The 136,759-nt window shown below is 42.9% G+C and overlaps 2 protein-coding genes across 2 annotated transcripts; one reads left to right on the top strand and one right to left on the bottom strand.

The window, feature by feature from the left end:
- Window positions 1-16,822: 16,822 nt before the first annotated feature.
- Window positions 16,823-85,986, bottom strand: NEK8 (NIMA related kinase 8). The gene is given in 18 exon segments (XM_033922448.1): window positions 16,823-16,851; window positions 33,205-33,313; window positions 33,315-33,354; window positions 33,894-34,069; window positions 34,162-34,305; window positions 34,308-34,356; window positions 40,894-41,000; window positions 41,002-41,034; window positions 44,896-45,012; window positions 46,780-46,856; window positions 47,115-47,262; window positions 47,364-47,548; window positions 48,330-48,409; window positions 59,997-60,205; window positions 72,148-72,279; window positions 81,654-81,886; window positions 83,479-83,684; window positions 85,865-85,986. Coding segments are annotated over 18 exon segments (2,121 nt in total). The 5' UTR covers window positions 85,912-85,986.
- Window positions 85,987-105,870: 19,884 nt separating this feature from the next.
- Window positions 105,871-130,459, top strand: LOC117349237 (calfacilitin-like). The gene is made up of 4 exons (XM_033922439.1): window positions 105,871-106,061; window positions 106,265-106,347; window positions 108,072-108,154; window positions 130,073-130,459. Exons 1-4 carry the CDS (start codon window positions 105,871-105,873, stop codon window positions 130,457-130,459), a joined length of 744 nt encoding a protein of 247 aa, XP_033778330.1.
- The last annotated feature ends 6,300 nt before the right edge of the window (window positions 130,460-136,759 follow it).

The raw sequence follows: 136,759 nt of genomic DNA, 5'->3' as shown, positions 1-136,759 counted from the left end.
AAACTGTGGTCTCTTTACTCCACTTGTGTGGTAATAAAAATGGATGTGGATTAAACAGTTCTAAGTTGTTTTTTTTGGGTAGTGGGGGCACCTTCAGCTAGCTATGCCAGCCCAGGCTGAAATGTAGATGGATGCCCCAGCCTAGAGAAGGTGCACAGGAAGTTACATTGTAGCGGGGCATCCCAAATCAGGGAGGTCACACTAAAACAGGAAGTCTCTACTGCAGCAGGATGCTCTCAGCCTAGGTTACAACAGGGCACCCCCAGCTTGGGATGGCTGCCAGGTTTCTGTTGGGTGGCCTGACAAGGAGAAAACAGGCTCTGGCTTGCAGTTTCACTCACTTTTAAAAGGGCCATTGTGTGCTGGAGCCCTCCGGCTGTTTTGCCTCTGTGAATTCTGACCACAGACAGGTATTAAGTGTTTGAATGTCCTTCTTGAACTAAAGTACCTCATTGTGTCTTAACAGCAATGTTTAGTAGCTGCCAACATGCTACGTAAAGTTTCTAATGCCTCAGTTATTAGAGAAATTGTGGAGGGGAGCTAGGTGAAGACAGAGAAATTAACTGTACAATAGTGAAGATGATAAACATTGAAGCCATTTATTATCAGGAGACAGGATCTGGCTGCATTTCACCCTCCCCCTTATAGGTGCTGAAATAGCAATGCTTGATCCTGAAACACTTGCTTTGTTTTACTCTGTGACACCTCTATGTGGATAAAGTTTATTTAATTAAGGTTCTTGCACATGAATTCTCCACAGGCATGTGTTCCTCCCAGATGCATTTGTTATTTAAAAATAATCTATAATAATAAAACGCTAAGCACGCATGCGCACTCTTAACGTCATGTTGCCTGATCTGTAGTTCCGTGGCCGGCAGAGTGCGCATGCGCGCTTACCACACATCTCTCTGTCTCGCAGCGGGCTTGCCGGCTCCGGCCAGACAAAGTTCATTTTTTTGTTCAAAGCCCCCACCATGGCTCCTCTATCGAACCTCACCAGAGTCGGAGAAGACTTCCGATTCTGGCGGGGATCGAGAGAGGAGACGCAGCGTTGGCTTTGAACTAAAAAATGAACTTTGGCTGGCCGGAGCCGGCAAGCCCGCTGCGAGACAGAGACATGGCTCCCTTACTGCCCCCCCTTCCCTTCCCGCGGTCCCGACTACAAACCTGCTGATTCCAGCAGCGTGTGCAGCACTCTGCACATGCTGCCCTGATTTGCTCTGCCGCGTCTCTGATGATGTCATCAGGGATGTGCCAGAGTAAATCAGAGCAGTAGAAGGCCCCAAAGCAGCGTGTGTAGAGTGCTGCACACGCTGCTGGAATCTGCAGGTTTGTCGGGATTGCGGGAAGGGAAGGGGGGGGCAGTAAGGGAGCCGGCCAGACCGCGGGAAGAGAAAGGGGAGGTAGGGAAAATGCTGCTGCTGCACAGGGAAGTGGTGTGGGGGAGGGAAATGGAGGGGTAGGGAATGCTGCTGCTGTGGCTGCTGCACAGGGAAATGGAGTGGGAGGGAATACTGCTGTGGCTGCTGCACAGGGAAGTGGGGGGGGAGAGAGAAATCCTGCTGCATAGGAGGCAGGGAGAGAGACAGATAGATAGAAAGACACAGTGGGAGGAAGGGAGACAGAAAGAAAAGAAGAAAGACACAGGGGCTGGGAGAGACACAGAAAGACAGACAGACAAAGGGGGCCAGGGAGAGAGACAGACAGAAAGAAAGACAGAGACAGAAATAAAGACAGACAGACATATATTCTAGCACCCGTTAATGTAACGACGAAAATGATAGGAGGCTTGCGCCAGAAGACGTATGAGGAGAGACTGGAAGCCCTGAATATGTATACCCTAGAGGAAAGGAGAGACAGGGGAGATATGATTCAGACGTTCAAATACTTAAAGGGTATTAACGTAGAACAAAATCTTTTCCAGAGAAAGGAAAATGGTAAAACCAGAGGACATAATTTGAGGTTGAGGGGTGGTAGATTCAGGGGCAATGTTAGGAAATTCTACTTTACGGAGAGGGTGGTGGATGCCTGGAATGCGCTCCCGAGAGAGGTGGTGGAGAGTAAAACTGTGACTGAGTTCAAAGAAGCGTGGGATGAACACAGAAGATTTAGAATCAGAAAATAATATTAAATATTGAACTAAGGCCAGTTACTGGGCAGACTTGCACGGTCTGTGTCTGTGTATGGCCGTTTGGTGGAGGATGGGCAGGGGAGGGCTTCAATGGCTGGGAGGGTGTAGATGGGCTGGAGTAAATCTTAACAGAGATTTCGGCAGGTGGAACCCAAGCATAGTACCGGGTAAAGCTTTGGATTCTTGCCCAGAAATAGCTAAGAAGAAGAAAAAAAAAAATTTAAATTGAATCAGGTTGGGCAGACTGGATGGACCATTCAGGTCTTTATCTGCCGTCATCTACTATGTTACTATATGTTACTAGTAATAATAATAAATATATATAAATCTATATATCTATATATAGATTTATTATTATTATTATTATTATATATATATATAGTCACACCTTGTCTCTCTCTCTCTCTCTCTCTCTCTCTCTCTATATATATATAGTCACACCTTGTCTTCAGGTAATTTTTCCAGGACTTTTCCTTTAAAGTCATAGACTCTTGAAATTAAATCCGCGCAAATCAAAATTCTTTCTAGCTAGTCCTAATGAAAAAATTACTGAAACAACTTTACTTCTAAACGGTCAGTCTTATTCGATATTGCCTACGCTGAAAATTTTAGGGGTTATTTTAGATCAGTCCTTATCTTTTAAGGCCCATACAGATTCTCTGGTTGAGATGTTTTATTGTCCTCTGGAAACTGCGTACTATTAGGAAATATTTTTATTTTATATCATTTAAAATCCTGGCTCAATCTTCAATCCTTTCAATATTGGATTATTGTAATGTTACTTATCTGGGTTCGTATAAAATAACTACTAGCTGACTAAAAATCATACAAAATACAGCTATTCGTTTGATTTTTAATCTGAAAAAACACGATCATATCAGTATATATTATCAAAAGCTTCACTGGCTACCATTTGAGGCTAGAGTGCTATTTAAATTTGCATGCATTTGTTTTAAAGGGTCCAGAGAAGAGCAACTAAAATGGTTAAGGGGCTTACCTTGTTTCTCATTTTAGTTTTTTTTTTTTTAATTTCTAAGAAAAATATTCGTAGATCAGGTTAGTTTTAGTTTCCTTCAGCAAATGCATGTCATTACAAAATTTTTTTAGATAGGACCTTAGCATTCCAAGCAGGATTAATGAATTCATGTTTGATTCTTCTTGTTTCTCCATTTCTTAGTTACTATCAATTTCAAAAAGATCTTAAAAACCACTTATTTAAACAATATAATATACATTATTGATTTTTATATTATCATGTAGTTATAAGGCTCCTTTTACAAAGGTGCACTAGCAGTTTTAGCGAATGCTTAGTGTGCGTTAAAATGCCCCGCGCGCTAGCCGCTACTGCCTCCTTTTAAGCAGGCGGTAGTTTTTTGGCTAGTGCGCGCTATAGCGCACGCTAATCATGTGTGTGCACTAAAAACGCTAGCACACCTTCGTAAAAGGAGCCTATAATGTATTTTTAGGGCTCCTTTTATCAAAGTGCACTAGCGGGGTTAGCGCGTTGGACATTTCATCACGTGCTAACCCCCATGGCAAGCCAAAAAACTAACGCCTCGTCAATGGAGGCGTTAGCAACTAGCACGGCAGGCGGTTTAACACGCGGTATTCCGTGCATTAAACCCCTACCGCAGCTTGATAAAAGGAACCCTTAATCTATACTTATTTTAGTTTATATTGTGATTTCCTTATTCATTAGTTTTAATGCTTGTATTAGTTACTTAGAATTTTATTATGTATGATATTATTATATTGTATGCTGAGTACCTATTGTGTAAACCACTATGAACTGCTGGTTAGGCGGTATATAAAAATAAAATTATTATTATTTTGCTTTCCATTGGGGTATTTTAGCCTCCCCAGATATTCCTCTCAGAGGATTGTCTTAGTCACAGAAGTGAAAAGAAAGCTCCCATGATCCTAAGGGGCTAATGTTCAAAACCTAACAAAGGCATTAGAGGCAAGTAGCGCCAGACTAGTATGCAAGTTAATGTACGTAGAATGTTGAGAGGTCTCTAGCGCGGGGAAACATGTGCTCCAAAGACGGCCACAAATTGTATTTAAATGTAGTCAAACAGATGTTAATGAGGTCATTTGGTATTCCCCTCCCAATGGTCAAAAAAACCCTGTATAAATGCTGCCTTTAACACTGGAAACTTACTGCCAGCTCAGAGGTGGTATTAAAAGTTTTGAAGAGAGGATTTCTTCAGAATTTCTCACTTTAAACTGTCAGTTTTGTTTTTGGCTTTTTTTTTTTTATTTTTTTTTTTAAGAGGTAGAAGGAAGTAGAGAGTTGCGCAGGGACAGAAATCCCACCCATCCCCGCCAGGATCCTCTCCATCCTCACCCATCCCCGCCCGTCCCCCTAAAAAGCAGCAATTACTTCTGACAGGATCATCAATTCTACAGTTTCTTTTGCTGTTTTCCTTGTGGAATCTCTTTGGTGGAACCCTTTTTTTGTTTTCTGTTTAGGTAATTCACTTATAAACCCCCTCTTTTACTGAGGATGACGTGTCCATTATATTATATGGACGAACCCTGCTTCCAGAGCCTTCCATCCCCGTGGGAGTTCCATTGGCTAGAAGGGGGTCCCCGTGGGAGTCCCGTGGGCCAGAGGGGGGTCCCTGTGGGAGTCCCATGGGTTAGGGGGGGATTCCCTAGATCCCCGTTCCCGTGCAGACCTCTAGAAGGAAGCCTGTGCAGCCTATAAATGCTGATCGTGAGAAACAGATATGTGCTTGCAGTTTGTTTGCCTGGGCTCCTATCGACATCATTCTTTTGTGCTTAAATATGAGCCTTTCTGGTGAAAACAATTTTTAAAATGCTTATATTTAAAGGTGCAGAAGACTGGTGCCAATATATGCCTGCAGTTCTGGTCTTGCCTGGGCACGCGCCTAAGAGCTACACCTTACCATGAAACTTTTGTGTGCATCCTGTTCAGTTTCGTAGCACACATATAATTTGAATACCAATGCTGTACCCTGAATGCCAAAATAAATAAATAAAATAAATTTGCTTTGAGCATTGCAGTGCTAAGCTTCTGTGCTGATCTTGAGCTATGGTGTCTGCGCTGTTGGTTTTAAGCCAGACCTTTGAAAACTGGTGCCAAGTTAGTGCCTGGGAACTAGGCTGAAAGTAATGACAAACAAACCTTCCTTCCCCCCCCCCCCCCCCCCCCAAGGACCAAACTTCTCAGGATAAACCAAGCACAGACACAGTGGAGATGACAAAAAGATGCAAAGGAGATCAGAATGCTTCTTTATTGACATCAAATGGGCTTGCCAGGCCTGCATCAGGAGTTACAAATTCAATTAGAAAGTCTTTTAAACAGCCACATGGCTTGAGAAAAGTACCTTGTCACCTGTAGCAAATATTCTAGCGTTTTGCCGACCACCAGGAGCCGGAATACAAAGTGATATTTGATCAGAAACATGTAGTATAAGTCACTGCGGAGAGCCGCCGCTTCAAAACAGCCACACTTGTAGCAAAACATCTTACAGGATGAGGGAGGCAGACAAGCTTGCCATCTGCTTACTGTATTCTTCTCTTCCACAAGTAGCACAAGGTAATATAAAGAAATAAAAGAAAAATTAAAAAAAAACAAAGGAAATAAGGCGATACCACTTTTTTATTGGATAAACTCAATGCATTTTATGATGCATCAGTATATATTAGGAAAACATGAAAGCATTTTGGGGATAGGAAGAGGGAGGGAGGGATGGGTGGGTAGGTGGGCAGGAGACAGAAAAGTAGCAGAGCAGTTTTAAATGTCTTTATAGTGGGAAAGAAAGTCGTCCCCCTCTTTACATGTATCAGTTTGTCTTTTGTGATTATCTTTTGCTATACAATTTTAATGTTATATTTAGGTACACCACTTAGAGTGCTTTTTTAATAAACTTGAAGTCCTGTCTGGGAGAAAGGGGCACAAACTCACTACTCGTGTATTCAGCCAGCTATGAGGCTTCCCTCCTAACAGCACATCCTTAGAAATGACTGGTCATCCTCCCCTCCCCACAAAATTGCCAAGCAAAGTCTTCACCCAAATTACATCTAATCTAATCTAATCTAAACCTTAAGTTTATATACCGCATCATCTCCATGAGAATGGAGCTCGACACGGTTTACAAGAACTTAAAATAGTGGGTAGAGAAGAAGAAAAAGGATTACATGAACTTATGTGTAGAAGGGGGGAGAGAAAGGGGGGAAGGATAGAGCTACAATTTGCTGAAAAGCCAGGTTTTCAGTTGTTTGCGGAATAACTGAAGGGAGCTCAGGTTCCGCAGCGGGGTGGTGAGGTCGTTCCAAAGACCTGTGATTTTGAAGAGAAGGGATTTTCCCAGTTTGCCTGAATAGTGGATGCCGCGTGGAAAGGGGAAGGCTAGTTTAAGCCTTTGGGCAGTTCTGGAGGAGTCGGGACTGGAGGAGTTGAAGGACAGTGGGATAAGAGGAGGCAGGATTCTGTGAATGATCTTGAAAGCCAGGCAGGAACATTTGAAATGGATTCTGGAGATTATTGGGAGCCAATGAAGTTTGGCAAGGAGTGGGGAGGCATGGTCAGACTTGCGTTTTGAGAAGATCAGTTTGGCTGCAGTATTCTGGATTAGCTGGAATCTTAGAATACTTTTTTTTGATAGATTTAAGTAGATGGCATTGCAGTAATCTAGTTCGGAGAGGATGATGGATTGGACAAGGATGGCAAAGTGTTGTTGGCTGAAGTAGGATCTAGCTTTCCTCAGCATGTGAAGGCTGAAAAAGCATGATTTTGCCAAGGTACATCATTCTGGACATTTACATATATAAAAGGTTATGGGCCCATAGATTACACCAATTTCTGTATGGCATGATCCTTGAATTTTTTAAATGATATCCTTCACTATAAAGTCCATTTTTCACCCTGAAAGCATCTACTCCCATAAAAGGAATACAGCACCTTACCTCTCATGTCACTGGATAAAAGAATCACCCCTTGTGTTTCTGACTGCAGCATCATGCATTTTACTGAGTCACTCTGTGGAATGTACTAGAATGGAGGGAGTGAACCATTGGACAGCGGATAAAGTTGACTATTTGCTGCAGCTCATGAGAATGACTTTGGAGATTGCCAGACTTCAACTAGAAGCAGATGGGTTTGGCTACTAAGTATGATGAGGGCCAAAACTTAATAAACCTCAACAATGTTACTGCTATTAATGTAGCCTATTCTCAGAAGCCCTCTCACCTCAGCCTTCTACTGCTCCACATCTGGGGTGTCTCTCTCTTCTCCCCCCCACAAAACTGATACAGGCAGAAGATGGCAGGCATTACTCCTGCTTAACAATGCTCAGTGCCACTTGCCCCGAGTTCCTCCAGCACCATTTTCTACCTTTGCTATACTGACCTGGATCTCTCTACTAAGGTCTCACAGCAAGCTGCTTCTATAGCCTCATAGGGCCATTTACTGGGACACAAAGATAAACACTGGAGAAGCTGAATCCCACCACTATCTACACCAGCTCCTCATCCCTGCATTTGTCAGGGTCTAGTAAAGGGAAATCAGAGCCTGGCTTCAGAGAGAGAATTTAAAATGGAACTTAGCTTTGGAAAAGGGGAAGAATATGATGAGGGCTGGCCTGGAAGTAAGGCAGAAAGTGGTGGTGTGTGAATGAGCATGTTGGAGGGGGGGGGGGGGGAGGTCATAGTTAACTTCTAGCAGGGCCCATGTGATCAGTTTGTTTCCTTAAATGCAGTGCCTGTGTGATGCTTTACTCTGCTACTCTTCCCTTCAGTGAGTGAATGCTCAATATGTCTGAGTTGTTTCAACTATTTGCAGTGCTTATTTGTGAAAACAAGTGAGCTCCACCACTTTGCCAATGTCATCATTGAGCATCTGTCTACTTACTTAAAGTGATGCAGTGCCTTGTGGCATGTTGTCACAGGTACCATTGAAGAGATATATCAAAGGATTGTGCCCTCCTACATGCCCTTTCACATACCATGTGTATGTTAGTTCACATGTAATGGGGTTATTTTATTCTATGCCCTCCATGTGTGTATGGGGTGATGGATTAGAAAGGTTGCTGAGTACTTATATGAGTGAAATTACTGGATGGATGGAAAAGCAGGGTCTAAGATTGAATATAGAAAAGACTGAGGTAATGTTGGTGGGAAAATCTGACCGGGTTAATTGGCCAAAAACATTAAAAGGATGAGGTATTGCCAGTGAGGGAGTCAATGACAGTCCTGGAGGTAAAACTGGACCCAGGACTTACAATGGGGTGTCAAGTGGTACAGCGCAAGTATGTTTTGCACAGATGCATTTACTGTATCGTTTAAAACCAATGCTATTACCACCTGACTTTCGTGCCATTGTACAAGCAACGATCTTGTCTCGGCTGGACTACTGCAACGTCCTGAACCTGGGAATAACAAAGACCAGGTGCAGGGCATTGCAGGTGGTTCAGAATGCCGCGGCTAGATTGATAAATGGAACGCCAAAATATGAGCATATTACTCCATATCTCCGTCAATTGCATTGGCTGCCAGTGGTATTTAGAATTCAATACAAGCAATTATATTATGTCACCAATTTCTGTATGGCATGATCCCTGAATTTTTTAAAGATTTTCATGTTTGGATATCAACCATCAAGATCATTGTGCTCCGAAAATTCAGCATTGCTGAAAACAAAGGCTAATCCTAAATATGTGGAAATGAATACTATGACTTTTATATGTGTTGGAGTAAAGTTGTAGAATAGCCTTGTTGGTCAAATTCAAAAATGTAGAAACAGGAAACTCATTCAGAAAAATATTAAAAACACAACTATTTGTAGATGCATTTCTATGAATAATTGATCTTATGTAAGGATTGAATCTGTCTGTTTTTGTTCCTACTTTGTAATGATTTGTTTTAATATTTTATGTATGTAACTTTTTGTAAACCATCTTGGAAAAAAATGGTATAGAAATTTTAAAAATAAATAAAAAATGATTGGTATCAGAGCAATAATTTTGGTGTTGAATTTAGATGATGGTCCTGGCTTAGGGGCAAAGTTTCAGAATCATTCAACTAGATGAAATTTCTTTAGCTTTTTACATATGTGGAACAAAGAGTGAAGTCTTGACATGTGACCATCCCAATTGTTAGTGGCAACTAATACTGTGGTCAAACCTGATTTCGCTTTCTATTGTTAACAATTCTTTGCAAGTCAGGTACTGCCCAATGTACCAAAAAACAATGCACTAGGTATTAAAGGAAAATTCCTTGGACCCAATGCTATCTGAAAACAATCAGTTCATCCCTCATTTGCCTGCTCTAAACTTCTGGAAACACAAGTACCATGGCAACTTAAAGGGTAGTTTGATCATATATTTTTGGATAAATATAAGTTTGACTTTTGCAAAGGTCACAGTGCTGAGCAGTGATGTACCAGCTTGCTGGCTACCCAGGGTGGAGCACCTTTCCTCCAGGCCCCTGCCCCAGAAGTTGACGTGAGAGGGGTTAGAAGGCATACAGAACTGACAGCCACGCATAATTACTCCAACAGCATCCCCCCCACACACACACATCACCCTTGGCACTCTAGAAATACTGAGTCCCTACTGGTCTTGTTGTTTGGCTCTTTGCACCGTCATTTAGATAGTGGGCAGAAAGTGATATTACTTATGCTAGATCTATTGGCCATATTTGATAGATCATGAAATTTTGTCATTTCATCTGTGCTTGCTTGTTTGGTGCTGATCATCTAGTACTGGTTTAGATCCAGTGACCTGATCGCAGTCTCAATCTATTTGGAAATCATTAAGATTTCTTAGCCCACACAGGTTCACCGTTTTATCTGTTTATTATTATTTACTTGCATTATTTTTCTGTGGACTTTAAAGTTGTCATATAGATTTTATGTGAACAGTAGCCAGGTAATGATTTCAGCAGCGCTTCTGATTAGGTTTGAATCTACTATGAATGAGATTTCAAATTGGTTGACAACAAGCAAATTGGCTTTAACTTGAAGACTAAGATTTTTGGATCGACCTACCAATAGCTTGTTTTTTGGCACTTTATCAGTTGCTGAAATCAAGCTGAGTTGGACGTTTCAAACCCATGTAACTTGGATGTGATTTGCATGAGCATTAAACATGTCAAGTGCACATCCAAAAAGCAATGTGTGTGCTTTTCTGAAACTTTGTTTACTCCAACAATTGCATCTGGTTATTTTGTCAAATTTTTGTTTGGTCTTGCTGCAACACCTTGATTATTGCAATGCCATCTATTTGGGCCTCCTGGTTACTCATCTTCAGGTGTTGCAATTGGCAATAAAAGTATAAATAAAAATAAAAATTATTTCTATAGCGCTACCAGACGTACACAGGGTTGTACACAGTCACAAAGAAGACAGTCCCTGCTCGAAAGAGCTTACAATCTAAACAGCCAAGACAGACAAACAGGATGTCATGGATACAGTTAAGGGGAACGGTTAATCTGCTATCATTTAAAGAATAGCCTTATATTAATGATAAGCATTGAAATAATCTATGCTAGACTGAATCCCCAAATCATCTCCACACATTTATCTTGTTAAGTATTCTTGTGACCACAGATTCCCATGAGTCTTTATTTTTATTCATTTATTTTACAAGAAATTTACAGAAAAGCAATTATTCTCCATATTAATACTATAAGTATAAGGAAGCCAAAAACCTCTGAATAAATTCCAGTTATAGGGACATTTTTACAATATTTCATATCTAACCTCTCCTCTGGTGAAGCTATGTGGGAAGTTTACACACCATCTTTGTCTACTGTATTGTACTTGTTCTGAGGCTTGGATATGTTAACTCCAAAGTAAACCCAGAATGAGCAGTAAAAGTCTTGTACAATATGCACTGATCCAAAGCATAAGTCACCAGGTGAGCACACAGTAGGTTAGAAATGGATTGTGGCAGTTTGCAGTCTCTTCTTGGCCTTGTTCTCTTTATATTATTTTTATTGTCCAGGTTTCGTTCACTGTCCACTGGGCCCCGGCTTCTTCCCCATCTTATATTTCAAGAAGAAGTAAATAAAGAGAAGCAGAACCTCTTCAGGTCAAGAAGAGATATGTCAGCACTTATCTAGGTAGGAAAACCCGACATGAAGGAACTGACTACCCCCTTCCAATATACAAGGGGCAGAAAGGCATAAAACAGGATACAGAAATAAAACACCCTCCCCTCCCCCAATTTAAAGGTGCAAGAAGACCTTTCTTCAACCTTTTGAAAGAATCCTTATCTGTTTAACAGGATGCATTCCACAAGACAGTTTCAAAAAGAAAATAAAAAAACAAAAGCTAGTGGAGCTGGGTTTCACCCCTGCATTCCAGCAGAAAATAATCACACTCCACCCTGTGGAAGTATGGCACCTAAAGAGCCCTGTCACTCACAGCAAAACAATTTACTTTATACAAGGTGCCTGCCACACAGCAAAGAGAGGAAGAAGGAAATGAAGCCCCGATGTTTTAAATTTACCTTTAAAATCTTGTGGGTCATTGTAGTGATATTGCAAAAACTTCACATGGAGGCCCACGGAAATTCCATCAGATCATTCATTGGAGAAAGTGACTTAATACATGCGCAGAATAGGCCACGGAAAGAGGTATAAATCTGTGCATGCGCTAGAAAATGCTACATCATAGGCACGCATGAGCATCAATCATAGCCATGCCTTATTGTAGCGTATAAGGGGCGCACGTCATAAGTGTCTATCAATGCCATAGGCGGAGGGGAGGGGTGAAGAACTACCAGAAAACCATGCAAATACAAATGCTTTTTTCTACTGTCTCTGTGGGACATATATGCTGCCTTTGTATTTTTTTTTTTTAACTTTCACCTCATGCAATCGGCAGCCCTTGACCTGCCAGTATATGCTTTTAACGAATGTGCATGAGACGCATCTTTAAGACACTTGCATGAGACGCGCTTTTAACAAAAGCATATATGGCACCCTCCCATTAAGTATGATAAATGTATCTTCATTTCTCATGCAATCAGCAGCCCAAACCTGCCAGTGTACCCATTTGATGCAAGTGCATGAGATGCGCTTTTAATACAAGCGGTTCAATGCTACTGGCACTTCCAGACCTGCCAGTAGTTTTTTGGGGGTTAAAGGTCAGCATTACTTCCACAACCCTATTTGTCATGTCTGTCTGTCCAAGTTAGATTGTAAGTTCTTCTGAGCAAGGACCTTCTATTAAATGTAAAATGTACAACACTGCGTATGCCTTCAGCGTTACAGAAGTGATAAATAGTAGCAGTAGTTTCATTCTGGGCATTGCCCAACATGCATATTTTAATATTAATGACCTCGCATATATTAGAGCACAGTTCTTCAACCGCCGGTCCGCGGACCGGTGTCGGTCCGCAAAAAAATGTTGCCGGTCCGCGAAGGATTCGGGTCCCCAGCCACAGCAAAAAGTGCCGGTGTCAGCTGACGTGCAACTTCCTGTTGCCGTCGCTATGCCGACACTCCTGCCTTCCACTTCCTACTCCTGCCGCATATGTCTCCGCACCCCCAGACAAGCAGGGGCAGCTTTGTGTGCTTTTAACTTTGGCACACAGCTGCCCCTAGGCAGTATTTTAGCGCGGTTTCATGAGGCAGCCTCGGGGCCTTTGATAGGCCAGCCCATATCGCATCATCAAAGCGGGCCGGCCTACCAAAGGCCCCGAGGCTGCCTCATGAAACCGCGGCTAAAATACTGCTTAGGGGCAGCTGTGTGCCGAAGTTAAAAGCACACAGAGCTGCCGCTAGCCTACATAGAGGAAACATTTGCTGGAGAGGGAAGGAGGGAAGGGAGTAGGGGTGCTCCTGGACAAGGGAGGGAAAAGGGAAAGGGAAGGGACAAGAGTTACTGTTGGATAAGAGGAGGAGGAAAGGGAGAAGGGGTGCTCCTGGACAAGGGAGGAGAAAGGGCTACTGCTGACAGGGGAGAAGGGAAAGGGAAGGGACGAGAGTTACTGTTGGATAAGAGGAGGAGGAAAAGGAGAAGGGGTGCTCCTGGACAAGGGAGGGGAAAGGGCTACTGCTGACAGGGGAGAAGGGAAAGGGAAGGGACGAGAGTTACTGTTGGATAAGAGGAGGAGGAAAGGGAGAAGGGGTGCTCCTGGACAAAGGAGGGGAAAGGGCTACTGCTGACAGGGGAGAAGGGAAAGGGAAGGGACGAGAGTTACTGTTGGATAAGAGGAGGAGGAAAGGGAGAAGGGGTGCTCCTGGACAAGGGAGGGGACAGGGCTACTGCTGACAGGAGAGAAGGGAAAGGGAAGGGACGAGAGTTACTGTTGGATAAGAGGAGGAGGAAAGGGAGAAGGGGTGCTCCTGGACAAGGGAGGGGAAGGGGCTACTGCTGACAGGGGAGAAGGGGAAGGGATGAGAATTACTGTTGGATAAGAGGAGGAAGAAAGGGAGAAGGGGTACTCCTGGACAAGGGAGGGGAAGGGGCTACTGCTGACAGGGGAGAAGGGGAAGGGATGAGAATTACTGTTGGATAAGAGGAGGAGGAAAGGGAGAAGGGGTACTCCTGGACAAGGGAGGGGAAGGGACTACTGCTGACAGGGGAAAAGGGGAAAGGATAAGAATTACTGTTGGATAAGGGGAGGAAGAAAGGGAGAAGGTACTGCTGGACAGGGGAGGAGGAACATTGGAAGGAAACAGCTGGCAGGGAGATTAGAGGAGGGGAAGGAGTCAGGATGGAATGGAGAGATCAGATGAGGGAAAGGGGAGAGACAGAGGAATGACAAAGTAGAAAGATTGATGCTGGGAAGGGGGATCAGATGAAAAATAAGGAAAGAGGGACAAAGATGCTAGATCTGGTGTAGGAGAGAGGGGCATAGAAAGAACGCAGATACCATATGGAAGGGGGAGGGGTAGAGGGCAGACAGTGGATGGAAGAGGCAGATGCTGGATTGAAGAGACAGAGGGCAGACGCTGGATGGAAGAGAGTGAAAAGAGGATGGAAGCAGAAACCAGAGACGACAAAAGGTAGAAAAAAATAATTTTATTTCTATTTTGTGATTAGAATATATCAGATTTAAAATATGTATCCTGCTAGAGCTGATGTTAGACATAACTGGGGAGTGCAAAACCCAGGCAGTGCATCTTTAGCTTCCAGCTGGCTTAGGGCTCTCTCTGACCAGGAGGCAGTTGCCCTAGTTCCACTCCCCTAACACCATTCCTGCCATGTGTGACTGTGGTATTCTGTTATCATGTAATAATTTGGCTTATTCAGTTTTCTTGATAGTAGAGGGGATATATGTGAAGGGGAGGGGAGACGGGGGTTTTGTTGATCCTTGCCCTGTATTATTTATATTTATAAAATGACAATTGTACAGAATATTGTTTCTTTTTATACTTTAATAAAATATGTTCAATATAAAATCATAACTATTTGAGGCTTGTGCAGATGGGATCAGATGGTTAATGGGACCGAGCTTGCAGGGATGGGGTGGCAATGGGGTTTTTAAAAATTTCAGTCTTATTAGTTTGCCGGTCCACGAAATAATTATTTTATTTCCGCCGGTCCATAGGTGTAAAAAGGTTGAAGAACACTGTATTAGAGGATGCCATGAAGTATGCAAAAAGACCATCCAGAGCCATTATATGCATCGGAAGCTAAAATACTTCAATGCTAAACCAGTTATAACTGGTTTAGAATTGATCTTTAAAGGCACAGTACACTTAGAACATCGGGGCTTCAGTGAAAGAGAGGCAAAGGGGCCAATGCAGAAAGTCGCACAGCGCTAAGCGCACAGTTTATAATGCAAATGTAATACAAATGTTTTAGATGCAGATAGCTAGTCATATGCAAATTTGAAGTGCACAGAACTTGTATGCTAATTATGATGAATATACCAGATGCTTATAGACAAGGTTTTGCACCAGGGGAAGCTAGTAATGTGCACGTCTTAGCAAAATGGAAAAGTGCCAGCACACATCTGTACAGGTCACAATTTTTATGCACATAAAATTTTCCATTGCTAATATTTATGCGCACACCAACATTCCAGCACACACGCAGATACAATTTTCTGTTCCAACCTGTGCACAGAAAGTTGCCTCTCATTCAAACTTAAGATGTTGTGGGTATGTTATGCTTGAAACAAAAAAAGGCAGCAGGCATTAAATCCTCATAGCTGGTACTGCAGAAGATCAAACTGACCCTTCTACCCAGTCTTATGCTTAGCCTTAAAGTCTTCTGCATGTGTAAAACTCCTGCCTTATACTAAGCCTAACAGTCTTCCATGCATATCTCTATATCAGGGCCAAACAGCAATCAACTTCATCAACATCCATTTGGTATGCTATGGGGCTCATAATTTAAAAAAATGTACAAAAAGTGGCCTAAGTCAGTATTTGGACGATCAAAAAAAACAGATCGTAAAAGTATCAATAATCAAAACCATATCTAAAACCAGCTTAGGCCTGGATAGGGCGGAAGGTGGGCCAACCTAGACTTAGTCGTCTAGCAGCCATAACCAAAAAAGGTTTGACAGGTTGCCAGAAGGAACTTATGCATTTTGACTTAGACCATGTCAAAACAGGTATAAATTCTGAATCTGCCGCTGAGCTGACTACGGTGCCGCAATCAGCTCAGCAGCCCAGGCAACCTCTCTCCCCGCACCAGTAATGATCGGGGCATGAGATGCCTAATCTCTCCTGCCGCGATCCCTCCTAACCTCCCCGGCAGGAGAGATGAACAATCTCTCCTGCCGGACACAAACTACTCCTCCCCAACACCCGTGCGATTACCGGCAGGAGAGTGCCCAATCCCTCCTGCCAATCAGAACCCCTCCCCCCCAAACCCCAGGATCATTGGCAGGAGAGATTGGGCATCATTTCTGCCAGGGAGATTAGGAGGGATCGCGGCAGGAAAGATTAGGCATCTCTCCTGCCGCAATCATTGCGGGGGGGGGAGGGAGGGGGGGGGGCACGACAGTTCCAGGATTCTGTAACCAGTGGTTTGTTTGGTGTTTTTTTTTTTTTTTAGAGAATCCTTCTTTTAGGCGAAGGACTAGCCCTACCTTCGCCTAAAAGGTCTTGTTTTGAGCGTTTGGGACTTGGGCGGTTTTATGGTCGGGAATGTATGGTAAGGATAGACTTAGTGGCAGTCTGGGCGATTACATTGCTGAACGTATAGGTAGGCCATTCTCAAAAAAAGCCTCATTTTGGATATTTTTTTGAGAATGGACATTTCCCTGCTGCCTACTTTGTGTGCCTAGGGACTTAGGCCAAAAGGGAACAGATATTTCTTTTGATTATGCCCCTCTTTGCGGCAATATCCTGTGTATGGATTCATGCAGTTAAATTCTGTAAGGGATGTAAATATAAGAAATTTCATGAACAATTGCTATCTTTTCAGGCAGCCTTATGGACTAGGGATTTCACTCACATATTCATATTCTCAAATTCGTATCAACAATTTCGACGTGCCTTAAAGACGTTTCTTTTTAAGGAATCTTTCTGAAGTTAGATATTGGATGTTTATTCATTTGTATTACTAGTCTTTGTGAACCGCATAGAACTTAATGGTAGTTTTATGTTATGTTGTAAAACACTTTTCTGCATTGTGCACCCATAAAATTGTATGCAGCCTGAGGAAAGAAGATGAAGAACAATGAGAAGCAGTAGAGATGAGAGGGGGGGTTGGAAGAGAGACAGTCAATCTGTGGTAGGGTCGCTCATATTCCATTATTGTAGAGCTGCTTCCTCTCCTACAGCTGAAAGGAAAAGAACACAAGATTCCAATCACATCATAAAACTGGGGCATCAGACATTTCTTACATCATGACTTGTCCTCATTCTCTTTATTATATCCAGTGGAAGACAGCTACTAAATCAGTATAGTCCTGGGGCTACCAATGCCCCATATTCCCCTACTTACTAGCCCCCTTCTCTACTTTCTTTGGGTGACTTAACTGTATCCCAGGTAGCTTCATAGTAACAAATCCCAGGTAGCTTCTTGTTGTACCAGACTAAGAAAGTGGACTTGCTTACCTTAATGGGGTTCACATAGACGGCAGAGGAACACATCCACTCTCAGTGGTGATATCGCAGGCAGAGTCTCCCTTTCTTGACTTCTAAGCCTGCTCAGCAGTTCCTATGCTGCCACACATCTCCCCTCCAGTCTGTTTCATAGTATGTTTTCAGCATCAGAGGTTTGTTGGTGCTTCATTTTTATTTTAAAGGCAGAAGGACAGAGAGTGTGGCTGCATTCCCCTGATGCCTACAGAGAATCACCCTTACAGGTAAGGAACTCCACTTTCTATGCTACCGATCCCAGAGCAAGCATTGGCTTTTTTTCATGTCTGTCTCAATAGCAGACCATGGACTTTTCCTCCAGGAACTTGTCCAAACCTTTTTTCAAACCCATCTATATTAACCACTGTTACCACATCCTCTGGCAATACATTCCACAGCTTAACTATTCTGAGTGAAAAAATATTTCCCCCTATTGGTTTTAAAAGTATTTCCCTGTAACTTCATTGAGTATCCCCTAATCTTTGTAATTTTTGATGGAGTAAAAATCAATTCACTTGTACTTATTCTATACCACTCACAATTCAATCATATCTCCACTCAGCCATTTCTTTTCCAAGCTGAAGAGCCCTATTTAGCCCTATTTAGTCTTTCCTCATATATGTCTATCATCTTGATTGTTCTTCTCTGAATCTTTTCTAATTCTGCTATATCTTTTTTGAGATACAGCGACCAAAACTGAATGCAATACTCAAGGTGCGATCACACCATGGAGCAATACAGAGGTATTATAATATTCTTAGTCTTAATTGCCATCCCTTTTCTAATAATTCCTAGCATCTTGTTTGCTTATCACTGCACATTAGGCGGAAGATTTCAGCGTTTTGTCTATGATGACACCTAGATCTTTTTCTTGGGCACTGACCCCTAAGATGAACTCTAGCATCTGGTAACTATGATTTGGATTATTCTTCCCAATGGACAAAACTGTACAAAACTGCTTAGACAAAAGCTGTTTTCTGAGCTGAAGACTGATCAAGGCAATAATTTTTCTTTATTTATTTATTTCTTCCATTTGTGCGTCGTACATACCTATACAAGCTCTAGGTGACATTACAGAGGAAGGGGTTAGAAGAGAGTAGGGAGGACTATGGAGGGCAGGAAGGAGTAGAGAGGAGAGAAGTACGTAGAATATTTCATAGAAATTCCTAACTTTACAGATAGGAGCATCATCTATGTAAATGATATCTAAATGAATTAAAGTAATATGTAAAAAGGAATAGAAGAGAGGAACCATTAAACAATAGGGAAAGAAAGCAATGTTACTTACCGTAACAGTTGTTATCCAGGGACAGCAGGCAGCTATTCTCACTAGTGGGTGATGTCATCAGACAGAGCCCCGGTACGGACGTCTCACAAGCACGTGTTGCTTGTAGAAACTTAAAGTTTCCAGATGCCCGCACCGCGCATGCGCCGGTGCCTTCCTACCCGGAGATCCGGGCGTGTCTCCTCAGTTCAGGTAGCTAGCCTGAGAAGCCAACCCAGGGGAGGTGGGTGGGACGTGAGAATAGCTGCCTGCTGTCCCTGGATAACAACTGTTACGGTAAGTAACATTGCTTTATCCCAGGACAAGCAGGCAGGTATTCTCACTAGTGGGTGACCTCCAAGCTAACCTCAGTGGGATGGAGGGGGAGTTGGCGACTTAAGAGAATAAATTTTTCAATACTGTTTGGCCCAAACTGTCCATCCCGTCTGGAGAGGGTATCCAGACAATAATGTGAGGTGAATGTGTGAACCGAGGACCAGGTGGCAGCCTTGCAAATTTCCTCGATTGGTGTTGATCTGAGGAATGCTACTGAGGCTGCCATTGCTCTGACCTTATGGGCTGTGACCTTACAAGGAAGTGATAATCCAGCCTGGGCATAGCAGGAAGAGATACAAGCCGCCATCCAATTAGAGATGGTGCGCTTTGATACGGGTCTTCCCAACTTGTTAGGGTCGAAGGAGACAAAAAGTTGAGGAGTGGTTCTGTGTGGCTTGGTGCGATCCAGGTAGAAAGCCAAGGCACGTTTGCAGTCTAGAGTGTGAAGGGCCGATTCTCCGTGGTGAGAATGAGGCTTAGGGAAGAATACTGGAAGTACAATGGATTGGTTGAGATGAAATTCGGAGACCACCTTAGGCAGGAATTTCGGGGTGAGTGCGGGAGGACCACCTTGTCATGGTGGAATACTGTGAATGGTGGGTCCGCCATCAATGCCTGGAGTTCGCTGACTCTGCACGAGCGGACGTAAGGGCTACAAGGAAAAGCACTTTCCAGGTGAGATACTTCAGAGGGGCCCTGTTGAGTGGTTCAAACGGGGGCTTCATGAGGTGGGAAAGGGCTACATTGAGGTCCCAAACTACTGGGGGTGGTTTGAGAGGAGGGTTAACATGGAAGAGTCCTTTCATAAATCTGGCGACCACCGGATGGGCCGAGAGGGGTTTCCCTTGTAGGGGCTGGTGGAACGCCGCAATAGCGCTCAGGTGGACTCGTATGGATGTGGACTTGAGCCCAGATTGAGATAGGTGTAGGAGATAGTCCAGCACGGAGGATAAGGAAGCTCGCTGAGGTTCCGTTGACTTAGAAACACACCATGAGGAGAATCTGGTCCATTTTTGGGAGTAGCATTGTCGAGTGGCGGGCTTCCTGGAAGCTTCCAAGACCTCCCTCACTTCTTGTGAGAATTGGTGAGGGGTTACGTTGAGAGGAACCAAGCTGTCAGGTGGAGAGCCTGCAGGTTGGGATGAAGTAGTGATCCTTGATGTTGAGTAAGCAGTGAAGGAAACACTGGAAGTGGTACTGGTTCCCTGCTGCTGAGTTGAAGTAGGAGGGAGAACCAAGGTTGTCTGGGCCACCGAGGAGCTATTAGAATCATGGTGGCCCGTTCGAGTTTCAGCTTGACCAGAGTCTTCTGGATCAGCGGGAGTGGTGGGAACGCATATAGAAATTGTTTCCCCCAGTTCAGTAGAAAAGCATCTGCCTCGAGGCGATGAGGAGTGTAGATCCTGGAGCAAAACTGAGGCAGTTTGGCGTTGTGGGGAGCCGCAAATAGGTCTATCTGAGGCGTCCCCCATTGCGTGAAGATTTGGTGAAGGGGGCTGGAATGGAGAGTCCATTCGTGCGGTTGTAGCAGACGGCTTAGTTTGTCTGCTAAGACGTTGTTCTCCCCCTGGATGTATACTGCTCTGAGTAGGGTGTTGTGGCGCACCGCCCAGTCCCAGACTCGTAGAGCTTCCTGGCAAAGGAGGGCCGAGCCCGTGCCTCCTTGCTTGTTGATATAATACATGGCGGCCTGATTGTCTGTGCGAATGAGGATTACCATGTCCGTGGAGTAGGTGTTGGAAAGCTTGGAGCGCATTGAAGATGGCTCTGAGTTCCAGTAGATTGATTTGGTGTAGTCTTTCCGCACTGGTCCCAGAATCCTTGGGTGCGGAGACCCTCTAGGTGGGCCCCCCATGCGTAGTTCGACGAATCGGTTGTGAGAACTTTCTGATGGGGGGGAGAGTGCATCAGCAAACCTCTGGATAGATTCGAAGAGGTCATCCACCAAAGTAGAGACTGCCGAAGAGCAGGTGTGACTAAGATGCGTTTGGATAGTGGATCGGACGTTTGATTCCACTGTGATGCCAGGGTCCACTGGGGGATCCTGAGGTGGAGTCTGGCAAAGGGTGTCACATGTACTGTGGAGGCCATATGGCCCAGGAGCACCATCAGTTGTCTCGCCGGTAGGGTTTGGCGAGTAGACACCGATTGGCTGAGATGAAGAAGAGACTCCATGCGTTGCCGAGGCAGGAATGCTCGGAGTCGGGTGGTGTCCAGGACCGCTCCGATGAAGGGGAGGGACTGGGTGGGTTGTAGATGAGACTTGGAGAAGTTGATCTCGAAGCCCAAATTCTGGAGGAAGTAGGTTGTAGCCAAGGCCGCCGAAGTGACCTCTGGGGCTGACGGGGCCTTGATGAGCCAGTCGTCGAGGTATGGGAATACCTGTAGACCCCTGTCCCGGAGTGCTGCGGCCACTACCACCAGGCACTTTGTGAAGACTCTGGGGGACGAAGATAGGCCGAATGGTAGCACTCGATACTGTAGGTGCAGATTTCCCACCCGAAATCTGAGGAACTTTCGGGAGGCCGGGTGAATGGGGATGTGAGTGTAGGCCTCCTTGAGATCCAGGGAGCATAACCAGTCGTTCTGCTCGAGGAGGGGGTATAGAGAAGCCAAGTCAACATGCGAAACTTCTCTTTGACCAGGAACTTGTTGAGGGCTCGAAGGTCTAAAATGGGTCGCAGGTCGCCCGTTTTCTTCGGGACGAGGAAGTACAGGAGTAAAACCCTCGGTTCCATTGGTCTGACGGGACCGGCTCGACAGCCCGAAGCTGAAGTAGGTTTGGACTTCCTGAAGAAGCAGGGCGGTCTGCGTCGAGCTTGAAGGATACTCTCTTGGAGGATGGTCCGGGGGGACACGGTGGAATTGAAGAGAGTATCCTTCTCTTATGATGGTGAGGACCCATAGGTCCGTGGTTATGGCCTCCCATCGATGGTAAAAAAGATGGAGGCGGCCCCCTATGGGAGAGGCCGAGGTTATGCTCCCGGGGGGGGGGCGTCAAAAGGGCTGGGGAGCCTTAGGTACCGCCGGTGGCTGAGGTTTTTGCTGAGACTTCTGGGGAGGTTGGCTCTTCGCAGGCTGTCTCGCAGCAGGCGTTTGTCTGGGCATGTAACGCCGCTGGTAAATCAGGGGTGGCCTGGAAGGTCGAGACTGTTGAGGTTTGGGTTTGGGCCGCAGGATGGATTGAAAGGATTTTTCATGATCCGACAGCTTCTTGGTAACAGTTTCGATAGACTCATCGAACAGGTCAGCTCCAGCACATGGTACGTTGGCGAGTCTGTCCTGTAGGTTGGGATCCATATCGATAGTACGGAGCCATGCCAGGCGACGCATAGCTACCGCGCTTGCGGCGGCGCGTGCCGAGAGTTCGAATGCATCGAAGGAGGATTGCATCAGCTGGAGGCGTAATTGGGAGAGGGAGGCTACCACTTCCTCGAACTCGAATCGAGCTTGGTTGTCTATGAACGGAGTGAACTTGCGGAGCACCGGCAAGAAGAACTCCAGATAGGAAGAGAAAAAGAAGTTGTAGTTTAGCACCCGTGACGCCATCATGGAGTTTTGGTAGAATTTTCTACCAAATTTGTCCATCGTTCTCCCCCTCTCGGCCCGGCGGTACAGAGGCGTAGACGGGAGGGATGAGAGCGTTTAAGGGAGGACTCGACCAGTAGGGATTGGTGGGAGAGTTGAGGGCCCTCGAACCCTTTATGGTGCACGATGCGGTATCGAGCATCGAGTTTGCTGGGGATCGCCGGTATGGAATACGGCGTTTCGAAGCACTGCATGAAGGTCTGGTCCAGTAATTTATGCAAGGGGAGCCGAAGCGACTCCGTTGGAGGGTTAGGTAAATGCATGGTGTCCAGATACTCTTTGGAGTATCGGGAGCCCGTGTCAAGGGTCACATCCAGATCCTCCGCCATTTGTCGGAGGAATGGATGAGAAGGACAATTGTTCCGCCAGCGTCGGTCTGTGGACGGGCTGGAGGAGGAGGAGGCCTCCAGGTCCGTGGACATCGGGAGTGACAAGGAGAATCGGGCACCAGTGTCTCCTCGTACTCCGGGCCCCTCGGGGGGGACACCTCTGATGAGGAGTATCCCCTACGTTGCAGTTTTTTCTGCGGTGACACCTCCGAATGGCGTGAGGAGTGCCAGGATGAGTGTCTCGATCGGTGCCCGTCTCGGTGGCGGGACGGGGATCGGGATCGTCTGTGCATCGCATGGTCTCCCGAGGCCCCCAAGTGGATAGGGCTGGAAGCAGTGGATCGCAACTGGGTTTGCGATGCGGGTTCTTGCGATGCTATCCAAGTCTGGTAAGGAGTACGGAAGAACTCTTCCTGACTATGCCCAGGGCTTCGAGTATCGATCGGAGGTCTGGTCCCATGTTGGCGCGGAGGCGTAATGGGTTCTAATGGCGGCATATCGGTAAGCGAGGCTTGCCGCGTGGGCATCGCCGCCCTCCCCTTTCGTCTTCGTCGGCTGTCGAGGTCGAACGGTGTGGGGGAGGGGGAGGGGGGGCGGACCGCCCCTTTGGACCGGTACCGGGAGGTCACCCTGTATGGCAGCGATGAGCCCGGGTCCGATGGTCTGCATGAGCTCAACGAATTGAGCTTCCAGCACGGACCGTAGCGAAGCCGATAAGGAGGGATCCGCACCGAAAGGGGGTCCTCCTGCACGGACATCGCGCTCCTTCGAGGCCGAGTGCTTCTGCTTAGTAGCTTTCGGCACTTTGATGACCATTGGTGGCACTGTGGAAGGAAGAGGTACCTGAACCGAGGAGACCGGGGCAGGCACCGACGTCGAGCTCGTGGATGGTGTCGGGGTGAGCGATGCCGGTTTCACCACATTCGATGCAGGAGTGGTCGATGCCGGTTTCGCCCGAACCGGGGAGGTATCAGATGAAGTGGAGGCTGAGGGATCCTTAGCTGCGTCCATCTTGAACATCGATTTCCACAATAGGCAACGCCGCTTGAATGTCGCCAGTGAGGGTCCGTGAGTGAAATCGCGGGTTGGCACTTGCTGCACTTTTTAAACCCGGTGATTGGCCGGGACATAGGCCGGAAAATCTCCGCCGCTAGGTCGAAGCCAGTGGGCCTGAGCCACGTGGCCGGCCCGTTCGACCTGCTGGAGGAAATAATCTTTTTTTTTTTTTTTTTTTACTGAAAAAGAAAAGAACTGTTAACTGTAATTAAAGAAAACGAAAACGCGGACAAGAAAGGCAAATTTAACTGAATTCAGCTAGCGCATGAAGAAGTTGAACTTCTCAGCTCCGCGGAAAAGAAAGAACTGAGGAGACACGCCCGGATCTCCGGGTAGGAAGGCACCGGCGCATGCGCGGTGCGGGCATCTGGAAACTTTAAGTTTCTACAAGCAACACGTGCTTGTGAGACGTCCGTACCGGGGCTCTGTCTGATGACATCACCCACTAGTGAGAATACCTGCCTGCTTGTCCTGGGATAATAGGGGTAACAATGGAAATAAAATTTAATAGGTTTTATTAAGGTTTGATATACCGCTTATCAAGGGTTATCTAAGCAGTTTTTACATCAGGTACTCAAGCATTTTCCATATCTGTCCCGGTGGGCTCACAATCTATCTAACGTACCTGGCAAATAATTCATTAACTGGGGGGGGGGGGGGGGGGAGTCTGACAGAAGTCCAATTTCCTGAAGCAGCTCTGTTACCTCAGCATATTTTAAATAATCCCACAACAGCAAAAGTCCAAATGGGATAAGATATCAGCTTGGGCTTTTTCCAGCTGCTGCAGCCCCGACTCATCGCTATAACGCTTAGTGAAGAAATGTACATATTACATTACATTACATTAGTGATTTCTTTTCAGACCATTACCTTGCGGTTCAAGGCGGATTACATCCAAACTAAAACAAAATTTACATTCAAATTTGAAGGAATAGAATAAGCCATAGTATAACATACTGCCATGTAGCCACTTTGCAGATGGCCTCCATGGGAAACAGTCCTAAGGTTTTTCACAGAGCTGTTTTAACTTGTAGGTGGTAGACTTATTGTCTGCCTAGTAGTTGAATATTTGACTGATTGTAACAGTACAACGGTGCAATCAGAGACCCAGGCAGAGAGTGTGTGCTTGGAAACTAATCTGTCTCTGTTATTAGAACTGTGGGGGACAAAGAGTTGGCAAAGTTTTCCTTGACATCTTTGATGTCCTGTAGTTAATAAACAAGTGCTTGCCTGCCAATAAGGGTATGAAGAAAGGATTCCACTATGAAGAGTTTGTATGTGCCCAGGGAAGAGAGTAAGAAGTACTTTAGATTGTTATAGAATAAATCTCAGGCTCTAGCATCAGCTCACTGGCTGCCTGTAACCAAACATTGTGTCTTCAAGGGTCTGATGCTAGTGTTCAAATCCTTGCATGACATGGAACCAGGCTTCCTCTGTACTGCCAAACTGTCCCTCTGCTCCCAGGATGAAATACGCCTCAAAATGTGCCCTGGTTGTGCCCTACGGACTGCATAACCGCCAAGTGACAGTCCTACTCACACTTCATACCGAGCCACTAGAATCGACTGCTCCCACAGACAGTGGCGTTACCTAGGGTATGTGGCACCCCGGGGGCCCATCATTTTTTGACACCCCCCCCCCATGTAAAAATTTTTTTTTATTTTTTTTTTTGCAATAACCATGAAATGGAATAAATGGTCAGAATAGAAACAGGCAGTGAAAATTTTCTTTTATTGAACCTCATATATGTAACATTATTCCAAACATAACATAACTAAATTATGTCTAAATTGTCATGACATTAGTAAGTTCATATGGAGTAGTTGCAGGTGATGCTTGGGACAGTTCTGATTGTGTTAGTTTCGGTTTTATGTGTTTTTTGAATAGAAGGGTTTTTATTTCTTTTTGAAGGTTTTGCAGTCTGTGGTTGATATCAATTGGTTGTAGAGTTGGGGGTCGAGTGTTGCAGCTCGAATGGCTAGGAGGTTTGTCGAACAGTTTTTTTCTTTTGACGTTTTTGGTTGGAGGGTGTGTGAATGGTGCACAAGTTCTCCTATGTCTGTTTGAAGTGGATTGAATTATTTAGCTGAAGAAATTAGTTACCCCCCATTCCACACACATTAATTCTCTTCCATTTTTGTTCCCATTATAAAAAACACTGATAAGTTCCCAGAAAAAAAATACATTAAAATAAGAAGTGAAAACAAAGGCCCCTACAGATGAGAACATAACATAAGAATAGCCTAACTGGGTCAGACCAATGGTCCATCATGCCCAGTAGCCCATTCTCATGGTAGCCAATCCAGGACACTAATACCTGGTCAAAACCCAAAGAGTAGCAACATTCCATGCTACCGATCCAGGGCAAGCAGACACTTCCCCCATGTCTTAATAACAGATTATGGACTTTTCCTCCAGGAATTTGTCCAAATCTTTCTTAAAACCAGCTACACTATCTGCTTTTACCATAACTTCTGGCCACTTCATTTTTAAGTTTAGATCTTTCCTTTCAAACAGAGACCTTGCTAGATGTCAAATACAGCACAAGGTAACTTCACATGGACTTAGCTGTGCAGGAAATGTGAATCTCCCTCATACACCCACCATCTAGTGCAAAAATGTGCAAGGTCTGTTTTTTTTCTTTCGATCACTACATAGCCTAATGCCACACAAGCAGCGCTGTTACAAACATATTCTGTAGGTCAATGCTAAGGATAACAAAGTTTCCTTCCTTGGACCAGAAGGAGAATAAACCACTGGAAGAGATCCCAAAACAACACCCAAAGACCCACTCAGTGTGTGAATCAGTTGAGTGGAGTGGACTAACTGGGGGGTGGAAATGGGCCCGGAGTTTTGCTCAGCAGAATTTCCCAGACCACCTCTTCCTCTCAACACATTGACACGCTGCCACCATCACCACTAGGAACACCTCACTGGGTAGGCCAGCTATGCTATAAACTTTATAAAACACATTATTATATTTTCTTATAAGCACATATTTTAACTGACCTCTCTGACATCCTCAGCCTTTCCATTCACAAAAATAGAAGGAAGAAAAGTTCCCATTTCCTGCTGTCTCATGTCCCCGGCCTATACAATATTTTTTTTCTGCAGACCCTTCAAAAGTCTGACCAAATCCTCGTTTCACTTGCATTATAAGTACTGAGGATGCCATCTCTCCCCAATCCCAGGTCCTAAAGTCCTAAGACAGTAGCACAAAACTAATGCTGCCAGATACAGGAAAAAAAATTTTGATTCGATTCAGCCTATTGAATTGGTTTTTTCAATTCGATTTTCCTGCCCAGTTGGGTGATTTTTTTCAAAACTCCTGGTGGGTTTATAGCTTTTTCACCCCCTTTGGCTTCTCCTAACCACACTGGCGCTGTGGTGTAAATAAATAAAGAAACAAAAGGACTTTTCCTCTTTCTGTTAAATCCTAGCTCACGTTTGCAGTCCAACACCAGCTCTGGCAGGATACACATTTCAAATCTGACATGTTATAATCACAAAACAGAAAATAAAATTAATTTTTCTACCTTTTGTTGTCTGGTTATATTTCAAATCTTGTTGGTCCAAGGCTCTGGTTTTCTTCTGATACTTGCTTGCCAGGGTCTCCTTCTTTCTGCATGCCTAACCATCCATCTGCCAACTCTGTCCTCCCTTTCCATTTCCATTCCCCTTCCCAGGAACTCTGGTATCTTTCCTTTTTTTTCATCTCCCTCCACAGATCCACCTTTTCTTAAATACCCTTTCAATCCGGCATCTCTCCCTCCTTCCCCCACCATCCCAGAGTCCACCATCTCTCCGTTTCTTTTCCTAATTACCCTCCTATCCAGTATCTCTATCCCTCCTCCACACCATCCCTTGTGTCCAATTTCTCTCCCTTTCTGTTCCTTCCCTCCCTAAATCCCATGGTCCATCATCTCTCTCCCTCTCCTCTATTTTCAGACCCATTATTTCTTCCCCCCCCAAAGTTTGGCATATGCATGTCTCTTTGAACACCCCCCTTCCCTCCGTGTACTTCTAATCATGGTTCCCCCCCCAAAGGCCTGTCCCCCCTTAAAGGTCTGCCTGTCCCACCTTGAAGGCCTGCACCCCCCTTGAAGGCCTGTCCCTTCCCCTTGTAGGCCTGTCCCCCCCTTGAAGGCCTGCCTGCCTGTCCCCCCCTTGAAGGTCTGCAACCCCCCGAAGGCCTGCACCCCCCCGAAGGCCTGTCCCCCACTTGAAGGCCTGTCCCACCCCCTTGTAGCTTCTCCCCTCCCCTTGTAGGCCTGTCCCCCCTTTGAAGGCCTGCCTGCCTGCCTTTCCCCCCCTTGAAGGCCTGTCCCCCCTTGAAGGCCTGCACCCCCTTGAAGGCCTGCACCCCCCCCCCTCGAAGGCCTGCACTCCCTTGAAGGTCTGCACCCCCCCCGAAGGCCTGTCCCCCACTTGAAGGCTTGTACCACCCCCTTGTAGCTTCTCCCCCCCCTTGTAGGCCTGTCCCCCCCTTGAAGGCCTGCCTGCATGCCTTTCCCCCCCTTTGAAGGCCTGCACCCCCTTGAAGGGTCTGCACCCCCCCCAAAGGCCTACACCCCCCCCGAAGGCCTTGCACCCCCCCTGAAGGCCTGCCTGCCCCCCCTTGAAGGCCTGCACCCCTTGAAGGTCTGCACCCCCCCCCCGAAGGCCCTGTCCCCCCTTGAAGGCCTGCCTGCTTGCCTGCCCCGCCCGCCCCCACCATGAAGGCCTGATGCCCCGACCCACCCCGAAGGACCGCTCGCCCCCCCTGGCCCTCCCCGCACCACCTATGAAGCAGCCGCAGCAGGATCGCGAAGTCAGCGTCAGCGATCCTTGCGCTGCTTCCTGCGCCACGGTCCCGCCCCTCCTCTGACGCCAGAGGAGGGGCGGGATCGCGGCGCAGGAAGCAGCGCAGGGATGCTGACGCTGACTTCGCGATCCTGCTGCGGGCTGCTTCACAGGTGGTGCATTGAAGGTCAGTGGGGCGATGCGGTCCTTCGGGGGTGGCGGGGGACTGAACGGCCAAGGCCGAGTGAACACCCCTTAGGGCTGGTACCGGGGCGGCCCGCCCCCCCCGCCCCCCCCTAGGTACGCCACTGCCCACAGATCAGATCCCTTGAAGGATCCTCAGCTTTAGAAAAGCAATTAAAACATACTTTTCACCTAAACCCCTGCCCCTTGACTGATAGACTACAAAGAAATGCATATTGGTAGCGAATCAGTATGTGTCAAGTTAAGGAAACTTGTATTGTAAAATCTTGCACTGTAACTAGGGCAATCTAACCTGTAAACTATCTTTTGTGTCAAATTAACTATGGCAAATTGTACCGGTAAACTGTATATTAATATTAGAGGCCTAGTATGTATCTAAGTTAGGATAAAACTTGTATCGTAAACCTGTACTAAAATTGTGTATGTTTAACCTGAGCTCTTTGGACAATGGGATAGAAAACAATTAAATAAATAAATAATTTTGGATGAGTTTGAAGGACAATGCTGTTGTGGAAGAACTATATCTAGGAAGGATAGTGTATGGAGTCAATTTCTCCAAATGGGTTAGTTTTGCACATAAACGTCTTACATCAATCACTTTGATATCCAACAATAATGCGAGTACTAAACCTCAAACACCCAGACACTGGTTTCAGCTTAGTGTCTTTGCTGCGGGTAATGGTGTTTTATCATAGTTCACACATAACTCACAAACTGAAACTATCCAAATGACAATGCTTAATAAAAAGAGCCTTTCACTAAAAAACAACAAAAACCCCACCAATTAACTGACCCCCAATGGAGGCTCTACCATTTCACTTCACAAGATCCCATCAGGGGTTAGTGTCTTAGAAGACTCTTTATGATTTTCAACTTTGTCATCAGGGACTTCAAATAGTAATTTAGCTCATCTATATTAATAAAAACGCTAAGCGCGCATGCTGCACTCTTAACGCCGTGTTGCCTGATCTGTAGTTCCGTGGCCAGCAGAATGCGCATGAGTGCTTACCACACATCTCTCTGTCTCGCAGCGGGCTTGCCGACTCCGGCCAGACAAAGTTCATTTTTTTTGTTCAAGCCTCCGCCGTGGCTCCTCTATCGAACCTCACCAGAGTCGGAGAAGACTTCCGACGCTGGCGGGGATCGAGAGAGAAGATGCAGCGTCGGCTTTTGAACTAAAAAATGAACTTTGTCTGGCCAGAGCCGGCAAGCCCGCTGCGAGACAGAGAGATGGCATCTGAATATTAACAGTGACTCGGCAACGGGGGGAGGGGGAAAGATACCTAAAGTAAGCCATGCTAGGGGTGGCTGCACATTTTTGTTTTTTGGCAGAACGGATGATTTTCAACAGACAAAGCCACGGTGGAGGCTCCTCTCTCAAGCGGCACCTGCGTCGGAGAAGGCTTCCGATGCAGGCGGGGATCTAGAGAGGAGCCGCGAAGGTGGCTTTTAAAACAAAAATAAACTTCTCAAAGTAACTAAGGGAGCCGTTAGCCTAAGGGTAATCTAAAAACAAAGTTGCCAAATTCAGTCGTAGGAGTCAAGCTTACGTCTGACCGGCTCCCTTACTGCCCCCCCCCTTCCCTTCCCGCGGTCCGAATACAAACCTGCCGATTCCAGCAGCGTGTGCAGCACTCTACACATGCTGCTTCGGGACCTTCTTACTGCCTTGATTTGCTCTGCCGCGTCTCTGATGATGTCATTAGGTACGTGCCAGAGTAAATCAGGGCAGTAGAATGGCCTCGAAGCAGCATGTGTAGAGTGCTGCACACGCTGCTGGAATCGGCAGGTTTGTTGGGACCGCGGGAAGGGAAGGGGGGGCAGTAAGGGAGCCGGCCAGACTGTGGGAAGAGAAAGGGGAGGTAGGGAAAGTCTGCTGCTGGACAGGAAGTGGTGTGGGGGGAGGGAAATGGAGGGGGAGGGGAATGCTGCTGCTGTAGCTGCTGCACAGGGAAATGGAGGGGGAGGGAATACTGCTGTGGCTGCTGCACAAGGAAGTGGGGGGAGAGAAATGCTGCTGCATAGGAGGCAGGGAGAGAGACAGATAGATAGATAGAAAGAAAGACAGACAGCGGGAGGAAGGGAGACAGAAAGAAAAGAAGAAAGACACAGGGGTAGGAGAGACACAGAAAGACAGACAGAAAAAGGGGGCCAGGGAAAGATGAGAAACAGAAATAAAGACAGACAGATCATATTTATTCTAGTATCCCTTATTGTAAAGGGCTAAAATACTAGTTTTAAAAGAATACCTTTAGTAAAGATGCATTGGCATTACTAAACAGTTTATAAAGCATAAATCAAAAACACATTTATCAGACATCAAATCGCTGTTTCTTTTCAGCTTATGATGTCATGCATTCACAGCATATTTTAAAATGATGGCAGCTTTTAAGATAAATGCCATCGCTATCCAATCAACATGACTGATATAGTGCTTATTGACCAATTCATAAAAATCAACTATAAAATCAGCCAAAAAAATGTTTGAGAACCCTCAAGGCACATTAATAATATATCCACAGAATGAAAAAATAAAAAGAAGAATTTATTTTATTAGTTGATTTTTATGATTGATCAATAAGCACTATAATGGCGTTTTTTCTTAAATAGCTACCACCCTTTTTAAAATATGCTTATTTTAGTTTTGTTTTTCCATCTGCTTTTTGAGTTTCTTTTCAGTAGTGCAGCGCTAAGGAGATTGTGAGAGCTCATCTGCACACAACCATGGATGAATTAAGACTGGAGGAGGGAGGGAATGTGTGAAAGCATGGGAAACTTCCCTCCACCCCAGCCACAGGCTTAAAGAAGCTCCAAAGGACTTCTGTGCTAAGGGACAGCTCAGACCACACACTCCATCTATGATGTCTTCATGGAGTGTCCCTGCATACCCTTGCTTATCTGTGGATAATTATTGTTTTACTTTTATAATAACTCTAGACTGATTCAGTAAACTGAGCTATTCATTAATGCAGTGGTTTGCCTGAGATTTTCCTATGCTAGTCTTACTCCCGTTGCAAAAAGACTTTTAAAACAGGAAAATCTTGAGTAAAACATTGTGCTAAAAGATAGCACAGTAGGCATGCAAATCACAGAATATGAACTTAATTGCACTAAAAATTAGTATAGTTTTTGGTTTTACTTTCCCTTTTAATGCTGAATTGTTATGCTTAGAACTGATGTTAAAATGTAGCTAAGATCAAAAAGGTAATTTAAGACTTCATCTCAGATGGACCCAAGGGGTCCCCCCCCCCCCGATGCCTCAATGCTCCCAATACCCCTCTCAAATCTCAGGATCTACCCCCCCCCCAAATTTCCTGGTGGATCATTGTTCCTAGAACCCTAAATCCCCACCTCCAAATATTTCCCTGATGGCTGAAGTGGCTCTTTGCACCCCAACCTCTCCTCTCTCCTACAATAATATTACTGGGGGGAACAAGTGCTCCCATAGTGTTGGACATCTTTCCTGCTTTCCATTTGCTTCTGCCTCATGAGAAAATGGCAGCAGCTGAACCCATGTGTGCTCATATGTCCTATTCATGGGCCCTCATTGTAGAGAGAGTATGGGGCGCGAGAGATTGCAAGGGATCACAGAATGGGTCAGTAGGGACATCTATGGGCGTCAGGGCGGGTCAGGAGAATCAATGAAAGGAGAATAACAGAGTTGTAAAGTCAAAGGAGCATGAACCTGTGTATGCATATGTCTAGTTTGCTCGCATATAATTTCATGCTCGGCCCCATTTTGAATGCTAATCTGCTTACTACACTAGCCTGACTAGGAGTTTCATTTCAATCCCATAACTTCTGAGATTTATTGTTCTTTCCCTTCCTATTGGTTGTTTTTTTTTTTGTTGTTGTTTTTTTTACCACAATTGTCTTCTCTTTTATCAATTAATTTGTATTTCTTTTCCCAGCCTTTCCTCGTGTTTTATTATGTTTGTAAGTTTAATTTTCAATATGTTTCGTAAGGTTTAGTTCTCTGTTTGTTTTGTTGCCCCTCTTAATTTTGTAACTTTACTGAGATGTTCATCGCTTAGAATTTTGTAATAAGCGATCAATCAAATTTATAATAAACTTGAAACTATTTGCATTATTCTTTGTATTTAGGAAAACATAAGCTGAGCTTTAGTGCATGGCTCTAACATAAGATTACTGCATTAGCTTCTCTAGGTTTACATAGTGATGTGAACATCATGAAATTCTGAGTTACTTGGCATTCAGACAGAGGAATAACCAACATTAAGCAGGAATGCAAAGAACATTAAAACATGAAAGCACCACATGCAGCATACATTAAAGTGTGGAATCCTATGCTGAAGAATTTACACTCTGAGAAGATGAAAGGGTTGGATGAGGCAATTTTGAAGTACTGTGTACTCTTAAATTGGACATTCATAGCAGCAGGAAAAGTCTATAAGGGAAGGTGCAGCTACATATACACACAGACCACTTATATTCACCTGTGCTCTTGCCATTGTTTCTCAATGGGTACTTACATTTGACTGCCAGTAGTGTGTTACCATGGCAACATGCTACTGATGTCACCAGGTAGGGGTGGCTCTCCTCAAGCTGCACGAGTTTAGGGACTCCAACAGCCTTGTCTTTTTCTTCCCAAGCGGCCTCTTGCCCCTTTCCCCCAAGTGATACTTCACCTTCTGAGAAGAACATACACAAAGCTTATCTTCTCTTGCTCTTATGAGATACAAGTTCTCATTCTAATCTTACACAAATATTTTTCTCATTTATCATGTGTAGACTAGAGACATTAATCAAATGTCTCTAGTCTACAAGTAATAAACATTGAGCATAAATAAGACTATTTATATTCTTACCAAAATACAGCTGGGAAGCGAGACAAAGATACAGCAACTGACTCAAGGTCAGTGGCAGAGCCTGAATTAGAAGGATGCAGAATAGGATAATAGGGGACTTGCTCCAGGCTGCAGGAAATCTATGACCCAGGTTTAAGAACTCAGACATCATTTATTATTTGTTTGATATACCACCTAATCTACAAATAGGTCAAACCTAGTTCTCTTGACTCATACTAAAGCATTTTAAGTTTTACATTCCCTTCCTTAATTTTTACATTACTGGCCCAGTAGTTTGCTTGTCCTTCAGTATGAAAAATTACCAGGACCCAGATTGGGAAACTAGATTCCACTTTCATCTATTGACAGCCCACATCTGACTCTGGTAAATCTCACCTGCGCCAATGGTGACTGTGAAAGCGTCCCCACAAGCTATCATGACGACCTTTACTCTTTCCAATCCCTTCACCAAGTAAGGCACGCGGCTACTGTGGGGGCTGTTGGCGCCAGCTTGTCCATGCTGGTTACTGCCAAAGGTGTAACAGTGCCCCTGACACTAAGGATAGAAATGATAATGACAATAGAGAATGAATCTTAGAATCGTATCCATTTTCTGAAATCTGCCATTCCATAGTCACACACATCATCGTTCCTCTTCATAGATCTGTACCTGTGACTACAGCTAGAATGGGCTGTTCCAACATCTACACACAAGATGGCTTCTTCACTTATAGGGGCTGACTGGAGAACAGTGAAGCTGCAGATCTCTTCTACCTGATTCTCTTGGGGTAGGCCTCAGAGTTGCCAGTAATCTTATCCAGGCCCAACTTATTAAACCTACAAAGAGAGGGAATTTGACTTGTCTCAGACTTTACAGATGCACAGGAAGATAGATCCTCACTCTACAAGCTCATGCACACACATGAAAGTAAAGAATGGAAGATTAGGTTCTTACCTCGATAATCTTATTTCCAGTATAAATAGGACATGTGTCTTGACAAGTGGGTTTCTTTCCTCTACCCATGCAAAAGGCATCATCTACATTTTTTAACTCCGGCTCCTTGTGTCATTGGGCAGGGCCTCAGCTCCTCAGTTCGAACCAAAGCAATGGATAACCCCCCTAAGAAGGAGAAACAAGGAGGGCATGGGGAACTCCCCGACAAATCAAGTCTTTTCTGCTCTGCAATAATAATTGTTAATCAACTCAACCAGCACTACATTTATGCAACTCCTATAGTCTCCCCAAAAGGTTTGGCTATAGAGGATTACTGCTAGTTCTTCATACCTGTTGAACCAAAAAACATAAGCATCATCTATTCTCTTGCTATCTCCAGACAAGCATCTGGATGACACACATATTTCTGAGACAGAAAGCAGGCTAAGTCAATGGTTCCCAACCCTGTCCTGGAGGACCACTAGGCCAGTCAGGTTTTTGGGATAGCCCTAATAAGTATGCATGGGGCAGATTTGTATGCCTGTTACCTCCATTATATGCAAATCTTTCTCATGCATATTCATTAGGGCTATCCCAAAAAAATCCAACTGGCTGGTGGTCCTCCAGGACAGGGTTGGGAACCACTGGGCTAAGTAACAATCGGCCTGGGCAGGCAGTCAAGACTCAATCTCTTTATAAGGGAAGATGATTAGCGAGGTAAGACCCTAATCTTCCCTTCCAGTGCAAATGAGACGAGTCTTGACAAGTGGAATGTACCAAAACAATTCTTTTGAGTCTAGGGCAGGGTAGATGAGTACTGCTGCTAGCAACAATGGACCCAAAAGGATATCCAGTTGTACTGCAACATCTACTCTGTAAAACTATGGAGGGTGGACCATGTAGCTGCTCTACAAATCTCCTCAGGTGGAACTAACTGGGATTCTGCCCATGATGAGGCCACGCCTCTGGTGGAATGCGCTTTCAATAAATCAGTAGCTATACGCAGACAAAATAACTATTTGAATCATCTGGAAATGGAAGCCTTCAAGACAGGCTTTCTCTGTCTGACTCAGGTTGATTAACACGAAAAGATGATCTGAAAGACAAATTCATTCATCTCCTTTTTCTTTATGCCTGTGGCATGAAACACTGTGGCATGATATATGTGGATCACTTGGGTTGAGATTTTTTGTAGTATGAAACACTGGAAGCTAGAGTTCCTGATTTACTCATAATTAGAAGGCTGAGGCCATTTTTGGTTAGAAAGGAAGGCACAGTGCATAGAGCCACACCAACCTCCATAAACCTGAGGAAAGGCTCTCTGCATGATAGAGCCTGAAGGTCCGAAACTCTTCTCACTGAGGCGATTAGCCAGTAGGAAAACCATCTTGACTAAGATTCATCAGTGACACATTCTGTTAAGGGTTCATACAGGGCCTTACAGAGTGCCCGTTAGAACAATATTAAGATTCCACATAGGAGGACAGTTTGTGACACGGGAAGATGCAGCCACAACGCTCACTTCAGGAATCTGGATATGTTGGGATGGAAAGCTAAGAACCCTTTCTCCACTCAAAGCTCTAAAGCATCTTGAAAGAACCAACAGCCAGGTCCTTTTCAAGACCATACTGAATGGAACAACGAGATTATGGATATGGGAGCATATACAGCTCCACTTTTTGAACAAACATACCAGCACTGAAAAGCCTTCCAGGTCTTAACATAAGCTGCGGACAGTTGTGGCTTCTTGGAATTGTTTATAGGGTAGCTATGACTACCTCTAAATATCTTTTCTGTGCTAGGCTGTGTGCTCAAGAGCCATGCCGTAAGCCTAAGCGTTCCGGATCCTCCAGGGCAATTAGACCCTGTGACAGAAGTGTGGAAATTAGTGGCAGCCATGAGACATCTGTCCTTTTGTAGCCACATTAGATCCGCTTTACATGGACAATACAGCCAATCAGCACTACTAGATCACAAACACGTGATGGGTCAATATTCTTCAAATGACCTCGGCCTACCACTGGCCAGTGGGAAACATGTAAAACAGCTCTTTTGTTGGCCAAGGCTGGACCCCTAGGCTTTCATGCCCACACTTCCTGGCTAGAATTCGCTAGCTGAAGTACAGAGACATTTTGTTGTCTGCCAACACATCAGATTGATTGTCGGCCTTCCCAGCACTTTACAAATTTTGTTTTGAAAGCACTTTGGCGAAAAGACCACTTCCCTGGATTCAGAGTCTGGCGGAATGAGAAAGTCAGCTTGCACATTGTCACTCCCACTACATGCGCCACTAAGATGGTTTCTAGGTGGGCATTCCACCCAACAAAACTGGAGACCCAATTGTTGTTTCAACGGAGCACTTTCAGTGATTGACATATGCCACCACTGTGGCATTGTCCGAGAAAACCTTGACTACTTTGCCTTCCAGTGACTCTTTCAAAGGCCTGCAGTGCTAGCAGAAAGGCTCTCAGTTCACAATCTATTGTATGGACTATGTTCTCAGAGAGGGTAACCAGCAGCCCATGAATTGGCTGCCCCTTGCAAAGACTTTGCCAGCTGTACAGAACTGGCATCTGTCGTCATTATCACCCAAGATGAAATGCGGACAGGTAATCCCCTTGGACAGCGTCTTCACCCTGAGCCACCAGCACAGAATTTGAAGCACTTCCGCCATTCTGGGCAACTGCCTCTGCAGCAGATCCATTTGCGAAAGACCAGTAGGATAGTAGTGCCATCTGAAGAATACGTAGACGAGCTTTCATCCAAGGTACAACGTCTATGGTCGGTACCCCAGCACTTGCAGGTAGTGTCAAGTCATAGGAGCTGGCATTGCCAAGATCGCCAAAATCTGGCATCTTAGCTTCAGTCTGAGCCCTTCTAGATGGAAAACACGGCCCTTCTACCATATTGAAAAGGATTCCCAGGTACTCAAGGATTGAACTGGGTCCAGGTGACTCTTCCAGAAATTGATAATCCAACCCAGGTCCTGCAGGAGCTAGACAACTTGTGCCAAAATTGGTGACCCTTTGGCTTTGGATGGGGCCCTGATAAGCCCCCTGATAAGCCAATCATTCAATAAATATGAACCTGAATCCCTGCTTTGCACAGGTGTGCTGTAGCTACCACCATCACCCTTTGTAAAGGTGCGAGGCATTGTTGCTAACTCGAAAGGAAGCACCAAAAACTAGAAATGCCTCTCAGTACATGGAACTTGAGAAGAAACTTTCTGAGTTCTAGCAAAATGGGAATATTTAAGTAAGCCTCCATCAAATCCAGTGAGGCCAGAAATTCCCCTGGTGCTGTCGAGACTATGACCAATGCATGGTATCCAATCAGAATCTTGGCACCCTTTAGTGCCCCATTGACAGACTTAAGATTTAGGATGGGCCTCCAATCATCTGAGTCTTTCTTAGGCATGATAAAGTATACCAAGTATCTGCCTAAGCCCGATTCTGCATCCAGTACCAATTCCATGGCCTGGATCTCCAGAAGTAATTTTACCATCGTTCTGAGTCTAACTGCTTTTCTCCAGTCTTCCTGCCTGAGAATTTATAAAGAACTTCCCAAAAGGCAAAAGAATTTGAGCTTGTAGTCCTTTTGAATGATGTCCAGCACCCATTTGTCAAAACAGATCCTCACCCAGGCCTCCTTGTACTCAAGAGTCTTCCTTCTATTCAGGTAAGCTCAGACTCTTGCTGGCATCATTTGGGACTCCCTGGTAATAGTTGCTGAGTAGGGCATGGATGCTTGAGGTCATTTGGAGCCCCCAAAACCTCTGTCTAGATCTTTCAGCATAGAAGTCCATTGCTGTATGTTGAGACCACCTGTAGCCACGAAGGAACCATTGATTTGACCCCCCTGGGGTTCTACTTTCTGGCTACGACTTAAAATGATGATCTGGCACACTAGCCATGGGGTCGTCCAATCACTTGTCAAAGAACATTTGTCCTTTTAAAAAGGGAGCCTGCTCAGAGTAGCTTTTAGAAGCAGAATCTCCCTCCACTGTCTTATCCAGAGCATTCTTCGGGTGGAGTCAGAATAAGCAGACTCCTTGCTCATGACCCTAAAAATGTCATATATGGCATCTGCTACATAATCCACCCCCGACAGTATGCGTGCTCCCTCTGTGGATTGATTCTGGCACAATATATTATGGGGTCATACACCACAAAGGAAGCCGCAGCCACCACTTTTCAGACCCAGAGCTAAGTCTCAAACTTCTTTTTGAGGTCCAAGTTCACCCTGTGATCCTGTGCATCCTTTAATATCACTTCTCCCTCACTAGGAAGCAAAGTATGCTAAGTTATTTGCACTACTAACAAATCCACCTTAGTTGGGGTAAAAAGCTGCTGGAAATAAGGAGCAATCAGGTACAATTTTGTCCTAGCCTTGGCAACCCTAAGAGGGACCTCTGGAGCCTCACAGTGTTCCATCAGCATCATGGTTATCTCTGGGTGTGATGGAAAAAATGTAGACTGGGTCTTAGAGCTGCTCATAAGCGAAATTTGAGCTGTGGAAGTCTGCACGAGTTCCAAATTTAATTCCCTCGAAGATACTGAAATGACTTCCATTAAGTCTGCTGGTTTGAAAGTCTGCACACTGTCGAGTCCTCTCCCTGGTCTAGGGCTGCCACAGACTCTTGGCTGTTATCACCCATTTGAGACCCAGAATCCTCTAAACCTGAAGACTTACTCTGAGGGAGTAAAGGAATGAACCTTGAACCGCAGTCTTCCCAGTCCTTTTCCGGCTGGACCTCCAATTCTTATGGCAAAAGCTTTCCGCTGGGGAACTGCGCTCCCACAAACATAAAATCCCATGCGCCACCACCGGTAATACTCCAGATTGTGCCACATGCTTTATACTTCACATAATGCTTCAAATATCAGACTTACAAAAATCAGAATCAAATCTGTGAGGATTTCCACATGGGAATTTTCTTCCCCGCACTTGTGTTTTGCTGCCGATTGCCGAGTCGCTGTTCACTGGCTTTAGGGGGCATTTAAGTCCCAACAAATGAGTTTCCTGTGACTCTCTAAGCCCAGCACTTCCTCTCCCCCTCCCCCCCATGCCCTGCATGTACGTGGCACATGGATGCTCCTTAGCTGGTCATCCAGCACAAAGCTGGCATGTACTGGGTTGGAAAGGTCTGGAGAGTCCATAGAAACTGATTATTAGCAAAATCGAGGGCTTTGAGGCAATTTAGAAGCTTTAAAATATAAATCAGGAAATTCAAGATGGCCATGGCATCAGCGATTTGACACCATCACACAGCCTGGGCGAGCTGTAATAAAGTTCCAAAATTCAGGGAAAAGGTTTTAGAGGTGGGGGACCCTAAAAGAATCCCCAGATACTTCAAAACTTTGATTTCAAGACCCCCCTCTGATGTCTCACATATACAGTAATGCACTGTACTCGCAGAACTGGAAGGTGCTGTGCTTGCCTTATCTCCCACTGCAGCTGGATTATGGAGAAGATTTCTGCCTCAGACAAGCTGGTGACGTGCTTCAGGGGCTTGTTTCTTTGGACTGTCTTTTAGTTAGACCCCCAATGTCTGAAACCTTCGACCACTCTAGCTCCTCCGAGTCTTTGGGGAGAGACGCAGCTGGCACCTACTACAGTCCTCTGGATTAACACGGGGCCACTCAGCCTGCACTCCAGCATCTCAAAAATCAGGGGCAAGCTGCGTTCTCAAGGGAACTAACTCCAAGCTGTTTAAAGTTAATGCAGGCTGACTAGGTAGGTTCCCTGTAAAAGGTTTGTCCCACCCCCCCAGCTACAGTCCTCTTCATCCCAGGCAGAGCTGTCCCAGGAGCACTAGGAACCTCTGTACCACCAGGAAGCCTCAAACGATGGATAAAAATCTCAAAAGTAAAAAAAATCTCATCCCAGTATATCAACCTATTTACATGTAGGGGGAGGGAGGAGGGTAAATAGTTCCTTTTAAAGGTCTGATTAATAGATTGAAATATAATATATAAATTATATTTTTGAATTAAATTACTTGTGGGAAGTGTGGATGGGGGAATAAATTCATGTATGTAAAATCATATTTGTATGAATATCAAGTGATATGTAAAGTTAATATGATGTAGTATTGTGCACTTGTTATAAGATGGAAAATGAATAAAGAATTAAAAAAAAAAAAAAGTAAAAAATCTGATGCAGAGCAGATGAAGAGACACTTCACTCGCAGACAGAAAAACTGAGACGCTAAGGCACTGCCTAGTGGCACAAAGAGGCAGAGCTGAAAAATGTAGATGATACCTTCTGCAATCCTCATGGTTGAAGGGAAGAAACTCACTTGTCAAGACTCACATTTTCTTATACACTGGAAAACATGGTTATGCTATGGTTTACAATGCTTCTTTAACAAGTAGGATGACTCTGTAAAAAAAGGGTGAATGGCAAAAGCAACCTGAGGGTCCTTACCTGGTGCTTACCACAGGCAGGATCTTTTGATTCCAGTCAGGATCATGGAACTGTCAATACCACACAGAACTTGTTGTGCCTCATGATCTGCTGACAGGGCTACTTGCTGGGGTGTGCTTATGGGATTCTTGATTCCCTAGTCCAAGTCGACCTTGGAAGAGCAAAACACAGAAAAAAGAAAAGATTAAGTTTTTTTTTTTTTTTTTTAAGATGGCGCTGGGTTAGGTTGCAGTTATAGTACCCTCCCGCCATTTTTCCTTTGTTTATGTTTTGTTTTTGTTCTTTTATTATTTTAATTTGGTTTTTATTATTTTTAATTTACTTTTACACTCTGCTGTCCATCTGTTCGCTCGCCTGCCTAGTGACATGTCGCTGTCGGTGCCCGAGAAGCAGCAGGGCAACTGGTGTTCCTGGGGGCGGTCGGGGTGGGCACATGAGTCACTGATCCGTCGCTTCCTGCTCGGACGCCTTCGATCCCGAGCACCGGAGGATGGTGGAGGAGCTTCACTGCCTGGAGAGTACGAGGAAGCGCGGGTGCCCGAAGGTCCGCCTGGAGATCCTGGAACACCAGCGGCAGTTACCGTTCCCGGGCATTGCGGAAGCTCTCCATCCGTCGCGGCGACGCCTTCGCCCTAGTCTACTCGATCGAGGACGCCAAGTCCCTGGAGAGCGTCCGGAGCTTGAGGGCAGAGATCGCGGCCCTGCGAGAGGACCGGCTGCCCCCCGTCGTGGTGGTGGACAACAATGGTGGACGGGAGGCGAGAGAGGAAGATCTCGGCCCCAGCAAGCATTGGCCACAGTGGAGGGGGAGTGGGGCGGCCTCCACGTGGAAGCCTCGGCCAAGGAGAACCGGCAGGTGTTGGAGGTCTTCCGGCAGCTCCTGCAGCAGATCGATGTGCCCGGCCGCTGGAGCCCGGCCCTGCGCAGGAGAAGAGAGACCATCCCCAAGGAGAAGGGCCCCTCCAAACCCCCCCCTGAATAAAACCAACAGCCTAGCATCTGCCTAAAAAAGGGGGGTGGGCGAAGCGCACTGAAACCCCCCCCAAGACAGATTTACATGTCTATTTGTTTAGTTTTTCATTTAAAAATTTTTTTAGAATTCTATTGTTCTAACTGTTTTCCCTTTCATTCTATTCATAATGCCTTCCCTCTACCTTTTCTTTTTTTTCCTCACTTCTAATGTTTATTTTTCTTTTTTACATTTCTATATTTGATTTAATTCTTAAATTATTTTCTATTTAATTAGTTTCTTTCCATATACATTATTATTTTGGAATGTACGTTTTGTTTAACAGTATGGTATTGAGAGTTCAATGTATTCTTGTTAGGATGCTCTCCTATTCTCATTTTTTCCTCTATCTTTATTTTCCTCTCTATTATTTTGCTAATTTGTTTGTTCTTTGGTACTTTAGTTAGATTGTGAGCCTTCGGGACAGTAAGGGAATTTCAAAGTACTATTCTTTATTTATTTATCTCTAGTTTTATTGTCTATTTTCTGTAAAACCGCTTAGAATCCTAACGGAGTAGTTTAGTCGGCATATAAGAAATAAATTACATTACATTACATACATAACAGAGCAAGATTGTTCAATACAAATTTTCCTTATGTGACACATACACTGGATCCTTGGTACAATATACATTTCTTTGTAATCCACTTGGTCAAGGGAAGGGGAGTTGGTGAAGAGGTACTGTTTTTATTGCTTTCTTAAAGTTGAGGAGTCCTTCAAGGGTTCTGATATATGGGGGCAGTCAATTCTAGTGGCTTGTTATGAAATGGGAGCAGGAACGTTGTTTAGCGGTTTGCAGTTGAAGGACACAACCAGGGGGTGTTTCTGAGACATATTTTCATCTTGGGAGCAGAAGGACCTGTTCAGCACATATGGAGGAAGCTTAGCCATCACATAGCCCGGCGCCATGTCAACTGATGAGCCAATTGTCCAAATATGGGTGCACCTGAATCCCAGCCTTGCGGAGGTGCACTGCCACTACCACCATCACCTTGGTAAAGGCGTGAAGTGCTGTAGCTAGGGTGAAGGGAAGTGTGGAGAACTGGAAATGCTGCTCCAGTACATGAAATCACAAGTACCTCCTGTAGGCCGGAAAGATGGGAATGTGAAGAAAGACCTCTGTCAAGTCAAGGGAGGCAAAAATTCCCTGGCGCCACTACCGCTATGATTGACCATAAGATCTCCATGCAGAAGTATGGTACCTTCAGTGCCAAACTGACTGACTTGAGGTCCAAAATCGGCCTCCAGTTGGCTGAGCCTTTTTCTTTGGTATGATGAAATATATGGAGTATATGCGTCTGGAACCGGCTCTATGGTCCAAAAAACCAGTAGTCTTTGTACCATAGCCTGAACTTTGGGGGCTCTCTCTGGCCAGATAGACAGAGAATTTACAAAGCAGTCTGGTAGGGGGGCACAGAACTTGATTTTGTACCCCTCCCAGACAACGTCCAAAACCCATTGGTCTGTGCCAATCTGATACCAGACCAACCAAAAGGCCGACAGTGTGCCCCCTATCTGGGGGAGCTTGGCCCCTACCTTGGTGTCATTGTGCTTTCTTAGGGGTTGGTGAGGTGCAAAAGCCCAAGGCTTGCTGTCTCCTGCCCTGCTGAATCTCCAACGCAGTCCCTGAAAGGGTATCTGTGTCTACTGGCCTCCTGTTTACATACAGAATCTTTGGAAGCCTTGAAAATTGTCCCATGCCGAACTCCAGGCCACTTGGGGTTTGCTGTCCAGTAAGGCCTTGGGGTGATCGTCCACCACACTGGCCATCAAGTCATCTAGGCCCTTGCCAAATAGCATCTGCCCCTGATAGGGAAGCCAGCATAGCTTTGGAGATAGAATCTCCTGCCCATTGTCTGATCCAGAGCATCCGTCGGGTGGAGATAGCATAGGCCGAGACCTTACTCATAACTCAGATAAGATCATATAGAGCATCTGCAATATAATTCATCCCACAGAGGAGAAATTGAGAATCTTCCTCATCGTTCAGGTCTGAAGACAGACAGATGGGTGTGGCAAGTATATGCTACACAAGAAGAGGCGGCTGCTTCCTTAATCTCTAGGACCAAAGCCTCAAGTTATGTTTATTCAGGCAATGTTTGTCACTGAGGCAATTAAGTGCAAATGTGGGGGTGGATGCACAGAATGCATAATGCTACCCATCAAAGCCCTGTCACCATGCACTGTGCCACTACAATGTTCCCATCACTGAGTCTTGAGTATGTATTTAACCTCCTCTTTGATGCAAAGGCCACCACCTCGCCATGCACTGTGCCGCTACAATGTTCCCATCACTGAGTCTTGAGTATGTGTTTAACCTCCCCTTTGATGCAAAGGCCACCACCTTGCTTGCCCAAAACTACGCTGTGTTGTGCTGCTACACACCAATTCCATACTTGGCTGCTGCACGTCACACCTGCCATCCAACTCTGAATCCATATTCCAGTGAAATGCTTCAGCTTTGTCAGCAAGCACTACATCAGCAGTCATGGTGCCTATAGTCACTCATTAACTCCCAGTACAATCTGCAGCAGCCACCAACACTCTCAATTCAGTACCCCCTTCCTTATATTCTCCCCATCTGCATATGTTAAATAGGTTTGCCCAATGTATTTTTTTTACTGTGTATCTATATAGTTTTGATATAATGACTGATATAAACTGATTTACTGCTTCTTTTACTTGTAACTCACAATAGAGTTCAAGAATATTAAGAAACAAAATCAAATGTGAAAGAATAAATTTCTCTTGGATATGCATTTGGCACCTCCTGAAATCCAGTATGTTGCTCTTGCAGTACAAACCTCTTCCAGCAGCGGGTGCTCTATAGGAGAGTTCACAATTTTTGCAGTCCCAACTTTCCTTGCAAGAGGCACATTAGGGAACAGTATAGAATACCAACTGTGAGGTCAATAAAGACAACCTGGAGATCAACAGCATGGAATGCAAAGAATAAATACTAGTTGCACCTGATGTGATTAAAAAGGCAGAGAAATCTCTCACGTTGTCTCCTCTGCCCCAGGCAAACACTTCTCGCTCATTGGTGATGGCAAGAACATGTGAAGCACCACAGGACACCTGCATGATCTCATAACCCAGTAAAGCCTCCACGATCTTAGGCCTGTCAAAGAATAAGAGACCTTCAGCAAGTCCATCCTCTGAATTCATAAACTTCACTGGACTTTACTCTATATATTTTCACCCATTCCTGCCAGAGGAAGACGTGGGACAGCATACACTACCATCCACAGCTCCAGCACAGAGACTAAAGAAAAATTGAAAGTACTAACTACTGATGAAGTGGAACTTCCTGTTTTTTTTCAAAGACAGGGCTATACAAAGAGGCTTGCCAAAAACTGTTAAGAGCATAGATATTCATGAAAAATCTACAAAAAGCGCTGATAGAAATTTAAGATCTCTGATGCAACAAATCAAAGAAATTACTTGACTGATGATACCTTAAAATAGCTGAAGAGGAAGCAATGGGGGCCAGTAGAAAGGTACCAGAACAGCCAAAGGGCATCAAATCAAAATCAAACAACCAAATCAATCTGAAAGTAAAACTTGTTGAAATATATTATTTTGTGCACTTATTGTCAAATTGAAATGAAATAAAGAATTATTAAAAAAAAAAAGAAAAAAGAAAAGGATAGTACTTCTTTATGGAAAGGGTGGATGGAACAGCCTCCCAGTGGAGGGTGGTGGAGATGACTGAATCTGAATTTAAGAAAGCTGAGACAAGCATGCAGAATTTCTATGGGAGAGGCAAGGGATAGTATATAGTACAGATGGACAGACTGAAAGGCCAAATGTTGGTTTTTTTTCTACTGTCATTTTCTATGAGGTCACTATCAAGTAAGAGGCTCCAGAAGAGTAAAGAAACAATACAGGAAGACAAAAATAATGTAGGATAGGCAGGAGGCCAAGGAAAGAGAAAACTGATCTCCTAGCTATACAGAGGACACATACTTTAGGATCCAGAGATGTAAAAGCACCTCCTTGATAAGAATGCATTAAAAGAAAACTTCTGGAGAAATTTATAGGAAGATTTCCATAGTACGTAACTGGGAAGCACAAACAAATCTGGGAAGCACAACAAATCTAAAAAGGTAATTTTAAAACTATGCCATGGCCTGAAGTAACACAAAGGAATCAGAAACCAGATTAATAACAGCCTCTAGTTGGAAGATGCCTGGCCCTGAAGAACTATCCAATTTGTGGCTCAAATAATTAATGGTTCTCCACCATACCATGATAAACTGCAAAAAATAAAAAAATCAATCAACAGCCAAACTTAACACCACAATGGCTGGTATCAGAAAGAAAACTTCTCATTCTGAATGGAATCCCAAGTAATTTTCTCCAAAATTACCCCCACCATCACTTGTCTGTCCATAATCTACAAAGTATTCATTGAATAGATGTTGATAGAATATATAGTCATATCAACTCTAATAAGATCTTGGTGATAGAGGATGGGCAATTTGTAATTATTATCATTAAAATCCAGTGAGGAATATTTCAGGGAGACTCCCTGTTACTGTTCTTATTTTGTCTGACAATAAATCCTTTAAGAGCACTTAAAAGCTCTTTGGGCTATGGGTTTAGCCTTAACCCTAAAGGCACTGAGGACCTACAAGTTAACATTACACCTGCTGTTTATAAATGATTCAAAGCTTTATAGCTCCAATGATCATCATTTAACAAACCAATTTATAGTAGAATAATAGACCTTCAGCAATCTGTCTTTTGGATATATTAACCTTGCTGGACTTTATTCCATCTCCTCCATGCTGCCAAGAGAGAACTGAATAGAGTTGCACCTTACCTACAGTACATAATAATTATTTGATGTTTCAACCTAAAATACCTTTTAAATGAACAAACCTGTGTGACATCATTAAAATTGCCATGTCCCAAGCAACCATTACTGCCACTGCCAAAGGTCATTATAATTCCCCTATCTAGAAGAGAGAAAAATAAGGTTACTGAATACATACATCCTTGTATAATTAGAAACATTTAGTTATGTAATATAACCATATAACCATATTATATATACTGTAAAGGTATCTACAGCGATAAGCAAGAATCCTCATCATACAAGAAGGACTGAGACTTTCCTTAGGTTCAGCCATAAAAATGACTGATTCCATGAAAGGAAGACAAGCAAAAGACAAAGAGTATATAGCACTCCTGTGCCTGTCTTTCCCTTCTCTTACCAGTGAGACATGCTGTGAAGAGGTCTCCACAGGATACATGCTTGATGGTCACCCCAGACTGGCCCTCCAGGAAGCGGGAGATAAACTGAGGCTGCAGATGATCTACAGATCCTGGGAGTGAGGGGAAGCCAGCACCAACAGGAGAAGCCTATGCAAGAAGAGGATAGGTTAAATATTACCGAGTATCTTCACTATTATACTATCATCTCCAGGTCAATACAAAGTTATGTTATGCATGTGCTTCCTCACCTCCCACACAATGAGCCTTCCGGATTTAGTAACACCAGCTTTCTGGGTCCTACCAGCAGACACTTGCACAACCTCAGTGTTGAGCATGGGCAACCGCAATGGTGAAGTGATTCCACCCCCCCAGGTATATACAGAAGATAAGGAGGGAGGCACTCCAGGTTTCCCTGCACAGCCACTACGACCACCTACAATATTGAGAACAAACCCAAAGGTCTGAGAAATAAGCTTTGGTTACAATCAAAATGGCTTACATACTTGTACCTGGGGCAAAGGAGGGTTAAGTGACTTGCCCAGAGTCACAAGGAGCTGCACTGGGAATCAAACTCGGTTCCCCTCCACTCCAATCCAGCACACAGCAAACATCTTGTAGAGGGAAGGAAAGAGGATAGAAAACCAGTAGAAACTAGGATAGCTTCTATTATTCCATCTTATGCAATATTGCTAAATGGATATAAAGACTTGTATATCAATACATTCTAGAAAGCAAAACATCACCATTGATCATTCTCAAAAACATATTCCTTCATATTTCATCTACTTTCAAGCAATCAAATTACACAGACCTTTCACTGCACATGGTCAATATTAATCAAGGTTAGAATAATAAAAAATATTTGCTATGCAATAGAAATGATAGTGATTGAAACTATCATGATCATGTTCCATGTAAACAAACTGTTACCTAAAGAGCTACTGACATGCTTGTCATCTCAATTAAAGATCATTGCACCAAAACATAAAATTTTGAGAAGAATAAGACTAATTATTCTCAAGATATAATGGATTGAAGTTGAATCTCAGACATTTCCTGTCTGATAAGTCCTTTTCCTTAAGAAACCGAGACTGAATATGTGTAATGCATAAAGAAAAAGCAAACCTCCTCCCCTCAAAAAAGGGAAGAAAATAAATTGTTCCCAAAGGACACATGAACATAAATGGTGTGCTTGAAAATGCATTTACACTCACCTCGTGACCTGGCACTGGGAACTCTCCCTCCAACTCTGCCATGGGTAACAGGTGGCATAGCAGCTAATGGTTTCTCCACTCTGCCAAGCAGAAATCCATAGCCACATCAGACACCTTGGGAATAGGCAATCAAGAACTGTACTAATCATGATACCTACTTGATGCAGAGAAATTCTGAAAGAGATACATACTGTTCTTAACCTGCAACATCTAAAATTACTGCATATGAGAGTGTGTGTGTGGGACAGAAGGAGATTCCTGAGGTCAAAATGCAATGAATCTAAGTGAGTAGTATGGGGAGATGGAAGATGATGGAAATATTAGGTTCTTACCTTGATAATCTTTCTAGTAAAAAGGCATACGAGTATTGAACCAATGGGTCATTCACCTCTACTAGTGAGTTTGTATAGAAGGCGTCATCTACATTTTTCGACTCCACCTCCAGCATCACTGGCTGTGCTGTTTCTCCTCAGTTCATACCAAAGCAGTTGATAGCCACTGTAAGAGGAGAAATAAGAGGGGCATGGGAAACTTCCCGACAAAGCCAAGTCTACTCTGCTCTAAAACAAATACAATTTTAATTAAACCAAAGTCAATAAAACATAACAGAAAACAAGGTGGGACCAAACAAGCCACCTACCTACCTGAGTGCCATCAGCACCAACACTTATGCAGTTCTCATAGTCTTGCAAGTGCCTTTTTGCAATAGAGAGCTATCCCATTATTCTTCAGTCCTGCTAGACAGAAAAAGGACAAGCGTCTTGAAACACCTACATGTCTGAGACAGTAAGCAGGCTATATCGAAATCTGACAGGGCGGGTCTTCAAGGCTCATATGCCTTTCTACTAGAAAGAGGATTATTGAGGTAAGAACTTAATCTTCTCTTCCAGTACAAAAGCAGAAGAGCCTGCTGCTAGCACCAAGGACCCAAAAGTGGCGTCCTTACGTACTGCTATATCCACCCTATAAAAATTTGTAAGATTCTGGAGGGTGGACCATGAAGCTGCCCTATAAACCTCCTCGGGTGTAACTGCTCGGGACTCTGCCTATGAAGAAGCCACATTCCTTTTTAAAGTGTACTCTAAACAAAATCAGTGGTTGCTTACCACCCACACTGAAGAAATAGCCATGCAAAGCAACCTTAGAAGGCAACTTCCCTAGGCATCTGGGTCCATTAGTACAAAAAGATGATCTGAGAGATGAAAATCATTCATCACCTCATGGTAACGGAGAAGAACTCTCCTAACATCCAGTCGTGCCAAAACTTTGTCCTTTTTTTTCAACCCATGGCATGCATCATGGGCAGACTTCCCAATTTACTTGGAAGGCTGACACCCCCTTTGGCAGAAAAGAAGGTAACTTGCAAAGTGAGCCACCAGCATCCATAACTCTGAGGACAGGCTCTTTGCATGAAAGAGCCTGGAGCTGCAAGACTGTTCTCGCCAAGGCAATAGCTACCAGAAAAAAATATCTTAACAGCAAGATCCATGAACGACGCCTCTTATAAGGGCTTGAACGGAGCCCTACTGAGAGAGCCTGCAAGGCATTGTCAAGAGTCCATGTTGGGAATGGCAGTCACACAGGATAATAATAATAATCTTTATTTGTATACTGCAACAACCAACAAGTTTTGAGCAGTTTATAGTAAGATTAAACCAATACATTAATTGGGAACGTACAATTTCAAAGATATAAAAAGACTACAATATTTACAATACAATCCATTTTTTTAAATAAATAGGTTTTTTTACCTGATGTCTAAAAGTTAAGTAAGACTCAGTAAAAAAGAGAATGATCATAGTAACATAGTAGATGATGGCAGATAAAGATCCGAATGTTCCATCCAGTCTACCCAAACTGATTCAATTAAAATTTTTTTTTTCTTCTTAGCTATTTCTGGGCAAGAATCCAAAGCTCTACTTGGTACTGTGCTTGGGTTCCAACTACTGAAGTCTCTGTCAAAGCTCACTCCAGCCCTTCTACACCCTACCAGCCATTGAAGCTCTCCCCAGTCCATCCTCAACCAAAAGGCCATATATATACAGACACAGACCATGCAAGTCTGCCCAGTACTGTCCTTAGTTCTTCAATATTTACTATTATTTTCTGATTCTAGATCCTCTGTGTTCATTCCATGCTTTTTGGAACTCTGTCACCATTGTCCTCTCCACCACCTCTCTTGGGAGCACATTCCAGGCATTCACTACCCTCTCCATAAAGTAGAATTTCCTTTCATTGCTCTTGAGTCTACCACCCCTCAACCTCAAATTATGTCCTCTGCTTTTACCATTTTCCTTTCTCTGGATAAGATTTTGTTCTACGTTAATATCTTTCAAGTATTTGGACGTCTGAATCATATCTCCCCTGTCCCTCCTTTCCTCTAGGGCAGGGTTAGGCAATTCCGGTCCTTGAGAGCCAGAGCCAGGTCAGGTTTTCAGGATATCCATAATGAATATGTATGAGATGGATTTGCATGCACTGCCTCCTTGAGATGCAAATCTATCTCATGCATATTTATTGTGGCTATCCTGAAAACCTGACCTGGCTCCGGCTCTTGAGGACCGGAATTGCCTACCCCTGCTCTAGGGTATACATATTCAGGGCTTCCAGTCTCTCCTCATATGTCTTTTGGTGCAAACCTCCTATCATTTTTGTCACCCTCCTCTGGACCGCTTCAAATCTTCTTATGTCCTTCGCCAGATACGGTCTCCAAAACTGAATACACTACTCCAAGTGGGGCCTCACCAACGACCTGTACAGGGGCATCAACACTTTCTTTCTTCTACTGGCTACACCTCTCTTTATACAACCCAGCATTCTTATGGCAGCAGCCACCTCTTTGTCACACTGTTTTTTCGCCTTTAGATCTTCGGACACTATCACCCCAAGGTTCCTCTCTTTCCAATATAGTACCGATTAATATGCCAATAACGTCTTAATATAGCACTGACTAAGTTGCCCACAAACTGATGGAAAAGTAAAAGGATTAATATTATGGATTATCCTTGAATGGCTCACCAATATGATGATGCAACTGCAACGCTCCCTTCAAAAAGCTGGCTACATCAGGACGGGAAGCGAATGAAGCTTTCTCCACGAGCCCGAAAGTATGAGAGGTCTGCCATCTGCACTTTGAGGGAAACAACCACTAGGCCCTTCTCGAGTTCGTCATGAAGAAATGCTAGGACCATGGATATTAGAGCCATAAGGTTCCTCATTTTGCTTAGCACACCAGCGTTGAAACATTTGTCAAGCCTTTGCATAGACTGCAACAGTCACTGGTTTCTGAGATCTTAGGAGGGTAGCTATGACCCCCCTCCAAGTAATCCATCTGTGCTATGGCCGTGCACTCAAGAGCCATGCCAGAAGCCCAAAGCATTCCAGATCCCCCAGGGTAATTAGACCCTGTGAGAGACGAGTTAAATGAAGCAGTAGTTTGAGACACTTGTCTCTCTGTAGTCAAATCACATCCACGTACCACGAACAATGCAGCCACTCCAGAGCAATTACTCCACTCCAATTACCAACCCCGGATGGTCCACTATTCTTCGAATGACCTGGCCTATCATGGGCCACGGGGGAAACATGTACAATAGCCCTTTCTCTGGCCAAGATTATATTAGAGTGACCGTGCTGTCACTTCCGGGGTCCTATCTTCAGCTGAAGAAGTAAGAGTCTTTTTCATTGGCTATTGGCATCATCAGATTGGGCATCAGACGCCCCCAGTACCTCACAATGCTCTTGAAGGTCTTCCATGACAAAGACTACTCCCCCGGGTCCAGGGTCTGCCAGCTGAGACAGTCAGCTTGCTTCTGATAGAGCCTGCCCCAGTGAAACAACAGTCTCAATGGAGCACTCCTGGTGCCTCTCTGGCAGTTGACATATGCCACAGCAGTAGACTTGTCTGAGAAAACCCTGACCGATTTGCCTTCCAGGATCTTCTCCACTGACTACAACGCTAGATGAATGGCTCATAGCTCCAATCTGTTGATGTACCATTTCCTATGAGAGGGCAACCATCGAACCTGAACTGGATGAACCTTGCAATGACTCCTCCTGGCATATGTCATCAGAATCACCCAAGAGAATATGTGGAGAGGCAAGCCTTTGGAGAACAACTCTAGCTAGAGCCACCCACACAAACTTTGACATCCTTCCGCTGTCCAGGTCAGTGGCATCTGGAGATAATCTCTCTGTGGAGACCAGTGGGACCATAGCACGTCCTGGAGGGCATAGATGAGCTTCTGTGCAAGGAGCAATCTCTATGGTTGCTACCATCGACCCCAGCACCTATAGATATTGCCAAGCCATAGGAGGTAGCTTTGCCAGGTTCTGCAAAATCTGGCATCTTTTCAGTTTGCATGGCTCAGGAAGAAAAACATGAGTTTTTACCATGTTGAAGTGAATCCCCAAGTACTCTAGGTAATGTGTCGACTCCAGGTGGCTCTTCCGAAAATTGATGAACTAAACTAGGTCCAGTAGCAGTTGGACAACTTGCACCACTACTTTCTCGCCAACGGCCTTGGACAAAGCTTTGATCAGCCAATTCAAGTATGGATGCACCTGGATCCCTGCCTTATGCAGATGCTCCATTGCAACTACCATCACCTTGGTAAAGGTGCTGTTGCCAGACCAAATGGGAGTGCCGAGAATTGTAAATTTCGCAGGAACTTCCTGGGAGACCGAAATATGGGAATATGCAAAAAAGCCTCTGTCAAATCCAGCGAGGCTGGAAATTCCCCCGACGCCACCAAATCTAGGACCGAACGAATGGTCTCCCACTGGAAACTGATTTTAGTTCCAGGATTGGCCTCTAGTCGTCCGATTCCTTCTTAGGTATGATAAAGTATATAGAGTATCTGCCCAAGGCCAATCTCTCAGTCAGTACGGATTCCACAGTTTTATGATTGCTCAGATCTTAGCTGTTTTCTCTGGCCATCAAGCTGGAAAGTCCACAACTAAGGTGCAGATTCTCAAAACTTTAACGCCATCGCTAAACTGTTTTCCGACGGTTTAACCTGCACACCTTTTAGCGGTGGATTATCAAAAACAGATTATCTCTGTCTTTAGCGACATTTTTAGCAGTCTCCGACACTGACATGCAAATGGGCTCTTCAACATTGAAATGAGCACTTCGGTAGGATTCTTAAAAAATGCCAAGCCATTTTCTAAAAGCAGTGTTGGCTTTTGGCAACAAAAATAAGCGACTGGTCCAGGGGTACCGGTACAGTGATTGCACTGTTTTAAACCCCTGCATGGTAGTGTCAAGAGACTGCTAGAAAAGTGGCGGCGATGACCCCTCCCCCAAACAGGCACAAAGGCAACTCAGAAAAAACACTGAGGAACAATGTAGAACTAATCTGCTGTGTGCAACAAGCACCTCCAAAAAAGCCTTCAGTAATGCACATACTCACAGAAAACTCCCCACAAGATCTGTCAACTAGCTGAAAAGCATTCTAGCTTGTAAGGAGAATCATCAAGGCAGAAAGAAGCAGGCTATTCCAAACACCTGAGTGTACACAGAGAGGGCGGATTGTATGGAATTCTACAGGGACTAATAGAAGGAAGATTATCAAAGGTATAAACCTAATCTTCCATTTTGTTATATCCCTTCTGGATTTCATACGCTAGGTGACATACCAAAGCAATGGTAACATCTAGGGAGGGACAGAGGAGCCTGTCCTCAACACCGAGGTTCCAAAATGCCGCATCAGAATGAGCTGCCACATCCACTCAGTAAAATCAGGTAACAGTATGAATAGAGGACCAAGTAGCTGCCCTGCAAAGTTCAGCAGGATGAATTGTGCGAGACTCCGCCCATGACGCAGCCACACTTCCAGTCAAGTGGACATTAAACAAAATTGGCGGCTGCTTGCTGTGGGTGATGAAGATCACAGAAATAGCCATTCTAATCCATCAAGCAATCAAAGCCTTACTGCCAGCCGACCAAGGCAAGGCGCAGCAGTCAAGACAAATAGGTAGCAATCAGACAGCCAGAAATTATTAGTCCTCTCCAAACAGTGGAGCAAGACTCTCCTGACAGCCAGATTATACAAGATCCAATCCTTTCGCTCTAAGCCTGTGGAAGGAAAAGCAGACAAACAAACTTCCTGGTTGACATGGAAGGCAGAAATCACCTTCGGTAGAAAAGAAGGAAGCTGCAGTAAGGAGAAAACTCTCGCATCCAGAATATGGCTAAATGATGCCCTGCACAAAAGAGCCTAAATCACCAAAAAATGCCGTGCCAAGATAATGGCGACCAGAAAGACAGTCTTGACTGTCAGATCCAGAAGAGAAGCATCCTTCAGTGGTTCGAATGGGGCCTCTCCAAGGCCCTGCAGGACAATGCTAATATTCCACAAAGAGAAAAGAAGATACAAGGGAGGACGCAAATGAAGCGCTCCTCTCATAAATCTGGTCATATCTGGATGAGCAGTAAGCAAATTAGCGCCTCTGTGCACTCGAAAACATGAAACGCCTGCAAACTGAACATTAAGGGAGGCCACTGCTAAACCGGTTTCTAGGCCCGCCTGAAGAAAAACCAGGACCACCGAAAGGAAGCCCTCTCAGGCTCCATATGATTCCTAGCACAACAATGTTGGAAAGCCTTCCAGGCTTTGACATAAGACACCATAGCAAAAAAGTTGAGGTAACTACATCCGAAAAACTGTGTTTCATCAAAGCCAAGTGCTCAAGAGCCATGCCAAAAAAACCAAAGTGCCATGGGTTAGTCAGTGACTGAGAAGATATCGAGGAAGAGGGAGCCGGAGTTTCTCGCCCCATGGAAGATGGACAAGATCCACATACTATGGGCGACGAGGCCAGTCTGAAGCTAGTAGAAGCAGCAGGCCAGGATGCGTTGCTATCTGGCGGAGGACCTGACCGACTAGATGTCACGAAGGGATCATCATATAGGAGCTTGTGAGCCAGTGAGGGCCGAACAAAGCATCCGGGCCTAGCTTCCTTGCCGTTCGTTGACTGAACAAAGTGCTTGGCCTTCGAGTTCTATGCCAAAGCCAATAAGTCCATCTGAGGCTGACCCCAAAGCTGTATGATCAAACGGAACACCTCCTGTGAGAGGGACCATGCTCCTGGGTCCAGGATCTGTTGGCCAAGGAAGTCTGCCTGAACATTGTCGGCTCCGGCCACATGAGCCACCAAGGAAGACAGAAGTGCTTCCACCCAGCGGAGCCGCATGCGAGCCTCCTAGCCCAAGAGAGAGCTTCTTGTGCCCACTTGAAGATGTACGTACACCACCATGTGGCATCATCATAGAAACTCGCACCGCTGTTCCTTTCAGAAGGGGCTGGAGAGTGAATAGCGCCAGCTGAATTGCCCGAAGCTCCAGACAATTAATCAACCAACGTTTCGGATGAGGAGTTCACTGCCCCTGAATTAAGTGGTCCCCGCAATGAACCCCAACCCAGCAGGCTGGCATCCATCATAAGAGTCATCTACTTGAAAATCCGAAGAAGCCAGCCATGGCAGAGAGCCTCCCCCTGAAGCCACCAGCTCAAGTTGCTGCTAGCTGGCACTGTCCAAGGGAGTAGCATCTGAAGGGGAAAACACTGTGGAGAGGAGGGACTTCTGTAAAGAGCACATGGGCGCTCTAGCCCAGGGGACAGCCTCAAAGGAGGCTGTCAGAGACCTTAGAACCTGCAGATAATGCCAGGGCGAGGGAGCTGAATGGTCCAGGAGAATTCTGATCTGTTGCTGAAGTTTCTGTCTGTGTGCCTCGGGAAGAAATACACAACCCTGTCTGGAGATGAGGAGAAGGCCCAGATACTCTAGGGACCAGGAGGACATCAAGTATCTCTTCCTGCACTTGCCAATGCCTGCAGCAGAGACACTACTGTCTCCATTGCACTTTCACATTCCTGACGAGATGGAGCCCAAATCAACCAGTTAGCCAAGGAAGGATGGACTTGGTTCCCCTGCTGGCGGAAAGCCACCACAACTACCGTCACCTTGGTGAAAATGCGGTGAACTGGAAAGTAGAGAATGACACGGTGGATGTTACCTGCGGTAAGCCGTGGGTGACCGTGGGTAACCCGCCGGAACGGTGGGGGGCAAAAACAGTGTTCACCGCAGCTACGGAGACAAGGCCATTCACCGCCCCGTGTAGTCACAAACTGAAGACTAAGGTCCCAACTAGGATTCCAGTTTCGGCATCTTAAAATGCCTTCTTCAGGGGACAAATCAAATACTAAAAATAAATAGAAACTTAAATCAACACATACATTCAAACTAAAATTAAAATGTAAAAAATATATATACATGCAGACATGATGAAAGAGAGAAGCAATGGAATTAAAAAATATGCATATAAATATTAATCTAACAGTGTGCTACAAGACTCCTAAAAATGGTATCTTCTGAAAAAATAACTCACAGAAACAGTTAAATATATAGTTTAATCTACTTCACATACACTCGGAAAGGACTGCGAAGAATTGCAAAGAGGACTCCGAAGAATTGCAAAGGGACTTGAACAAACTAGGGGAATGGGCGACGAGATGGCAGATGAAGTTCAACGTTGAGAAATGTAAAGTATTGCATGTGGGAAGCAGAAACCCGAGGTACAACTATACAATGGGAGGGATGTTATTGAATAAGAGTACCCAAGAAAGGGACTTGGGGGTAATGGTGGACATGACAATGAAGCCGACGGCACAGTGCACAGCGGCCGCTAAGAGAGCGAATAGAATAGAATGCTATAATCAACAAGGGTATTACAACCAGAACGAAAGAAGTTATCCTGCCATTGTATCAGGTGATGGTGCGTCTGCATCTGGAGTACTGCATCCAATATTGGTCGCCGTACCTTAAGAAGGAAATGACGTTACTCGAGAGGGTTCAGAGAAGAGCAACACGTCTGATAAAAGGGATGGAAAACCTTTCATATGCTGAGAGATTGGAGAAACTGGGTCTCTTTTTGCTGGAGAAGAGGGGATATGATAGAGACTTATAAGATCATGAAGGGCATAGAGAGAGTAGAGAGGGACAGATTCTTCTAACTTTCAAAAAATAAAAGAACAAGAGGACATTTGTAAAAGTTGAAAGGGAACAGATTCAAAACAAATGCTAGGAAGTTCTTCTTTACCCAACGTGTGGTGGACACCTGGAATGCGCTTCCAGAGGACGTAATAGGGCAGAATACGGTACTGGGGTTTAAGAAAGGATTGGACAAGGATTAATATGCAGGTCCTGGACCTGATGGGCCGCCGTGTGAGCGGACTGCTGGGCACAATGGACCTCAGATCTGACCCAGCGGAGGCATTGCTTATGTTCTTATGTGTAGTTCGGCCAAGAGCCAAAGCTCCTATAGTCGAACCCACCACTTCCTATTGTTTCAACATTTATCACATAAGCTTCTCTACTCTACCTAGTATAAATTAATTTAATTTAATTCTTATATACCGCTAATAACCGTGAGGTTTCTAAGCGGTTTACTATACAGAATACATTGAAGATACAATAAAATAAAATTATTGAAGATAGGTACTTGGAAATTCCCTAACTGTCCCAAAGGCTCACAATCTATCTAAAGTACCTGAGGAATAATTAATGAATAGTAAATAAATATAATGTAAAAGATAGAAATAGAGATAGAGACAAGAATATGAATATTCTAACAAGAATTCAGTAAGTGTATTAAATCAGGATTAAATAGTAAAGATAGAAATAAAAATAAAAAATGATACAAATACAAAATAAAAAAATAAAAATATATAAGATAAATAAATTCCAATCAGCCAATATGATCTGATGAGAATGATCATAAAGATTACATAACAATTAAAAAGGTAAAGATAAAAATAAAGCAGAGATAAAGACAGGAATAAACATCCCAATATGAAGTTAATGAATAAATTAAATTAGGATTAAAACAAAACAAAACAAAACAAATAACTGTATAAAAATTAAATAAGTTCCAGTCAGGCACTAGGACATGTCATGAAGTGAATATAAATATGCTCCTTAAGTCCAGAAGTGTTACGCTCAGCCACCAAACAGTATTTCAGCCATAAGAATGTATTAAAGAGTGTCAAAGCAGGCTAGATATTTGGCTCAGATGACCTTTGCAACAGCCGGACCACCGCCACTTTCATCTCGACGTATCAGCTGTTTGAACGGCCACTGCCAACTGCCACCATCGTCGGGTCCAATGGCTGCTTCCAAGATCTTCCAAAGGGTCCCTGCAACGCACCGGCTACTTTCCAGGCAGGCCAAACCGCTCCTTCGGCTGTACATTCTGGGATCCCCCTGGGGCCGTCCTCTCCTCAGAAGCACCGCCCCCGATCTCACCACGACGCGCCGTCCTACTCCCCACCAGTACGGCTTCAAAGCAGAGAAGCGGGAGAAACGCGGCTGTCGGCATGCAAATGTCAAAGGAGCCAAAATCGGACATCTCACTCCCCCACAGAAGGAAGAGGACCCAGTCCAGCACCTCCCAGTCGCAATCAAGGAACACGCCGAGCATCAACAAGAAGTCACCTCAACCACTGGACCGGACAAACTGACAACCGGAAAATCAAATAAGTGAGTCTAAAATAAACTTAAACAGCAGTGGAGGTCTCGGATGAAAGAAACAGAGACCAAAACAAAACCAGTAAATTGTAAAATAAAAATAAAAACCAAATAAGGCAAAAAATAAAAACAAAAACAAAAATAGGGTAAGGGAGACAGCACAACTGATGACCTATCTGGCCACCATCTTGTTAGAATATAAATATATAAATATTAATCAACATCCTGTATAAAGATAAGTATGGGTAACTAGGTTTGATAAGAATAAGTGGAGCACATATTTTGAAAAATACAATAAAATCTAAGACATACAAGTATAAATAAATAAAAACCATATTGAGGAGAACTACATGAGTTCAGGAGTTGAATGGAGGAAAAAGATTTTTCTGTCACAGAAACTGCTCCAAATGACCAGACACAGACTATGACCTCCACCCCCATGCAGTCGGGGAAGGAAAGGCAGCCTGTGCCTTGAAACCTGGGTGGGTTTCACTCCAGATGCATATAGCCTACATTTTAAACCCGTGACAAGGTCAGCGGGCAAGCAAACTCCCACGGGAAGGGACCTCAAGATTAGAAATGGTAGTACACAGTAGGCTATCTCCAGAGATCCACCAAGTTTCTCTGTGAAGCAGCAGTCCGGCACTGTGGAACTGCATCTTTTCCTCCGACAGGAGACCTCTGGGAAGGGGTCTCAAGGCATTGAAGCCACCGAGAAAACGAACTTTACGCAAAAAAAAAAGAAATAGAACTGCAAAAAACTTCTGCATGGACTGCTTACAAAAATTGCAATTGGATATGTTTGCTAGCAATTAGGTTAAGGGAGTGGAGTATGTGCTCAGAAAAGTGTTGATTTCTGCATTTCCCAGATTGTGGGTTGGGATTGAACACCTAGCGTATAAAATCCAGAAAATAAACTGAAATCAGAGCAGATTAAGTCACTGTCAGCTTGTTTGTAGAAGAAGAAACAGGAGAAACAGCACAGCCCAATGATGCAGAAGGTGGAGCCAAAAAATGTAGATGATGCCTTCTACACAAACTCGAGAGTAGAGGTGAATAACCCTCTGGTTTAAGACTCATATGCCTTTTGCACTAGAAGTGCTTATATATAAGGTCTGGGAGGGAGAACAAACTCACCGTCTCATTTTGACACTGCCCACGTCAGTATAGAGGTTCAACAGTGCTCGGATGCAGATTGGTTGAGCCATGATCTCATTGAGTTGAGGTCGTTTGGATGGGTCCAAGTTCAACATGCTCAGGATAAGGAGGCGCAGATCAGGGCTGTAACGGTCAGAGATTGGTGCAAATGTCCCACTCATGATCTTCAATACCAAAGCAGGTAGGTTCTGGACAAAAATAAAGATTTATGTGCTGTTAAATTCTCTTCTGAACCATGCTACCAAATGTCATCTGGAGAAGCAGAGAATACCTACTCCCCAGGTATACCATATTAATGTAGGACAGGGACTTGAGCGCTATCAAGACTGACTCTCCCAGATATTAACAGATTAAGTGCCATTGATTGCATATTCTAATGATTAGACACCTTGGACACCTTTTTATTACATAGGATTATATTTAATGTGGGGATGGGGAGGTATGTTATGTGATTTAATGGGTTTATTCCTGATGAATGGGATGGGTGGGGGAGGGGTCTTTTATATGCATTTGACAATAATTGTTAGAATGTCAAGTGATTTGTACGAATTATCTGATTGAATATTGTACACTTGTTGCAAGAGTTAAAACTGAATAAAGAATTTAAAATAAGTGATCTATTAGCGCCTTCCAAGTACGATACCCACAGATATAAGGACCCAGGATCCCAACCAGCCTGTCTCTCCCAGGAAAGTACCCCATGGATATATGACAATCATGCAGCCTGTCCTTTCCAGGCATATCTGATACAAAGGCTCATTTCTGAAAGAATGTCCAAGTCAGTATTGGAATGTCCTGCTCATAATGTTAAAAAAAAAAAAAATATCAAAACCCAAAACTATCCATCTCACAGCCATTTTTAAACAGAAAAAACGCTGGGATTTACTACTACTAATCACTTATATAGTGCTGAAAGGCGTTCCCAGAGCTGTACATTTTGACATTTATACAGTCCCTGCTCAGAAGAGCTTACAATCTAACTTGGACAGATATGACATATAGGGTTGTGGATGCAGGTCTCAAGGTGAGAGGCGTTAGAGTCAAAAGCACTCTCAAAGAGGTGGGCTTTTAACTGGGCCTTGAACACTGCCTGAGATGGAGCCTGCCATAGGGATTCGGGCAGCTTGTTCCAAGCATATGGTGTAGTAAGGCAGAAGGGACAGAGTCTGGGGTTGTCAGTTGAAGAGAAGGGTACAGATACCACCTGAGCGGAGCTCACGGCGGGGGTGGGGGGAATCATAGGGGGAGATAAGTGAAGAGAGATAGTGAGGGGCAGTTGAGTGAGTATTAGTAGGTCAGTAAGAGGAGTTTGAATTGTATTTAGAAACGGATGGGAAGCCAATGAAGTGACTTTAGGAGAGGGGTAACACGAGTATAGCGGCTCTCCTGGAATATAAGTCATGCAGCCGAATTCTGGACGGATTGGAGAGAAGCGAGATGGCTAAGCGAAAGGCCTAGTAGTGAGTTGCAGCAGTCTAAGCGTGAGGTGATGTGGGTGTGGATAAGTGTTTTGGTAGTGTGCTCAGAGAGGAAGGGTCAGATTTTGGTAATATTATAGAGAAAGAAGCAGCAGGTTTCAACAATATATTGTATCTGGGTGGTGAAGGAGAGAGAAGAGTCAAAGATGATCCCGAGATTATGAGCAGACAAAACAGGAAGATGAGAGTGTTGTCCACAGAGACGGAGAACGATGGAAGCGGAGAGGTGGATTTAGGCAGGAAGATAAGCAGCTCTGTTTTAGCCATATTCAGTTTTAGATGGCGGTGAGACATCCAGATTGCAATGTCAGACAGGCAAGTTGAGACTCTGGTCTGGATTTCAGTAGAGATATTTGTCGCAGAGGGGTAGATCTGGGAGTCATCAGCATAGAGGTGATACTGGAAGCTGTGGGAGAGGAGAAGATCAGCGCTTCAAGTGAGCAAGTGTACATTGAGAAAAGGAGTGGGCCCCGGACAGAGCCTTGTGGTACACCAATTGATAATGGGAAGGCTGTGGAAGAACCACCATTACATACACTAAAGGTGCAATGGGAGAGATAGGAAGAAAACCAGGATGAGCAGAACCCTGGAATCCCAACAAGGACAGTGTATCAAGGAGTAGGCAATAATCAACAGTATCAAAGGCGGCAGACAAATCGAGAAGGATGAGGATAGAATAGAGGTCTTTGGATCTGGCCAAGAACAGGTTCATTGGAAACTTTAGTAAGGGCAGTTTCCGTGGAATGCAGTGGGCAAAAGCCTGACTGAAGCGGATTCAGAATAGCATAGGATGAGAGGAAGTCCAGGCAATGGTGAAGGACAGCACATTCAAGTAAGTTGGATAAGAATGGGAGGAGGGAGATGGGGGGTCCAGTGAGGGTTTCTTGAGGAGGGGTGTGACTATAGCATGTTTGAAGGCATCAGGGATAGTTGCAATGGTGAGCAATAGATTGAGGATGTGACAGATAGGAGGGATGACAGAGGGCAAGATAGCACCGAGTAGGTGAGTGAGAATCAGATCAGAGGAGCAGGTAGTGAGTTTGGAGGATGAAAGATGTGTGGTTTCCTCCTCAGTGATCTCAGAGAAAAAGGAGAGGGTGGCAGATGTTGAGGGGAGGTTAGTAGAAGGGGCAGATGGAGGGAGGGGAGGGGGAAGCAGCCTGGTTGAGAGCTCAAGGTGAATCTTCTAAATTTAATTGTAGAAGAACTCCGCCATTTTCTGGGGAAAAATTGAAGGGAGGGATAGGTGGCGAGGGTGCTTCCAGTGGGAAGTTTAGTGAGGTAAAGAGATGGCGAGGATTGGAGCTAAGAGAAGTGGTTGTGGATATAGTATTCTTGTTTGGCTAGCGAGAAGGCAGACTGGAATGATGACAGCATGAATTTGAAGTGTATAAAATCGGTGTTCGTACGGGATTTAAGCCAGAGACATTTAGCATAACGGGCAAATGAGCGCAGGTAACGGATGCAGGGTGGTGAGACAGGGTTGGGGGCTTGGCATGCCTAACAGTACGTGAGATTGGAGAAGCAAGGATATCTAAAACACAGGAGCGAGGATGGCTTAGTTGACACTCGTGTGAAATAGTAGTTGAGGAGAGGGATGAGACAGCAGTGAAGAGGGCTCTGGGGTCAATAGCCTGAAAGATCCTGAATGTGTTGGTGATGATTGGCCGGATATGGGGGGGTAGGGTGATTAATAATGAATGTTAACAGGTAATGGTCAGAGAGGGGAAGGGTGGTATTGCAGAATTTGATGGTTGAACAGTTGGAGGAAAGAATTAGGTCTAGGCAGTGTGTAGGGGTCATGGAGCTCAGCAGGTGATTGTATGAGGATGTTAGGGCAAGGAACTTAGAGGTGAAGGAGTCAGAGGGGTCATTGATATGGATATTGAAGTCATTGAGGATGAGAGAAGGAGATGAGGGCTCGTGGAAGGAGGAGAGTCAGGAGTGTCAAATTTGGTGAGGAAGGAAGAATGGGATGTATGGGGGGGGTTCTGTAGATGACTGCTACTTAGAGAGAGATAAGGGAGCAAAAAGACGAATGGAATGGACTTCAAAGGAGGAAGAACATTGAGATGGTGGTGGGCAAAGGGATTGAAATCTGCAAGAGGGTGAGATTAGTAGCCCCTTGCCTCCCCCTTGACCAACCAGGCGAGGAGTGTGGGAGAAAAGGTAGCCTCCATGACACAGGGCAGATCCAGGTCTCTGTTAGTGTGAGCAAGTGGAGAGATCGAAAGATGAAGAGGTCATATATGTAGTAGACAAGCTTGTTGGGAAGGGAGCGGGCATTCCATAAGGCACAAGAGAAGGGCAGGGAGGAGGGGAGGAATAGAAATAAGGTTGGTGGTATTGCGGGTCGGCCTGTCAGAGTAAGGTGGAAAAATCATTCTAGAGGTCTCTTCCTATTTTGATTTTAGAAAATTGTTAAAGACACAACTTTTTGATAGGTTGGCATCTTAACGCACTGCTATTTTTTTAACAAGTCTTTTTAGTTCTATTTGATGTATTTTTATCTGTATTACATGCATCAACTTTGCCGGTTAGGTTAGTTTTTTAACTGCATTCTTTTTTAAACTGTTAATTAATTTAGATTCAGCTGATATTTTATTCGTATTATATGCATTTCTTTTGCCTGTTGAGCTAGTATTTTATCAGCTTTCTCTTTATTGGGGGGCGTGGCTTGGAGCGCGCAAAATGGTCGCATAGCCGCGGAGCTCCCTGAACCCAGACAACTAACTGATAGAAAAAGTTGTTTTGAATCGCGTACCCGCGTTACAAATAAATAAAATCAGCTTCGGAAATGGCAACAACAAGGCAGGGGAAGTCGGAGAAGCCGTGCACTTCCGGTGTTTCGGCGAAAAGATCGAAAGTTACTCCGGTGTCGCCCTCAAGTGTGCCGATCCCACTGGAAACTGAGGAGTACTCAGACAAAGCAGACATTATGGCAGAGCTGTTTAAAATTAAATTAATGCTGTCTGACAACGCTGGAAAGATTTCGGAGGTCAAAGAGGAAGTGCTCAGTCTGAAGCAGGAGATTCAGACTGAAAGGCAGAGGATGTCTGCGATTGAAGAGAGAGTCGAACTGCTGGAAGCTGTTACACAAAGCTGTGAAAGTGACAGACAGACTGTAGAAAGCTTGAAAAATCAGCTGATAGATTTGGAGAACTGGGGAAAAAGGAAGAACATAAGAGTGCTTGGTCTGGCTGAACATCTTGAAGGGGGAGACACTATACAGTTTTTAGAGAACTTGTTACCTAAACTGTTACAGTTAAACTCCAAGTGGCCGTTGGAAATAGAACGGGCACATAGAATCCCTTCAAAAAGACCAGTGAATCAGAATGGCCCCAGACCCTTGATTTTTAAAGTTTTAAGATACCAGCAGGCTTTAGAAATCTTAAAAGTAGCAAAAGCGAATAAAAATTTAAATTATAAAGGGTCTAAATTGTTGCTGGTCCCAGACTTTGCAAAACACACTGCAAACATCAGAAAGCAGTTCCTTATGCTGAGGCAGCAGTTGAAAGAAAAAGGTTACATGTACGGCTTGTACTATCCATCTACAATGAGAGTGTCTACTGGAAATAAGTCCTGGTATTTTCAAGACCCTGCAAAACTTAAAGAGTTTCTATCACAAGAGGAACCGATGTCTACATGAAGGAAAATCGATTAAAGGAAAAAGAGAAAATGGAGAAAACTCATTTTGAAGAGAAGAGAAGAGAAGAAAGGAAAAAAAAAAAAAAAAAGAAGTGGATTGATATTGGACCAAGTTATTTTTACTGCATTTTACTGCATTTGAAGATCTTTTGACTAAGTTTTTCTTACTTTGAATGTACTGATACATTCTTAATTTAATAAGAAATTAATTTATTTATTTATGAAAATTATTATAAATATAACCTATATATTTACCCAACTACTAATTATTAACTATTATGAATCACAATATTTGATTAATATAAGGAAATAAATATGGAATACTGAATATTAAAAAAAAAATGATTATTAATAAAATAGGAAATAATTTAGAATTTTATTAATAAATATGAAAATATATATTTTATTCCAATATTTATTTATATTGAATATATTATGAATGATTTTTACATGAGAATGTTTAAAATAAATTGGTTAGATGCTGGTATTAATAATATATTAACTGTATGAATGATTATATTTAAATTAACAATGAATATTTAATATTCATGGAATTATAGTTAAATTTGAAAATGTTCACATAATATTAAGATGGGACATATATTACTTTGAAGAGAAGATAGTTTTATAATTTTATGAATTAATTAAATATGAATCTTAATATAATTATATATTCCACCTAGATACTAATTGATATGAAATACAAAAATTATTAAATAAAGGGTTAAGTCTGGGAACTGGGATTTTTAAAGAAGAGATATTTAATAGGAGGTAAAGAATTGCACGATATTAATTATTTATATGAATAATTTTTATGAATACTTATATTGAATTCATTATAGATAATTTTATGTAATTTGCTACAATGAAATATTAATATTAATGTCAATAATTATTAATTGAATGATTAAATATATATAGATATAAATAATTAAATAATTACATATGTGGGGGAAAAGAATAGCTGAATTTTTTGAGATATGTTAATTCAATTTGGAGGGATATTAGTTGCCTGGGGGAGGAGGTTTAGGGTCTGCTATACCAATGTGTGTTCCAGGTCAGACAATGATTATGGGGGAGAGGGGAGGGAGATTAGAGGGAGGGAGGGGGGTTCAGAGGAATAATATATTTATGAGGAATGAAAATGGGGAAAATGTAAAATTTGAATTCTTTCTTTATATTTTTATTTTCGGGGGGGGGAAGGGATGGGGGGATTGGATGAAGGAAATATATTCAATTAATGTGCTGAGGTCTGGTCATCTTTATTATTATAGAAGTATTTGCCAAAATTTAATTATAAAATAGATGGATATAAAAATTTATTCTATTAACGTCAATGGTTTAAATCATCCTATTAAGAGAAAGAAAGTAATAATGTTCCTTAAAAAGCAAAATGCGGACATATATTTTATTCAAGAGACGCACCTTTCTGAGATTGAATCTAAGAAATTATCTGGGGGTTGGATTTCTAAATGTTTCTTTGCACCTGCAGTGGGGAAAAAAGCTGGGGTTGCTATACTGATAAATAGGAAGTGCAATGCTGATTTCAAATTAATAAACTTTGATCCTTTAGGAAGATGGGTGCATATCAAAATGGTTCTGGGAAATACAACCCTGGATTTATTCAATTTATATGCTCCTAATTCGAATCAAATGGAGTTTTTTAAACAAGTTCAACAATTACTGTTACAACTGGCTGCTTCTAATTTAGTCGTAGCAGGGGATTTCAATGCTGTAATGGATCCGATTTTGGATAAGAGACCAAGTAGAATTATGAAATCATTAGGTTTAGATAATTTGGTTCAATCTTGTAATTTAGTTGATATATGGCGTATTCTTCATTTTAATGATCAGGAATTCTCTTTTTGTTCTCAGGTCCACAAATCTTTCTCACAAATTGATTATATATTCGTGTCTAATAATATAGCGCAGCGAGTGATGAATGCAGTTATTGATCCCATTGTAATTTCAGACCATGCTGGTGTGTGGATTGACTTTCAGAATAATGATATAGTACATTTCAATCCAATTTGGAGATTTGATAATGCTTTACTTGTGGATTCGAACTTTCTGGAAGATTTTAAATAAAAAATGAATGAATTTTTTCAAATTAATAATTCGGACAGTTAATGCTGAGACAATTAATGCTGAGATTTTGTTGGATGCATTTAAAGCAACAATAAGAGGAAATATTATTTCATATTCAGCATTTATCAAAAAACAACTTAAAAAACAATATGTTGATTTGGAAAAACAAATTAAAGTATTAGAAAATAAATTAATTAAGAACTGGGAACATAATACATTACAAAGTTTATTAAAAATAAAAGCGAAATATAATGAGATTTCTTCTCAATTTGTGAGGAAAGATATCTTCTATAAGCAAGTTCAGTACTATGGTAATTCAAACAAAGCTGGAAGATTATTAGCTAATTTTCTTAAAGCAAAAAAAAGGAAATCTAAGATTATTGCAATTAAAGATACACAAGGCAACACACACACTAACACCAAAGATATTTTAATACAATTTCTTGATTTTTATAAAGATTTATATTCTTCTGAATCTTATGAAAATAAAGAACAAGAGGGATTAAATTTCTTAAACTCATTTATTGGACCAAATGTTCCGGATCATATAAAACGAAGTTTAGAAGATCCTATATCTTTAAAAGAAATAGAATCAGCATTGAAGTCTCTTAGAGTTGGATCCACTCCGGGTGGTGATGGCTATACTGTTGAATTCTACAAAACATTTCAAAATATTATCTTACCATACTTATTAAATTTGTATCAATACCAAATAAATAATGGGAATATATCAGGTACTATGGCTGATTCGGTAATTATTGTCTTACCAAAACCAAACAGGGATCCTACCTTGGTTTCAAACTACAGGCCTATATCTTTATTAAATGTAGATGGTAAGTTGATTGCTAAAGTATTAGCAATAAGATTGGCAAAAGCTCTTCCTTTTATTATTGATGTACACCAAACAGGATTTATTGCTAAAAGACACTCATCAAACAATACTAGATTAGCATTTCACTCTTTAAATTTAGCGAAAAATATGAATGATCCAGCTTTTATGGTATCTTTAGATGCAGAAAAAGCATTTGATAGAGTGGAATGGAATTATATGTATCAAGCTCTGGAATGGTTTGGAATAGGCCCCGGTTTTATTAAAATGATTCAGACTTTGTATAGCTCTCCTGGTGCAAGATTATATATTAATAACAATTTATCAGATAGATTTAACTTGCGTAGGGGAGTTAGACAAGGATGTCCTTTGTCCCCCTTACTTTTTGATATTGTTTTAGAACCCTTATTAATTGCAATTAATCAAACTAAGGAGATAAAGGGAATCCCATTTTCTTACTGGGAATTTAAACTTTCTGCATATGCAGATGATATATTATTATATTTAAGAGAACCGGGGAATACTGTTCCAAGTTTACTTAATCTTCTAGAGAAATTTGGGAAATTTTCTGGATATAAAATTAATTGGAGTAAATCGGAAATTCTTCCAATTAATGTTCACTGTACCAAAGGATTATTTGATTCATATTCATTTATTTGGAAAGAAGACAGGTTAAAATATTTAGGAATTATTATCAAAAATACAATTGAAGATACAGTCAAAGAAAATGAAAAACTTTTATTTAAAAAAATAACTGAAATGTGTGAGCAATGGAATCCTTTACATCTTTCTTGGTGGGGAAGAGTTCAAACAATTAAAATGATGATATTGCCTGTGGTTTGTTATCAAATGAGTATGATACCAATATTTTTTCAGGGGTCATTCTATAAAAAGTTAAACAATATTCTTACAAAATTTGTTTGGTTTGGGAAAAGACCCAGAATTGCTTTAGTATCTTTACAAAGACCAATTGTGGAGGGAGGGGTAAATTTTCCAAATTTTTATAGGTACCATCAAGCCTATATTCTAAGACAGGGTATGTATTGGATCCTCCCAGATCTCATGGAGAATGTACCAGATTGGCTATATCTAGAATGGCGGCTCCTGTTCCCATTACATTTAGAACATCTAATTAGTATAAACATGCCTAGACGATATAAGGATAACAGAATTCTATTAGATACCTGGAAGACATTAAGATATATTAGTAATCTATCACCAGAACCAATTGCTAAATCATTAAATCAATCAATTTGGGTAAACTCCAGGATCAAGATTGGCGGATACAAAATCGTCTGGAAACAATTGCAGGTATACGAACATTGAATGATGTTATTTCAGACGGATCAATGCTTAGTTTTTCACAATTGCAACATAAATTTGGATTAAATAAAACACAATATTTTAAATGGTTGCAATTGAAGCAAGCTATTCAGGCAGGGTTCCCTGAATGGAAAGATCTTAATACTCAATATAGTCTGCAGGTTCTATGTTTCCAGGTGGATTTTTTGGATCACCAAGCCGCAAAATGGTATAAATTGTTAAATGGATTTTTAAATAAAAAAAAGAAAACTGGACTTAGGGATATTTGGAGTATTGAAATTGGTCAGACAATTTCTGAGTCTCAATGGCCACGATTTTGGTCCTGGAGATTAAGATCTACAAAGTCAGCATCTATGAGTCAAACTTGGATGTTTTTATTAAATAGAGCTTTATGGACCCCTACGCGCTTACAAAAGATAGATAGTACTAGATCTAATAGATGCTGGCATTGCAGAGTAGAAGTTGGGACATTAGACCACTTAATTTTTTTTTGTCCCTGTATAAATGCATTTTGGAAACTAATTTGGCCCCAAATTAATGAATTACTAGAAAATCATGTAGGACTCTCATATGATACTATACTATTTGGTACAGCAATGAGAACTCAGAGTCCGATTTCAGCAAACAATAACAAACTATTATTAATATTGACAGGGGTCGCCATGCAACAAATAACTCAAAATTGGAAGGATTATACCAAATTAAACTATACATTTTGGTGGAATTCAGTCTGTCATATATACAAAATGGAAAAAACAATAGCATTACAACAGGGAAATATTCATAATTTTAAGAAAATTTGGGAACCATTGACATGTTATTCCAATGATCAGATTTCATAGCACATTAGTAATAGTTATATTAGAATGGGGAAGGGGATGTATATTATATGGATTTAAGAAATGAAAAAAGGGGAGGGGTATATTTTATGTGATAAGCTGAATTATTTGTAATCACAATTTTTCATGTATTATTTGAAATTTTATGTACAATCAAAAAATTTGTAAGAATGAAAAATTTATAAATAAAAAAATTTAAAAAAAAAAAAAAGCTTTCTCTTTATTTTTTAATGTATTTTATCCACATTATGTTGCAAATGAATTCCACTCATTATTGTTAAGTCCCTCTTATTCCAATCTGTTGTATTTCATCTGTATTTTATGTACTTGCCCAGTTTGTTGTGAACCGCCTAGAACTTTTTTTGGTATGGTGGTATATAAGAATAAATTATTATTATTATTATTATTATAAGAGTAGGTGGGAGATGGTTAGGAGGACCAGGATTAGGGTTGATATCCCCAGCAGAAAGCAATAGAAGGAGGAGGAAGGTAGGGGTGAGGGTATGGGAGGTGAGGGGGCACCTGCTGCTGTGACGTAGGTGAGGTGCACACAGGGACAGAAGGGATGACCGAACGAGAGGGAGAAAGTGTAAGATCTTTAGAACAGAGAAGAGGGTAGAGGATAAGAGTAAGAGAGAAGCAGTGGGTTTAAAGAGTGAAGGGTGAAGTGTTAAGGTGTTCAGTGGCTTGGGGAGAAGGAAAGGTAGGTAGGTAGGCAAAGAAAAGGGTTTCTCAATTTGAGCCAGCAGGAGTGTCGGCAGAAAATAAAACTTTTAAAACATACAAGACATTAGCTGGAAGAGAGTCCCCCATCCCACCAGAATGAACAGGATTTCCGGTTTGAAAATATGTGAGAAAGACCTTTTTGCACTGAAAATATCCTAAATGAACAGCCATTTTACAAAATGAAGCATCCATTTATACAAAAATGGCCACACAGATGTCCTTGCAGAGCAGAGGGACAACCCAGTGGACAGTGCAGTGGACTTTAAACAATGGGACCCAGGTACAAATCACACCTTAATTTCATTATGTTATTGTGAGCCCTCCTGGAACAGATAAAAACCTACTGTACCTAAAGGTACACCATTACAATAGCCATCACACTTGCAGGTGTCTTATAAATTCAGGTACAGTAGATATTTTTATGTTCCAGGAGGGTTCATTATATTTATACAGAAATAAAAGAGTTAAAGTGGGAGTTATACCTGGGTCCCATTATTCAAAGTCCACTAGGCTACTCCTTACACTTGCTTTCTGCTCTGTTATGAATGGCCATAATACCTAAAGCTGCCATAGAGTCTGGTGTCCACTATTACTTTCCCTTCTTAGTGGAGTGGGAGGGGGTTCAATAACCACTGAGAGATTAAGAAGGGGTAATGTTTTTATCCCTCCAATGGTCAGCTGTTCTATTGAGACACCTTTTAGTACCCTGGACGTGATTTAAACAGGTCTAGATAAAAACATCCTTTTTTTTCCCCTTGGATGTTTGTTTCTGTTCCATTATTGCTAAAGTCGCCCTCATTTTAGAACCACCCTAGTGCCACCCAAAATGCATCTCCAACATGCCCCCCATGTATTAGGAGGAACTATAGTGTAAAATGTCCAAATTCTGCCTTTCGAAATTGCAATTTGAACATTTTTAGCAGATGGACTTTATTGGCCATTTTCAGACATCTATCTGCTTTGAAAATGAATGCCAAAGTTATCTCAGCCACTCAGGTATGTTACCCCACATATACAGAAACACAGGCTGCACTTCAAGACTACACTAACTTTCTATTCCAATACAAATTGTTGCACTGTATTGGTATCCAACACGTCTACCAAATTGTTCAATTAATGCATTATGTTCTGTAAAAATTAAAGCTTTTTCTACTTATCCTGCTACAAAACAGTGATAAACATATGCAGTTCATCCTTACTGCAGCTTCGAATGCCCTCTTGAGGCTGGCCAGTTCATAGAGAACACAACCCAAAGCCCATATATCACTCTTCTGGTTGTAGGGTTTCCCTTCACACAGTTCTGGAGAGATGTAGCAAGGAGTGCCAACAACCTGAGACACAGAAGCAAGTGAACCAACATATCAACAATCTGAAGAACGGAGGCAGGAATGCTTACACAAAACAATAAGATATCACCATAAACTTTACTGTGCACATATGCGAGGCAACTTTATATAACAAGATACCTAAGATGTGGTTTAATTTATTAATCGATGAAAACAAAAACAAAAAACTGTGGATTCAGATGTTCTGGAGATAATTTATTATACACTGACATATAAAAACATGAAAATTCAATTAAAAAAGTTTTGTCAGCCGAAGGCCTGAAGTTGTAATGCCGCTTTACAGGTCCATGGTGAGACCTCATCTGGAATATTGTGTTCAATTTTGGAGGCCACATTATCAAAAGGATGTGCTGAAAATGGAGTCGGTTCAGCGAATGGCCACTAGGATGGTCTCAGGACTCAAGAATCTCCCATATTAAGACCGTTTAGTAAGTTGCAGCTATACTCTCTCGAGTAGTTGGTTTGTTCATTTGGGAGGAAGTATATAAGTTTTATTTCATGGGAGTCAATGTCTCAGTACATAAGTCTGCTTATGTAGATGCCTGTAGATTCAGGGTTCATAGGAATATTTGTAAATGTAACATAATACGATATTTTATTATTTTTGGTTTTACCTATACTTTAGATAAATACAAATAATTCAATTTTTAAATTTAGAATGGGAAAGATGCTAATAGTTCCATAAGGGTGAATTTTTAAAGGAAGGTATTATATTGCTAGAAGTTAATCTATGTTTATTTATTTATTTATGTCACATATATTAATTGTAGCATAAGAAATAGATTCTAAAAGGTTCTAAATATGCTTAGTTATACATATGGGTTTTCTTTGGGTTCTCATTATTAAAATAAATTGATTTAATTTAAGAAATTGATTTCATTAAAAGATTTAAAGCTAATATAATACATTCCCCAAAAGATAGATGATAGGTTTAAGTCTTATGCAGATTCAATAAATTAAAATATGTTCTGAATGTTAAAGTATGTAAGCTGGGGGAAAAAGAAGATTGATGATAAAATTTTATGAAAGTTTTAATTAAATATAAATAAGAGGGAAAATTTTAGGTGTTTATTAATGAATTTCTATATCATAAGTTATAAAATAAGTTGATAATTGGACCAAAAAAGAAATCTGAATCTATTATTGATTTTTAATCTTAGATGTAAAAGTCTTTAGTATAAAATATTAATGGTATTAAGATGTTATAATCATATTATTAAATATATTAAATATAAGGTGAAATAATTGAAATATAATTGGTTGTTTAGGTATACTAATATATGATGGTTAGTATAAAGGTTATTGAAATGCATTCGAAGTCATTAAACTGATATTATTGTATAATTTATGAATCTCAGAATAAGTTCTATGAAGAATGATTATATTCAATAAGTATTTTCTTTGTGACTTATTTTTGAATATTGATTTAAAGAATGGGGAGTTATATCATTGTCTGATCTAATATATGTGTCACCAAATTAACACTATTAATATAAGATTTGGGGAGGGTGGAGAGGGGGAAGGGTAGAGAAGAAATATATTTGAGATAGGAGAATCTTTAGGAGAATTTTATGTGCAAAGTTTTAAAATATTGGAAATGGTGTCTAATTATTTTTAAATTAATTACATCTGACTATTTAGAAAACAAATTGTATAATGGAGGTGAAACTTTTTTCATTAAATGTTAATGGCCTTAACCATCAAATTAAAGAAGAAGAAAATGCTTGCCTTTTTGAAACAAACAGAATGCGGATTTATATTTCATACAGGAGACGCACCTATCATTGAGTGGAGTCACAAAAGTTGGAAGGGGGTTGGGTAAAACAGAGTTTTTTTTGCCCCTGCTCTTGGTAAAAAAAGCTGGGTTTGCTATATTAATAAATAAAAAGAATACAGTAATTTCAATTGATTGATCTGATCCCTTGGGAAGGTGGTACATGTAAGAATGAGCATGGGAAATAATACCCCTGGATCTAGGTAATGTATATGCCCCAACTACAAATCAAAGTTAATTTTTTAAGAAAATTACAACAATTATTACTCCCATTGGCTGCTTCTAATTTAGTAGTCTCCAGTCAAATATGGGAAAGGGGACAAGTTACAGACAATGTAACAGGAGTGAATAAAATGCAAAATGTTGAACTGAAAGAAAAATCACTCCGTGGTACCTATTCAAAGTAGTATAAGGATGATATAACAGAGTTCACAGGCTTGCTCAGAATCATGGAGGGGAAAACTGGGGCGAACCCCAGAGAAAAAACCAACCTCACAGCCCAATCAATCGCATGGACAGTAAACCAGAGGATATATCAATTCATATATGTTTTACGTAAGTGAAAAAACTACGGTTTATTATAACTTATAGTCAAAAAACTTAGGCAAACTTAGCTTGCAGCTTGCGGAGTTCGACATGCATGTTTGGTCCTGCCTCAGGGAACACACAAGAAAAGTTAGAAAAAAAGGCTCATGCGAGCAGTTAAACTGCGCGATATGCGCTTCTCATATGTGAGACAACAGTCCTCTGTTGGAATCTCCCATCGCATGAGGGTTGGAAGGGAAGGGATGAAATTTTTATGTATTATTGTAATATGACAGATGTTCAAGTGATGTATTTCAATTTCAATTGTCAATTTATTGATACATTGTTGCAAGAGATAAAAATGAATAAAGAATAAAAAAATCATTAAAAAAAAATCATAAAATAAATAGCTCCCTTCTCAGTGGGCCTACTCCTCTCCATATCCCATGTTCTCCCCCATCCTGGGCTTCATTAAAGGAGGAGAACCAACGCGAAGGCGAGCGGCAAAGGCGCGTCGCATTAGCGAGAGCGCCTTTGCGAAGAAGCCTTAAGAAGGACCAACTTACAGACAACAAGGGCATCTAGGGCGGCGAGAGGACCTCTAAAAACACCCTAATCCCTTTCACCCCAACTGTACAAACTCTCACAGACACCCTAATCTCACTCACTCTCTCACAAACACCCTATTCTTTTATACTCTAAATAATCCATTTCTCTAACTCTTCTATGCTCTCTTACTGACAGGCAGACCAAGCTTACAACTTAGATATGGCAGGAGGACAATAAGCGCCAAGTCTTGTAATCAAGCCCAGCATCCAATCGCCATAGGGATCCAGGAGGCAACCATGGACTGCATGCAAAAGGAGGAGGACCCAGGACTGGATTGATAGAGGGCTCTCTCTCTCTCTCTGTCTCTGCGCAGACCGGAGACCATCCCCCAGCACTACACTACAGCGTCCACGCAGATCGGAGGAGGGTAGACCAACTGGATAGTGACCTCATGCTGGAACTAAAGAACCTCAGGGAGTGAGGTAAAACGCCTGAGATGCATCCGGAGGATGAGGATACATCGACGGAGTCGTCCAGGAGCTATCCCAAATCAACGAGCAGACCCATGACAAGTCCATCCTCGGACAACCCCAGTCATCAGCGTTGAGACCAACAATTGGATACAGGAAATGGCTGGTGACACTGAGCCATGGCAGCTTAGTGTACCTCTTCCACGGGCAAGCACAGGAAACCCCCCCCACCTTTTTCAATCTCCTCATCCTTCTGTCTTTCTCTCATCGACATGGGCAGCTCTACACCAACACCAACCCCTCAACCTCACCCTGACGAACAGATTCCAGATTCTTCAGAAGGACCTACTGATAGGAACAGGAGCAGGCCCAACTCACAACTCACATCTCCGGGAACAACTGACCAACCCCCTACGAAGAAGCGCAGAGTGATAGTTATTGGGGACTCCATGCTGATAGGCACCGAGGGACCAATTTGCAGACCAGATATGGATTCGAGGGAGGTCTGCTGTCTGCCTGGAGCCAGTGTACGGGATGTCACCACCTGTCTTGACAGAATACTCAAGCCCCAGGGACAACTATTCCCATGCTCTCGTCCATGTAGGGACAAACGACACTGGCAAGGAACACCCCGGAGAACATCACCAGAGACTTCAGAGCACTGGGCGAGAGGCTAAGGCAGACCGGAGCGCAGGTGGTCTTCTCCTCTATCCATCCCAGTTAGAGGCAAGGGGAGAGCCAGGGACAGGCGTATCCTGAGGACTAAACGAGTGCTACAGGGATGGTTCGGGATATGAACTTTGGATTCCTGAACCAGGAGGAGGCACTACAGGACTTCAGGGACCAGACGGACTCATCTGACCAGTAGAGGTAAGTACGTTTTCGGACACCGACTAGCCCGCCTGCTTCGCAGGGCTTTAAAACTAGGTAAGGTCGGGGGGAGGGTACCCACTCACATACCAGAGCAGCAAGGAACTACTCTGATGAGATGAGTCAAAGCTCAGAGTAAGTACCCACACTACAAGACAGTTTCCTAGGGGTGCCACGAACCAACGCAGGTAGAAAAAAATCTCAAAGGGGATTTAGCAAACAGAAAGAATGGAGGCTATGTACGTTAATGCACACAGTTTAGGTAATAAAATTCTAGAATTAGAGACGGAAATAAGGAATGCAGACCTAGACTGGCGGCGATATCCGAAACTTGGCTAACAGACTCTCATGGGTGGGATATGGTAATAGCCGGGTATAACTTACTTCGTCGGGACAGAGAGAGCAGGTTAGGTGGTGGGGTAGCAATATATTATTAAAGAGGACATCAAAACCACCAGGATTACAGATGTCAAAATACACAGGGGAATCCCTCTGGGTAAACCTGGCAAGAGGCAGAGAGAAGTGCCTGTATCTTGTGTGGTGACAGACCCCCTAGACAACTGGATGACATGGACACAGACTTAATTGAAGACATTGAAATATCACTCTAAGGGGAGACACTGTAATACTTGGAGACTTCAATATGCCTGATGCAGACTGAGCAACACTTTCAGCGACAACCAGCGCTAGTAGGAGGCTGTTAAAACTCCATAAAGGGGAGCCCGTCTCAAACAAAATGGTGATGGAGCCCACTAGGGCCCAGGCAATCCTTGACCTGGTACTCACCAATGGGGAAAGCGTCTCAGAGGTCTCAGTAGGAGATACGTTAGCCTCCAGCGACCACAACACAGTAAGGTTTAATCTTAGGAAGGGCTTCCCTAGATCACACACGAAAACAAAAGTACTCAATTTTCCGCGGCACAGACTTCGCACGCATGGGAGATTTCGTCCATTCGGACGCTGCAGGACCAAGTGGAGACTGATGATGTAGAAGCTAAGTGGTTAACACTGAAATCAACCATACATGAAGCAACTAGCCGCTACATAAAAATCGGTAAATAAACGACAAAGAAACAATAAACCCCAATGGTTTCACCGCAGAGATCTCTCACCTTGTTAAGGAGAAGAAAAAAAGCATTTCTTTCCTACAAGCATACGGAAACAAGAGAAGCTATCATGGAATATAGGGACCAGATCTACAGCGTCCAAAACAGCAATTAGGGAGGCCAAACATTCGTGTGGAAGAAACTCTAGCAAAGAACATTAAGAAGAGGGACAAATCCTTCTTCAGGTATATTAGTGATAGGAAAAAGAACACAGACGGGATAATACGCCTTAAACAAAACCGATGGGAATTACGTGGAAGCAGATTCAGATAAAGCTGAACTACTGAACGAATAGTTCTGCTCGGTCTTCACTTGCGAGGCACCAGGGACATGTCCTCGGTTAGAGGCTAAGTCAAATGCGGACGAACCCGTTTCAGAATTTTGAATTCACACCTGGTGAAGTTTACAGCGAACTGGCAAGACTAAAGGTAATATAAAGCCATGGGTCCAGACAATCTGCACCAAGAGGCTCAAAGAGTTGTGCGATGTCCTGGGCGATCCCACTAGCCGCACTCTTCAATCTCTCCCTAAACACGGGGAGGAGTACCCTTGGATGGAAAACAGCCAACGTCATTCCTCTGCACAAAAAGGGGTTGCAGGGCAGAGGCTGCGAATTACAGACCGGTGAGTCTCACATCAATAGTGTGTACAACTCATGGAAACTTTAATTAAACGCAAAATAGACACGATCCTGTATGAGGAAATCTACAGGATCACAAATCAACATGGATTCACCAAGGGTAGGTCCTGCCAATCCAATCTCATCAGCTTCTTTGACTGGTGACAAGGAAGCTAGACTTGGGAGAGTCTATGGGACATCGTGTACCTGGATTTCAGTAAAGCATTTGATAGCGTCCCACACCGCAGGCTGTGAACAAATGAAATCGATGGGTTAGGAGAAACACTCACTACTTGGTCAAGGATTGGCTAAGCGGAAGACTTCAAAGGGTAATGGTTAACGGTACCCCTCTCTAAAACATCAGAGGTGACCAGCGGAGTACCGCAGGGTTCAGTCCTGGGCCCACTCCTTTCAACATATTCATCGGGGATCTGACTCAGGGGCTTCAGGGTAAATAACATTATTCGCCGATGATGCTAAACTATGCAATACAGTAAGTGAATGTAATTTACAGGATAGTATGACACAGGACCTGCTTACATTGGAAAGATGGTCCTCGACCTGGCAACTGAGCTCAACGCTGGGAAATGTAAGGTTATGCACCTCGTAACGGTAATCCATGCAGAAAATACACCTTGAATGGGGAAACTTTAACTAGTACTTCGGCGGAACGAGACCTAGGGAGTAATCATCAGTGCAGACATGAAAACTGCCAATCAAGTGGAGAGGGCTTCATCTAAAGCAAGGCAAATGTTGGGATGTATCAGTAGAAGCTTTGTCAGCAAGAAGCCTGAAGATCATAATGCCATTGTACAGAACCATGGTGAGACCTCATCTGGAATACTGTGTACAATTCGGAGACCTCATTACCGTAAAGATGTGCTCAGAATCGAGTCGGTTCAACGGATGGCCACCAGAGGATCTTGGTCTCAAAGGTCTCTCATATGAGGAGAGACTAAACAAACTACAGCTTTACACTCTAGAGAACGTAGGAGAGAGAGACATGATTGAGACATTTAAATACATCACAGGACGTATCGAGGTGAAGATGATATCTTCATTCTCAGAGGACCTTCTGCACCAGAGGGCATCCGCTCAAACTCAGGGGCGGGAAATTTCCGTGGCGACATAAGGAAGTACTTCTTCACAGAATAGAGTGGTTGACGTTGAATGAGCTTCCAGCGCAGGTGATCGAGGCAATAGCGTGTTGGACTTCAAGAATAAATGGATACATATGTGGGATCCCTACGAGGGTCAGAGGGAGGAAAGAGGGGATCCCTACGAGGGTCAGAGGAGGGAAAGAGGGGATCCATAAGAGAGTCAATCTGACTAAATAGTCACTGGGTATAGACTTAGAGGAAGGGACAGTACGGTGGCAGACTTGATGGCTATAGCCCTTTTCTGCCGTCATCGTTCTATGTTTCTATGTTTCTTCCCATGGAAATGATTGCCATCATAAGGCCTTTTTAATACACTCTACTTCTACCGCCAGTTCTTTTTCACATTATTCTTCCCCTATTGAACCCTTTCTGCACTATTCATTCCTTCTTCTTCTTCATCCCCATATATTCAATACCTCACTCATTCTAATTATATGCCCACAGTGGCCCAGAATCAAACCAGTTGCTGCTTGGGTTCAAGTCCTCTGCTCTCTCAAACTCCAACCTTCCAATGACCCATTCTAGCCTGGTCCAACTCCTCACAGTTCTCTAATGAGACTGCTTCAGCACTTCTACCATTTCTGTACATTGAGCTTCCAACTCACTTTTCTGCTGTCCACAAGATTATTTTGCCGAAGTCCTTCCACCCCAGTCTCTTACAGCTGTTATTGCTTCCGCTAGTTATCAGACTCTATGGAGAAGGCTAACCTGAAGGGAAACATCCAACAATACTGGGTTCCTTCCTTTTCGCAGCTTCAAAAGTTATTTCTTTAAAGTCCCTTTGCTTTTTCAGAGTCACAGAGGCCAGATCAGAATACATCATGACCTTATGATCCTCCCAGTCAAACAACTCTCAAAGCTTGCATTCTATTTGTGATCTTTTTCTTTGACTATATAGTTGTGCAGGCAGAGGATAATGTCCTGCAGCCTGTTACCTCTCTCTTTCCCCAAAGCTCTGTGTGCACGCTCAGTCTTAACTTCCACTTTCCACTCTGGATATTTGTCTGAAGCGAAGGCCGTCTCACATTTTCCTCACAACCTATATGCAGTACTCATATTCTAATTCAGTACTCCTCTGATCTTTAAATTGTTTCTCCTCATCCTGTTTTCTAGATGCTTGAGCTTATCAGCATCTTCCAACTCTGCCAGCTTTTGAAGGAATTTACTTATGTCCTTCATGTGCTCATCCATTCTCCTTTCCACTTCTTCCACCTGCTGGCAAAGGACTGCTACCTCAGACCTTAACTCCTACATCATCTCCAAAAGATCCACTCTTACAGCCAAAATGTCTTTTTTTTAGCTTAGAACCAGGCTCACAGCAGCTCTTTTGTAATCTATGCCTCCATGTCATCACTTAGCAGACACTTTTTTTGCTCACTGCCATCTTGGAAACTACAAGTACAGCTCTTCTGTTTACACCAAACATAAAATCCTTTAAATTTGCTGCTCCAGTGAAAGGTGCTGTAGCTCAATGAGTAAATTTGCTGCTCTGCTGCACATGGACAACATGGATAAGTTCCATTCTTGTTTCAGCTGCTGTTTGCTGTTGCCATCAGTGATTTTAATTTTCTGTCAGGGGTGAGTGATTGCAAACTTATTATTAGCCTTCAGCATGAAGCTCCTTGGTCAGCTGTTGAGCCCGGCTGCTGATGTACATTTATAAAATGTGTGTGAATCTCACCTCCACTTCTGCTCTGCCCAAAATACCACCCCCATCCCCAAAAAAAGAAAAAAACCTGCATAAACTAGGCAACCTCTTTTCATGCCAGCTATAAGTTGCACAATTTTGTAACAATTTTTTTTTTAATTAAGAATAAAGCATAAATTGAACAACCAATATAATTACATTACATTAGTGATTTCTATTCCGCCATTACCTTGCGGTTCAAGGCGGATTACATAAGAATTGTCATGAAGTTACAAGATATATAGGTGGATTACATAAGAATTGTCGAGAAATTAAGATAATTCCCCCTCCTTCTCCATCCCACCCCTTTCTACAATACAGAACCAGAACTAAAAATCCAGCGAGGTCTGGTTTCTTCTAACCTCCTACCATTACAATTCCATTTAACGTTTCCCAAACTACATCCCCAGAAAGCCCACATGTGCATACTTTTCTATGATCTGCAATCTTGCAATTCACCTACTACTTACACATATACCCACACCCAATTTTTCAAGTTATTTTCCATAGTGAAAACATGCTTTACATCTGAAGTATGCTTTATAAAATTGAAAGATCAAGTCAATTTATATATTACAGGACACTGCAAAGGTACATACCGTATAGGCTTTGCTCTTACTGCTAAGTATCTTTGAGATGCCGAAGTCTCCAATCTTGACAATCATCTGGTGTTTGTCTAGCAGAATGTTCTGAGTCTTGAGGTCCCGGTGTAAGATGAGCTTTGTGTGGACATGGTGGAGGGCAAGCAAAATCTGTACAAAGAAGTGCAGGATAGTGTCCTCATCCAGGAGGGAGTTACAGCGCTTCTGAATATACTGTGCCAATGTACCCCCTATAGATAGAAAACCAAAAAGGAACATCTGTCAGAGGGTAATGCGCAAAAGATCCTATCCTGGAACCAAAATAATCTCATTCTCCAAAGCACGCCTTCAGATTCCAAGAATTTAAAAACTGAATGAAAAGCAACATAGAACATCAGCACCTCCCTTTTTCAAGTTTTCATCAAAATTTGATGCCATCCTTTATACAATTTCTAAGCGATTTACAGATAAAAGCAGGGGAACAAAACAAAATATGCCTATGAAGTACAATGTAAAAGAATACAATACCAGTAAATGGCGTTACCAAAAAGAAGACAATTAAATAGGACCAACAAGACTTACTATGTGTTAAATCATTTCATTCCAGACACCTAAAAGGATGTCAGGAGCAGCAGAACACTTTTTTGTTTGGGAGAACAAATTCCTCCCCCAACCCTACCCATGCTCTGCCCCCAGCTCCAGCATTTCCCTTACCAACCATCCCTTAGTGGTCCCCCATCCTTCCCTACCTTTGAACACCCCTTCCCCATTAAGACGCTCAGCATTTCTCTCCTTCCCTTCCCTCATAGTCTTCAGCATTTCTCTCCCTCTCTAACCTCTCCTACACTGTGTGTCTACCCCCCTCCCCTTCCATCTAGCATATCTGTTTCTCCTATATTCAGCTGCCCCTGACCACCACCACTGCTACTTCTCTAGACTAACAATGATAACCTTTGAACTGTCACATGCTATAGTAAGATTTGAGACATATCAGAAATGTACACATTGGGAATCACTTTATTATAACCATTATATGTAATCAGATGTCACGTGAGATAGTAACTTTGAGAATCACATGAAACATGTAAACAATGAATTGCCTTGGTCTAATCCTCACTGTAAATGCATTATGAAATTATAACCTTGTAGAGCACAGGTGTCAAAGTCGGTCCTCGAGGGCCAGAATCCAGTCGGGTTTTCAGGATTTCCCCAATGAATCTGCATGAGATCTATTTGCATGCACTGCTTTCAATGCATATTCATTGGGGAAATCCAGAAAACCCGACTGGATTCCGGCCCTCGAGGAGGGACTTTGACACCCCTGTTGTAGAGCATTAGCTAAGTAATTAATGGAGCTATGATTCTCAATAAAAGGGGGAGAGACCATCCATTTAGGTCGCCTCATCCCACTCTGAGCCTTGTGTGTGCAGCATCATTCCTACAGGTGGTGGCATAACAAAGATGAAGCCATCACAAGGCCTCTCCATCCATCCTCATAGCTGCTGGCTTTATCCCGATACTGGAAGTGATGTCAGAGGGAGGCAGGTCCAGCAGCCATGAATATGAACAGAGCAGCCCCACAATGGCTTTATCTTTGTTTTGCAGCAACAGTGGGGTCTGGGTGTGAGTGATCTTCATGTGCCTGGCTCTGACTTTGAAGGTGCCATGAAATTCCATGGCTCCCCCCATTCCAACACTTATGTATAGCCAACATACTAGTCAGTGAAATTACAAGAACTATTGTAGAATGTTTGAATTTTAATTTTGAAATGACATATTTCTGACTAAGGAATACAGCAGCATTGTGAAAGTCTACAAAAGCAAATGAGTCTGCAGGCCACACCTGGAGCATATTCCATGACAATCATGAGGGCCTTATCTTCCAAGAAGTTTTCATAATATTCAATGATGTTGGGATGGTTGAGCAGTTTCAATACTTGACACTCATTTTGTGCTGCCTGCCTTTCATCTTTAGTCATCTGCTCCACTGGGATCTGTTTAATTATCACTAGCTTCTGGTCATTTTTGCGCAGGCACAGATGCACAATTCTGCAAACCAACAAAGCAGGAAAGTGGGATTAAAATATTAATATTTAATGCCATAGTACTGCTGGTTCAGAGCAGGCAAAATACTAGTAGCAGCTTGGAGTGTTATTAAGCAGTTGGACAGGGCAGATGAAAAAGAGGAAGAAAAGCAATTAGGCAAAGGCAGAGCCTCAATAGAAAAAAAAAAAAATAACCAAAACAATACACTACTAGATTAAGACCATTTTCATGCCAAAGACCATCAGGCCCCCTATTAACTCCAGATTCACTTTATGAGGTTACAGAGAAACATTTAAAAATGAAGGCAGATAAAGACTATGTGGCCTATCTAGTCTGCCTAACCATGCCATCTACTATCCCCTCCTCTCCCTTAAAGATCCAACATACTTGTCAAAGCTTTCTTGAATTCAGATACACTTTTTGTCTCCATCATCTCCACTGGGAGACCGTTCCAAGCATTCATCACCTTTTATGTAAAAAAGTACTTTCTGAGGTTATTTCTGAAGCTATCTCTTTTCAACTTCATCCTATGCCCTCTCATTCCAGAGTTTCCTTTCAATTGAAAGAAACTCACCTCATGCACATTTATGCCATACAGGTATTTAAACATCTCTATCATATCTCCCCTCTCCCACCTTTCTTCCAAAGTACACATATTGAGATGTTTAAGTCTATCCCTGTACTCCCTATCATGAAGACCATTTTAGTAGCCTTCCTCTGGACCGACTCCATCCTGTTTATATCTTTTTGAAGGAGTGGGCTCCATAATTGCAAACAATATTCTAAATGAGGTCACACCAGAGTTTTATATAGGGACCTCAAAACTCCTTTTTCTTACTGGCCATTCCTCTCCCTATACACACATGCATCCTTCTAGTTTTCGCTGTTGCCTTTTCATATACTGTCACATCCAAAGTCCTGCTCCTCTTTTATGCACAAAAATTATTCACCCCTAAACTGTACTGTTCCCTCAGGTTTTTGCAGCCAAAATGCATGACCTTGCATTTCTTAGCATTAAATATTAGCTGCCAAATTCTGAGCCATTCCTCAAGCTTCGCTAGGCCCTTCCTCCTGTTAACCACACCATTAGGGATGTCTATTCTACTGCAGATATTGGTATCATCCATAAATAAGTAAATCTTACCAGACAGCCTTTCAGTAATATCACTTACAAAAAGGTTAAAAAAAAAAAAATAGGTCCAAGAACTGCACCTAAAGTCCACCACTGGTAACATTCCTTTTCTAAGAGAAATCTCCATTGACCACTATCCTCTTTCGCCTTCCACTGTACCAGTTCTTAACCCAGCCCATTACTTTGGAGCCCATACTGAGAGCACTCAATTTATTTATTAGACGCCTGTGTGAAACATTGTCAAAGGCTTTGCTAAAATCTAAATACACCAAATCTAGCACTCTCCTTCTATCCAATATTGTGGTCCTCTTCAGGGTTGTTCCAGTGAGGACCTGCTACATCAGTGGCCCAGGGAGGACCTGCAAATTCGTGGCCCACCAGGTACTATTTTGAGGCCCTCGGTATGTTTATCATAATCACAAAAGTAAAATAAAACAGTTTCTTGATCCTATGTCTCTTTAGTTTTAAATTACAATATTATTATTAAGACTTAGCCAAAAGGAAAGATTTATAACTATAAAGAGTTTTACCTCATGCAAAATTGTCATTTCTTTAATAAGACATTAGGTATTTTTTTCTGAGACCCTCCAAGTACCTACAAATCCAAAATGTGGCCCTGCAAAGGGTTTGAGTTTGAGACCACTGTGCTACATGGAGGGCCTTGCAGTCTTTTTCCTGGGGAAAATTTTAGGATATCAGAAAGTACAAGTCCCTGACCGCAATAAGGTAACCCCAGGACAGAATCAATCTTGTCGAGGAAATCTGGAGTCAGTTAGCAACCCTATGACAGCACTCCCCTCCCCCAAGTCTCTTGTGCCTTTGCTAATATTGCACTACTATCCAAAAAGACTTCTCAACCTTCCTCCCAATACCTCTTATCCCAAACACACCGTACAAACAATGCACTCTCACTCAAAGATCCTTCTAGCCCCTAACTCTGTTAGCACAATTCTTAAAATACTCCGTCTAATTCACCACGCCGCCACCCTACACTTGCATTAACACCATGCCTCCACGTCCTCTTCTCCCCATCCTAAATCTGCGCCCTTACCCAAAAGCTCCCCTGCCCACCACACGCAACCGCTCGTATTTCTCCATCTTTTTTTTTTAGGAACCCAAATGTCCCGCCGTCTCCATAGTAACACTTCCAGGGTGTGCCCATGCAAGACGCCAGGCTGGCGTAAGACCGAAGGCGCAGGCGCAAAGCGCAGCCTGCTGGAAAAAAAAGTCACGTGCGTATCGCGTCGCAGGATGTTTGCGCAAATATGTGGGCAGTTCTGGGGCGCGTGCTTTTGGGCTGAGGTCGAGTTATTAATGTTAGTGGGACCTTAAAGCACTGCTAAGTTTTCGAGGGTGTTGTGTTTATATGTTCTACTATTCTCGGTCTTATCAGTGAACCTCTAGAGCTGGCTTGCGACTACAGTCCTTCTCTGCGCGTTTGTATTGGTCTCTCTAGAAAAAATTGCCTTGGACTGGGATGATTAGTGGCTGGTCGGTCAGTGGATCTTTTGATCTGTAAAAAGCTGACAAAGTCTAAGCCCCATAACTCCACATCAGCTTTCCTTTCTGGCTGCGTTGCAATAGCTCTAGGCAATGTTTTATGAATGACTTCCAAGGACCAAAAGGTGAATTAATTCTCGCTGATAAAGCACCGAGCGCAATGTGGACAAAGATCATTATTAAGCAAAGTGAACGCAGTTGTTGTGAAGGAGAGAGAATGCAACTTGAATTGAATTACTTAAGGGCCGGTGCAGAAAGGTTTGTGGTATAGCCACATATGGATGTAAGAGCGTGTTTGTGGCTTCTACCACAATACAATAATACAGTGTCTTTCATGGGCTGATGATCGGAAAGCTCATGGTAGAATCAAATTCTACTGTGAATCTTGTGCTGCAAAATTACCACGGCATGCTCAGAATAATGAACATACAAATTTATACCACATTAAAATTGCAGTATTAATTTGCTGCACACTATTCTGCACTAATGTGCCTGTCAGGCATTGACAGGAATACTGACAAAAAAAAGGAATGTCACTGGCCCTAGCCTGAATTCTCTACTTCCAATGGACCCTGATGAGAACTTACCCCCCTCCCCAGACCCCACTCATGATTGGCCCTGGTGGTCCAGTGGAACCTGAACTCCTTCCCCACCCCACCCCAGACCTAAGAGAAAGCCCTGGTGATTCAATGGACCTTGACTCCTCCCAAACCTAGACTAAACCCTGGTGGTCCAGTGAGATCCTAAGCTGGGGAAGAACCCCCCCCCAAAAAAAAACTGGAATGTTCCCTAGTGGCCCTGGCCCAACCCCTACCCTGTCTCACATACTTTTGCTGGAAGGGAGGTAATAGGCATCCTCTCCTCCTGGGTGTCATCCAAAATGGCTTTGCCCAGCCCCATCTGACGCACTGGGTGGAGCCTAACTACTAGGTAACATTTTAGCAAGGCTAATATTAAGGTGCTGAAGAGCAGGTGTTGATGTATGCTTTGACTTTGTTCAGATACATGCACATGTCCTTACAGGGCCTTCTAGTTGTAAAAAAAGACAAAACTGGCAATTAAAACTTAAAAATTGACACAAAATCCTCTCCATAGACCTATTGCTTTGGACCTGGTGAATAAATTGTCATAGTAACTGTGCGCCAGTAGGGTAGTCCCAAAAAAATTAACACATTTTATTTGTCCACAAGGCTAATATTATTCCTTTATATAATAATGAAAAACACACCAAATTTGACTTAAAACAAAGTTTAGGGGTAATTCTTGTGCACGTGAATGCAGAAGAAAACTTCTTTTGGTGGCTGGCCGCAAGCTGAAGAATAAATTGCTTCTGTTCATCTTTTGTCAAAGAATCATATTTTTCAAGGAGGCTTATCCCTTGTTCTGCTGCATCATTAACAGCCCGATTCCAAAGTTCCTTGAAAACTGGATCATCAGTTCACTCAGGGGGACGTTTCTTCAGGAATATTTTCACTTTTGTTGATCCTCCTTCAATCAAGAGATCAAAAAATGACTGTGTTCTCTGTGTTAAATGACTTTCAAAGATCACAGGTTCTGTTTCATCTGTACACATGAGATGTTGTGGAATGTCTGGCAGTGATGGACACTCTAAATACCATTCATAGCTTTGTTTCTGGTGCGATTGTCATCAAAAAAGGCAAATGCTGCTAGGTGCTCAGATAGAAACCATACCAGTAGATGTCTGGAAATGGCTGTGAGCTCCTTGTTTGCAACAGTTTTATTTGTATAGTTTCTTCAACTTCCTAACGCAAGAGTCAATGCATTATGTCTCCATCCCATACTACCATCCCATACTACCTGGCTCGATCCCTTACTACCATCGCTGACTTATAACTTTCCAGTAAAGGTTTTCCTTTGTCATAATGATGAAAATTGACCAGTCGAAGAGCATCCAGTCCACATGACAGTCTAGCAGTTGACAGACTGACTTCCCAAGGAGCCAGTTTTCAGGTGCAGATCGCAAACTAGATGACATCATACAAACCAATTATGCATAATCACCTCAGCATACACAACACACAAGCAAACAGTGCATGCTGAGGTGACCTCTATATATTGTCTAATCAAGCTGAAATTTGACACACCAAGTGGACAAAAATAAGCCTGGTGGAGACAAGATTTTACAAGGTTGACTTTTTTGCATACTACCATGGACCACCCTAGTGTGCCAGCTGTCTGCAAACTGCAGAATACCTAATGGCCTTATTAGTATTCATTTTAATGCAATACATGGCCAAGAATTCCTTGCAAGTTAATACCCATGCTCTGTCCCTCTTTGTGTTCCTTGATGTGTACCCATGGTAACTGCATGGCCAGGCCTGCGGTAGCTTTCTGCATCAACTTTACAGAAAGTTAACCGTGAGCAGAAGCACACAGTTAACCATTCTGCGCACATGTTACTGGCCATAAAATGCAGAAAGGGGTTTACCTCAGCAATAACTCATGCAGCAGACTTGGGCACATACTATGAATGGTAATGAGGCCATTAGGCATTCCTACCCAACTCACAAAAGTAAACTGGAGATTTCATTGCACACACAGCATAATAAAATTACCACCAGATCCAGGTTGGTTGACAGGATTTAATACCAGTTTGAGGGATTTAAATACATTATTTTTCTTTCTTTTTTTCTGTAACGAGATCAGTGTCTGAAACTTCAAAGATGGAAGGCAAGAAACAACACTGGCCCAGATTCTATAAAAGATACTTTTAAGTTAAGACGCCTAAATCAGTGTGTCTAGCTGATTTAGGTGCCTAACTTCATTTTTTAATTAGCTCAGTTGAGACCATTAATGAACAATAATAGCTCATAATTGGCAAAAATTAAGTGGGTGGTAGGCCCTTAACTTGGTAAGCGCCTACCAGAAAGTAGATGTTATGGGTGGATCATGGGTAGATCTTGGGTGTGTTTTGCTTCTAAGCACCTAAATTGGACTTAGGCGCTGGTATTTAGGCCAAAAAAAGCCTGGCCTAAAATTTTGATGCCTAACGGAACTTAAATCCAATTTAGGCTCCACTAGGTACAATGCTAGGTATAATGCTACGCATGATAAAGAAGGGAATTACGAGTAGATCAAAGAAAGTTATAATACCACTCTACAGAGCCATGGTCAGACCGCACCTGGAATACTGCATTCAGCATTGGTGTCCATACCTAAAGGAGGATATAAAACTGCTAGAGAGGGTGCAGAGACGAGCAACGAAGCTAGTGAAAGGTATGGATAACCTGGACTACGAGGAACGACTTAGGAGACTGGGATTGTTCTCCCTTGAGAAGTGGAGACTGCGAGGGGACCTGAAAGGATTCGACAAAATAGAGCAGAGGAAGCAGCTATTTACAATATCCAATGTGACACGGACAAGAGGACATAGACTGAAGCTGACGAATATCAAGAAGTCCAGGACGAATATCAAGAAGTTCTGTTTCATGCAGCGAGTGATGGACACCTGGAATGCTCTCCCAGAGGAAGTAATTGCAGAATCCACCATTCTAAGATTTAAGGGTAAACTAGATGCACATCTTAAGAGTGGCATAGAGTGATACGGGTAAGGGTAAATTAGATGCACATCTCCCTTGAGAAGCATACAGTGATATGGGGACTAACTATGCCAGGGTATGGCGGGGCCTCTGCATGTGCGGATCACCGGACTTGATGGACCCAGGGTCTGATCCGGAGATGGCAATTCTTATGTTCTTATGTGCCTAGCTGAAGATTGACAGCCACTATCCACCACGTTCCTTGGCACCTATTTTTAAGGTGCTGTTTATTAGAATTGGGGCCTATGTGCATGTCTGAGCAAAGTCAGCTACATATACACTGTTAGTCCACAGTTTATTTATTTTTAACTTCAAGCATATGTTTTTGTTTATGAAAAAATAATAATAATAATAAAAAAAAAAACAGAGCGACAAAACTATGGAAGCTTTTGGAATTGCCTTCCAGTAGTAGTTCTTCTGATTGGTTACATGAACAAATAAACCATGTTTGGGTCATAGGTTCCAGTACAGGGGTGGGAGAGATGAGACCGTTTCCTCCTTACCAGGCTCTTTTACTCTCAGTTAGAGTACTTAATCTTGCAGAGTTATCAGCCCAGCTTCAAAGAGTAGAAACTTGAATATGTAGACCCCCTTAGGAGGATCAGAGGGAAAGAGCTTTGAAAGCTGTGATTAGATTAGATAAATTTCCACAACTAGGAGTGTTCAGTTGCCTGGGCTGCAAACAAGAGAGAGTGCCAGGTCAAGAGAGAACCAAATCATGGTACAAGAAAGAGAGAAATGAGAGGGCTGGGGCCAGCTTACAGGGCTTCTCAACTAGTGTCTCAAAGACAGCTGAAGGGCTTGAGTGGACAATTTTAAGAGGCTACTTTAACTTGGGGAGATATTTTCATACATGTATTGATAATGAGGGACATGTTTTAAAGTTATAGTGGCAGTTTTGGACTGCAGCATTGTTTTGTAAGACAGAAAAAATATATAATTTTATGTTAATGAGTCTTGTGGGCCAAATATACTAAACATTTTCCTTACAACAGGGGTTCTTAATTTTTTTGTACCCCTTTAACTGATGAATGAAACCCTCATACCCTCTTCCTACTAACACGTCTGCAAGTGACTACTGACATTTGCATATGTTTCTATGAGCCACTAACAGTGCTAACTGCTAGCATATCACTAAAATTACCATAGTACAGGCAGTCCCTGGGTTAAGAACAAGTTATGGATTTAAAGCTGTTCATAAATCAGATTTGTATGTAACTCAGAACTTGTAGATTTTAAGATTCTTGCTGCTTATCTCTGCTCCCAGCTTACAAAAGGGCCAACTGTCCTTACCAGTGTTCCCTCTAAGGTACGGCATGCTGCAGCACAACCACACACAGTTCTTAATGTGGGCAATCATCATTCCTGAATCTTGGGCATTCACCCAAGGGTACTCAAGGAACTAAGGAACGAAATAGCTGAGCCACTTCGACAAATATGCAACCTATCCTTAAAAACTGGAGAGATTCCGGAAGACTGGAAAATAGCAAATGTCACACCCATCTTCAAGAAAGGCTCAAGGGGAGACCCAGGAAACTACAGGCCGGTGAGCTTGACCTCGATCCCTGGAAAGATGATGGAAGCGCTGATTAAGGACAGCATCTGGGAACACATCGAAAACATTGGGCAGCTAAAGCCGAGCCAGCATGGCTTCTGCAAGGGCAGGTCATGCCTCACAAACTTGTTATACTTCTTTGAGGGGGTAAACAGCCAGGTGGATAAAGGGGAATCTATAGACATCATATACATTGACTTCCAAAAATCCTTCGACAAAGTACCACACAAAAGACTGCTAAAGAAGCTATGGAACCACGGGGTACAAGGGGAGGTCCACCAATGGATCAAAAACTGGCTGGCGGATAGGAAACAGAGGGTTGGAGTAAAGGGCCATTACTCAGACTGGCAATGGGTCACGAGCGGAGTTCCGCAGGGGGTCGGTGCTGGGACCGCTCCTGTTCAATATATTTATTAACGACTTGGAGGCAGGAACAAAATGTGAGGTTATCAAATTTGCGGACGACACCAAACTATACAGCAGGGTTGAAAACACGGAGGACTGCAAAGATCTCCAAAAAGATCTGACAGCGCTGGAAGAGTGGGCCAAAAAGTGGCAAATGAGCTTCAACATAGGGAAATGCAAGGTCATGCATGTAGGGAAAAAGAACCCGATGTTCACTTACAAAATGGGGGGATCACCGCTAGGAGTGAGTAACCTTGAAAGAGACCTGGGAGTGATGGTAGACACATCATTGAAGGCGTCGGTGCAGTGCGCCACAGCCTCAAGGAAGGCAAACAGAATGTTGGGCATCATTAAGAAGGGTATCACATCCAGGACGAAGGAAGTCATCCTGCCACTGTACTGTGCAATGGTGCGCCCGCACCTGGAGTACTGTGTCCAGTACTGGTCGCCGTACCTCAAGAAGGACATGGCGGTACTTGAGAGAGTCCAGAGAAGAGCAACTAAGCTAATAAAGGGTATGGAGGACCTCTCGTATACTGACAGACTGAAGAAGCTGGGGCTTTTCTCCCTGGAAAAGCGGAGACTTAGAGGGGACATGATAGAAACCTTCAAGATCATGAAGGGCATAGAAAGAGTAGACAGGGACAGATTTTTTAAATTATTGGGAACCACAAGTACTAGGGGGCACTCAGAGAAATTGAAAGGGGGAAGGTTTAGAACAAACGCCAGGAAGTTCTTTTTCACCCAGAGGGTGGTGGATACATGGAACGCGCTACCGGAGGATGTGATAAGCAGAAGCACGCTACAGGGCTTCAAAGAAGGATTGGATAGGTACCTGGAGGACAAAGGGATTGAGGGGTACAGATAGGAGTAGAGGTAGGTTATAGGGATAGGATTAGAGGACTAGAGACAGTTACATAATTAGTCAGGGACACTGTTCAGGCAATTAGGCCTGATGGGCTGCCGCGGGTGCGGACCGCTGGGCAAGATGGACCTCTGATCTGCCTCAGCGGAGGCAACTTCTTATGTTCTTATGTTGTAGGAGAAATGTAGGAGTCTATGCTGTACTTAATTTGGGTGTCTGTAACTCAGCGACTGCCTGTACCCAGCTACACTACCAATACCTGTCCTAATAACTGCTTCTACTCTGTCTAGAATGTTTCAATACAATGCCTCAAATTTCAAGACCCTTCTCTGCACTCTACCTTGTTTGACCTCTTCCTGCTTCTCTTGGGAGTGCAGGACAGGTACCACTGGTTAAGAATCTCTGCCCTACAGCGTCACTAAGAGAGAAACTCTTTTAGTACATCTGGCCCTCAGAAGATCTCAGGCTGAGTGGTAGATCACGAGTAGAACAACAGAGGATCCCAGACACAGTGATCATTTTTAGTTGAAATCTATTTTATTGTTCTACAACATACAATCACAGTACACCGTGAGCACAAGCTGGAGAAAACAAGAAGTACAACAACTGTTAGGTTTGTTTTGCAACCACCCCACCCCCATTGAGCCATACCCTATCCCTCCACCCCACCAAATCCCCCCTCCTTCTTGGTCAGAGAAAACTATGGTGTATGCTGTACAAGATGTTTCCTTATGCTTCCCAGCAATTGCTTAGACTCTCCCCCCCCCCCCCAGAAACCTCATCCACATCTCTCATACCACTTATCAACTTGCACCACCACATCAGCCACACCAACCACCCAGACTCTTTCATACACCATACCAGTCACCCAGGGGAATATCTGAGGATAAACAGAGCCCTAGATTAAAATGAATTTAATACCAAACTTCTAGCCCTAGAGGACAGTGATTAAATATAGGAGTCCCAGATCTGCAAGAAAATTTTTTTCCGCTTGCTCCAAATTCATCAAATCATGAAAGCGGTTCCTCCAAGACCAGTAAGCAGGTGCAGTCGGTTGCACCCAAAACAGCAGCCTTCCGAATCAATAACCGATGTCCCCGAGCAGACACCCGAAGTGATTCATACCGGTCCAAAAGCAAACCCACGGGTGACATTGGGATAGGTTGTCCAAAAAGCAAAGTATAGCCCGCCAAAAAACTTTCACTCGGGGGCAACCCCAAAAAGCATGGATAAATGAATTGCATCCCTGTTGACATTTAATGCAGGTCGGGGATGGAATATCCCCCCTCCCCCCCCACACTTTATGCACCTGCTCCTGGGAAAAATATGCTCGATAAACCACCCTGAATTGGTATTCCCGGAGTTCAGCGCTAATAGATATAGTGGAGATACAATTGATAAGGGAAGAAAAATCTAAGAACTCAACAGGTATACCCAGATCTCTCCCCCAGTGACGCCCTAAAACTTCATATGATTTTCCAGGATAGAGACCCCATAAAGCGCCACTATCCTGAAACTGAGCAAAAAAGAGATGAAATTGGTCCAAGGCAAAACTGCAGTCCAGTCCGGGCCAAGGATCCCACATAATGTTGAACTTGTTTATTCGCAAATAAGCTACCCAAACCCAAAGGATGGAGCGTGAGAAGGGAAGCCCAGGATTTTATAGTACTGTCAGATTCCAACAGATGTTCAAGGAGAATCAAGCCCTCCACAGTGATCATTTTTAAGTACAGAAATGCATCAGCCATTGGGAAAGGAAATATCCATGCTCTAAAGCAGTGTCTCTCAAGCTGTTTTTAGCTCCGGCACACTAAATGGAGCAAATGTTTTTCACAGTACATTATAATTGAAATTGCAAAACCAACAAAAAATTAAATTTCAGAGTTATTTATTTAAAGTTCTCTAAGCTATGTATAGGTGATTGTAACAGTGGTGAAACTAAAGTAGATAGAACAGAATTGCTAATCAGTGCGATGGATGTGCTTGTTTTTTAAAGCAAACTATCTCAAAATGTGGCTCCATAGTCTACAAGCAAACACGCATTTCATCATCTACTTTCTGCAGTCATTCATAAAGATAAGAAGATCCAAACGGAAAAAAAAAGCCTTGATTGCTTTGTTGCTCAGGTTAAGATAACTACTACATAAAAAATAAAATTACTTACCATTAGTTTTCAAGGACCAATCATGTCACAGAACAATGCTTGTCTGGGTGGTTTTATCCTTGCCCAGACGCAATTTATTTAAGGATGCCTTTGAAACCTAACTCTACTTTTCGTAGTATATGAATCCTACCAATTAGGTTTTTCATTATATTTTTCTGCCATTTTTCAAAATTTTATTCTCATCCAGGCCTGTCCCTCTCCTTTCGTCCTTCCCTTTTATGTAAACTCTCTTTACAACATTGTAGTTCTGCCCCTCCTTTCCTGTGCCTGTTAGTCATTGTCCATTGAATTTTACGTAAGTTTTTTTGTATGCATTGAATATTTGTATTAATGTACATTTCTGTGAATTTTTTTTTACTCATTTTAAATTGTACATTGCTTAGAAGGTTTTCATAAGCGTTTTTATCAAATTTTAAATAAACTATAAGTGTAAACTGTATTCTAGAGTATATTTATGAAGGGAATTTTTAAAAATAAAATAAAATTCTGGAATTTCTCTTGGCACATCCAGAATCTCTTTGGGACACACCACTGTGCCATGGCACAATGCTAGAGAGACACTGCTCTAAAAGGAGACTAGATCAGTCCCAACTATGTCTAGTGATATACTAAGAATTTCTTATCAAGGGGCTTCCTCCAGCTCTGTTGCACTCAGAAGAACTATCAAAAATAATTTAAGAAGAGTTTCTAAAATGTCTTTGTGAACCTCAAGCTTAGGGTTCATCTTCCTGATACTGTTGCTCCACCACCCTATCTGACAACATTTCTTCTGATATGTACCAGTAATTATGTATCCACCCAGATTTAGATGCATGGGGAAAGTGTGTGTGTGTGTATGGAGGGGGAATGATGAGTTGCAAGAGGGTACATCATTGAGAAAACCTCAGAAGTGCTGGGAGTCACGTTAGACAGCTCACTAAATCTTGAAACTCTATATAAACAATTTATGGCTGGATTCTCAAAACTTACCATGTCTTTAACGATGGCTGCTAAACCAGTTCCAGATGGTTTAGCGTGATAGTATTTTACCGTTCGATTATCAGAATGGCTCACTTTGGTCTTGTCCGAGCTTCTTAGCATTCTCCAACTCTACCATACAAATGTAGTACAATGAGGTCATTAATAATAAAGCAAGCACTTCAGGCGATTCTCCATCATCGCCAGATGATTCTCCAAACAAGGCACTGGCTTTTAGTGACCAAAAATTTCCAGCTGGTCCGGGGAGGGGGCGGGGGGGGGGTGCTGGTACTGTGAAAGCACATCTGGAGCGTGTGTTTCTGGTTGTGGCTCATGATAAATATTTTTTAAAAACACACTCCACTTAAATTATAGTAATATAGTCATGTGAAAAAAAAAATCTCAAAAGCACATGTTTCAACCGCATATATTAATGGCGTATATTAAAGGCGTGTCTTATACGCACTTGTTGAAAGCTGACAAATGCACTTCCCTTCCCTTTCCCTTTATCCAATAGCACTGGCACGATTATGATTGACACAACGTAGTGTGTCTTATACATGCTTGTTGAAAGCCAACAATTGCACCTTCCCTCCCTTCCCATCCAGTAGCGCTGGCATACCTATGATTAACAAAATGACGTAGCGTTTGCCGGTAGTTCTGTGCTCCTCCTATCCACCCATGCCTCTTTCCGTGGACTAGTCTGTGCATGTGCTGATCGCTATCACCAGCAACTGATCTTATCTTAAATTTGGCAACCCTCCATTAACCTCATTTGCATGCACGGTTCATTGAGAATGGCTCGCCTTTTTTGAATCGTTAGATTTACAGCCGCTACAGTGCCCCTTGGATTTTACTGGCAATATTAGAGAATCTGCCCTTAGTCTGGAAATCCTTCCTTATTTTACATAAACTAAGAAGGGTAAGAGCCTATTTATTCCAATAACACTTTAGAATACTAGTACAATCAACAATTTTTTCTCAGTTAGATTATTGCAATGCCCTACTCTCAGCTATCTCCGTGAAATTCCAAGTTGATACAAAACACCACAGCAAAGCATATCAAGAGTCGACCATGTCACACTGCTACTCCAACAAGCAGAATTCAAATTATGCTTCTTAGCATTCAAAGCGTTATACGGTGAAGGCCCAAATACTCGTAGCTTCCCCAGATTTACAAAACTACCAGGAAGATCTATGGACCAGTTTAACTGTAACAACCTGTGGCGCAACAGTTAAAGCTACAGCCTCAGCACCCTGAGGTTGTGGGTTCAAACCCAGGCTGGTCCTTGTGACCCAGGGCAAGTCACTTAATCGCCCCAGGTACATTAGATAGATTGTGAGCCCGCCGGGACAGACAGGGAAAAATGCTTGAGTACCTGAATAAATTCATGTAAACTGTTCTGAGCTCTTCTGGGAAAGCGGTATAGAAAATTGAATAAATAAATTCCCAACTCTGAAAGATATAAAATGACAAATCATTTAATTACTAAATAGCGAATGTATGGAACTCACTTCCCATCAAAATTCACACAACTACCTTATATAAACTTTTACAAAAAACTAAAAACATGCCTTTTTAAGAAATCCCTGTCAGGGGCTCAAAGAAATGCAGACTAAATACAAATTAACAGAAATAAAGGCAATGCTAAGAATCCGTTGCTATTTTGATGTATTACCCTATACTGTTTGTACATGTTGATAATTCTACATCACATGTATAACTCTATGCATATGTTTTATCCTTCACAGTATTCTGTGTAGTATTATGCCATTTGTATCCCACCTAGAACTCTGATTTGTGAGGATTTGGCAGGATATAAGACTGAACATAACATCAGATCATAAGCAGAGCTCTTTGTGCCACATTCTAGCACACAGCTTAGTCATTAACTGCACCAGTAGTGAGACATTGCCACCTCTCCCCATGGTGACCCAAAGTCCATAATTCCTACTGAATGACTTCTTTCAAGTAACCAAGAGACACAGAGAGATTCCACAAAAGCAGAATGTTAATAGTACTGAGACCTTTCTATGCAGAGCACAAGGGAACAGTATCACTGTCTCTCATTCATGATGCCAGTAAAAGCAGACTTACTGAAGAAGAGTTGCCCACAGTAGTGAGGATGAGTACCTCATGTTAGGCCCCATTCCACTGATTAATTTCCAGCCTCTAGGCATTCCCCAAAGATTTTGATAATTAACAGTCGGGATCAACTCGATACCAATCCTCCAGACCAATCCTGTAAAAATGCATAAATTAATTTCAATATGATGTCCAATAATGATCATGACTATTTTTGAAACAAAAAAGGTCTTTTTGTTAAAAAAAAAAATGGACATTTCTTAGATGTGCTTGTCCTCAGGGCTTTTATCTTTTTGAACCATTAAAAAAAATGTCCACAAGAAAACTGCACAAAAGCCATTGGGATGTAGGAGGGGCAAGCATTTTTAGTAGACTGGCCACATAGACATCCAAGCAGAGCAGTGAGGTACCCCAGGATGCACTGCAGTGAACTTCATATAAAAAGGCCCAGGTACACATCTCATCATAACCCCGTTATAGCGTATGGTGAGCCCTCCAAAATCTACTGGACCCAACTATACACCACACCAACAGCCCTTATGCTTGCAGGTGTCACCTATATGTAGGTACAGTGGGATTTGGCTGGGTTTTGTAAGGCTCATATAATCCACCATAAGTGTAATAATTAGAGTAGGATATGGGTCTGAGTTCCCACCCACCACCCACTAGGCTACTCCGAGAACATCTTTGGCAGATTAGTGAGGGTCAGTGACCACTGGGAGAATGTGTGTGTGGGTGGGGTGGGGTGAGGTCATCTTCAGGGCAAAATTAAGGCATAGACAAACTAGGCACTTGCCTAGGGCCCAAATGTTTAGGAGGGGCCTCTCAAATGTGTTAATTAAGTGGTTCCCAAGGGAGATTTTTCCTTGGTTGCTCAGCTGCTGTCCGAAAGGAGTAAAAGAGAAGGTAACTAGAATCACCTGTATCCTTAGAGGTCTATCTATTCACATTTCCTGGATTCAGCCAGCAGCACTTCTTACCCACTGCTTCTTCCTCAGTCAATACCGGTATTCCTCTGTAGTCAGAGTCACTCAGGTCCCTGTTTGTGGGAGTTCTAGGATGTATTTCTATTATGATAGGAGGCCCAATGCACTTGTTTGCCTAGGGCCTACCAATGGGTTAATCCTGTCTTTGTCATCTGATCATTTTGGGCATCTTTTTGGCACTTGTTCATTGTTAAAACAAGTCTAGCCCTAAACGTCCAAACTGTGCCCTGAATGTTTTCTAAAATGTTCAATTATTGCAGAAAAACATCCACATCATAAGCCCACCCTAGTTCCACCCAAACCATATCTTCAACATGCCCCCTTCAGAGTTAGACATACTGCAGACAACCATCATAGAAATCTGCCTAGAAAATGGGTTTTGAAAATAACAAATTGGAAGGGTTTGGTGAGAAAAACATCCATCTGCCCTTTATGCCACTTTTTGGACCTATAACGAAATCTCAGGAGCCTACCTCCTATCCTTCATGTCCTCAGTTCTTAATCTTGTTGTAAACCGCATTGAATCCTAGCTGAAATTTACAGTATAGAAGAGAAATGTATGGTATGGTTAGGTTGTAATGATATACAGTATAATATTGTTATAACGGACTTGCTTATAACAGAATCTCGCCTATAGCGAATGAGGTCTGCTGGTCCTGGCCGATCACCATTATAAACATACAGAAAATCATCGGATAGAGCGGACTCAGATATAACGGACAACTATTTTAGTCCCCAGAGCCGCTTTTAGCTGTAGTTTTATTAGGCTATAACGGACATACAGGCTCCGCCTACAAGGCAAGTGGCATGCCGGTGATATAGTATAAAAATGCAGCCCAGAAAAAAAAAGACAGAGTATTTTTCTTTCCAGTACAGTGTTCTGGTTTGCAATCATTTCGTGCCATACCAATGTTTTGCTGAGTTTTGTTCTTGATGTTGCTGATATGCTTGTGCAGTGACTGTTCATCGATTTACGTTGTTTCAAGTTGCCCTAAATAAAGTTTTTAAAAATGCAACTCTGGATATAACGGACTCTGGACATAATGGACTGTTTTTCCAGGTCCCTTGAAGTCCGTTATAACGAGATTATACTGCACTGTTTTGCTTTTGTTGCCGATCTAGGTCTGCTTACAGGGAAAAAGTTTTTGTTCTTGAAGCACGGTTATCTTCTCTATATGATGTGACAGGTTCTAAAGATTGAACTAAGATCTCCATCATCAGAAAAGGGTCTGGCTAGTATATAAGTTTCATCTTTGCTAAGCTATGAGGTATATGCGGGCCCTTCCTCCCCTGTCTGAATAACAAATGTTGTTCTTATTCTCCCTTTTCTCCTTCCCCACCTTCACCCTTACAAAAACTGGAGAAATTTGCTTTTGGACAAATGTTTGTACTGTTACCCATAGCCTGCCAGGCTCTGAATTCCAAAGCTTTGGGTTTTGAGGGAGGAAAGAATGAAGGAGCTTATTCAGTACTACTGGAACTAATTTCTGAAATGAAGGTTTTTAGTCCATGCCATTGAGTGCACAAGTACAATGAGCATGTGTCTGAGAGTAATAGCCTACGGTATGTAAATGTCTCACTGTACACATCTGATATTAGCATATTACCCCAGTGAAAACATGGAAAGGGTCATTTTATAACACATCACCTAGGCTGAGAGGGCAACTTCTACTTTTTTCCTTATTTATCTCCTATTTGCTGCCTGGGGAGACTAGGACAAACACTTTTTTCCCAGCATTTAAACTCCACATTGACCAATGTGCTGGATATGGCAGTATATCAAGAAACCATAAACCAGGGGTGTCCAACCTTTTGGCTTTCCTGGGCCATATTGCTGAAAAAAATGTTTCTGGGGCCGCATAAACGTGCAAACACTGCAGCAAGACAGAGGAGGGAGCCGGCGAGATGGTAAACACCCGGAGGCAGCAGAGGAAAACACTGCATCGCCCTCGACCGGGGCCACACAAAATACTTCACGGGGCCGCAGGTTGGACACTCCTTCCATAAACCGTAGGTACTGTAAGTATCAATTTTTTGGGCCTTTGTTAAAGGTACATATATGCCTATGTGTTTTTATAAAATTACTCCACAAAAGCTGCAGTTAAAATGAAGCCACATACATTTACACCTTCTCTGCATGTATATATGTGTGTGTTTGTGTGAATGTGTGCATCTATGTTGTATATCTATGACAAAGAGAATAAGACAGGTTAGAGGCTGTTTGAAAGGGCCAATTCACCTAACAGCTATATTTCAGTGTATCAGTGTTTCTTTACTGCAGCTACTTGAACTGCCATCATATAATGTTTCTTCTTCTGTAAATAATATTTCATGAGGAGGTGTGGAGAAGTATTAGAGATAGATATACCGTAACTACTATGCTAGAAACATCTATTCTAGAGATTACATTGAGAGGTATTTTGATGGCTACTTTCTTTGTGTAACGAAGATAGAGATAAAGTTTTGTTTAATTTCTTCAGGAAAAGGTCAGTTCATTTTCATGGTTCTCTTATATGTTTTTCTTGATGTCTCTCAGAAACCTCAGGTGATCCGTAGTTTCTTAATTTGAGACCTAGGGCTTTATCCTTGGGTATGACTTTTTTTTTTTTTTTTAATTTTCCAGACAGTATTTGGTGAAGTTTCAGAGAAAAGATTAAGGCTTCCTTTTATCAAGCTACTTTAAGGTTTTTTATTGCCGGCCACTTCGGTAAAAGTTCCGCCACTTATAGGAATTCTATGAGACCGCAGCGGCTGGCAATAAAAAAAAAACCTTAACGCAGGTTGATAAAAGGGGGGGGGGCTAAGTTTTTCAAGATCCTAAACATTTAGAAAGCTTAATTCAAATGCAGGAATCAGCCAAGTCTGTATCTTCTGGTGAGTTGAAGTAATGATTATACTTTGGTGATTATGGGCTCTTTTTACAAAGCAGCAGTAGATGTTTCGGGTCTTTTCCAGATAAGCCCCGCCACTAATGCAAAAAGTGCACAGGCGAAAACTTAAGCCCCGCCACCACTAATGCAAAAAGTGCACGGGCGAAAACTTAAGCCACGCCACCTTATAAATTATTAAACTATTGAAGCCCTCCGAGGAAATTATTCACATGATTTGAATAATGACTCGGGGGGATTCAAGGGGGGCGGAGCCCCTCCTTGTATATCACTTTCCCCAAGTATTCACTTAGTATGGTGTTAGCTAAAACTGTGGCGGGGGTTAACTTTTTGGCGGGGCTTATCTGGAAAAGATCCGATGTTTCTACCACGGGCTGGTGAGGTAAATGCTCCGACATTCAGGAATTCTATGAGCGTAGGAGCATTTACCTTGCTGGCCCACGGTAGAATTGTAGGATATGTGGAATTTAAATGATAAAATTATAAAATGGTGTATATTAGGTAAATTGTATATGTACACAGGGTTTTGAGTGTGGCACAGTGGTTAAAGCTTTATAGCCTCAGCACCCTGAGGTTGTGGATTCAAACCCACACTACTCCTACATAAGAATTGCCGCTGCTGGGTCAGACCAGTGGTCCATCGTGCCCAGCAGTCCGCTCCCATGGCGCCACTTAGGTCAAAGACCAGTGCCCTGAGACTAGCCTTATCTGGTTCAGCAGGAACTTGTCTAGCTTTGTCTTGAATCCCTGGAGGGTGTTTTCCCATATAACATCCTGCAGAAGAGCGTTCCAGTTTTCTACCACTCTCTGGGTGAATAAGGTGCCTATCTAAATTGAAGGCACCTATCTAAAATGAATAACGAGCTCAATTAAGCTTTTTAATCAGCACTGATTGAAACCTAGGTGCTTCTCAAGAAAGTGTGATTCTGTAGCAAGGCGCCTCTAACAATTTAGGCGGCCTTCAAAAAAATAGGTGCTATACATGTTAGGCATGGGCGTGGCTATATCAAGTTTATCAAGTTTATTATGTAATTTGATTAATCGCCTAATCTACATTCTAGGCGATATACAAACAATAACAAGTGAATAAAAACTTGGGGTAGGTATTACATAGACAAATAAAATTACATAATTACAAAAACTTACAATCATGAAACATTAGGAAAACTATATTTAAAGGGTTACATTCTGTATCAAATTTTATATTTTAGGATTACAACAATAGGGAGGGGATAAAAGCACAAATAAGAAAATGAAAAATTAAGAAGGAATATAAAATTATTTATTAACTAAAAGCATCATTGAAAAAGAAACTTTTAAGCTTAGTCTTGAAATTAACTAAGTTCTTTTCTTCTCTTATATAAATAGGAAGATTATTCCAGGATTGTGGGGCGGTCACTGAAAAAATAGTAAGCCGTCTAGTATTGATAACTTTCAATGAAGGAATAGCCAATAGATGTTAATCCTGAGATCTAAGTGTTCTTGTAGTTATATAAGGAATTAGAACTCTAAAAATAAAAGCTGGGGTTTGAGACATTATTTATTTGAACGTAAGCAAACATATTTTATATAAAATACGATGTGCAACGGGAAGCCAGTGGGATTCTTTAAGTAAAGGAGTGACGTGGTCGAATTTCTTTGCTTTATGAATTATTTTTATGGAAGCGTTCTGTATGATTTGGAGGCGTCTGATTTCTTTTTGGGATATGCCCATGAACAAAGCATTGCAATAATCTAGTTTGGAAATGATTAAGGAATGAATTAGGATATTTAAAGATTTTGCGCATAAGAATTTTGCAACAGAACGAATTTGACGCAATCTAAAAAAGGTAGATTTAACCACATTACTTATATGATCGTGGTATGATAATTTAGCGTCGAATGTTATACCTAGGATCTTAATATTTTGGTGAATCAACAGAGGAGTATGATTAATAGAAATCGGGACAATCGGTTTGATACAGTCTTTCCAAGGGAAAAGCATAACCTTGGTTTTAAGAATATTTAGAGATAGCTTATTAACATCTAACCAATGGTGAATTTGATCCAATGTTAGGTGCCTTCTTACAGAATCACTGCTTTTAAGCGTGCTTAAGCGCTCGCATGGGCGCCTAACTTTTAGTTGTGCCTAGAGCTGGCCTATTTAATGGGCGCCTCCAAAATAGGTGCCGCTCACCGTGATTCACTAAACAGCACCCAATTTTACTTGAATCACGCTGAGCAGTGCCTATATTGGTGCCTAACTTTTGGGCGCTTCTTATAGAATTTGCCCTTAAGTGCCAGTGCATCAGACAACTTTTAGGCCAGCTATAACCAGGTCTAAATGCCTGTACCTAAGTTGTGCGTTGATCGAGTGTATTCTATAGCAATGTACATTACTTTATTTTTGCTTGGTTTTTTATTTGTAATATTACATAAGTACAAAGAAAGCACTCAAGAAATACATTTGTCCACCTTTTGAGAGGAGAAAGGGAACAAAAGAAATACTTTCCACTAACATCATAAAAAGTACACATACCGTATATACTTGAATATAAACCAAGATTTTTGGATCAAAAAATGGCCCAAAAATGGGGATCTTGGTTTATATTCAAGTCATCCCCAAATGTGCACCCCATCGCCTTCTCCCGAACCTGTTGCAGCCCCCCCCCCCCCCGGGACTACCTTGAGCCCTGGTGGTCCAGCAGTGAGACGGGACAAGAGCAACCCTTCCCCTGTTCTGGCCGACTACACACTACCCCAGCTCCCTCCCACTTTTCGCATCTCGCAAAAGCCTACCTTGCACGCCATGATGGTCCAGTGGTGAACTGAGGTTGGAGCAATCCTCCTATACCCCTGCCCTGTGCTACAGAAAATAGCTGCCATGATAATCATTTAGATACTTTCAAGACACAAGGGGGGTGGGGGGGTGGATAGTGTTTTTAAGTGTATTTCGCATGGAACCCTGGATCCAAACTTGTGTGCCGATAGCAAAATAAAGTTCTAACACCATTGTAAATGTCATAGCTTACACCTGAGGTAATTTGTCTATTTAATGTTCACATTTCCCCCTCCTACCCTCCTACAAAAATTTATTTTAACCTTTTTTTTTATCTTTGTAAATCGGCCAGGTGCACGTCGATGGTCAGTATATTAAAATTTAATTAAACTTGAAACTTGAGCATACTGGAATACTGTGTCCAACACTGGTCGCCGTACATGAAAAAGGATATAGTACTACTCGAAAGGGTCCAGAGATGAGCGACAAAAATGGTTAAGGGACTGGGGAAGTTGCTGTACAAAGAGAGGCTAGAAAAACTGGGCCTCTTCTCCCTTGAAAAGAGGAGACTGAGAGGGGACATGATTGAAACATTCAAGATATTGAAGGGAATTGACTTAGTAGAGAAAGAGAGATTGTTCACCCTCTCCAAGGTGGAGAGAACGAGAGGGCACTCGTTAAAGTTAGAAGGGAAAAGATTCTGAATAAACGTAAGGAAGTTCTTCTTCACCCAGAGAGTGGTAGAAATCTGGAACGCTCTTCCGGAGGCTGTTATAGGTGGAAACACACTTCAGGGATACAAGACAAGGTTAGACAAGTTCCTGCTGAACCAGAATGTACGCAGGTAAGGCTAGACTCAAATAGGGCACTGGTCTTTGACCTACGGGCCGCCGCGTGAGCGGACTGCTGGGCACGATGGACCACTGGTCTGACCTAGGAGCAGCAAATCTTATGTTCTCTATATACATGGATGGGTGGGATTCTATGCACTGCAGTGAGAAGCAGGGGGTGGGGGTGGAAGTAGACCAGGAGAGGCTTTTCTAGGAATTTATTTGTGCACCTTGGAACTGTTATAATCATAGTCCTGGACTTTTCTGTAGTTCTTTTTGTTTTGCTTATGGATCCTGTCACAGCAGTTCTTTCTGTCCTTTGAAGGAAAATTTGTGCCTGACAAAGGGATAAATGTCAGGAGTGGGTGGTACCCTAGGCTTGAGAAACTGTCACTGAGAGGCACAGAACAGCAGCTGCAGTGCCTTTCTTATAGGAGAAGCTCTGCGGAGGCCATAAGCTCCTTTTCCCTGAGGACTGCCAGTGCTGTGTGGCTGGGGCCAGCATGGCTTTCCAGCAGTACTCTGCTTTCCTGGTGCTCTGCTCCTTCATAGCATTCAGAGCTCTTAGCAGGATCTTCAGTCGCCTGCCTCTCCCACAGCACGTGGCAAGGGACGAGATGCGAACCTGGCGATGGAGGAACCTGAGTGTCTCCCTGGTGCACTCCCTGCTCACTGGCACATGGGCACTTCTCTGGTGAGTGCACTAAGTTAAGGAGGGCATTTTCTTTGTCATAGGTGGCTGGGATCTGGGGGGGCCTAGTAGGTTTTCTCTGTGCTGCTGCTTCCTTTTCTCTTGCATTGAATCCAGCTTTCTGGTTGTAGCAGTAAAAATAGGAATCTTGATTTCTGAAGAGGTATGCAATAACTCTTCCCATCTCTCTCTCTCTCTGTTTATAGTATATCTGAAGCACCTGGGATGCTGACTAACATTTATGATGGAGGAACACCTCTGGCCTCTCTGCTTCCTTGTGTCTCATTGGGTATGTTCCCCCAAAACCCTATGTCTATCTCAGATCTCCATGCCAGTAAATGGTGTGTATTCTACTCTTCAGCAGTAGCAAACATCATATTCCAAAAATGTTGAGGAATTTATTTGAAAAGAAAGGGCAGATAGAATAGAAAATAGTATACCAGTATCAGAAAAGTTTCACGGGGTTGTGACAGGATTCTATGGCTTAGTCAAAGTGAAATAAAATTCCCTGGTGGCACTGGAGAAATAGCAGAGAAGTTTTTCATTTTGCCACTCGTATATGACAGAATAGCATCATTCGACCCAACTTCACTTTGAATAGTCTGGCATTGAAGCTGTTTAATTCTTACTTTTGGTTCCTTGAAAAAGAATTTCGAAACTTGGTCTATGTTGGGACATGTAGAAACCCCAAAAGTTAAGTGAGAATTTCTCTTCTTTTTTGCCGTTGAGTAAATGATTTTAACTTTTGAATTGCACCTTTTTAAACCATTCACTATTCCATACACAGTGAATGGGTGATGGGTTCGGCTATAGGAGCTTCGGCTCTTGGCCAAATTACACAATTCTGAGTGTATGAGAATTAGATCACATCATATATTTAATTATTTACGAGATAAATAATAGACCAATATAATATTAGGAGTCCTTTCTTTTGTCAGGCACTGGAGGAGTAGCCTAGTGGATAGTAAATTGCTTTGACTGTAACCACAGAAAAGTGGTATATCAAGTCCCATTACCTATTCCCCCCTTTCCACTGAAAAAGTATGGATGGACATATTGACAAATCTGTGCCAGTATCTGCTCAGGTGAGTCTGGGTCTTATTCTTCCCATCAATTAGAAAATGCCCCTCCCCTCCCAGCCCCGCTGCAATCTTTGGCTTCAGTTGACACCTCTTATCACTAGAGGAAGATCATTACCGTGTGCTTTGCTACATTTGGGGCAGTTCTGTCGGCAGCCAGTCTGTTGCTGTAACCTTCTTCCACACGGCTGGGGCACGGGCAGTGTGTCTGGGAGGGAATGCATGGATGGGAGAACATCGCAGGGGAGGAGACATAGGCATCCTGGGACTGTCTGCCAAGTCTCTTCCCTGAAGAAGCCCTTTCTGGAAACGTCAATCGCTCCTCCTAAACTTACTTGCTCCACTTCATCACTGACGCTGAAACCGTGGATTGAAGACAAAGTTTTATTTTATTTTTCTTTCCAGCTTATGATTTATCTTTAATCTTATCTATTGTTTTGCCTTTTGTCTTTGTTTTGTTCTATTTCTATCATTTAAATTTCTCCAGAATTCTACTGTTCAACGGCTCCCCCTTCTGCTTCTATTCCTTTCTCTCCTCTCTTCTACCTTCCAAAGTATTTAGATCAATGCTGTCTTGTTAAAATGTTTATTTTATTTTTATTTTTCCTCTAACTCTACTTTTCACTTCTCTATTACCCTCCAGGTACTTTAGTTAGATTGTGAGCCTTCGGGACAGTAAGGGAATTTTTCAAGTACCATTCTTATTTCTAATCTTAATGTATATTTTCTGTAAACCGCTTAGAACCTAACGGATGTAGCGGTATATAAGAAATAAATTGCATTACATTACATTACTCTGCATAATTGGGAATCACTGAAAGCAGTCTTCATATGAAAGAATTCCGCTCAGCTGGGGGGAGGGGGAGGTTGCATTTTCTGTACCATATCAGCACTTGGTCTGCTGACATGAGCCTCACTTCTTGGTCTTTTACAGGTTACTTCATTGCTGACACGGTGGATATGGTAGTGAATAGCCAGTGTAGAGCATCCTGGGAGTTTCTTCTGCACCATGCACTGGTAAAATAAATAAATACAAAAAATCCTCTCCTTTCCTGAATGAGCTTTCCAAGTCAGATCAACCGCTACTACTACTAACCATTCCTATAGCACTACTAGACCTATACAGCATTGTACACATTATATGTAGGTACTTTCTCCGTCTCTAGTGGGCTCACAATTCTAAGTTTTCATACCAGGAGCAATGGAAGCTTTAATGACTTGCCCAGGGTCACACTGGGCAGGGCAGTCTTCTTCTGGCTAATTCTGTAGCTGGTTATCTAGATCCCATTGTTACTTCCAGATACTCCACCGTTTGGATCCCTTACATTTCCTTCCTTTGGTATAGGGAGTGGAATAGAAGATATTTGATAGCATGATGCCTTCTTTTCACCATCTACAAGCTAGGAAATCATGGTAAGGGTGAAGTGATTGAAGTCTAGAAGGCGTGAAATAGGTGCTAGAGAAAAAAATCTGATATTGCTGCACTGCACACATACCGGAACCGAAGAGGAGCAATGCTAAGTACATTTTCTCCTATTCTTTGATAGATATCGATATCGATTTCTGGTCTCATTACATCCTCTCTCCTGACTCCGACCCCAACCCCAACTTCCACCTTGACTGGAAAAACTTCAGCAACCAAGTCCTCAATACCATCGCCCCCCTAAAACTTCGCAAGAAAACCCCTCGGCCCCCAAACAAATGGTTTGATGCAGATCTCTCAGCCTTAAAACGCGAAGTAAGGAAACTAGAAAGAATATGGCGTAAATCAGGGACCGACAATGATAGACTTATCTGGCGACGAAAAGTCAACGAATACAAAAAATTAATTGCCGAAAAACGCAGCAAATACTACTCCCAACTCATCAACTAAACAGTAAAGCACTTTTCAGATTAGTTAACTCCCTTCTAGACACCGATTCATACAAACGGTCCAGCTCAGAACTCCCGCCCCCCCGCAACAATCCTAGCTAACCACTTTGCCAACAAAATCCAAACCTTAAAATCATCTCTTACAACTCCCAACCCTGAGACAATATTCGACCTTCCAGCAATAGACACAACAGGTTCAAGGGCTGACATGACCTGGAGCTCCTTCGAAAGCCCAGACTGGAGCCTATTTCTCAAACTCTTCTCAAAATACGCCAACTCCAACTGCCTGTTAGACAACTGCCCACCCGCCATCATTAAATCCGCCCCCCCCCCCCCAATTCAAAGCCGATCTCTTCAATTGGATCACACTATGCCTGTCCACAGGTCTCTTCCCAACTGAACTTGGACACATTCTCGTATCCCCCGCCTCAAAAACAACAAAGAACCCATCTCCTCCGCCGCTAACTATAGACCCATAGCCAATATACCACTCTTCCAGAAACTCATGGAAGGCCTCATTAACCATGACCTCACGAACTACCTAGAAAAGTTCAACATCCTTCATGATTCTCAATCCGGCTTCCGCTCAAACCACAGCACAGAAACGGTCATAGCCGCTCTAACCAATTACCTCCTACACCTATTCTCATTGGGCAAAAGCGCCCTAGTACTCCAATTCGACCTAAGCAGCGCTTTCGATCTGGTCGACCACGACATCATGCTCCGCTGCCTCGACTCCATTGGCATCTCCGGCCAAGTACTTGACTGGTTCTCAAGCTTCTTAACCAACCGCACTTATCAGGTCCACAGTAACGGAACCTTAAATCATTCATATATGCCGATGACATCACCATTATCATTCCCCTAACTACATTCACTCAACAGACGGAACAACTCACCTCCTCTATCCTCACCAAGCTAGAACAATGGACCTCACAATTCAAATTAAAATTAAACATAGAAAAAACCAAAATCTTCCTGGCAAGCCCTACCCACAAAATAACAAACACTTCCCTGAAACTGAACGGCCTAGAATACCCCATCAACCCCACCATAAAAATACTCGGAGTCATCCTAGATAGAAGCTTGACCTTCGAAGCCCACACCAGTGCCCAGGTCAAAAAATGCTTCTGTTCCCTCTGGAAACTTCGCACCATCAAACACCACTTCAACTACCTCTCCTTCCGCTTACTGGTCCAATCACTAATCCTAAGCATATTGGACTACTGCAATATCATATACCTGGGAGCCTATAAAAACACCATCAAACGTCTTAGAATAGTACAAAATGCCGCTGTCCGCCTCATCTTCGGCCTCAAAAAATATGACCATGTCAGCCCCTATTACACCAAACTCCACTGGCTGCCGGTGGAGGCAAGAATCATCTTTAAATTCGCCTGCCTCTGCTTCAAAACCTTAGCAGGCTCCTCACCAATTTACCTATCTGAGTACCTTGAAATTGCAGGCCCCTCCCGCACTTGAAATACCTACCTGTTTTCTTTCCCCTCCCCGAAGGGCTGCCTCTACAAAAAATTCCTCAACCGATCCCTAGCATTCCAAGCGGGCAAATGGAACAAATGCCTCTCCACCCTCATCTCCAATTCCCCCCCCTATCAAACTTTCAGGAAGCTAACCAAAACCTACCTTTTTGACAAATTCCTCTGAATGTTCCGATCCCCTCCCTCCTCCACCTCTGACCTTGACTCTCCCCCAGACTCTTTACTGCCGTAGGTTACACTTCTATTTGTAACACTGCTGTATGTAACTCATAGCAAACATAACTACTCCGAACATATTACCTACCTGCAAAAATTAACTTCTCTGTCATTGTACCGTCTAAAATGTAAATGTAACTTGATTGAAAAATGCATTGTCTAAAATGTTAATGTAACATTAACGAAATTGTAACTTCGCTGTAATTGTAACTTCGCTGTAATTGTACAGTCTCCTCTTCTGTTAACCGCATAGAACTTCCATGGTAATGCGGTATACAAGAATAAAGTTATTATTATTATTATTATTATAAGAGGCTCCTGACCTCTAGGAACTGATTTGCGCTATAAATCTTTTCTGTTCTCAGGATGGGATTAAATTTTGGGTGTTTGACTCCCTACCATAAATTACCAAAATAAAAAACGAAGTGGAAAATGGAGGATACAATGATTTGCCTAAGGTCACAAGAAGCCACAGTGAGAATTGAACCTGATTCTCAGTAACCATTAGGCTACTCCCGTACTCCTCAGTACTAGCTAATTGCATAGATGGCTAATAATTCCAGCTTGCTCTGTAAGAACTGATAGCTGCTACAGTTGATGACAATATCTGTTTCCAATGTGAGGCCCAGACAAGCTGATTAAGGTCTATTTGACAGGGCCCACACCCCAAGCAGTGTCTAGTTTGCTTACGCCTTATAACTGAACTGCTTATTCCACTTCTGGAACATGTATTCTTAAAGACCTTAATAGCTATCCTGCTTGATTTCAATCTCAGAGGATAATGTAGTGACAGGTAAGATGAATGGGTCCCCTAGTACCATCTTTCCCAAGGTGATGGAGATGGGGGTGGAGTGGTGTAGGTCAGGGTAGGGGAACCTCTTAAGAGCTCCAGTAAGCAAACCCTGCAATAAGCATACACATTCCAGACTTTCAGAAAACCTAGAATGGTAGAAATAGAAACTAAAATGTAAGCTATCAGAGATGCACATTTCCCAGTGTAGCTTTTCTTTATTTTTTTCATAACTCTTTTTTCCATGGTCTCCTGTCCTTTTAACATTTATTCTTGGTGTCCACCATCCATCTTCCTTCTGCATTCCTTATCTGTCCTGTTCACTCCAGTATCTCCCTGTGCTCTCTCCATGTTCAGCATCCCTTCATGTCTCTGACCCTCCCCACGTCCAACTTCTACCCTCTCTTCCCTTCTTTCTGCACCTCCCACACCAGGGCCAGCATCTCTCCCCTACCTAGGGTTACCATATGGCTCCAGAAAAAGAAGGATGGATTAAAACATTTGGGGTTTTCTTCCATTGCTTTCAATGGAAGTAAAACCTGGATATCTCAATCTAACCTCCTTTTTCTGGAGCCATATTATAACCCTACCTCTACCCCTATAGTTCATCTCTCTCCCTCCCTCATCTTATTGGTCCAGAATCTTTCCCCCTTCTCAGATCAGTCACTTTCTCTTTCTTCCCTCCCCCTCTCCAGTCTACTTGCTTGCTCCCCCCCAGGTCTAGCATCTTTTCCTCTCTCTCCCCCCTCTTTTTGGTCTGGGTCTTTTTCCCTCTTCCCTCCACTTCCCCCTGGCCCAGCAACTCTCCTCCTCCTCTCTTCCCCCTCCCAAGTCTAGTCTCTCTCTCCCACCCCATACAGGCCTGAGATCTCTCTCTAAACTCTCCCTCCCCCAATGGTCCTCCAAATTTTCAGTAGGTGGCTAGCAGAAATGGCAATGAAAGCAGACTGTCTCCAGCTAGCTTTGCCAGTGCCATTCCTCTGCTATAACTTCTTGGGGGTAGATTCCAGCAGAAGGAAGGCCCTGGCTGAATGCAGCCTATTTTCATTGCTGCCTTTGCCAGCCATTTGCTGCAATGTTGGAGAACCAGCTGGGAGCTAGAGAGAGATGCCAATAATGCAGGGGGGGAGGGGAAGTGATGCTAGATAGAAAGTACATTAGTTCCATAACAGGCAGCTCTTACCATTGTGCAGCCAGGCTCACTCAAAGGTCGCTAACCCCTGGGATAATGTGTTAAAATTATAGAATTAGAATCTCTCCAAATTAAATTTCTCATCATAGTGGGCCATGATCCAAGAGCATCTTCGGAAAAAAAATATTAAGATATTTACTTCTGTCCCCATATGCTTTATGATTATGGTTACCATATTTTGATTTGTAAATTCCAGGACACATGGCCACACCTTGTTCCGTCCCAGCCATGCCCCATTCCACATCTAGCTCCTCCTCCTTCCACCTCTAGCCCCATCCCATTCTGCTTCTAGCCTCACCCCCAGAAAGCTTCGTGTTTTCAATCCTGACCTCCGGGCCACATCCGAGGGCCTCCGAGCATGAGACATCATCCGCGCATGCTCAGAGGCCTTCCAGGCGCGACCGGAGCTTTCCAAAACCTGGACAATGCTGGGTTTTAGAAAATCTTTCCAGGCACCTGGACAGTCCCCTAAAAAGAGGACATGTCTGGGTTTTCCCGGACGTCTGGTAACCCATATCTATGATGATCACGGACCATTTTAGCTCCTGCCCTCTGACCCAGCTCCATCTTGTTGATAACTTTTTGAAGGTGCAATCTCCAGAACTGTAGACAGTACTCCAAATGAGATCTGACCAGAGATGTATAGAGAGGCATCATCACCTCCCTGTTCTTATGTTTGTTAGGAAAGTAAATAAAAGTAAGAGGAAAAGGGGGCCATTACGATTCTCAAAAGAAGTAGCTGAAAAGGTAAGGAAAAGAGGTTAGCCTTCATAAACTACAAGAAACTGCAGAAAGAGAGAGATACGCCATAATATCTAGGAAAGCTAACAGAAGCTGTAATAATCTTTGTTTTGGCCTTTTATCAGTCAAGTTTTGTGGGTGTTCATCCCTTTTGACTTTTTGTGATAACTGTTAGGGTAAACTTGTTACACACTTCACTAGAAGTGGTAGAAAAGTGTGAAACCATGATGCCCTGAGAACAGAGCAGAGGAGTAGCCTGGGTACAAAATCACAGTAATATCTGCACATAAACTAAACTAAACTAAACCTTAAGTTTGTATACCGCATCATCTCCATAAAGATAGAGCTCGGCACGGTTTACAGGTAAATTCAATAAATGGTCCTCGAGGCCCCCACCTACCTCGGATTTAGAAAATTACTTAAAACTCACCTATTCCATGGACACGACCCTTAATGCCCCCTCAATGAATTGAAACCTCCCCTCCCCCCTCTACTGTACCCCCAACCCACTCTCCCCAAACTCCTCCTCCCTTGACCTACTCGTTCCCTCTATCAACCTCAACTACTTCGTTGCTTGCAACTTTGTTCAATTGTCATGAACCGCTTGTAACTTTGATAAACAAATGTGAACTGCCTAGAACTCCCTGGGTATGGCGGTACACAAAAATAAAGTTATTATTATTATTAATAAGAAATTAGAGGTTATAAAGAGGACAGCTAGCTTTACATTTTAAATATATAGCTTTACGTTTTGGGAAAAAGCCAGGTTTTCAGATGCTTTCGGAATAATTGGAATGAGCCTAGGTTCAGCAGCGGGGCAGGGAGGTTATTCCAAATCTCAGTGAATTTGAAGAAAAGGGATTTCCCTAATTTATCTGCACACATGATGCCTTTTAACGAGGGGAAAGATAGTTTGAGTTTGTGGGCGGATCTGGTAGTGTCAGGTCTCGAAGAATTCCAGAATAGTGGAATTAGGGGAGGAAGAATGCCATGTAGGATCTTGAATATTAGGTAGGTACATTTAAAGTGAATCCTAGAAATCATCGGAAGCCAGTGAAGTTTGTACAGAAGCGGGGAAACATGGTTGAATTTGCTTTTTGCGAAGATCAACCTAGTCGCAGTGTTCTGGATCCGCTGAAGTCTTTGAAGACTTTTCTTGGTTAGACTTAGATAGATGGAATTACAATAGTCCAGTCTGGAAAGAATGATTGATTATACAAGGACAGCAAAATGTTGTTAGCGGAAGCAGGATCTCACTTTCCTCAACATGTGAAGACTAAAAAAACATTTTTTTTTACCAGAGAGTTGAGATGATTATTAAAGGGAAGTGTAGAGTCAATAATGATGCCCAAAATTTTGCTTGAGAATTCAATCTGCAGTGTGGGACCAGAAAGTAGTGGAATGAGCGTGGGTAACTGATCTAATTTTGGGCCAAGCCAGAGTAGTTTTGTTTTGGACTCATTCAGCTTCATTTGTACAGAGAAGGCCCAGGATTGGAGTTTCGTTATGCAAGCTGTTATATTTTCAATGAGGTTAGTGAGGTTCAAATCTATATATAATATGTAAATCGCTTTGATTGTAACTACAGAAAGTCGGCATATCAAGTCCCATTCCCTCTCTGATACCAGTAGAGGACACTCTCACATTGCCTAAACTTCAGATCAGAAGTTTAGACTGAAATCTCTGCAAGTCAGAATATATAGTATCTTCTACCGTACTTGACACACAGTACTGCCAGAAGGGGATGTTTCATGCCCGTTGGGGCTAGTTTTGTCCCGACTGTGAGGCTAATGTAACAAGCCGCACACCAGTAGCGTAGCCACCCCTGCAATTAAGGGGGTGCTCCAGCATAGGGTTACTATATCTGAAGCTAAAAAAATCACAGACACATGGCCTGCCCCGTTCTGTCCCAGCCACACTCAGTTCCACCCCAAACCCCGTCCTGATCTGCCCCCCAGTCCCGCCCCCATACAGCCTCATCTCTTCTTTCCCGCCGGATCTGGAGTAGAGAGTTGCGCGGGGACAGAAATCCTGTACGTTCCCCCCCCCCCCCCGGTATCCTGCCCATCCCTGCCCGTCCCCGCAAGAACATCCCCGCCCGTACCCATAAGGAATCCCCTCTGTCCCCACCTGACTCCGTGAGGAATCTCCTCTGACCCTGCCCGACCCCCCCCCATAAAAAGAAGCAATTACTTCTGACAGTTTTTAAAGTCTTTGTTTATTTAAATCAACAATAAAATACAATATAAACAAATAACAGTGAATCGAAATAAGAGATGCGTACATTACCAGAAAGAATTAGAATAGATATTAGGTCATGTGATTGTAGGGTCCACCATTTCTTGTTAAAAAAAATTGGATTTTTGGCAATATAAAGCTCATATCTGTAGAGCAAACAAATCTGGTTCCACCATCTGGCATAGGTAACTTGTGAGGTCCCCTCAAGATCCACAAATGATTTTTAATGCAGCAATGAGTAAAGAATCAAACAATAATAATAATAATAATAACTTTATTCTTGTATACCGCCATACCCAGGGAGTTCTAGGCGGTTCACATCAATTAAACAAAGTTTAATAAGAAATTACAATAAACTAGAATTACAAGTAATGTAGATATTCAGGTGAGCATGAGGAGGGGAGTTTTCACAACAGATAAACAAAATTTAACAAGAACTTACAATTGATCATAATTACCAGCAATGAGGTGGTTAAGGTGAGCATGAGAGGGGGGGGGGATTGTACAGGTCATTGGAGGTAGTGAGATGGGGGGGAATCAAAAAAATGGGGGGGACCGGGAGAGTTGGGTCGTTTGAGGGAGGGGTGAGAGAAGTGGAAGAGAGGGGATTAGGGATTTTGAGCGTGGAATAAGTGAGTTTTGAGTATTTTTCAGAAATACAGCATCAAAATCATTTAAAGCAGAATTGAGAGGGGCATTTTTCAGGACAATGGTTGCATAATAAAAATGTGCCAAAACTGAACTGGAAACCCCAAAACAAACTCAGCAAGTACTTCATTTTGTACTAAACACAATTGGTGGCCATGAGAGGGGGATGAGCCTCCCACTTTCAGCTTAGCCCCCTTCAAAATGAACATCTCCCTTGCTGTAGCTGGTGGGACATTTTGTTCTTCCATCATTTTGATCACAGTTTCTGCTTTTTGTCTATCTTCTACTAATTCTCTTTCCAGGCCTCGGTAACCCCGGTTCCATCCCCGCGGGAGTCCCATAGACCTGGGGGGGGATCCCTGCGGGAATCCCGTAGACCTGGGGGGGATCCCTGCGGGAGTCCCACGGGACCTGCGGGTTTCCCGCAATCCCCGTTCCCGTGCAGACCTCTAGTCTGGAGGGCCTCCGAACATACGCAGACGTGTATGACATCATCCGTGTATGCCCAGAGACCCTCCAGACGCTGAGGAGCTATCCAAAACCCAAACACGCTGGGACTGATTGTTCTGTTTTGCGTGTTTTAGAGTGCAGGATAATATTTGTAGTGTTGCCTTCCATAGATATCAGGCAGCATTGTGGGGTAAAGATCTGAAACAATTACTCATGCTTGCGAATACTTATGGGAAATTTAGGAGACACCTAAAAACATATTTGTTCCTAAAGTACTTAGGCAGCTACACTGAACAATCTTGCCCCACAATAACTGACTGCTAAATCTTAACTCTGTTAGTATTACTCAATCTGTAACTTTTTAATCATTGTAAACCGCATAGAACTTCACGGTCCTGCGGTATATAAACTGTTATTATTATTATTATAAGATTGTTGTATGAGTCCTAGGTAGGTTACCAGACATCCGGGAACACCTAGACGTGTCCTCCCGGACAGACTTGCCAAACCCATTAGTTGTCCGGGTTTTGGAAAGCCCCGACGAGCTCCAGCCGCATCTGGAGGGCATCTGAGCATGTATGAATGAGGTCACACACATACACACACCTCCAGGCCCTCTAGACATAGCTGGAGCTTGTCAGAGAAGAGAGGAGGTTTTTGGGAATGGAAGCAGATTGGGGTGGGGCCAGGGCGGGGCCAGAGTTGGAGCGGGGCAAGGCCATATAGTCCAGATTTTTGCGGCTCAAAAAATGGTAACCCTAGTCCTAGGAGTTAGTGTTATCATAATATGGTAAGATTCTGAGTATGTTTTTGCAGCCTTATGTCACATTGTCTGGCAGTTGCTCTTACTGAGGTGACATCAAAACTTTAATATAATGTTTGTGTTATGGGTCACAAAGTTAAAACATCTTAGTTCTCCTCTGCACCTGTTATACTTCTTTTGTTCATATAATTATGAGTATTGTATTGTGGTTCTGCTGCTTGAACAGTCTGGAAAAAGGACTTGCAAAAAATAGACCCAATAGACCTAAATAACCCTAATGAAATTATTTGTATCAATCAAAAATTAGAAAAGATCAACTCTTGGCTTGATGCACATAAGCTTTCTCTGAATGTAAATAAGTCAAAATTAATGTTTTTTCCATTTAAAGATGGCCTTTCTCTTCAATCCTCTTTAATACTTAAAAATCTACCTATTAAAATAGTACCCTCTCTAAAATTACTAGGAGTTACATTCGATAGCAAATTCACTTCTCACTTACATATCAGTACAATTGTTCAACGTTGTTTCCATCGATTACATATGATTAAAGCTTTAGCAAAACTTCCCTGAACATTTTAATCCATTCCCTTGTTATCTCATGCATAGAATTACTACAATGCCCTTCTCAAAGGCATTTCAAAAAAGGAAATAAGAAGACTTCAAATAATACAAAACACTGCTGTAAAAATTATATTTAATGCAAAAAAGTATGACCATGTCACTCCCCTTCTACAGAAAGCTCACTGGCTTCCAATAGAACAAAGGATCACCTACAAAATTATTTTACTTATTTTTAAACTAGAGCAAATAACAAACCTGAATTCATAAACAACCTACTTATTCCGTATAATCAAACTAGGACGTTAAGGTCCTCAGCTCTCAACCTTCTCACTATTCCCTCGATGAAATTTATAAGTACAATGAGAGCTACAATTTTCTCCGTTAGTGCCCCCTCTCTTTGGAACAGTATCCCAAATTACTTACGCGCAATAACTAATCTTGCCAATTTTAAGGCAAAGTTAAAGACATTTTTATTCCTCGATGCATTTGTAACCTAACTGCCCTTTTAAGGGCAACTTAGACACAGGAAAGATTTTTTACCTTCAGTTTCCCGTCCTTTTGTCCTTTTCCCTGAATGTTCCTTTTCTTTCTATCAATTGTAGTTCTAACCCCTCTTCCCTTTTGTTCCCATACTTTAATGTCTATAAAAATTTGTCATTTCCCCTGATTTGTCCTTGTTTATATTGTAAATTATTTGGTGTAGGGTCTTAGCATTTTTTGTACACCGCCTAGAAGGCTTGATTAGGCGGTATAAGAAATTTTAATTAAACTTGAAACTTGATATTTTCAGTAGATATAAAAAGAACAGAAGAGGTTTTCCCTGTACCTGTGCACCTGTTTTATTACCAAAGATTAATTGAGTTGTTTCCATAAGTGTATTTATGCTTAAGTGATTGAAAAACAAACTGAGTTTAAAATATGCAAATTGGGAGCCATATAACCAGTCTTTACCGCAAAGAGCCAGAAGTTTGGTCCTGAATTAACTGAATTTATGAGTTGGAACCTGTTTAGTGTGGGTCACCTTTTGCTCTTCTGGGATGTTGTGGGAGGAGGTTGGGGAACTATTTAAAACTACCTTTAGGTTGGCTGTCTGGAGGCAATTGTGTCCATGTTGAACTTGTAACAAACATGGTGTTAGTGAGACTGAAGTAAAGGCTGCTTTGTTTACCTCATTGGAATAACTACGAGACGGCATTGTATCTTCCAAAACAGACAATATTTGTTTATTGTTAGTATAATGGATTACAAAATTATAGCAGCAAAGACATAGCAGAAATAAATAAATATATTGTCAGTTCAGAATATGCAATGGAGAGAAGAACTTCACCCATATACTTAGCAGGGGGCTAGCAGTTCCCCGTAGCATAAGTAAGTGAATCTCTCTGGCCCTATCTGTGATGCACATGTTTTTTATACAGAAAAATTCTTCCTTTGTTCCAAAAAGTACATCCCCGAATTCTGGTCATGTGACCCCCTATTGGAAAAATGTACACCTAACTATTCCTTCGCCTAACTAGTCCACGCCTCTCTAACTCCCACCCACCCCCCTCCCCAGTAGGGGGGGGGGGGCTTGCAGAAACAGAGAACTCTTGGTGAACTTTCTTTCTCCAGCTCTGAGATCATTATCACTTTGCAGATGCTAATTAGTTGTTTTACAATTCTGTGCATCTTCAGGATGGTGTCCTTCCTTGTATGCTGAAAGTTGGCAAAGGAGACCTTTCAACAATCCAGCTGCTTGTTTCCCATAACTCGGTTCAGAGAATGTTTTGGTACCAAGTTCTCTCATCTTGCTACACCCACATCGTCCTGCAGGGATCCTTGCTCATTATAAATGTTTTATGGCTTTCCAGGGTGCCTGGCATATGAAGTCATACAGCACTGATAACAGTTCAGCAGAACCTTGGAGAAATATCCTCCCAGCAGGGAATGGAGACAAAAACTTTGTAGCAGAGGTCAGCTGGGTTAGCATTGCAAAGGATACATGTGTTCACAGACAGCAAGGTACAGGCCAGGTCTGGCTATGGGAAAATATAGGTCTGTAGTGTCCAGCATACACAAGGTAGTCGTCCACAAGTGTCCAGCATACACAAGGTAGTCGTCCACAAGAATGCTGGGTCCCACTTATTTGGGTATTGCACTTGTTGCAGACTATGTTATGCTTTATACTTTCAATAAAAGAGAATTACAATAAAATATGCAAATTGGGATGCATTACAGCTGGTGCAGGCTTTTCGAGCCCATGTCCTGCATACAACTTTTACAGATCAGTTTATTTCCGACTGGCATTTTTATCCACGTATCTTTACCATAGGACTTAATATGGACGTCTGAAGAAGACATTCTGTTGAAACACGGACTGTGTTGGGTTCAGGGTCCAAAGCTTTTCAGTGGACTGCGTCCTAGAGATTTGTATGTGGTTTGCCAAGTTTTCATATTATTTTAATATTAATAAAGTCCATCTCAGGAACATCATTTCTGCACATTGCTTTTTGTTTCTTCTTGGATTTCTCTGTGGAGATCATTGGGTCAATTCTCTTGTTTTCGTGCAGACTTTCATGCAGAAATCCATTTTTTAGGTGCCTAATAAAGCATTATTTGTCAATAAGAATATAACTAATATGTCTCAGACACATTTGCCTAGTACCCCTCCCCCCCACATGTTAACCTATAGTCAGTGGCATAGCGAGGGTGAGAGGTGCCCCTCCTCCACCCTCTTCTCTGCTCCCCACCCCCCTCCTGCCACGTATGCACTCCTTCCCTTCCCCCATACATCTTTAACGTTTGGGGCATGAGCTTGAACCCCAACCTGCTGCTCACACCAGCATCAGCTCTTACTCTGATGTCACTTCCTAGGCCTGGGTCCAGGAATTGACGTCAGAGGAAAAGCCAAAGCTGGCATGAGCAGCAGGCTGGGGTTGCTGCTCACGCCCTAAATGTTGAAGAGTTTAGTTTAGTTTATTATCATTTCTAGCCTGTCTTTATCCAAGGTGGGTTACAGGATATACATACACAATTAAACAATTAAAAGTACATACACAGCCATTAATAAAAGAGCTTGCCCATAACAATCAAACTTCTCACCAAATGATATACCTTATGGTACAAAGTACATCCTTTATTTCAGTTATTACATCTCACCAAGTGCCATATTTCATAATACAAAAAAGGTGTTTTTTTAACCTTTGCTTAAATTCTTGCAGATCATTCAACTGTTGTAAATACACAGGCAATTTGTTCCACAGGCAATTTGTTCCACTCCATGGGTCCTACACAAGAGAACACACTTCTCCTTGTATTCTCATAGTGAAGGTTTCTTGACGATGGAACAATCAAAGCTGCCTGCGTGGAGGATCTTAATTGTCTCATTGGGACATACCTAGGTGCCATATGATTAACACTCAAATAAGCCATCAACAGTAGTTTGTGTTTTACTCGAAACTCCATAGTCAGAAAATACATTGCAATCTAATGTCTTGTAACATGCTCACATTTCTCAATCCCACACAACATCCGTATTATTGAAATTTGAGCCACCTGCTGGGATCCCCTCCAAAAACAATATTACAATAATCCAACCCTGCGAGCACCACAGTTTGCATAACTTTCCTGAAATCATACCTAGATAAGTATGATCAAAGATGATTTAACATTTGCATTTTAAAGTTAGTTTTTTTAAAATTACATTCTGCACATGTGAACGAAAACTAAGTTGAGAATCCAGCAAAACCCCTAAATAAGTTACATTTTCAGTTATTTTTACCTGGATATTTGACACATTTATTGTTAAAGGAGTGTCATCAAACTGATCTTTCGACAGCAACATAATCTTAGTTTTTGCCACATTCAACATCAATTTATTGTTAGTCATCCAATTTTTTATTGACCCCAAAACTTCATTCATTTTAGTTTCTGCTTGCAACAAAGAACCCTCTAAAGGGAATAAAAATCGGATATCATCTGCATATATCCTATACGACACACCGTACTGCTTCAGCAGTTTACAAAGTGGAAGCAAATATATATTAAACAGGATAGCAGTTAATGCAAAACCCTGTGGTACTCCCGTGACCAGTGTCTTGCTCTGAGAAACTGTCCCCTGGATACACCCTTCCTGTTTTCTATCTTTCAAGAATGATTGCAGCCAACACAGCACCGTTCCTCCTAAGCCACAGTCTGATAGTCTCTGATTCCCTTATCAAAGCCGCATCTGATTTCATCTAACATCGCTATCAGTAGAGACTCTGTACTGTTTGCCTCACAGAACCCATATTGATGTTTATTTCTTTATTTCTAAAATTTCTAGACCGCCTATAGCTAAGCGGTTAACAATTAGAACATTCACAGTGTGTCAAAGACTGTACACTTTCAGTTACAGTGCAATCATAGAATACTTTAAGCCACTTAAAATATCATAAAAAACTGGAGGACTTTATGCATTGTCCATCCTCACTAAATCTAATGCAAAAATCACAGTTCAAGTTTCTGTATCCATGACTTCTTGTTTGTCTTTGGGAAGCAGAGCTGAGATTGTGATGTCATAATGCCTCATTCCACCAATAAGAGCCAACCTCATCAGTGATATCACAATGGCTTGATTGTCCTGTACAAGCCAGCAGATTAACCGTTCCCCTTAACTGTATCCATGACATCCTGTTTGTCTGTCTTGCCTGTTTAGATTGTAAGCCCTTTCGAGCAGGGACTGTTACTCTTTGCAACTCTGTACAGCGCTGCATGAGTCTAGTAGCACTATAGAAATAATTAATAGTAGTAGCAGTAGTAAATATACCTACTAGCAACGTTTCAGAGAAAAGCTTCCACATATAGTTGTGTCTTCAACGGTCTTCTAAACTGTAAACGACCAGAACAGAAATAATATATTTATATATTTAATTTTTAATTTAATTATTTAACTTGTTCATCTAACACAGCGGTCTCAAACTCAAACCCTTTGCAGGGCCACATTTTGGATTTGTGGGTACTTGGAGGGTCGCAGAAAAAATAGTTAATGTCTTATTAAAGAATTTGAGACGACTGAGTTAAGGGGAACGGTTAATCTGCCCTGGCTGGGTTGGAGGGCAGAGGGGAGAACAGGACAATCAAGCCATTGTGACATCACTGATGAGATTGGCTCTTATTGGTGGAATGAGGCATTATGACATCACAAGCTCAGCTCTGCTTCCCAAAGACAAACAGGATGTCATGGTTACAGTTAAGCCAGTGGTCTCCAACTCAAACCCTTTGCAGGGCCTCATTTTGGATTTGTAGGTACTTGGAGGGCCTCAGAAAAAAATAGTTAATGTCTTATTAAAGAAATGACAATTTTGCATGAGATAAAACTCTTTATAGTTTATAAATCTTTCCTGAATTGCTTCTGATAATTTCAGCTATACACAGCTGAAAGTAGTGCAACATGCAGAAAGTGAAGTTTAGATAGTTTTTCACTTTCTACATGTTGCACTGCTTTCAGCTGTGTATAGCTGAAATTATCAGAAGCAATTAAGGAAAGATTTATAAACTATAATGAGTTTTACCTCATGCAAAATTGTGATTTCTTTAATAAGACATTAACTATTTTTTTCTGCGGCCCTCCAAGTACCCACAAATCCAAAATGTGATTTTGATTCTAAAGTATCAACTGCAAGAGACAAGATTTTGGTGCAGTCCTCTAGGCTTTTTTTGTAGAGGGGAGACTCAATATCCTACTTCTGCTTGGAAAACTTGTGCTTAAGTGTCTGGTGGTCGCGTCCTCAACCGCCTTCAGCTCTTACCTCCTCCAGCACCGGACACAACCACCATCTTACATCAAGCAGTCACCGCCAGGAGCGGTGCTGAATTTCGAGAGAGTACACATGCACAAGCCGCACTGCATCCAGTGGTTCCTTACATTCTGGAACGTTGCCCGCCTCATTGCTGTAACCTCACACAAGCGCGTTCCTGCATCTTTAGGCGATTGTCCTCTCCACTCCACCTCACAATCGTGCACAGACGTAGGAAAGCGCTCGCGTCAGGCTACAGCAGTGAGGCAGGCAATGTTCCAGAACAATGGTATCATACCGAGGACCTCAAAATAGAACCTGATGGGCTGCATGGGCTGCAAGTTTGAGACCACTGATTTAACACGTTAAAGTGTGACCAACTGACAATAAACAATTTTTTTCAACAATCTTTGCTAAAGTTGGTAAAACTGAGACAGGTCTAAAATTAGTAATCTGATCTACTCCTAATTTAATATATTTTTTTAGTCTAAGTTTCTTTATTAAAGTTTTTCAAACAACAACAAAATGCAAGTACAAGAAAATAGAAGGATACAGTAAGTTTATCCTGCATACAAATAAAGCTATGCACTAGAAACAATTTAAGTTTGCAGAGATCAGCAGCAAATAATCTTTGAGAGACCATTTCCTCATAGAAGATAAGGGAGAAGTGGCTGAACAAGTTCTCTTAATAGAATAACATTCATACCTGTAAGTAAGTGGTAATAAATTCCACCAATGATTGTAAGAAACGATTGAGAGATTTTTCCATTATGTATAGACAGTTTTTACAGCAGTAGCCACAAGTACAGTGGTGCCTCGCATAAAGAACGCCTCGCACAGCGGACGCTGCACACAACGAACTTCATGTCATGATTCATACAACGAACTTCATTTCACACAACGACGTCGCCCGAGCTTTCACGATCGCTGCCGATGTATTGCATCCTTCCGCGCAGGCACTGCAGGCAGTCGTTAGTCACTGCGCTTAACTTAAGCACGTATCGCGGCAATCATTCTTCATTACGAATTAAATCACGCACGCACGCACGTATCACGGCAGTCGTCCTTTTAAGATAAACTCAATATTTTTTATATATCATGGCTTCTAAAAAAAGCAGGAAGGTGATTTCTGTTGAAATGAAACGGGAAATAATTAGAAGGAGTGAATGTGGGGTAAAACAGTATGACCTCGTCAAAGAGTTTGGCCTCAGCAAGACCACCATTTTCACCATTTTGACAAATTTATCTTTTTTTATGTCATCTTAGCATATTTTATGCTGCAGAACGAATAATTTTTTTTAACATGTATTGTTATGGGAAAACGCGTTTCCCATAACGAACTTTTCGCATAACAAACTTGCTCCTGGAACGAATTAAGTTCGTTGTAATTGACCCGGAGGATTCTGTCTTTAGCAACACGGGCGACTTTTCCTCTTTCAACATCAGATTCACAGGTGCATTTTTCTCTCCCAGCTCTCTTAAAAATCATAGGGGACCAAATATCTATTAAGGAAATTGAGGTACAGGGGAAGGGCTGCGTGCGCAGTAGTGTGGGGGCGGGGAAGGTGGAGAGGAGGACGGGTGCCGGCACTCCTATCAAGATGGCGCCCGGGGAAGACCCCTCCCCCTCCTTACTAAGCCACTGCCTAGGGTCACTGCAAAACATCAGTTCTGGCTGCACTACTTTAATAAAACAGCAAAAATGTTGCAGGGACGTCTTACTCACACCAGGCATCAAATCCTCACTAAGGCTAGCCAGAGACTGAGCTAACTTTTACTCCTTCTCAGATCATGTGCTTAAACCACAGGCATTAAAACTATTTGTGCTCAGCCTTCCGGACTTTTGCACACTTCATTAAGCTGAGTTTAATAGATAAAGCCTTCATTCAGGGCAGTGGAATATTCTCTTGATTGGATGGACCAAACAATCAATTTCCAGTCCTACTGTCAAGCTCCCTAGTTGCTGATGTTATGATGAACAAAATATTAAGTTACACTGTTGCTCTGGCGGCCCACCTTATTCTGTCGCCTATGCCTTCATTGCCATGGGATTTAAATGAAAAGTGAACTAATCCCAGCTATTCAATGCTGGAGCCAGAGGCATAGCTGGGACTCAGTGAGCCCTGGGCGGGAGGACTGAGATGGTCCTCCCCAGTGCATTCATGCTCCCCCTCACCTTGTTCAACACTTCCCCTCTAGCTTGAAGAATGGTCTGAAATTTGGCAGCTAAAATTTAATGCTAAGAAATGCAAGGTCGTGCATTTGGGCTGCAAAAACCCAAGGGAATGGTACAGTTTAGGGGGTGAAGAACTTATGTGCACCACAGAAGAGCGGGGCTTGGTGTGATTGTATTTGATGATCTTAAGGTGGCCAAACAGGTTGAAAAGGTGACGGTGAAAGCTAGAAGGATACTAGGTTGCATAGGGAGAGGTATGGCCAGTAGGAAAAAGGAAGTATTGATGCCTCTGTATAAGACTCTGGTGACACCTCATTTAGAATATTGTGTATAATTCTGGAGTCCACACCTTCAAAAAGATATAAAAAGGATGGAGTTGGTCCAGAGAAAGGCTACCAAAATGGTGTGTGGTCTTCATCATAAGGCGTATGGGGACAGACTTAAAGATCAGGAGAGGGGAGATATGATAGAGCCATTTAAATACCTACATAATATAAATGTGCATGAGCTGAGTCTCTTTCATTTGAAAGGAAACTCTGCAATGAGAGGGCATAGGATGAAGTTAAGAGGTAATAGGCTCTGGAGTAATCTGAGGAAATACTTTTTTTATGGAAAGGGTGGTAGATGCGTGGAACAGTCTCCCGGAAGAGGTGGTAGAATTCAAGAGGGCCTGGTATAGGTACGTGGGATCTCTCAGAGAGAGAAAGAGATAATGGTTACTGTGGATGGGCAGACTAGATGGGCCATTTGGCCTTTACCTGCCGTCATGTTTCTATGATTCCATAGCTACAGCATCAGAGATAGCACTAAAGGCTGCCTCTCTCTTTTCTCTGTTGCATCCTGCCACAGTGATGCAACTTTCTGTGGGCAGCCTTCATAAACTACAAGAAATTGCAGAAAGAGGAAGAGAGACAATATCTGGGAAAGCTAACAGAAACTGTAATAATCTTTGTTTTGGCCTTTTTTTTTCCATTAAGTTTTGTAGGCATTCATTCCATTTGGCATTTTATGATACTGTTGGAGAAAGGTCCTGCCGGCCAGAGAAGCAGCCTTTAGCGCTGTCTCTGACGCTGAGCTTTGGAGCCGGAGGACCCGATGGATAGGTACATAAGTTGAGTGTAGTGGGGGTGGGGGAGGTGCCAGACCTCAGTGCACGGAAGGCAGGATTCAGCTACAGGCAGCTCTACCATTGGGCGGCCCTGGGCATTTTGCTAGGCTCGATCAATGGTAGCTTACACCTCTGGCCAGGGCATGTGCAGATTCCTGCACTGAATATCCAGGTACCTGTGGCAACATGGAAGTTAACTGGGTATTGGCTAATATTCAGACCAGATTTTGGTTAACTGAGTGGATAAAGTTAGAACAGCTGTTCTACTCATACTCCGCCTGAGGACAGCAACTTTGGTTAGAGGTGATATTCAGCAGCGTTTCCTGATTAAGTGCCATTGAATACTGACTTTAACCAGGCATGAAAATTAAACCCCTTTGAATGCTGACCCCAGTGGCATAGTAAAGGGATGGGCAGGGAGTGACGGAGAGCACCAGGTGCCATCTTCATGGGGGGCATTGGCGCCTCTCCTCCCCCCCCCACGTACCTCTTTAAAAGTTTGCTGGAATGAGCAGTATTTTCCACCTGCTGCTCATGCCTGCCTTGGTTCCTTTCTGATATCACTTCCTGGTTGCGGGACCAGGATGTGACGTCAGAAGGGTGCTGAGGCTGGCGTTAGCAGCAGGTGGAAGATGTTGCTTGTGCCGGCAAGCATTTCAAGAGATATGCATGGACGGGGGCACTCAAGCAGCAGGGTAGAGTGGGGGCACATGGTGCAATGGCCCTGGGCGCTATCTCCCTTGCTACGCCATTGACTGACCCCCACAGTTTTCTTGTGTGTTAAAACTATAGGCAGCCATAGTACCACAGAAAACTGTATGCAGAACCTATGCCATGATTTTCCAAAATGTAGGTTGTAACCCCCATATTTGGGGTCATGACCACACTTTCTGTCACGCTTGAATGGGCTACATGGAAGCTGGGGGATGAGGCAGTTTCAGCAGTCATGCTGTAAAAGGACCAGGAGCAGCAGTATGGATTATTATTATTTATGATTTATTAACCATCTTTTTATGAAGAGATTCACCCAAAGTGGTTTACAGTTCATTGAATAGTAATCAGGTACTTTTAAGTATGTTCTCTTTCTGCTCTGGCAGGCTCATGATCTAGTGATGGTATCTGGGGCAATGCCCAGAGTCACAGTGAGTGGGCTAGAATCAAGCCTGCAACCTCAGGGTGTTGAGGCCATGCCCCTCTTCAAAGATTGCTGGTAGGAACAGGGCTGACGGGGATCCTGTGGTGATGGAAGCACCTCTTGCAGGGCTCCCTCATGGCCAACCCTATAATGAGGCGGTGGCCTTTGGCAGTACTCTCACGGGAGCAGCATCTTGCTGCTGGCTAGTGTTCCTACTGGTCAGCTCTCTCTACTACGTCGCTGCCCCTGCATCTATTCCTTTTAACCCCATCCTCCCACGTGACTATGTTTTAAAAAAAAATTTATTTCAATTTATTACCTTTTTTTTTGTGTAAATCTTTATTGATTTTTAAACTTTGATAGTGCAATACAATCTTTTAATCATTTTAACCTATTAATTTTTTCGTTCCCCTCCCTTTTGTTTTGATCCTTCTCCCTCTCTTTGTCTTTATTTAAAATGTATTTCTGCCCTTTTCCATCTTGTATCGGTATGTTAATGTTTGTCAGTGTGTTTTCATTGTTTGTAATATTAATTGTGATTTGTTTTTAACTTGTCCTTTTTATTCTTTGTTCTCATATTATGTAAAACCGCTTTGAATTTGGATAAGGCGGTATATCAAATTTTTAAATAAACCTGAAACCTAAACGTTGCCAGTTGGTGGCAGTGATTCACAGCACTGCCCTGCCGCCAGCCCTGGCGCCTTCTCTCTATTGCAGCCTGCCCCAGTGGAAACAGTTGTCAGAGAGGGTGAGCTGCATTGAAGAGAAGACACTGGGGCTGGGGGCTGGTCAGCATTGTGAATCGTAGCTACTACCTTAAAGAAATTTTCTAGACCACTGGTTAGAGCTTTTACCACAGTGGCTAATGATAAGAAAAACCCCTAGCACAGCTTGATAAAAAGGGGTCTAAGGGCTAGATTCACTAAGCAAACCGATCGTGTACCGATCGGTTTGTGACCTGATTTCCCGCCGACATGATTCACTAACCTCTGTCCCGATCATCCTCCGATCTGCGCATGCAAATGAGGGGGATCAGTATTCAAATGTAGGCAGGCAGCGATTCACTAAAAAAAAAAAACCAACTGCAACACCAACTGGGCTGGCCGATCAACAAACAAGTGACTGCTGGGGACCGGTCGTTCATATTGTTTCCAACTGTATCTCCTGCTCTCTGCCCCGACTTTCCCGCTCTCTCTGCCCTGGACTCTCCTGGTCTTTCTGCCCCAACTTTCCAGCTCTCTGCCCCTGACTCTCCTGCTCTCTGCCCCGAGCGCTGCCCTGCTTCTGCCCCGGCCTTCCCCCATAGTGCGAGCCCGTGGTTTTAACCCACGGGTTTAAAGCAGGTTAAAATCATGGGCTCGCTGGGCATGCTAAAAAGTTTAAAGTAAAAAAATAAGGTCGCTGCTCTGCGACGCATGCACAGACCATGTACAGATGAGGCGGAGCTGAAAGCAGAATGGGGCGGGGCTGGAGATGGAACAGGGCGGGGCCATGTGTCCAGATTTTTGCAGCCTGATAAATGGTAACACTACGTTAGAAAAGAACGTTACAAAAAAACTAATACAAAAGGGATAGGAGTTACATGTTTTCAAACCATCAGAAGCTGGAAGAAAGACAAGGGGGTCGACAGAGAGCATGAAAGCATGTGAGAATGTAGCACAAAGACCAATCAGTTCACACACCAGCAATAAACCAGAGGAGAGAGCACCTCCTACTGATGGCACAGGCAGAATAGACTGGTCTCTTGCTTTTCATTACAGCACATTCACCTGCACCTTCCTCTCTTCCAGGTGGTCCCCTGCTTTGCATATGCCACAGTCATGGGCTGCTATGTCTCAGGTGCTGTCATCGCACTCTTGGTAGAAGTGAACAGCACCTTCTTACACACGCGTCTACTGCTGAAACTTAGCAATAATCAGTACTCCGTCCTCTACAGGGTCAACAAGTACATCAACCTGCTCACTTTCATCTTCTTCCGTCTGGGGGCCCAGCTCTATCTCACTGGCTACCTGATGTGGAACCTGCAGGCAATGCCACATGGCCACTACTTCCTCCTTCCTCTTGTTCTCATTGACCTGATTATGTTAGTGTACCTGCAACGACTGATCCGGGCAGACTTTATCCCATGGCCACAGGACTCAGAGGGAAGGAAGATGGGGAAGGTTCTGACAGACTGAGGCTGCAAAGCCCTGCCTGGTTCTAATGACATGAGGGGAGGGAAAGGGGTCAGCATCAGAACAGAGATAGGGATGGGCAGGAGCAGTGGGAGAGAGGAATGCGGGCAGAATCACTTGTGAACAGAGGATATCAAGGATGTGTCTGCAAAAAGGATCAAATGAAGTTCAGAGGGCTCAACAGTCACTATAGGCAGGGCACTTTTGGCTTTTGTGTGATACATACTGTTACAGGGGATGGGAAGCAGAAGGAAATGGTTTAATATTTAATAACTAAGAACGGTGTCTCTCAAACTTTTTTTTTAGCTATGACACACTAAACAGAGCATATTATAATTGAAATTATAAAATTGCAAAACAAAAAACATTAAATTTGAGAGTTATGTGTTTAAAGTTATTGAAGCTATATATGGGTAATTGTAAAAGCGGTGAAACTAAAGTAAATAGGATAGAATTACTAATCAATGCAATGGATGTGCTTGTTTTTGAGTACAAATTAACTCAAAACGCAGCTCGATAGTTGACAAGCAAACACACATTTTCATCATCCACCGTCTGCAGCCGTTCTTTTTTTTTTTTCAATTTAATTTCTGTCAGAGCTGAAAATCCAAGTTCATAAAGATAAGAAGATCCAAATGGTAACAAAGCCTTGATTACTTTGTCGCTCAAGTTAGGATAACTACTGCATAAAAAATAAAAATAAAATTACTTGCTGTTAGTTTTCCAGAACCAATCACGTCAAAGAATGATGCTTGTTTGGGCGGTTGTATCCTTACGCACACAGACGCTCATAACATTGACAGACTCTTGCGTACGCGATGCACATGTCATTTATTCTAGTGTATATACTTATGAAGGGAATTTTTAAAAATAAAATACAATTCTGGAATCTCTCGTGGCACACTCGGAATTTCTACGGGGCACACAGTTTGAGAGACACTGACTTAGAGGGTTGCATCTGTGTGATTTTGGTCAGATTGTTGCTCTTAAGGTGCATTATATACCTTTGCAGTATGATGATTTCTTGTGAGACACTGTAAGTTGATTTCAAGCAGCTCTCTTTAATAAAAAGATTTCAACATATTGCTGCTACAGGGGAAAAAGTAGTAAGAGAGGGGGAAAAGATTTATGAAGGAAAGGGAGTGAAACTTTGTGGGGGAAGGGATTTGGCTTTAGCTCATGCCTCTTCCAGTTGTAGCTTAAAGCATGTCAAATTCAAGTGCAGTAGAAATGGGGGAGGGGGAAAAGGAAAAGGGAGAGATGATGTAATGCAGTATATAGGGGTTGGGGAGTTCATCCTGCTGTTAGCTGTTATTAAGACTTGTTATAAATTATTTCCGTTTGATAAATCTGTTGAAAATTGTTTCTCTTCATATCTTTCTGAGTTCATTGTTTGGTTGGCAGTAAGCAACTTGTAGGAAGGGTTTCTATGTTAATGGCTGGAAGCACTTCATGTACGCAAGCCTGACCCCTAGCAGTGATACCGTGATATTACTGCTAGAAGTCTTGGTGGTCATTTTGGATGGCCCGAGCCTCAAGGTAGGAGCAAGTGAACATTCCTCCTGCCCCACTGGACCAGGGCTGGTATTAGGGGTGGGCAAGCAGGGCAATTACCCTAGGCCCCCATGTCACTGAGGGCTCCAAGCTTTGGCGGCACTCTCCCTAGTGTCTGCACTGGGCCCCATCTTGTTTAACACTGATTCTTCACTGGACACCAGGAACTACCTCTGTAAGCCTGGGAAATGGTTAGGGGATTGGGGGGCCCATTGCTGGAGGTTACGCCTGAGGGAGGCTGGGTGGGGGGAGTGGGCATCACGGGGTCTTAATCCCAGTGGTTTGTTTGCCACAGGTGGGATGTTGATTGGGAGGGAGGTGCTGTGGAGGGCTCAAATGGTGGGGAAGGGAAGATCAGGCGTTTGGGGGTCTTGATTGGAGGGTGTTCCCCTAGATGTTGGCATTTGGAACTGCCCCTACAGCAGATAAGTAGACATGCCCCAGCCAGCTGTAAATGCTGATGTCTGTGTTTCTCAGTACATATCTAGATTTTTCACCATGTCTGAATTGTAGGCTCACACAGATCATTGCCCTACCCTCAACCCTATGCCATCTAATGTACTCAACTTCCCTATGTATAAATGGCTCCCTGTTCTAAAGTATCATTAAGAATATGGGCCTCTCCAGACATTTTAATGCTGCCATTTACACATAGGGATGCATCTACAATAAGTTCCTAGGTGTAAGACAAAATTGCACACTCCAGGTTACATGTGTGTGCAGCATTTTGCAGTAAGTGGAGCACCTTAACTGAGAAGACAAACAACCCCCATGAATAGCATTACAAAGGACAACAAACAGAGCTTGCGGCACTGTTTGAAAAATCAGCAGTAAGAAGAAATGGTTTTAACCTCCACGACATACGGAGTTTGAAAAATCAACTTCTGATCAACCGACGAATCGGCAGCTTCAGTGTCAACTTTGGTCAGGAATAAATCCTAGGACAGCAACTCTATAACTGGGTGCCTTCGTTGGGGCACTCCGATGCAACATGGAGAGCACCTATTCTGTAATGGCATCTGGGCACTCAGATTCCGATATAGAATATTAACATAAATCTGCATCTGGGCACGTACATATGGGTACGCCAGCTTACGACAGGTACATGGCAAACAACATGTGCAATTGATAGCGTTGTGAAGAGTAACCCAAATCATAGTTGCCAGATGCGAGGGTCCACCTTAGGGGCCAGCTTCCAAGAAAAAGATCTAGGCGTCATTGTAGACAATATGCTGCTGAAACCTTCCGCCTAATCTGTGGCGGAGGCCAAAAAAATAAACAAAAGATGCTAGGAATTATTAGAAAAGGGATGGTAAATTAAACTAACACTGGGTTTTACTAAACGGTGGTAGAGGTTTCTACCGCGGGCTGGTGAGGTAAGTGCTCCGACACTCATAGAACTCCTATGAGCATCGAATTATTTATCTTGTCAGCTCATGGTATAAACCTCTACCACTGTTTAGTAAAAGGAGCCCTAAAAATGTTATAATGCCTCTTTATTGCTCCATGGTGCAACCTCACTTTGAGTATTGCATTCAATGCTGGTCGCCTTATCTCAAAACATATATACAGAATTAGAAAAGGTTCAAAGACGAGCGACCATGATGGGGATGGAACTTCTCTCGTATGAGGAAAGACTAAAGAGGTTAGGGTTCTTCAGCTTAGAAAAGAGGCGGCTGTGGGGAGATATGATTGAAGTCTACAAATCCTGAGTGGTATAGAATGGATACACTTGGATCGATTTTTTACTCCATCAAGGTAATATGTAGAAATAAAACAAAAACATAAAGAAAAAATATTGGACTAACTTAATGTAGTTTATGACTGGCTTTGGAAGGTAACTCCTTCTTCCTCAGATTAGTTGACCAAAGCCAGCAGGGGAAGTCCCAATCAGCTGATTGCAGCTCCAGAGTTGGAAGGGAAAGCCCCGATCAGCTGGGGCTCCAGAGCTAGCAGGGAAAGTCCTGAATTACCTAAGCCAGCAGCTCTCAGCTGATTGCAGCTCCATTGCCAACATCAGCAGGGCAGAGGAGGAGAACAGTGGCTGCAGGCAGGAGGAGCTGTGCCTAGTAATAGCTCTTCTGAGCAGGCGCTAGACACAGTTCTTCCTCTCTTTTAAGGGGCTACTCCACACAAATAAAATGCATATGATTTGCATGCTATATTTGTGTGCATAGCCCTGTAAAAGAAAATTGCTCCCAACACAGTATTTTTTCGCCGTCTTATCAGAGCATTGTGCATTCTGCCCTAATTGCCAGGCAGTTAGCTGTCATCCAACTTGGCCCAACCTCCAAACATTTGGTAGGAAAACATTCTTGGTAACAAATTCTATAAGAAATCTCATGACTTTTTAACAAAACATAGAACAGAAGGAAATACAGTAGGTGCCAGACTTTAAGAATAAATGGGATACCCATGTGGGATCCCTACGAGGGTCAAGATAAGGAAATTGGGTCATTAGGGCATAGACAGGGGGTGGGTAAGCAGAGTGGGCAGACTTGATGGGCTGTAGCCTTTTTCTGCCGTCATCTTCTATGTTTCTATGTTTCTATAGGTATAATGATAAAGCTGTTCCTTGTGGCACTCCTGTCAATAGAGGTTCCTATGATGAAATCTATTCTTGTAAGACATGGTTGATAGCCCAGTGCTTCTCAACCCAGTCCCCAGAGCACAGCCAGTCAGTTGGGTTTTCAGGATATCCACAATGAATATACATGAGATCGATTTGCATACTATGGAGGCAGTATATGCAGATATATCCCATGCATATTCATTGTGGATATCCTGAAAACCCAACTGGCTGGCTGAGAAGCCCTTACCTAGTCCTATATCAATCAGCCTATGACTCAGCACTCTATAATTAAGAGCATCAAATGGTGATGAGCAGGGTTGACCCTGCCACTAGGCAGACTAGTCATCAGCCTAGGGCAACAACAGTTGAGGACAATAGAAGAGCAGCATCTCCTCTCTTCTTCCCTACCTCCCCCTTTGAGGCCATTGCTTCTACTCTGCTTCTTTCTAGATTTGGGATGATGGAGGGCCTTTAAACACAGGCTCATACTCAAGCACTACCAAGACCCATCTTCTCCCCAAAAGGATCTCCTGTGTCAGAGGAAGGGCAGAACATGGCAGTGCTTGCGTTGGGCCTGTGTTTACAGGTCATATGCAGGCAAAGTCTGCTATCAAATTCAGCTCAGGTCTGGGAAAGGGAAGTGGTGTGGACACAGAAGAGAGAGGAGCTACGGAGCATAGGATTGGGGGGTAGGGAAGGAGAGAAGGGATGATGAATGGAAAGGAGGAGAGAAAGGAGGATGATGGCCACCTAGGGAGAATAGGGAGGGGAAGGGGACTGTTGCTCGTCTAAGGAGATTTCTAACCATCTGAGGAAGGGAAGGAGTGACGCTGATGCTGTCCACTTGGGACAAGGGTAGGGAGGGAAAATGGGATGCTGGACTTTGAGGGGATGCTGGATTACTGAGGGAAGGGAAGGGGAGGTCCTTTTTTTTTTTAACATGAGGGTGTATTCTGCAGATGGGCCGATCACTATCACCAGCAACTCATCCCAAGCAAATTTAGCGACCTTCTATGACTCTCCACGTACTGCATTTGAATGAATGTTTTCTTGAGAATGACTCATAAGAACATAAGAATTGCTGCTGCTGGGTCAAACCAGTGGTCCATCATGCCCTGCAGTCTGCTCACGTGACGGCCCCTAGGTTAAAGACCAGTGCCCTAAATAAAACTAGCCCTACCTGCTTAAGTTCCGGATTAGCAAGAACTTTGTCTTGAATCCCTGGAGGGTGTTTTCTCCTATAACAGCCTCAGGAAAAGTGTTCCAATTTCCACCACTCTCTGGGTGAAGAAGAACTTCCTTACGTTTGTACGGAATCTATGCCCTTTTAACTTTAGAGAGTGCCCTCTCGTTCTCTCTACCTTGGAGAGAGTGAACAACCTGTCTTTATCTACTAAGTCTATTCCCTTCATTATCTTGAATGTTTCAATCATGTCCCCTCTCAGTCTCCTCTTTTCAAGGGAGAAGAGGCCCAGTTTCTCTAATCTCTCACTGTACGGCAACTCCTCCAGCCACTTAACCATTTTAGTCGCTCTTCTCTGGAGTCTTTCGAGTAGTACCCTATCCTTCTTCATGTGCGGCGACCAGTGTTGGACACAGTATTCCAGGTGAGGGCGTGCCATGGCCCGGTACAGCGGCATGATAACCTTCTTTGATCTGTTCGTGATCTCCTTTTTAATCATTCCTAGCATTCTGTTTGCCCTTTTCGCTGCCACCACCGCGCATTACGCGGACGGCTTCATCGACTTGTTGACCAGTACTCCCAAGTCTCTTTCCTGTGTGATCTCTCCAAGTACCGCACCGGACATCCTGTAGGCGTGTATAAGATTTTTGTTACCTTACACTTATCCATGTTAAACCTTATTTGTCATGTCACAGCCCATTTCTTGAGTGTGTTTATGTCATGTTGCAGGTCTTCGCAATCCCTCTGCGTCTTCACTACTCTGAATAACTTCATATCGTCTGCAAATTTAATCACCTCACTTGTCGTACCAATTTCCAGGTCATTTATAAATATGTTAAAGAGCACGGGTCCAAGCACTGAACCTTGCGGCACTCCACCGGTGACGTTTTTCCAGTCCGAGTATTGTCCATTCACCCCCACTCTCTGTTTCCTACCCACCAGCCAGTTTTTAATCCACTCGATTCCATGTCTTGCAATTTTTCAAAGTAGTCGT

The sequence above is a fragment of the Geotrypetes seraphini genome, chromosome 15 (genome assembly GCF_902459505.1).
Source record: "Geotrypetes seraphini chromosome 15, aGeoSer1.1, whole genome shotgun sequence".
Taxonomy (NCBI): Eukaryota; Metazoa; Chordata; class Amphibia; order Gymnophiona; family Dermophiidae; genus Geotrypetes; species Geotrypetes seraphini.
Note: the sequence above shows the minus strand (reverse complement) of the source record. Positions and strands in the feature narration are given on the sequence as shown.

Bases quoted from the DNA above. Each gene is read 5' to 3' on its own strand.
- LOC117349237 (XM_033922439.1), top strand. From the start codon at position 105,871: ATGGCTTTCCAGCAGTACTCTGCTTTCCTGGTGCTCTGCTCCTTCATA. The intron at 106,062-106,264 runs GTGAGTGCACTA...CTCTGTTTATAG, and splicing joins GGCACATGGGCACTTCTCTG to TATATCTGAAGCACCTGGGA. The intron at 108,155-130,072 runs GTAAAATAAATA...CCTCTCTTCCAG, and splicing joins TTCTTCTGCACCATGCACTG to GTGGTCCCCTGCTTTGCATA.